This window comes from Aotus nancymaae, unplaced genomic scaffold (genome assembly GCF_030222135.1).
Source record: "Aotus nancymaae isolate 86718 unplaced genomic scaffold, 86718_ANA_hifiasm-v0.15.2.pri h1tg000011l, whole genome shotgun sequence".
Taxonomy (NCBI): domain Eukaryota; kingdom Metazoa; phylum Chordata; class Mammalia; order Primates; family Aotidae; genus Aotus; species Aotus nancymaae.
Window position 1 is genome coordinate 46,966,413 of NW_026988422.1, and position 144,179 is coordinate 47,110,591.

General features: G+C 40.7%; 2 protein-coding genes across 2 annotated transcripts; one reads left to right on the forward strand and one right to left on the reverse strand.

Annotated features, from left to right (window-relative positions):
• The first annotated feature begins 1,584 nt into the window (after positions 1-1,584).
• RHOJ (ras homolog family member J) lies at positions 1,585-101,440 on the forward strand. The gene is made up of 5 exons (XM_012464180.3): positions 1,585-2,210; positions 70,780-70,838; positions 83,010-83,174; positions 85,427-85,522; positions 93,347-101,440. Exons 1-5 carry the CDS (start codon positions 2,033-2,035, stop codon positions 93,491-93,493), a joined length of 645 nt encoding a protein of 214 aa, XP_012319603.1. The 5' UTR covers positions 1,585-2,032; the 3' UTR covers positions 93,494-101,440.
• A 12,508-nt stretch (positions 101,441-113,948) lies between these two features.
• GPHB5 (glycoprotein hormone subunit beta 5) lies at positions 113,949-120,082 on the reverse strand. Its single transcript, XM_012464179.2, has 2 exons — positions 118,810-120,082; positions 113,949-114,679 (listed from the first exon to the last, which is right to left on the reverse strand). The coding sequence occupies exons 1-2, from the start codon at positions 119,011-119,013 to the stop codon at positions 114,491-114,493; spliced, it is 393 nt and encodes a 130-aa protein (XP_012319602.1). The 5' UTR covers positions 119,014-120,082; the 3' UTR covers positions 113,949-114,490.
• Positions 120,083-144,179: the final 24,097 nt, after the last annotated feature.

A 144,179-nucleotide genomic window follows, 5' to 3' on the forward strand; every position in this document is an offset into this window, starting at 1 on the left:
CAGGCTGTTCACCAGTATTTTGTTTCCTCCTTTCTGGTACATGGTAGGATTATACTTCTGACCGTCCTGTTGAACCCAGCATGGGCATGTAATTTGTTTTAACCAACAAATATGGGCACCAAATATATGAGCAAATATTCAATTTGGTGTAGGGGTAATACCTCTTCACACCACATTCATTTCTTCCTCTGCCATGATGATCATCAATATTCTCAATATGACTGCTCTATCAGCCTAGATCCCTGAATAAAGAGGATAACAATATACAATAAAGATACAATGTGAGCAAGAAATATATATGTTATTTTAACTCATTTAACTTTGGAGATTGTTTGTTACTGCAATATAACCTGACTGATACATCATAACCTGTCTGAAACACCATCCCTTTATAAGAAAGAAAGGCTTGGACACTAAGCACTATGATAAATGTTACTATAATCCAAAACAGAAGAAACTTGAGACTATACCTATTATATGGCAGCATATAAATGATATGTGGGTATATCTATGATTAATAGCCACTTAGTAAAACAGACTTTTCTCCTATCTCACCCCTCACCCAAGAAAAGGAAAAAAACTTCTCAAACAATTGGATAATCTGAATTCTTCAAAATCAATGTTCAAAAAAAGAAAGAAAAAAAAACAGAGTTCCCTCATTTTGACCCATTTGTCAAAAATCACTTGCAGAGTTCCACTCTTTTCTAAGACTAAGCACATTAATCAAATACAGAGCTTCAAAGAGGCTTCATTTTGAGTGACCGAACAGTCAAATAAATTAGCTGCCCATGGCTCCTTTGTAATTGCAGAGGACCAGTCTGACCCAAGGGGACACTAAATCAAAAAGCAAAATGTCCAAGCAAAAACAGCATCGAGGGCCTTAAACCAATCAAAAAGCCGTCCTATATCTGCTTGTGTCCAAGGAGGTTACATATGAGCCAAGCACACGTGTGTTTATCCACTAATAAGAATATGCAAACGTCCCACATCTGATTGATTTCTTATGTGCTACGATCATAAAAAAAAGTTTGTGTCTGGAATACATATTCCAGACATGTGGCAGTTTATAAACCTGATCATATTATACCTACAACCTACAAAAATTTTTCCCTTTGAAATGAGATGACTCTAGAAGGTTTTCTTCTTTATTTCTGGGAAAGTCGCTTAAAGTTTCTCATTTAAGTCAGTAAAGAACTGCTCGTTTTTAGTTTGCAGAGCTTTCAACTGGTGACTCAGTGAGGAGTGATGTCATATGTTATCCTAGGACTGCTGGTGTGGTTCTCTCTGCTCACTCTAACCATTCCCCGTTTCTGTGGCAGGCAGTCATCCCCGTTTTCCATCCTCTGGTCAGTTTCTTCCCAGTCAGCCAGGAACACACAGCCTCACAAGCAGCGGATGAAACAGGAAGTCTGACAGCTTGAGTCTGCAGTGGGACCCCTAGTGTTTTCCCACTCCATGTCCTGGCATCGTTCCCCAGAAGTACAAACACACACACACAGAGCTCCCATTGTTGCAGCCTTCCTCAGCCCACTGATCCTAATATGGAATGCAGCAGGAAACCCATGATTTCCTGACACTCGGCAAGCCGGAGGAAGCAAGGGGAAAAAACTCCATTAAAAAGCCCAGCTTTCCTCCATGTTAGATGTGACTTGGAAAATGAGGACGATCTAGCAAAATTTCACCGTGTCTTTTGCCAGGCTGGAGACAGGGAGAACAGAGCAAAACTCTCAGGCTGCTGAAATTTCTAGACTGTTAGGAAGCCCCCCGAATTCTGTGAAATCGAGGGTTTCTTAACTCACACTGACAGCGGAAAGGGGCAGATGTTTTCACAACTCCCCCAAGTGTGAGTTACCTTTCTTTACCAGCATGGTAAGCAACAGGGCATATCCCAGCCTCGGACATGTCTGTATGAGCCAAGGTTCCCAAAGTCAGTCAGAGTAAACTCAAGCCTGGCACTGGCTTTCCGCCGCTTCATGTGCTTTGGGAGAAGCAGGAGCAGCAGCAGGAGTCCCCAGCAGCTGGAGCCGCAAGAATGAACTGCAAAGAGGGAACTGACAGCAGCTGCGGCTGCAGGGGCAACGACGAGAAGAAGATGTTGAAGTGTGTGGTGGTGGGGGACGGTGCCGTGGGGAAAACCTGCTTGCTGATGAGCTACGCCAACGACGCCTTCCCGGAGGAATACGTGCCCACTGTGTTTGACCACTATGCAGGTAAGAAAAACCGGGAAACTCTCTGCATCCAGACCAACGATGCGGGGGGCGATACCTTAACTTCAGAGGGTCCTGGCTCATTTCTAATGTCAGTATTGGGTGCGGGCCTGGCAGTAACCAGGGAGCTTAGCGTAGCATACAACCAAGGACTTGGCTGAAATTGTTGGTAGAACAATTTGTGCATCAATTTGTATGGTAACACTTTTTTCCCCTGAAAGCAAAAGGGTAATGCCAGAAAATACTCTGATGTGCCCTCTAGATTTGGGGGCCAGAGATTTTACTCCACATTTGCCTCAAGATTCATTAACTTTTTATCGTGAACATTTTTAAATGCAGTGTAATTCCATCACAATTCTTTTCTACCAAAAAAAGAATCACCACTAGACACACAAACAGTGAAAGGAATGTTCTTGCCACTCTGCATATTCACTCCATGCCATTATAAATGAAATGTTAAGATTAATAAAACACTCATTTTTTCTATAACAATTGGTGCTGTAATACTATAGTTTTATTTTCCTGGGGTTGTCGATTGGGGGAAAGTTTTTAAAAGGTTTTAAATATCTATTAGGCAATCTGTATCTTAAAAGAAAAATGTTTCATGAACATGTTTTTAAAATTAGAAACACAAATAAAATCTGAATCATTTTAAAGTATGTTCTGAAAGGATAAAATGCACATACAATATTTTAAAGCATGACAGTTAAGATATTGTAGTCACAACTTAATTCTTTCAGAGGACCTTTAATGCTTTAAATGTTCTAAAGTTTGTAGGTATACTTGTCTGGGTGATAGCATTACCTAAATTTTTCCATTTTGATTCTTACTTTTTCCCTTAATTTCCAAACCAAATTATATTAAGTTTATCAAATGCAAGTTAATGAAATTCCTCAAGCTTATAGTAGCCTGTATTTTATAACTTATTTATATCATAGTGATCTTTATCAGACATCTGAGACTTCGGGGAAGGAAAATTTCTCCTCCTTCACTTTGGCTTTGGGTCAGGTTCAGCAAAAGGAAAATGGCCCACAGGAAACCAGCATGAGTGTCTGCTTGGCAATGTGGCCTTTTGAAATCCTCATTCTATAGAAAGTAGCTTCTTCTCCAGAACTAAGCCATCGCCTAAATCACTGCTTTCTCCTACACTTACATGGTATCTGAAAATATTACCCAGCAGACAGGGAGAGACCCACAGTGAATACAGTACCCAATTCCCAGCAGGTTTTTCTATATTTGTAAAAATTAAGAGCAAATTTTAATGCTGGCTCACTTAAGCCTTTCTGAAAATATAATGACTATGCCCAGAGAAGAACATTTTAATGAGAACAGAATAAAGAGAAGAACAGGTTGACTTTCATCTTGAGAAAAAGACTAATTATAAAATTTGAGGGTCTGCGCCTTAAGAGAGTTACTCAGATTCTTGTCCTGAAAGCATCTTAGCAAAAGTTATTTATTCTACACCTTCTTTCTGCCAAGAAAGGGAAGTGGCTACCTTATTTCAAAAACTTTTAAATCAAGGGTGGAATTCAAAATCAACTAAAGGAAGAGGCTTCAAATGCTTATGAAAATTATGTATCCAAATCCCCATATATGTAGGGAGCCAATTACCGTGTTGTATCAGGAAGAAAGAGAATCAAGTCAGCCTATTAAAAAAAACACACACACACACATACACTAGAAATCAAACAAAGGCTGAACCATAGCTAGATTCCACTAGGCTCAAATTATTTTATATTTTAATCATATACATACTATTGTTGAGCATTAAAGCATCTTAAAGATTTTGGCTAGTCTATTATTTTAGCTCCCAAGAAATCACAAGCGCTACACCCAGAGCAATACGTTGCACATAGTAAGCATTCCTGAACATGATTGCTTTGATGTACACTTTGTACCTCTTTAAGTGTATAATCATCTCATGTGCTTTCAGTAAGGTTCAAAAAGGGATAGAGACATGAGCCACATACGTCTAGGACTGTAGAAGTGATCCTTTCTATAAGCAGAGGGATCTTCTCCATCACAAGGACTTGATTTCCTTTTCCACCACTCTCCTGATCTATGATCTGGTTGAACATAAATCCTTATGCAATCACGTGAGAACCTACAATCAACTGTAAAAGAACTAAATGCCCTCTTCTCCATTTGGATCCAGTATCCGGTTCCTGGGTCCTACTGGCCTACTCTAAAATGACAACCTGCAATTGAGTACTGAATCTTTAGAAGTTATAGTTTAAGTCATAGAGAGCCTATCCACTGAAGAAGATGTTTCACTAATAACTACCCAACCTAGAAAAGTAGAGATAAAGTAGTAAAGACTGAAATACAACCTGCTGTGCAAGATGGTGAGCTCTGAAGCCAGACAGCCCAGTTCTAATACTGGCTCTGTCATTTATTCTGTGGCCTTGAGGAAGTTACTTAACCGCTCTGTGTCTCAGTTATCACAAATAAGAAACAGGGACAATGAAGATATTAGAATTGTATGGGAGAAAAAAATAATTAATACACACAAAGTTCTTAAAATAGTGCTGCATATGTGATAAGAGTTAGGTACATGGTAGCTATTAAGAATATAGTCTCGATACTTGCATACAGCCAGAAAAAGGAATGAAAATGTGATTAAAAAATAAAGACTACAAGAAGGAAAAATGTAATTACAAGAGCTTCCTTCAGAAGAGTAAGGTAGGATGGAGTGTATGTATTTTCTTCATAAAATAGTTACCATGTTTACTGATAATTAACAAATGTGTCTACATGGAGTAATAGCAGTGGGATATTAAATTGGGAGGAGAAACATCAGTTTTCCATGAGTGAAAACTATGAAAAATTGTTTTGAATTATTTTTGCAGGAAAAATCAACAACCAGCTACAAAAAAACAATTTTTAAAGTTCTATGAATCCTGATGTATCCCTACCTCCTACCTACCAAAATCCAAAAAAGCACATCTGCTCCATGTAGCTTTCCTTGACTGCCCAAAAATAATTCCCTATTCCATCTTCAATCTAGTTTCAGAAATTTGTTTACATCTCTAGGATCTCCCACCATTGTATAGCAATTTATATGCATCCTTATTTTCCTGTCTCTGGAGCTGTGTCTTTCATGTCCTATGAAATCCAACAGTCAGTTCTAGGTCCCCATCTTGATCTCTTGGAAGCTTTTTTTATGGTTCATTACCCTCCTTCTTAAAACCTTTCCTTAGCTTGGTTTTTGGGATACCACATTCTCCTGGTTTTGTTTCCACTCACCAGCAAATCTTTCTCAATCTCCTATGCCACCTCCCCTCCCTCTTTCCAACCACCAAATGTTGGCAAACCTCAGTGTTCAGCCCCTGGATCCTCTTCTTTATTTGCACTTATGGTCTGGTTGATTGTATCTAGTTTTGTAACTTTAAACATCATATCCTGATAACTCCAAAACTTGTAGCTCTACCATCAAAACCCCCTGAGACTCAGACTCATATATCCAACTATTTGAATATCTAATAGGCATGTCAATCTTAACTTGTCCAAACAGAATTTTTTAACTCATCCAATCTACTCTTCCCCTAGGCTTTTCCATGTAAGTACATGACTACTATTTTTTACCCAGTTTCTGAAAACAAAATCTTTTGTATTGACTCCTTTCTTCCTTTGACAACACTCCCCTCCCTTTCCATTCAAACCATTGGTTATCATCACTTCCTCCTACCAATCAGCTCAACATTCAAAATACATCCCAAACCTGATCACTTACCACCATCTCCATTGCCTTCACTCTTGTTTGAGCCACCATCATCTCTCATCCAAACTACTACAATCAATTCCCAATTCCCTGCCTCCAATCTTGCCCCCTATCGTCAGTTCTCCACATAGCTGGCAGAGGGACTGTCTAAAAGCCCAACTTCTCCAATCACTTCCCTAAACACTCAGACTCAACCCTATTTCATGTTGTTAGGATGCACTCCATGACTCAGTCCCTGTTATCACTCCAATCTCATCTCTTATTAACACTCTCTTCATCAGTGCTTTTTCTGTAGCCACACTCGCCATCTTACTATTCCTCAAGCACACGAAACTCCTTCTTCCCTTAAAGAGTTTCTACTTGCTCTTTCCCCAGCCTCATACTATTCCACTAGATCCTCCATATCTTCAAATGATCACATTATTTAATGCATGTGTGCATGCACACACACACACACACACACTTTCTTTAACCTATCTTACCAAATCTTTCTTTATAATATTTAATACTACCTGACATTATATATGTATTTGGTATCTCTGGCTTCAAAAAACGGAGTCCCACATATAATAGACTCTCAACAGATAATCACTGAATAAATGAATTACTATGTCTTCACAATCTTAGTCCTTCCAACACTTAGATAGTTTCTGGTCCATTAAAACTTTGATGAATAAATGAACAAATTGCTCATCCAATAGATATCTCTTTAGAAATGAACATACAAAAATGTTTATTACTTTTATTATATTTCTGAACTATTTTGTTCATATTTTAATTAATCATTTTATCCCCACTATAATTGTGATATAGCATTAAATTTTCTTTTCTTTTTTTTTTTTTTTTTTTGAGATGGAGTCTTCCTTGCCCTGTCACTAGGTTGGAGTGCAGTGGCAAGATCTCGCCAGATTTAAGCGATTCTCCTGCCTCAGTCTCCTGAGTAGCTGGAACTATAGGTACACGCCACCATGCCCAGCTAATTTTTTTGTATTTTTAGTAGAGACAGGGTTTCACCATGTTGGCCAGGATAATATCAATCTCTTAATCACATAATCTGCCCGCCTCGGCCTCCCAAAGTGCTGGGATTACAGGCGTGAGCCACCACGTCCGGCCAGCATTGAATTTTCTTGAACCTAAGTGCCAGAGTCACAACTACTGAATAGCCTAACTATATAATATGTAAATGTCACTTGGGATTCCTTCACTTACATTATATCCAAAAGTTGATATACATTTTGGGTGGCTCACTCAAACTCGTCTAGTTCTAATATACAGAGCATATTTCAGAGTAACCCTAAGATTGACTGACGGCTAGGTCTAAAGAGTAGGGGCCGTGGGATGAAGGTGGGAAAAGTCACTCATGTTTATTACAAGTGTGCCTAAGAAACATCCCTGGGCTCTGCTCCTTAATCCCTTCGAGGGATGATGTGTCCTAACAAGCTCTAGAGCTTTCACAGCTTACCATGGAAGAACTGCATTTCTTCCCCCATCCTATCTTTAGTTTTGAATTTTGTAGCAGACCCCTCACTGGTAAAATATTCCTACCAATTAATGTTTCATATGACAAATAGTATAAGGATAAGACTTCCATTTTGAGTTTAGATTGTGCGTTGAGTCAGATTGTTTACATGGTTCCTATGTCTGAGTACACAGGTGTGTAAAATAAGCTCGTTCCAGCTGAAACCTCTTTATGAGGTTCACCATTTCCATCATCCTCTGTATTATTTAGTCTGTGAATTTTTCTTCTATCACCCCCCTCCTAGAGTTTCTTTGTCGAAAGCCATCAAATTTGGAAAATCACACGAAGCCACTATTGGCAAACCCAGGCTGCCTATGCAGGAAATTAACACAATTCGTGGAAAGGAGAAAAATACAGTTGTTCTATCATCTGATTGAGATGTAAAAGGAAGTTGTTTTACAGAAAGCTGAAAGTCAGTTCTAACTTTTTCCACTTAGTTAAATTGTGATCAGCCCAAGGTAGACAGTCACAACCTTAATGGCCAGAGCAGGGGGTGGGAACCATGTCCAATCCATGGCAAGAAGAAATAACATAATCATAATAAATAGTGAATAGAAATAAAGTCCCAGGTTTATAAAGGGTTGTGAAATAGTTCTGCTCATTTGGGAAAATGTAGTCAGGAGTTTCTCTTTTGCTCTTCCTGAAGACACCTGAGAGTCTCTGAAGAATGGATGAGATTCTTTTTTTGTAAGCCATAAGGAAAGCTAAAGCAATTTTCATGGGACTATAAAATAAATCACCACGTTCTTAAACACAAACACAAAAGAAGTTTGTGAAAGAGGAGACAAGAATGGGTCAGTTGGATCACTTACTCTGTTCTTTCTAAATGCGAGGATACTCAAAAACCCAGAGTCTCATAAGTATCCAGTCCCCCAATGTTCCTTTTTTTTTTTTTTTTTTTTGAGACGGAGTTTCGCTCTTGTTACCCAGGCTGGAGTGCAATGGTGCAATCTCCGCTCACCACAACCTCCGCCTCCTGGGTTCAGGCAATTCTCCTGCCTCAGCCTCTTGAGTAGCTGGGATTACAGGCACGCGCCACCGTACCCAGCTAATTTTTTGGTATTTTTAGTAGAGACGGGGTTTCACCATGTTGACCAGGATGGTCCCGATCTCTTGACCTCGTGATCCACCCGCCTCGGCCTCCCAAAGTGCTGGGATTACAGGCATGAGCCACCACGCCCGGCCCCCCCAATGTTTCTTTTTGAGACAGTGTGATGTGTAGCTGATGCTCTTTCTAGATTCTGGGAGGCTACACTAAAGATACAATGACAGGAATCAGGGGCACAGATTCCTCCACAATGTACATTGTTATACTTAACAAGAGCAAGCTAGAGCCTTCAGGGATGGAAATTGTACTCTGAAAGCTAAAATGTACTGCAGAGATGGTAAACTGCGAGTTGCTTCTCTTAGGAGTAAGAAAGAAGGAAAAATAGAAGAGGGACAAAGAAAAGTATCTGTGACCAGAGTAACATGAGAAAAGCCATGCTCTCAGGGCTAGAAGCTGCATCTGCCTCTGTGACCTTCTTGCACTCCAGCTTCAGCTGGCAACAAACCAAGGACTGTGACCGATTCAGGCCTCGTTGGACAGGCTCCCTCTAAAGAAGACTTTTAGTTCCACACAGCTCTGCACCCTGCACCATGCGGGTCAGGAAATGCTTCATAAATTTTACTACCTATTTGCCCATTAAAGTTGAGCTTCAGGTAAACAGAATTTTATTTCTAGGCTTTTTCAAAAATTTCCATCCCTCTTCCTTCTTGTGGGGTAAATAACAAATTTGGCTCAAATGGCTCCATACATGGGATAGCTGTGTTTTTGAATAGGGTTGCCCTGTTCTACAATGTCAGCATGGAGGTGGGCACGAACATAAGGCAGCTCAGGAAAGGACAGCTAAAAAAATGCAGCAGAAACTATCTCCCTCATTAATCCTGAGCACAAAAACCACAAGGATCTATGGAGGCCCTACCCTCTGTATAACACAGGTTCTGATTCAGCTGAAAGTTTACTTCCCCACAAACAAAAATCCATGACACATCTTGGGCTAGTAAGCAGAATCCAAAGAGTTAATGTTCTGGAGACAACACAGTCAGCATCAATCCCATCATAAATTCAGTACAGGCCAGCTCTGAGTCACGGGGTGGCCTGGCATTGTTGCTGAATACTCCAAAGTCTGCAAACATTCTGGAGGTGACCAGTTTTCACACAACAAAGGACTTGATTCATGTGTATTCACTTAGCACTGTGTCTTAGTTTACTGTACAGCTATCATCTGTGGTGCTCTTCATTCTCAGTCTCAGCATGAATTTCACTGTGGCCACATGTGTGTGATGCTACAAGCAGAATCATGATGTTGATTGTGAAACTAGGATGTCACTAGAATATATGTTAATAACAATAACTATAGCTATTTGCTTATATAGTTCTTGCTAATGATTCAGGCATATTTGAAGTATTTTATACATCAACTCATTGCCTCCTCGCAATGATACTATAAGATGCTCTTTTTCTCACTTTTCATTTTTAAAATATTTATGGATACAGGCCAGGTGTGGTGGCTCATATCTGTAATCACAGTACTTTAGGAAGCCAACATACAAGGATCCCTTGAGCCTAGGAGTTCAAAGTTACAGTGAGCCATGATCATACCACTGCACTCCAGCCTGGGCAACAGAGCAAGACTTTGTCTCCAAAAAAAAAAATAAATATGCTTATATAGTAGTTGTTCATATTTATGTATGCCTTTGATACAGGCATATAATGGGTAATGATCAAATCTGGGTAACTGGTATATCCGTAACCTCAAACATCTATCATTACTTTATGTTGGGAACATTCTACATCTACTCTTCTACTTATTTTGAAATATCCAATAAATTATTGTTAACTACAGTCACTCTGTTGTGCTACTGAATACTAGATTTTATTCCATCTAACTGTATTTTTATACCTTATACCAAATAGCCAACCCCTCTTTATCATAAGATGCTATTATTTTCTCAACTTTCCTGATGAACAACTTCCGGCACAAAGGTATTACTCTATTTCCCTCAAGGTTAAATTGCTTATGATGGGGTAAGCAGAGGCTATGGAATAGCAAACAATATAAGCAGTGTATAGCTAATAACAATTAAAAAGCCACTGTTAGTTAGGATGTGCTAACCTGCTATTAACAAATAAACCCAAACATGTAAGGGATTAATTCAATGGCAAGGTATTCCTTGCTCATGTCATGCTCCTTAAGCAGGTGTTCAAGTCAGTAGGGTTGCTTTCTTCATGTAGTCATTTAAAGACTCAGGCTTCTCACATCTGGTAATTCTGACATCCCCTAGGATTTAAGTTACCTGCATCTACCCAGTCTAATAAGAAAGAACATGGAAAAACTTGAATGGAAAATTTTATGGACTAGGCTTGGAAGTGACCGACATCATTTTCAATCATATTCCACAGGAGTTTATTTAGTCACAAGGCCACACTTCACTGTAAAGGAGGCTGGGGGGAAAGCTCACCTATGTGCCCAAAAGAGGAAAAAACAGCAGCCTCTGCCTGCATCTGGCTACCAAATATCCTTGCACATTTTTTCCCACATGTAAAACAAACTCACCCTTTTCCCCATAGGGACCACCTAGAGTTGCATTTTGGCACTGTTACTGTCAAAGGCCAGCATCTGTTAAGTAATGTATGATTCTGCTCATTTGATCTAAACGTGACTCCTTGTGATCCAATAAAAGACAAATTGTCTGCCCATATTCACCATTTGCCCCCATGCAGTGGTCAACAGGAACGAGATAATCAAAACATTCAAACTCCCTTTCAGAAAGGGAAGAACAGGAGACACATTGCAATAATAGAATTCTGATGACAATCCTGATAGTGTCATCTGTTAATGGAATCCAGAAACAATCAATCTTCTAACTCTGTAAAATCATGAAAATCTATGTTCTATCAATCTCAGCTTTACTTAGCTGAGATTCTTCCCTTTCCTATAATGCCTTACTAAATGCATAAAGTAACAATTCATATATACTAACATTCTGCCATTTTCCAGTCTCTTCACAGAGTACTATGGACACAGTAGGAAGTAGCTTTACCTTCCAGGTTTCACAGACAATAGTTTTACAAAACGTTTAGTCACAGTATAACATAGATCACCTTTCCAACCTGCTCTGTTTTGTCACCATCTGCCACCTAAAAGCTAAGCCAATAGCACGTGTATTTTCAGGTTTTTGTAATGATGGTACCACACTACTAGGTAAGCTAAGATGATGTAACATATAGACCAAAATATGTAACGGTTCAAACCATTACAATCAAATCCTATTTTCTTACATAATTGCAGCATGTATTTTAGATTTAGAGGGTATATGCACAGGCTTGTTAGCTGAATATATTGCATGATGCTAAGGTTTTGGATATGAAGGATCTTGTCATCCAGCTGGTGACCACAATACCCAGTAGTTTTTGACCCTTGGCCTTTTCCTTCCCTGCCCTACCAGTGGTCCTCTGTGCCTATTGTTACCATCTTCCTGTCCATGTGTACACAGTGTTTAGCTCCCACTTACAAGTGAGAACATATAGTCTTTGATTTTCTGTTTCTATGTTACTTTGCTTAGGATAATGGTCTCCAGCTGCATCCATGTTGCTGCAAAAGACATGATTTCATTCTTTTTTATGGCTACATAGGATTCTGTGTTGTATATGTACCACGTTTTCTTTACCCAATCCACCATTGATGGGCACCTATGTTGATTCCACGTCTTTGCCATTGTGAGTAATGCTGAATGAATATGTAAGTTCATGTGTCTTTTTGGCATAATGATTTATTTTCTTTTGGATATATACCCAGTAATAGGATTGCTGGGTAGAATCCTGCTTTTGGTCATGTAAGAGACCTGGGCAGGTCTTCAGGTTGCTGAGATAGTTCTGTTCCATGTGGTCATTCAGGGATCTACTGTTTTCATCTTGTTCTTCTGCCATCATCTAGGGCTTTGTGGTGCTCTGTATCTAGACATTGGAAGACAAAAGACTATGGAGGAGTAAGGGTAGGGAGTGGTGGTATGGGCCAGGCTCACAGGTGGCATGCATCACTTCTGTTCACATTTCACTGGAGAGATCTTACACTGTAGGCCTCACATAATCACAAGGAAGGTGAGCTATGTGCCCAAAGAAGGAACAAACAGACTTTAATAGACACTTAGTCATCTTCACCACAGCCATTAAGTTGAAATTGCTGATACCAAATACAATAGGCACAGATAAACAATATAAACTGCATTAGCACCATATTCAACTTGCTATTTATTCAACTATATATGGCATACCTATATTTTCCAAACTTGCCTAGTCAGAAGAAAAGCTTACTTGCTAAAAATGCAGATTCTTGGGTCCATATAAAGGCTTCTAAACCAGACCCATTTAGAGACAGAGCTGTGAATATGAATTTCAATAAGCTTCATAGGCATTTCTAATTAGGTAGAACTTGTGACACTGCCATTTTATAGTTCAAACCCATTTAGATATCACAAATGTATATAGTTAAAGCTAATGTGACTTAGTGGGTTCAGAAACCCTTCTTTATGCTGTAAAGATGCCTATTAATCAAGCCAAAAGGAGCAATTCTATAGTCAACCATCAATTAGTAAAAAGCAATTTAAAAACAGATATGTGTGTAAAATTTTTTGACTTGGGAGTTTCCAGCAGATTATGCCCAACAGAAAAGGCCTTTAGAGTCTCTTGGAAACAGCAAATTCCTAAGTGAGGAACCAGGGTGCTCTCAAAAAAAGATCTGTACACGTGGTGGGCACACAGAGAGCCTTGGAAGAAGGAGACTACAGAAGGCTGAGAACAGAAAGTATTGGGAGAGGGCTGATGCAGAGTGGGAGGAGAAGCCTCAGGGAGTCAGACCAGAGGCAAGTAGGATCTGTGACCAACCTTGCTTGCTAACCAAGGGCAGCCATGGGTAACCAAGTACCAGCTGCTGGGAGAAAAGCCTTGAGCTTGGGCATAATCTGCAAAGCTACATACATGTGAATTGCTCTGCCTGTGAAATAAATAATCAACCTGACTGTAAGACCTTCAGAGGGGTCACAGAGGGAAATTAGAGAGCACCTATCCTCATGGGAAGAAACAAAGGAATCTTTAAAAAACAGGTAAGAGCCTGGGATCCTTGGGGCAATTTTGATGCAGTTGTGTTTGGAAGCTATTATTTGTTCTTCCATATTCATCCAGCCTTGTGATTATGAAATGAACAGTAAACATCTGTTTCCCCTCTGCAAATCCTTCTGTGCTTCATGCTTTGACCTAACATTTGGGGAAAAGGAGAAAAAAAACAAAAACAGAAAACCTCCTACGATACAATTATCTAAGTCCAAAAAGATCTCTACTTGGGTCTTCCTCAAAGAGAGATGCATAAATCTGGAGAGAAGCAGATATTTTATAACTGGAACTCAGCCACCTTTATTTGGAAAACCAGTTTACAAGCACTCCTGCTAACGGGGATCAGGCCTTCCTTTAGTCTCTCCAGTTGTTTTAATACAAACTGGTAAATCAACTGAATACAGATTGCCAACAAGAGAGAAACAGCACTCTGCCTGGGCTGAGCAGAATGCACCATAATGAACAAAATGATTCCTGATCTTTTTGCAACAGGTTACTTAATTAGCCAACATTAAGTAGCTGAGTATTTACTGCGCATCCAGCCCTGTGCTGCCCTTGTTATCTCACTGGAGCCTCACATTATTTTTTAGTAAGTAACCTCACTTCCCAGACAAGAAAACCGAAGCTCAGAGAAGTGACATGTCCAATATCACTCAGCAAAGAAATAGCAGAATCGGGATTCAAATCTATCAGCTCAAGTGTTATCTCCAGTAGCCCAGACCACCCTGATTAAATTGGGCCGCCTTTCAAAACCTGTTTATCTCCTCTATCATTATTAGTTTCTTCATTTCTTTAATTTTCCATGCCTTGTCTCCCCCTAGAACATACAATTCCTGAAGACAAGGCTCTTTCTGTCTTGTTTACTGTTATGCCCTCAATGCCTGGGAATGAGCCTATAACACAATAGCCACCCAGAACTGTTTGTTGAATGACTGAATGAATGAATGAATGAATGACATCCAAGAGTCTCAGTCTTAACCAGTGCACTACACTGAAATTAGCACCCTATGTGGACGCTCAGGATAATTTTTCTATGTTGAAATTATTTTATCCTCCCACATGCTGAAAGGATATATTGTAAGCACCATGCACATACATTAAAATAGATTATATTGACCTTATTTAAAACTTGTAAAAAAAAATTCATTTACTCTGGAAAAATGAAAACCCCAAAAGGTTTTGCTTCCAGTCAAATTTTAAGCTTAGGAGTTCTGAGTGATTTAGCTAGGCATAAAGTAGTTTTCCTAATTATATTAAGGATTTCTGTTCTGTATCTATTATTTCTCTTGATGCTATATCCAAGAGGCAAAGGGAAAAACTTAATTACTTAAAGTATGTGCTGCATACATTTTTTCAAATAATGAGATTAATTAAGAGGAAAAATAATAAGCAAGTAGTCTCCTTAATATATGCCAGGTGCAAACCTCCTAAGACTCAAAAAGAATGTTCATAAAATGTAACTGTTCATCTTTTAGAAAGTGCATCAATTTTCACCTGGTATGCTTGCAAGAGATGCAATGACTATGTTCGCATTCATTAATAATGGGGCACTTTATACTTGTCAAAGTAAGAATTATTAGGAGGAAAAAAAGGCTATGCTCTTTCTCCTCAGGAGTCCTCCTCTCTGCTCATATTGAATTAGCTTGCACTGGAAGCGCTAAATGCTTTTTTTTTCTTCAACTAAAATGAATTTCATATGACATTTGCAGTAGTTCAAGCTGGTAAATAAGAGCCTTAAGAGTTTTCCATAGTAAACACACTTTTAACCAAACTTTTCAAAAGAGACAGAGAGTTGATGCTAAATCTTAAGTGTCAATATTAGGCATGAACTTTGCTGTAGAGATTCTACTCCATTCATTTCATTCATTTATCCTCTTAATAACTCTCCATACCAGGTTCTCTCTTTTGGAAAAAAACTAAATCAGGTTGGTCAGAGCCATTTTTTTCCCTCAGGTTGAGCGAAGATGAAGAACACCTCATTATCACCCTCAGAATAATTGCTCTTCGCGTATTTGAAGACCAAGAAAATTCTCATCCTTGTCATCCTCAGATGATACACCCAGATCCTTCTAACTCCCCATAGCTACACCTATTCTCTCCCCTAGTTTTTAACGGACAGTTTTCATATATTCACTGCAAGTCAATCACAAACAATTTGCATTTCAAATCTACAGCAACCACACAGTCCCTCTTGCACTTTTTGGTAGGAATACAGGTATCTTGTCAACGTGGTTAGGTGCAGTCCTAACAGGATGTAAACTCTAAATAGTCTCTTATATTACCTCTTTTTTTTCCCCTGGGTTTGCAAGTTAATTTAGGTCAACCAAATTAAATGCAGACAACTCGAGTTGCCAACATGAGAGTACTACATTTCTCTTCTGCCATTTTAATAAATCTCCATTCAATTATCCCCAGGTTTACCTATACTATAATATCATGTTAAGGCTTTCTAAAGCCATGTTAAGGCTTTAGATTTAAGAATTAATATCATTATGGGATCTTCATATAAGTTCAAGAGGCCACCTGGCACTTGAAGAGCATACTTAATCTTGGCTTAGCTCAACAGTTTTTGGTATTATAGGAGACATTTTGGTATTACAGGAGACATTTGGTATTATAGGAGACATTTGGTATTATAGGAGACTAATCTTGGCTTAGCTCGACAGTTTTTGGTATTATAGGAGATATTTTGGTCCCTGTGATTACTATAGATCACTGCAATTTATAGTAATGAATATGGTATGATTTTAATAGAGAGTCAGTTTTACTAAGATTTAGTATGCAGTACATTACACCTCATCTTGAATGCTCTTATGCTTCATTCATTTCCTGCCAGTTAACACATTAAAAGCTTCTTAAGGGTAGTGCACATCAGTCAAGCATCCTATTTAGCAACCTGACCAACTACTACAGATCCAATTCCAGTTTCACAAAAGATACTCTATACCAGGGTAATCTAGAACTCAGTAGATTTTCTAGACACAGGAAGAAAGCTTAGGCTCTAAGCTATAAACAATCCCTGAGGCAACTACAATTGACCACAAGTTATCTTGGAGCCTACTCCTTCATCAGCTAACCTTAAGTATAGTTATATACACAGCAAAAGAAATAGCTTTGTGTCATTTAAGTATAGTAATATACAGAGCAAAAGAAATGGCTTTATGTCATCATAAAAGTTTGCATATGTGGTTCCTCAAGTGATCTCCAAAACTCTGATGTTCAAGTGTTGCCCTTCTGGCAGGGGAGGAAGCGTAGAAGAGGGTTGGGCTATAGATAAACAGATGCATAGCTTCAATGTCACAAGCAGCTAGTAAACTTACCGTGGTTTTCCTTTGTGACACCCTTACTGCCTCAGCTTTCCTTTCACCATCTCTTGAACAATTTAGAAGCCTGTTCCCTGTGAAATGACGAAGAGAATTATATTTTATTAGCTGACACTTAGCTCTACTGTTACAGCCAGTATCTAGTTATTCCCACAAACCCCGCAATTAACTCAGAGCCCAGAGAAGAAGAGCACCATGTAAAGCATTTTGAGGGTGAAAAGGGTCAGCCCACAGAAGGATCCATTTGTTCAGTAAAAGATGTTAACATTTTTCCACTTCTTTGAAAATGGGGACCAGCAACCTTTAAACAAAGTATCTGATAATGGTGACTTCGGAGAATTTAGTGCACTTTTTTTTTCATTTCATGGTCAAGAATCTATTAATCAAGAAAAATTCTTTTTTCTTATTTAGTCATTTTGTCTTCTTCCACTTTTTTTTTAAAGGTTTCTAAACTTTCTTTGGTATGTGCATTAAGAGTTCTCTTTTCTGACCCGGCACAGTGGCTCACGCCTGTAATCCCAACAGTTTGGGAGGCCGAGGCAGGCAGATCACGATGTCAGGAAAGCAAGACCATCCTGGCCAATATGGTGAAACCCCATCTCTACTAAAAATACAAAAATTAGCCGGGCATGGTAACTCATATCTGTAATCCCAGCTACTCGGGAGGCTGAGGCACTAGAATTACTTGAACCTGGGAAGTGGAGGTTTGCAGTGAGTCAAGATCACGCCACTGCAGCACTCCAGCCTGGTGACAGAGCAAGACTCCCTCTCAAAAAAAAAAGAGTTCTCTTTTCCTACCCCTCTGAAGTATCTCTATCTGGTGAATTCTATATGAAGGGGAATGCACATCTCTCTAAGAGAAAGGCAGTGGTCCATTAACTTGATGAGTAACTCCTGATAAGCAAAATTTCATTCAAGTACTATTTAAATTTCATCCTTTATTAAGGAATAAAAAGACTTAAAATATTTTAATGGTATATATGAGGATCATAGAAATTCAGTTATGGAAATTATGCTGCTATGCAAGGGGAATGAAGAAGGACTGCATATTTCTTCTTTGGTGAATTAATCACAGATTCTGAAGAAATAATGCAAGTCTATCCCCGAGCCATGTCTATCAAATCTATGGAAAGATAAAATTAAGTAATGTTTTTCCCTGTGATTCTTCAAAGACAAGGTTTTTTTTAACCCCTATTCTTTCTTCCACTAGGATCCGTTAGTATCCTTTCTTTAGTGCAGTGATCCTCCTCTATTACTCCCCAAACTTCTGCTCTTTTCTCATGTTAATATCAAGTCTCTTAATACCTGGGTGATAAAATAATCTGTACAATAAACCCCCATAACACAAATTTATCAATGTAACGAACCTGCACATGTACGCCTGAACTTAAAGTTTAAAAAAAATAAAATCTAGTTAATTACATTAACTAGAAAAACAAACAAACAAATAAAATTCAGGTCTCAGAAACAAGAAAATTCCATGTAATCTAGGGAGGAAGACAAGCAGAGGAACTACCCAGTGCCCAGAAATCCTGGCTGGGCAGCTCCTTCTCACTGGCCAGGAGATGCGCTTTTGAAAGAAAGATCTGCCTGGAATCCTGTTCCGTTACATCAGAGTAGGCACCTAACTTAAGGGAGCTGGATGTTCCTGGAAAAGATCCAAGTGTTCCCTGGAATACAAAAGACCTCAGTTTTAACTTGACGCCCCAAACTCCTTCCTCTCTCATACACACTATCCTTCAATGACTAATGATACAGAAATTCAAAAAGCAAAACTGGAATTTTTTTACTAAAGAATCTGACACTCTGTTCTATTTCTAAATATTTATACTGTGCTTGGCCTCTTGAGGCAATAAGACCCCACAAGCTTTCCTACTTCTCTTCCTCTATTGTCTCTCGGCTGCATGAAACTCCCTCTGAAACAGCTGCTCGGGCTGGGCACAGCACTCACACCTGTAATCCCAGCACTTTGGGAGGCCAAGGCAGGAAGATCGCTCGAGTCCGGGAGTTCGAGACCAGCCTGGGCAACATGAGGAGACCCCCTCTCTACAAAAAATTTTCAAAATGAGCCAGACATGGTGGTGCATGGTTGCGGTCCTAGCTACTCAGGACCATATATATGCTCCTAACCCCTCTGCCAGGCTCTTCCTTCTAATTAGGCAAGCCTCTTTCTTCCTGTACCCATGGGCTTCGAGTAGGTACTTGGCAATAAATGCTGATCATGTTTCTAGCACTGGAGAATGGTGATAGCATTCTCTGATGTTAGAAATAAAATCAGCATTATATATGAAAGGATACGGCACTTTTTCCAGTGTCAGAAACACAATGGACTCCCCAGCAATGAGAATTGTGTTACGCATCTCTCATGGATGTGCCCAAGGAGTTCATTTTAAACCGCAAAAGGAGAAAGTTAAACTAGACAGGTTTAAGTATGACATTGCCATGCAATTTCCAAAGTACTTGTGGCATCCCCCTTCAGAGGCTCTGAGAAGATTTCAGTGTGAGTGGATTCACTACATAACGGCCACAGCCTGGTGTTGTGGTAAATCTGAATGTCAAGAGAACAAAGGCAAAAGAATGCAACTTCTTAAAAAGCATTTCATTTATTGCACTCCTCAACTCTGTGTATCTGGAGAACACAAAGGAACTGGGGAAGGAAGGACACAGCTCCTCCTGCTCTCAACTCACCTATCATTGTTGAATGACAAGGGAGAAGAAGGGGTCAGAGCAGAGTTTGGGGCTCATGAGCAAATCAATGGACCTTTGTTTTTCACGGGATTCAGAGATCCAACTCGTGTGTGAAGATGTTCCATCTTGGAGGCACTTTCTCTAAGTTTTATCCACACTGCTGTGTATAGTTGAGATGCAGGAAATGATGGTGAGCCATCTGGAATATTGGTTCTGGTGGGTTCTATTGGTCTAGGAAAGAGGTCCTATTATCCTCTGTCTCCAAGACTCCACCCAGCTTCGCTGTGTTGAACCCCCACCCTTGACAGATGACTCTTCCTTAGTGTTACAGATCACTTTCCTCTCATCTTCATCCAAGTTTACATTTACCCAGGACATGCTTAACAGTTACCCTACTCTCTTATCATCTCAGGATCTACAAGTTGAGTACTGCCCAAAAACCCCATTCTATCATCCCTCTATATCAGTGCTTCTCTTACCAGCAGGTTATTATCTGCAGAGTTTCATGGAAAAGGTACTTTTGTACCTATCTCATTAGTTCAGTGCTGGGAAGGATGTTTTAAATATGAATATCCCAACCTTGAATTTCAAGAACATTCTGGAAGAAAAGACAGAGAAAGACAGAGACAGAGATAAAAAGACTTCATCTCTCTTAGTGTTACAAGAAGAAGGGAGATATATTAATATATTCCTCGAGTATTGTCTTCCAATACTCCTATACAACTGCTTTTTCAGATTAGGGCTCAACCTCATCCTTAAAAGATGACTTCAACATGTTTTAATTTTTTTAAAGAAACTATGGTATTATCCAGGAAAGCTCTTTAAAAGTTTTTACAGTCTCATTTCATAGTACAATTTCACTCAATCCTGAGAGTCTCTCAAAATAGCCTGTTGAGCAAATTTATTACCACAGCTCACAATCTCTCTCCAACACATAGTTTTACATTGAAACCAGGTATTTAGGAAATAACCTGTCTTCTTGATAACACAGTTCTCCAGGGGTCCCCAGGCAACTAATCTTTGCTAGCCAAACACTCCCAAGAAATCACAAATTACATAATGCACATGAAAGCATTTTGCGTGCTGGAAAGCACTATATAATGTTATTGTTTCTTATTAATAATAAATCATTTATTAAATGTGCCAGGAGTGTATAATGACATAAGGTGTAATTAGCCACAAGGCACAGCAAAATCATAAAACCAAAGACATCCTCTTTCCCCAACACTGCATCTCTAAGAATGTAGTTAATCTTTATTTGTTCCTTCACACATGCATAAGCAATATGAATACATGAGTGCCAGAAATAGGGCTCAGAACTGGAGGTCTCTGCTTCATGTACTGTAACTCATGAGCACAGTCTTGTTCCTTTTATGGGTAGAAATGCCTCCGAGCTGTTTGCATTATCTCAGTAGCAGCCTGGGGGAGGGGGATCTGCATAGCCCAGATCCCTCAGCCGCAGTACCAGAAGAATCGTTTCTAATCAAGCATGTAAATCCATTTGTATGACCTTGGAAAGACTCCCAATAAGAACATTTGGATATTAAAACACTCTATTCTAAAAGACATCATTGTAATTGTACTGTTTACTGTTGATATTATACCTAAAACAATGTATTGTCTAGTGAAAACTCCAGGCCTTCTTTATACAGAGAAGTTACTAAGCCCAATGAGCCCCTACTAGGATAGATGGAAGATTTTGTTTGTTTCTTTCCTGATTTCCCTAGCATTCTGACTTTGGAAGTTAATGTTCACTCTTATACCACACTCTCAGTTTGGGAGCCGTGAGCTAACCCCCAGCACCTCGACCCCATCACAATTTTGGAAATGATTGAGGTCAACCTTCAAGGAAAGCCAGTTCCCTCAGATGCATCCACCTGTCACTTAAATAATCCTTATCACTTATACAACTATCATTTGTACATTTTTAAACAATAAAGGTTAGAAGTTGATAGAGGAGAAAAATTTTCCCTTGGAGCAACATGAATTGCCTCCAGTCTTCCAGGAGAGGGTTATATTTGCTATCGAAGAAAAGAAAAGAAGAGAAAAGAAAACCATTTATAAAAAATCTCATCCCTATTCCCATAAACATTGAAAATCTTTCATTTCTCAAGCAATTTCAACTCTAAGATGTTTACTGAGAGTTTCTGAAAACCCATTTGATGTTTTCATCTTTACTCTGTAAAAATAATCTTATCTCATTGAAACTTCTGATATGACCATGATTGTGTAAATCCAGTTTTCTTCTCTTCTATTCCTGAAAACTACCCAAAAGAAAAATGGGAAACAAAAACACAAATTATATTTTCAGTAAAACTAGGACACAGACTCTAAAGTATTTTGAAAAGGATACCAGAAAACAACAGAATTCACAGAAGAGACAACAATGGGAAGAAGAAAGAAAGACCAGTGGTGTCAGGTCTCAGAAATGTCCCATAAAAATATACTTTTTTGAAGGTAAGGGACATTCCTGGAGGGGAAAAGACTACAACCTATGTATAGAAAAGAGGTTCAGGAAAGAGATTAATCTTGCAGGTATCAGAAGCCTCCAAAAGACCTGGTTTACATCATAGAAGCTAAAACCTTCAGGAGAATAGTGCAGATGGAGCCATATTTATCTCAAGACAGTCTCTGTAACAATTGAAGTGTCAGCCTTTTCATGTAAAAAACTGCCCACCTTGGAATGCCCCTTTGACCCCATCTCATGACCATTTACAATAGCTTATACAGAAAAATTCACCTCTTTATGGAACAAACAGTTTTAAAAAGAAACTAGTATTGCATTTAAAGGTTCCAGAAGAAATGAAGGAGGAAGAGATGAGCAAAATTTATTAGCAGATGAGACTTGCTCTCAGGAAAAATAATGCCATATGATAGGTAAATATTGCAAACAAATATTTTGCTATGATTAAGAAAAACATAATGAAACAATTACCTCTATTAAGAAAGAACACAAAGCAAAAATGCAAGAAATACAGGAGAGATGGCAAGACAGTGGAGAAAGTGGAATGTGGACTAGCAAAACTCAGGAAAGAATTAGAATGAAAAATAAAGCCATCAGAGAAATGAAGATAAAATTGGAAACATCACAGAAACAAACCCTGTAGAAAACACATCAAGGGACATGAGAATAGAGATATGAAAAGTAAGCCAGATGTAACATAAATAGCTTAAAATAATTAGAGAGAAAATTATATATAAAATAATATATAAATAAAATCATAAAATATGAATATAATATATAAATAAAATTGTAAGTAAAAGAATAAACAAAGGAAACTCAGACTTTGTATAACTGGAATTCCCAAAGGATAAAAGAATAAAAGCATAATAATGTCCCAGACCAGATTTGAATATTGCTCAAGAAAAAAAATATCCTGGAATGAAAAACGTGAATCTACGCTTTGGAAAAATTTAGCTAGGATAATTAACCTGGCACAGTCAATGCAAATACAACTCCTAGAAAAGTTAAAGAATGGTAGCTTTAAAGAGACAGCCAAAAAGATCAGGTCACTTAATGGGATGAAGGGAGTGGATTACATAGTACTGAGACCTATTCCTAATACTAGAAGATGATGAGGCAATGCCTAAAGATAATCCAAAAAAGGAAGTATGAGCTCAGTTTTTTTGGGGTTTTTTGGGGGGTTGGGGGGTTTGAGATAGAGTTTCATTCTTGTTACCCAGGTTGGAGCTCTGTGGTGCGATCTTGGCTCACTGCAACCTCTGCCTCCTGGGTTCAAGTAAATCTCCCACCTCAGCCTGCCAAGTAGCTGGGATTACAGGCGCCTGCCACCATGCCTGGCTAGTTTGTGTATTTTTAGTAGAGACAGGGTTTCACCATGTTGGCCAGGCTGGTCTTGAACTCCTGATCTCAGGTGACCCACCTGCCTCGGCCTTCCAAAGTGCTGAGATTACAGGTGTGAGCCACCTCGTCCAGCCGAGCTAAGTATACTTATATTCAACAAATAATACTTCAAGTAATGGCTATAAACAAACTGTTTTGAATATGCAAGGACTCTAGAAATGTTGGTCACATGAGGCTTTGTTGGGGAAATAAACTAATATAAGACAAATTTCAAGCAACAAAGACTGGGGAACCTATAGTAACAGCACTAGTTGTTAACAGTAAATGTATTTAGCAGTAGAACTAAGACACAACAAACGCAGGCATTAAACTGACAGAACAAAATTTAAGTATAATAAGCCTTTCCAGTATAAAAATAATACCAGCCAGGTGCGGTGACTCACGCCTGTAATCCCAGCACTTTGAGAGGCTGAAGCGGGTGGATCACTTGAAGTCAGGAGTTCAGGACCAGCCTAGTCAACACAGCAAAACCTCCTCTCTACTAAAAATACAAAAAAATTAGCCACAGTGGCAGGTGCCTAAAGTCTTAGCTACTAGGGAGGCTGAGGCAGGAGAATCACTTGAACCTGGGAGGCAGAGGTTGCAGTGAGCTGATATCGCATCATTGCACTCCAGCCTGGGCAACAGAGTGAGAATCTGTCTCAAAAAGTAATAATAATACCATTAATAACAATTGGGAACAGAAAAAAGAAAAGGGGTGGGGGAAATGGGTATGAAAAACATAATGAAACAATTACCTCTATTAAGAATGAACACAAAGCAAAAATGCAAGAAATCCAGTAGAGATGGCAGTAGAACTAAGACACAACAAATGTAGGCACTAAACTGACAGAACAAAATTCCTTTCTCTGTAGAAACCTGGAAATCAAAAGAATACTTAAAGCTAACAAGTTTAATAACAGAGGTATACATGTGATAAATCCTAACAAAGATAATACTATTCGCTGAAATTGGATAATGGCAAACGGGGGTGAAGAGGAGAGAAAGAAAATATGTATTTATTTTATCATTGTTCATAGTAAGGAAATAATACTCTCTAAAAAATTGAAAGAAAAAGGCCCTTATATGAAATTAACAATGATGAAGTGATACCTAGTATAAAAATGTGAGCATACCTAAATATCAGTACTATACATACTAGAATATTTATTATAAATATAGAATATATAATATGACAGAAATGACAGAATTAAGACCAATCATAACTGTCATATCAATAAATGTAAATGGCCAAAATTAACCTGTTTTTCAAAAAAGTATTTCTGAATGAATTGCAAAGAAAAACCCAGTTTTATGCTGTATACAGAAGACATACCAAAAACAAAATGATTTAGAAAAATATTTTTTAAAGATAGGCAAAAGTTCATGAGATAAATACATAAAAGGAAGCAAGATCTTGACTGTAATATCAAACAGAGTAAAATTCAGATCAGAATATACCAAAAGAGAAGAGGGCACTTTATAATGCTAAAGAGTTCCAAACACAGTGAGAATATAAGTTATAACTATCAATACATGATATAATATAGTATCAATAGTCAGAAAGTAAAACCTAGAAAATATAAAAGAGAACTAGGAACACATTGGTAAAAGTAATCTTTAGTTCATTTCTCTCCACCTATGGTAGATCAAGGGGAAAAGACAAAAAAATCTCAACAGAAATGTTTCCAGAGAAGAAATAGAGAGAGTTGTTAAAGGGCTAACCCTCAAAAAAAAAAAAAAGACCAATCTTCAAGGGTTCTGTAAAAAAAACCTACAAATGAAAGTACCAGAACCAGATGATTTTGTAGGAAAATCCCACCAAACCATTTTCATGACATTAGAACTATTCAAAAGCATCATAACAGAAGGAACAGTTACAAATTAATTTTGTGAAATAAGCATTACACTAATATCAAAGCCCAACAAAGATTTAACTAAAGAAACCTATAGAATAATCTCATTTTAGAAATATCAATATACAACTGAAAAAAAATTATTAAAAAGTAGAAATATCAATACAAAAGTCATATATAAAATACTGCCAAACAGAATTCAGCAGCCAGGTGCAGGGGTTATCCAAAGTACTTAAGGATGGTGCAACATCAGAAAATCTATTAATAAAATTTATAATTTTAGTAGGCCTGAGGAGAAAGATAATATGATCATCTTCGTGGAAGATTGTTAAGGCACTAGAGAAACGAATTATTAAAATTTAATTTAAACAACAAAATAGGGAACTGATGGCATGATAGCCTCAAAGTTGACCATTGTCAGTTCCTTCCCTCCCTCTATACATAGCATCTCCCTTCCTCTATACATCAAGGCATCTATACATCTCGTTCCTCTATAAAGCAATAGATGGAGTTTATTTCTCAACCCTTGAATCTGAGCTGGTCCTGTGAGCATCTTAACCAAGAGAATGCAGAGAAATTGATTTTCTGGTATTTCTGAGTACAGAAATACCAGATACTTCCTTCCACTTAGAATCCAGCTATCAACTCTGTGAAAACCAAGCCATGTGAAAAGACCCAAATGAGAATGAATGCACTGTGGTCAGCAGTTTCAGCTGAGCTACCGGACAATGGTAAATGCCAATTGCCACACAGATGAGTGAGCTATCTTGGATGCTCCAGCTCAGCCAAGCCCTTAGACAACCTCATTCCATGCTGATACATTGTGAAACAGAATAACTGCCCAGCTGAACCCAGTCAACACACAGAAATGTGAAAGATAATAAAATAATTATTGATTTAAGTCACAAAGTTTTGGTGTGGCATGTTATGCAGGAATAGACAACTTAAACACATAGACGTTTTCTCAATACATTTATCAAATCAGGTCAGCCATGGTAGCTCACACATGTAATACCAGTGCCTTGATGGGCCAAGGCAGGAAGATTACTTGAGCCAGGAATTTGAGACCAGTCTGGGCAACATGAGACCTCATCTCTACCAAAAGAAAAAAATATTTAATTAGCCAGGTGTAGTGGCATGCACCTGTAGTCCCAGTTACTCAGGAGGCTGAGGCGGGAGTATCACTTGAACCCAGGAAGTCAAGGCTGCAGTGAGCTACAACTGTACCACCGTACTACAGCCTGGACAACAGAATGAGATCCTGTCACTAAAAAAAAAAAAAAAAAAAATTTAATAAAAAAAGTATCAATTTAGGATTATGCTTAATAAATAAAAGTATTTCCACTAAAGTAAGGAATAAGGCACAGGTTCCCATATTATCATTATTATTTATCATTTCATGGGACGTACAAGATGATGAATTGGATAAGAGGAAGATATTATAGGTATAAAAAAAGTTTAAGAAAGAGTGAAATCTATCACACTTTGCAGATAGTATAGATGGAAAAATCAACTAAAATGCTACTATAAAAATATGTTTAAAATTAGAGACATAGGAAACTAATAAATAGAAGTCAATAGACTATATACATACATAAACCAGTTAGAAAATATAATAAAAAATTATTCCATTTATAATAGAAACAGAAATGGATTAACTATCTTAAAAGAATGTATAAGATCTTTAAATTTTTTTTAATATTTCTTAAGGACATCAAAACGATATGAACAAATGGCAATACATACGAACATAACAAAGATGTACTCTTCCCTAAGTAATCTATATATTTAGGACAATCTTATTAAAAAGTCTAGTTAAAGTTTATATAGAAAAACAAAACAATCTGGAATAGCCAAGAAAAAGCTAAAGAACGGAAAAAGGAACAATACCCTATGCGTCATTAAAACAGATTATAAAATCTCTAATTATAACAGTGTGGGACTGACAAATAAATGTACCAACAGTCCAAAACAGTACTTTCTAGAAAGTAGAAACATAGAAAATACAAAGGGGACTTTGGCAGAAGAAAAACAAATTATTCAACAAATACTTTTGAGACTGCTGGATCTGACAACGATTCTAGCTTAATAACACACTTGACTGGCAACGATGTAGAAAAATAAACACCAAAGACAGATTTACCATGAAGCTAATGAGGATTAAGTTTCAGGGCTCCTCATTTGCAGGGGCACCTTCCAAGGTTCTGGAATGGCTCTAGAAAGGTGTTCAAATGGTCATAGATTAATTAATTTGAATTTAGTCACATCGGTATAGGGTTTCGCTGCTTTTATGCCCAGTTAATGCTAGCCTTCCTAGGATAGGAATGTCTTCCAAGAATATTCCTGTGACCCACCTACCAACTCCCCTAATGCTGTAGGATGGAGGTGAAGGGTCATAGATTCTATTGTCCTATGAGCATGTCCAAGCACCTGGCACGGGAAGGATAAGTTGTGGAGGTGATACAAGGCTTGATATGTTTCTCATTCTAAATAAAATACATGTGTACTTTTATACTAACTTTGTATTTCCAACTGTTGGATTATCTTTCTTAAAGAAAACTCATCCATTGATTGATGGTGGGAATGTAAACTGGAGAGCAAATTTATCAGAATTTCAAGCACATACTCTTTTGACCCAACAATCCTTCCTTCTGAAATATTATCTTACAGCTGTTCTTGCACATGTGCAGAATGACTTACAGGCTTGTTCTTGGCAGCATTGCTTGTAATAGCAAACAACTGGAAATAATTCAACTATCTAAGAACAGGGATAAAGGACGATACACTCATAAAATGGAATATTTTGCCATTGTCAAAAATAATGAAGAAGCACTTAAAGAATTGATATATAAATATCTTATGATAGAGTTGTATGTGGGAAAAAAATCAAACTACAGGAAATTGTGTACGGTGTGTTCCATGTCTGTAAAAAAGACTAAAACAGGCCGGGTGTGGTGGCGTACACCTGTAATCCCAGCACTTTGGAGGCTAAGGCAGGTGGATCACAGGGTCAGGAGTTCAAGACCAGCCTGACTAACATGGTGAAACCCCATCTCTACTAAAACTACAAAAATTAGCCGGGCATGGTGGCATGCGCCTGTAGTCCCAGCTACTCGGGAGGCTGAGGCAGGAGAATCACTTGAATCGGTAAGCCAAGATCGTGCCACTGCACTCCAGCCTGGGCGACAGAGAGAGACTCCAACTAAAAAAAGAGAAAAAAGACTAAAACAGAATAGAAACACAATTGCAATGCACGCATACTTTAAAAATCTGAACAATAAACAAAATGCTAAGACACCAGTCATCTGTTAGAAGTTGCAAACTAGATGAATGAGAAACCTGAGTGGGAATTATACTATTCACTGTATGCATTTATACATTTTTTATGTTTTAACTCATAAATGTTATTATGCATCCACAATTAAGTAATTTTTGAAGAACCTCATGGCAGCATTACCTTCCAAGTTTCTTCCAGAAGCTTCCAGATCCCACAGTAAGGATTGCCTGCTTTTCCTATGTGCTCTCATAGCTCCTTCTTCTGACCTGTCACAGCACCTATCACACTCTATTATAATGGCCTATTTACTGAGGTGCCTTTTTCACTAAAATAGAAGTTTCATAAGAGGAACCAAATCTCTAAGCATCTGGCACAGTGCCTGCTTCATACAAGGTGTACAAAATGCTTGTCAAGAAAAAGTCAATAGGAAATATACTTTCTTTTAGAAGTATAATGCTCAACACCCTTTGCTTAGACAGTATATCTACAAAGTGAGTCTAAATTATTTGGGTCCAAATAACTACTTTAAAGCAAAAAAGAGAAGGAGGAATGTTAGTTTAAATTTAACTATGTTCGTATTATGTATTCATTTTCTACTGCTGTATGGCAAACTACCACAATCTTAGTGACTTGAAACTGTGCTCATTTATTAGCTCACAGTTCTGTAGGTTGAAGTCCAGTAGGCATGAATAGATTCTCTGCTTCGGATATCGTAAGGTCAAAATCAAATTGGTGGCCAGGGTGGACTTATCAAGAGTCTCTGGAGAAGAATCTGCTTCTAAGCTCATTTTTCTTTTTTGCAGAATTAATTTCCTTGGGATTGTAGAACTGAGGTTCCTGTTTCCTTGCTGGCCATCAGCCAAGCACTGTTCTTAATTTCTAGAGGTTACTCACAATCTTTGACACATGGCCCCCTCTTTCTGCAAAGCTATCAGTGAAGCACTGCCTTCACAACAGATTCTTCTCCTGTTTTAAATCGCTAATTTGCCCTTCTGCTACCAGCTAGAGAAAACTCTCTGCTTTTAAAGGGAAAGTGTGACTAGGTCAGGTTCATCCAGATAATCTCCTTATCTTAAGGGCAGCTGATTAGTAACTTCATGGCATCTTGGCAATTCCAAAATCTCCTTTGCCAGGTAACAGTAACATAAACATAGGAGTAATACCAGGGATCAAGGATCATAGGAGTTATTTTAGAATTATTTCCACCATACCATGTTGGCTCTTAACATGTCAAAACTGATCATCCCTAAGGAATAGTTACCCAAATTTAGGCGCCAAAGAATTTTCTCCCTTCTCCATATATTTTTCTCTCCTTTCAATTTCTGGGATGTAATGACCTGAGAACACCAGCTGGTGTTTCTAAAGATTGCCTCAACCACTCTTACAGAAAAACAGCGTGTGGGAGGGCAGAGTGGGGTGGCAGTAGTAATGGAAGCAAAGGTATGTGCATGGACAATTCTAAAAAAATAAATAAATAAACTGGTGAGTACAGTTTGTATAGGTATCTAAGACTGACCAAGATTTAGAAGGAAATTCCCCAGATCTCAGTGGAGTTCTGCTGAAAACAGAAATGTCATCAATCATATAAAGCCTTTGAAGTTTCCATCAACTCAACTGACTTTGGTGTTTTCCAGTTTTTCTCCCTAGAACTATGTTTAAATGCTTTCCTTCCTTTCTTATTATCTGGTATTATTTTGCGTGTCTATTCTCTATTTCCCTTTGATTTGATATTGCTCTTCTAAGTAACAGTACCATCAAAACTAGCAGTAGTTCCCACTGTCCAGCATTTATGCCCCCAGTACTCATGACTGTCCTTAACACCTTCTTCAGAACTCTGCTCAAATGTCACATTAGCAGCAAGGTCTTCCCTAATCATGCTGTGTAAAAAGGAGATACTCTCTACTCATCTTGCCTTATTTTTCTGTAGAACTTATCACTACCTAATACATTGCACACACATAGCTCCTTCTTTTAAAGGAGAGACACACACACACATACTTCTTTATCATCTATTAAGAAAAAGGGGTCATATCTCTGGCATTTAGAAGAATTCCTGAACTCAATAAATATTTTTTGAGCAAATAAATGGAAGTTTACATGGGTATAAGTTTTCACTTTTAATTATTTTTATGTATCCATCCCTACCTTTTTCCTCTGCTTTTATAAGCCCTTTATAGTGGATATAAGCGCATACTTATTAATAAGCACAGAAACATGGTACCAACTCCATAATTCACTAGTGAACACAACCACCTTGCTAGGTGATATTAACAACTACTCAAATAAAGCAAAATCAGTTTCTTTATAACATGCTCTGCTTCAACCATTGTTTTTCCTGGTTCTATGGGCAAAGAACTAGTCATGCTTTTGCAAAACTTCACATTACAAAAATGTTGTATAGCCGTGTTAGGAATGGATGCACACACACATAGTGTGGTCAAAAGATGTGATTTGAAATCAAATATGCCCAAATTAAACACTCAGCTTGGTATTGCAGTGACTCAATTTGAGACAAGTCACTTAAACTCTCTAAGCTATTGTTTCTTCATTTATGAAATGAAGATAATAGGACTTATTTCACCTAGGACTTATGAGGATTAAATAAGCCAATGCATCAATATGTGTAGCAGTGTTGAACAAATGTCAGTGGCTTCTGCTGTTCTTGTTTTTGTTCATGTTCAAGCTGATTCCACTTCTTTGTCCTTTCATAATATCTCATCTCATAAACTATATTTTCTTTGGTTATGCTCATTTTCCTATATCCAGGGAAGAGTAAATAATACAAAATACCCATAAACAAAACCAGTGTGGATTAATGTCAGCTGGTGTGGCTCATAAGATACTGAAATGAGGTTGGAAGTTACAATGCACACATGTACAACGATCTCGTCATAAGAACAGACAGTCATGACATTTGAGTTTTAGGACACTGGTATGCCTGAGGCAGGGAATGATGTGACATGACTTCTTGGGGTCTCTTCCAGGCCTACATTTTATTTTTCTTGGTAAAAGCTCCATACACTATGAGTTTCATCAAATCATTTTCAACTAGAGGATCACAGCTGCCACCCTCAAGTGAAGTCCTACATTCTTGGGAATTCAGGCGTAATTTCTTCCTTTCCAATACTTGAAAAGATTACTTTTTCACAAGTCCTTATTAAATTTAAATTTAGAATAAGAAAGCTGTCTTATTTCCCTAAAAACTACACTTTGCTGATCCAATATAATCCAAAGGAGGATTTAGATGGTAGCAGAAGGGAGAAAGGTATGTTAGGGTACCTGGGAAGTGGGCAACAAGGAAAACAAGCACAGTCTGTGTCTCAGAGCCACTTCCCTGAATAGCTGCTAGGAAGTTTCCCAGAATATAAAGCCAATGCACTGTGGTCCCTTGCAAGCAGCTCTTCACTGCACAGTCTACATCAAAACTCAATAAGCCATAGTTGGTTTAAAATTAAGTCAGATTATCATGTTTCTCAAATAAGATCGAGAGGCAAAAATAATTATGATTTATATAATCATAGTAATTATACCATACAATTCATCCATTTAAACTGTACAATAATAATCTGTTATTTTTCAAGTAATGAGTCTCACCCATTCAGTTGAGTGATAAAACAGGAATTATCCTAACCCAATTTATAGGTGAATCAATCTAAATTAAGGAGAATGGGGGGATTATGAGAAGTGGTATGTAAAAAGAAATGGAAAAGCTACTTGGGAATGAAATGAAAAAACAGAGAGAGGGCTTTGTATTCTCAAACAGTGCTCAAGAGCATGGCCTTTGAGCTCATGAAATAAGTAACTTCCTGCCAAATCCTGAGAGACAAAAAATATATTAGTGGTTTTCAGGGACTGTGAAGGAGATGAATGGGGAGTAGCTGCTCATGTGAACACGGTTTCCTTTTAGAGTAATTTAAATATTCTGAAATTTATTGTGGTAATGGTTGCACAACTCTGTGATTATACTAAAAAACTATTGAATAGTGCACTTTAAATGGATGAATTGTGTGGTATGCAAATTATATCCCAATTAAAATGCTGAAAAAAATAATTGAAAGGGGGCAAAGTAAAGATAGCAATACGATGCCTTTGCTTATGAAAGTTAAACTCAAACTAGATAGTAGCTAACAACTGAAATAACAGGAGAGAAAATTTTATTTCAAATTCTTAGATAAATTCATCAAAATCCTTAGTTCCTGAAAGCACAAACTGGATTTTATTTAATAGCTACAGTAACACCTGGCTACCAGGACAAATAACTCTTGAATCTGTCATCTCCATTCCTGCTGTCACTGATACAGTCATTGTCTCTTCCCTGGATCATTTTACAATAACAGCCCTTTAACCAGCCTGGCTTCTCCCTTTGGACTCATTCTCCATGTTACACCAGAGAGGTCTTCCAAACAACAACAACAAATCCAAGCACATCAATCCTCTGATCAATATCATTCAGCAGCTCCCAACCGTTCCCAGAATAGAGTCAGGAATCTCTAGACAGGCTTAACATGCCTTCATTTCCTGTGCTCTGACTCCTTTTTTCAACCATATCCCTACCCACCACCCAGGTAAACCCTAGGATTGGGCCACACTGCACTCCCTGTTAGCACCACACTCTCATTTCCACATTTGTGCAAGCCACCTGACATGGTGACGGTACAAAAACCCGTCTTTGTCCTTGAAAAGCTCTTGTACATCTTTTAATACACAGCTCAAACTTCACCTCCTTCTTGCAAGCTTCTCTATTTCCCCAGATGTTCTACTGGGTGATTCTTACTCTATGATTCCTTAATTCATCCATGTATTCTACAAATATTTATTGAGTGGCTTTTGTGGGTCAAGCATATAGCAACTTGTCTGTGCAGGGCTCATACTGATAGAACTTTGTACATCTCGGCTCCTCCCACTACACTATGATCCCTCAAAGAGAGATGTCATGTTCTATTGTTCATCTTTGCATCCCTGCCTCTAATATGCTGCCTGACATATTATAGGGACATAACAATGCCTTGGATAAGTGGGAAAAGGCACTAAAGAGATTATTTGAATATGGTCAACATTACCTACAAATCATCCTTTCACTTCAATATATAAGACCTGATATAAAAGAGATATGTTTTATTGGTATTAGTAATAGTAATGCCATTTTGTGGTTGTTCAGATCTAAAACCTTTGGATATGTAACCCACTCACATACACACACATATGTGCATATAGACAAATGTAATTATATAGTTTTTCATATTTGAACATGAAAGATAAAATAAACCATTAACATAATTTTTCTCACTTTTGACTTTTCACATATATTTTTTCCAAAAAAATACGTATGAATTTGTACTTAAGAAAGGTGAAATTCTCTGTCCCCATAGATCTCCATCCACACAATTATGCACATAACTGTTTTCTTTAACTACAATTTCTTTGGTAAGCCCCAAACAAACATTCCAATCATTTGCTAAACATATCCACTGAGGCGTGGTGCCCTGTTAAAGAAATTAGTTCCCTTCCTTTTAATTTGAAAATATCTAGGAACCAGTAAACTCAGAAACATTGTGATCCCAAAATACTATTATGTTTCCTGCCAAGTTTCTTTTAAATCTGAATCTTCTAATCTAAATCTCCTGGGGTTTCTATGCTAAGAAGCAAGCACTTTGGTGACTATCTCTTTACTAATATGCCAAACTAAGTTCCCAGGGTTCTTCTTTTGGGACTCTAAATTATCAAAGGGCATATCAAAACTACTGCGGGTTCCAGGATGCAATATATTCCACAAGAAAACTTTCCTGGACTCCAGAAAAAAAAAAAAAAAAAAAAAAAAAAAGGGCACTTTCACAGGAAGGAAAAAAAAAGTGAAGAGACAGTTATACATTAAAAGCATGTTTTAAGCTGATTGGATCCTGATTTAAAAAAGAAAAAAGCTATTAAAGTCATTTTGTAGGCAATTAAGGACATTTTAATATGCAGTGATTTGGATTACATTAAGAAATTAATGTTAATCTTCTTGGTTATGATAATACTACTGCGGTTATATAAGAGAGTGCTCTTATTCTTAGGAGATGCTGCTAAAGTATTTATGGGTAAAATGTTACCATGTCTACAATTTACTTTCAGAGGGTTCAGGGGGCAAAATATGTGCATGTATATAAAAAGAGAAAGCATTTGTGGTAAATTGTTAACATTGCTGAATGTAGATGGGGATCATAAGGTGTTCCTATAATTCTTTCAACTTTTCAGTATGTTTCAAAATTTTCAAAACAAAAAATTGGAATCAAATTCTCTTTGAAGATTTTTTTTAAATAATAACTGCCCCTTGTGCTGCAACACACTTTCAAATTGATAAGATCATTTAGTATTAGAGATGAGTCTGTTGGTTATTCATTACTAACTCCAGAACTGTGTTTAAATCAGAAAATTGAATTTGCTAATCCTACCACAGAACTTATCAAAAGACTTGAGGTTATAATTATTTTCTCCTAGAGAAGAAATCTCAACATATAAGTTTATGACTTTCAAATGCTTTTTTGCTTGAACAAGTATTCCCCTGGAGAAAAATGTGTGCATGGAAACACATGGGAAGAAATTCTCCTTCCTTAAATACATTTATTCATTATTTCAATGTTTTTAAAGTATTCATGAACAGGTTTTATTGTTTTCAATTTTTCCACATATAACAAACCTTCCTTTCTACATCCTCTCTTCTAACTCTGACCCTACAGAACTCTGTTATATGGCCAACAAGTTCCAAGAAGGGCTACAGACTCCGTTTCATGCATCACCTGACATGGGTAGTACCTTTTCTTGGAACAAGGGCTCTTCAGTAATGCCTGCTGTGAAGGCCAGCTGTGGTGGTAGATCACCCAGCTGAATGCCTTCTGGAATATTTTTTTCAATGTCTGTGTATTAGTCTGTTTTCACGCTGCTGATAAAGACATACTTGAGACCAGGCAATTTACAAAAGAAAGAGGTTTAATGGACTCACAATTCCACATGGCTGGGGAGGCCTCAGAATCATGGCCAAAGGCGAGGAGGAGCAAATCACATCCTACGTGGATGGCGTTAGGCAAAGAGAGAGCTTGTGCGGGAAAACTTCCCTTTATAAAACTATCAGATCTCGTGAGACTCATTCAACACCACAAAAACAGCACTGGAAAGATCTGCCCCCAGGATTCAACCACCTTCCACTGGCTCCCTCCACACAACACATGGGAATTAAAGATGAGATTTAGGTGGGGACATAGCTAAACCATATCAGTCTTTTACGTGGCATGAAATGTTTTCTAATTACTGACAAGTAGTGAAGTGTCCAGAATTCTCTCTTCTTTGGAAGAGCCTTGAAAAACACACGCGCGCACACACACACACACACACACACACACATATAGTTGCCCCTCAATCTTTGTAGGAGGATTGGTTCCAGGACCCCCCACAGATACCAAAATCCATGGATGCTCAAGTCTTTGATATACAATGGTGTAGTATTTGCATATAACCTACACACATCCTCTTGTATACTTTAAATCACATCTAGATTACTTATAATACTTATTACAGTGTAAATTCTATGCAAATAGTTGTTATACTGTATTGTTTAGGGAATAATGACAAGGAAAAAATGTGTTCAGTGCAGAAGCAATTGTCCCCTTTTTCCCCTGAATATTTTTGATCCTTAGTTGGTTGAATCCAAGGATGCAGAACCCAAAGATATGGAGAGCTGACCTTATACTGTGCAGAACTTCATTTCAAAGGAACTTGAATAGACAAAAGAAGATGTTTCATGATAGTTTGCCTATAGAAATAAGAGAAAATATGAGCAAGAGAAAAAAACAGTTTTCTCATTTTTTGAGAAGGAGGTTGGACCTGCATGAGAAAGGATGACATAACCTAGAAAGTATGATCTGACAAAACACCAACCAGCTCAGTTTATTTCATGAGGAAAAAACTTTAATACTTAAAAAGAATAATTTTCTTTAGCTTCCAAAGTACTCTGCACAACACTTGAAACATTATAAATGTCAGACCAATTGCAGTCCCAGGAAAATTTTTAATTTTAAACGTTAAAAAGTGTCTGCTCTTGAAAATCTTTTTCATCACTAAAATCCTCCTAGCTTCCTTCTTAGGCCAAAGCAGGAGACTAGTATGTGGCATGCATCCTGTTAGCCATCACTCAAAAACTCCAATACACCCTTGTTAAGTTTCAGTTCAACTTAAAATTTCATGGTTTCAAAGGGCAATTAATTACTTCTTCTGGTTTTCCAAATAGTATCCAACTATGGCAGAAACAAAAGATATAGCTGAGAAATGCTGATGAAAATTTAGCTTCATATTTGTATGAAGTTTGACTTATGAATTTCTACTGGATTCAAAAGTTAGACTGAATTAATTGGTGTGGATCGTCAGACTATCTCCCTCACACCTGGTCTTGTTATCACAGCACAGCGAGACAAAGGGATTTTTCACATGCTTCTCATTCTTTAGCAAGTACAACTTAGGTGTGAAAGAAATTTTTCTTGCCACTTAAGCCTGGCTGTTCTCCCACCCTGCTCTGTCCTGCTGGTCCTTCAGCTGCCAAGCATTGGCAAGCTTCAGACCATATTCACCACACTCTAGATTCACTCTAATGAGTTCATCTCTTGGCCATGATTTCCACCAGCAGTAGATCATGGCTTAACATGGCAAATCTTTCATGTAAAGAAAAAATCTTTCTTGATAACTCATGAGAGATGAGAACAAAAAGTTGTACAGTTCAGGTATATTTAGAAAGCTGAAATCAAATTCATTTTAGAAGTACTCTTAGAGGTAGATCCTGTATTTTGTTTGCTTGTTTATTTGTTTGCTTGCTTGCTTTCCTGGGCCATAAGTGAAAAATGTAGCTTAGACCAGACAACTTTTAGGAAGCTGTGCAAACTGTTTTGAAGCAACAGTCATCATCAGCATGGTATAAAACTAGTTTTTCAAAAACCAGGGTCAGAAGAAAGTCTTGAGCTAAGTACTTTTTTTTTAGACAGGGTCTGGTTCCATCACCCAAGCTAGAGTACAGTGGTGCCATCTCAGCTCACTGCAATCTCTGCCTCCCAGGCTCAAGTCATCCTCTCTCACCTCAGCTCAACCTCCCGAGTAGACGGGATTATAGGCACACACCATCATGCCCAGATAATTTTTTTATTCTTTTTAGAGACAGGGTCTCACTTTGTTGCCCAGGCTGGTCTTGAACTTCTGAGCTCAAGCAATCTGCCCACCCCGGCCTCCCAAAGTGCTCGGATTATAGGCATGAGCCACTGCACCTGTCCTATGTACTTTCAGTAGTACATAGGATGGTAAACGCAGTCAGCATGGAGTTTATGGAGGCCTGTTGGGGATCCTGGGAGGTAACTATGATTTGCCCAACGCTGGAAATGAGGACAATGCAGCTTAACTAAGAAACATGACCATGGTCGCATCATGCATGAGTGGTCAGCAGAGTTGGAATTGCACCCTATGCTCATAACCTTAAACCACTCTGCTATAGCACACCCTAGGCTGGAAAGTGGGTGCCCAACTTAGCACATGGTCTTTTCAGGTCACTAGACATTGCTGGGCATAAACTATTTGAGTGAATAATAACTCATTCTATTTTTTTATTTATTTACTTATTTGAAATGGAGTCTCACTCTGTTGCCCAGGCTGAAGTCCAGTGGTGCAATCTCAACTCACTGCAACCTCCACCTCCCAGGTTCAAGCAATTCTCCTGCCTCAGCCTCCTGAGTAGCTGGAACTACAGATGCCTGCCACCATGCCTGGTCAATTTTTCTCTTTTTAATAGAGACGGGGTTTTACCATGTTGGCCAGGCTCTTCTTGAACTCCTGACCTAGGAGATCCACCCACCTCAGCCTCCCAAAGTGCTAGAGTTACAGGCGTGAGCCACGACGCCTGGCCAAATCTCACTATTTCTTACCCTCGGAAGTAACCGCCCTGACTTACACTTCCTTTATAAAGTGCCATAGAATTTTTATATTTTATTTCACATGGTAAACACTCTGTAAATATGGTAGAATGAGAAAATGAATAATTTTAAACATTGAAAATCCTTAAAAGGCTAGATTTGGTTAATAGGAAGAAGCGAAGGCTGAGAGGTCATTCGTGGTGAAACAAAAACATTAAAAGTTTTAATAAGAGTATGTAAATATACTTTCTTTCTGGAATAGCCTAAGTGTAGATGTGTCTACTAGAAAGAAAGTAAAAATCTCATCCTTTTCAAAGATACACATTTATTATTGTCATCAAAACCATTAAGTGTTTCTTGGCATGAGATACTACTATATTAGTTGCTATGCAGAGCAATTGAGACCGAAATCTCACATTTCTTTAGGAATTATAGTCTCATTCCTGCAGAAGCTGCTGTAGCACAGTATAACAAATGCTTGCTGGTTGACTGATCTCAGAGAAGGGGAAAAAAATAGTGATACAGCTGAAGATGCGTAGGGCTCCAGGAACGAGAAGAGAAATGTAAATAAATAGAGAGATAATGGAATATTTACATTGAATATGTGGTAAAAGTAATGAGGGAAGGAGTGGGTGATTGATACCCAGCAGACGCTGTCAAGATACAAAATAAGCGGCCGGACGAGGTGGCTCACGCCTGAAATCCCAGCACTCTGGGAGGCCGAGGCTAGTGGATCACGAGATCAAGAGATCGAGACCATGCTGGCCAACATGGTGAAACCCCGTCTCTACTAAAAATACAAAAAATTAGCTGGGCGTGGTGGGGTGCGCCTGCAGTCCCAGCTACTCGGGAGGCTGAGGCAGGAGAATTGCTTGAACCCGGGAGGCAGAGGTTGCAGTGAGCCAAGATCTCGCCACTGCACTCCAGCCTGGCGCCTGGCGACACAGCGAGACTCTGTCTCAAAAAAAAAAAAAAAATACAAAAAAAGCAACCCCACACACTATAGGGGCACTTGTTTTATAAACTTGTTATTAAGTCACAATGAATATTTCATAATACCTATTATCCTTACAGTTTTTGTAACAATGAAATCAAGTTATGTCAGGATTTTCCCCATGAAATTAGGTTTTGCAAGGAAGATTATTCAATTCATTTAATGTATCTATGACATTTATAATAGGATTACACCGTATTGCTTTTCCCATTTTTGAAAATGGTTCCATGAAATGGCAACTATAATTCACTAAGAATGTGTTTAATGGTGGCCTAAGTATCTAAAGGTTTTGGTTTCAAATTCAACCCATGGCAAGTCCTCTCTGATATTTTACTTGCTTTCTTCCCAGAGAGCTCAGGAGAAACAGTGACTAACTTAATATATAAATGCCAGATAACAAATACATCTGGAAAGTCCCTTTGAGGTTATCATCAGTTCTAGAGTGGCTCACAAAATGCTGCTTAGGGAAAAGTTCAGTGCAGTGGGAGGGCCGCGCCGTATGTCCGTTCATTCCATGGTGATTGACATCTACATTTTTTTAATGTGGATTTTAAGTAGCAAGTCAAAAATTCAGTCTCATCCTAAATGTGCTGATCATCTGTCCTCTAAGTTTTCTGGGAAAGCAGGACTAAAAATCATTTGCATCCTCCCAAGTCTTCGAGAGAGCCATAAATACTCAAGAGTCACAGAGACAGGGAGAGAGGAAGAGATTACTAATCCCATCAACAACTTGCCAGTTTTATTTTTATATTTTAAATGAATGCCTGCTACCCCTGTCCCTGGGCACACATTCAGAAGAAGGACTTGCCAATAGTTTTTGGTGGCTTCAACGGAAGGTTTGAGATTTATTAAGACAAAGGAAAGAAAGTACAAGCAAAAGACACTCACATTAACCACATTTATGTGTTTTCTGCAGCTTTGCGGATGACAGAAGCATCAATATCCTGTTAACTTTGCAGAGCAGTTAGTTATGTCGTTAAGAGGTTAAGAGGAGAAAAAGTGCAGGAGGGCACCAGAGCCAACTGGGAAGTCAGCCTGAGGCCCGCAGGGTATCTGAAGGCACAAAGCCCCATCGGCACTGTTGATCCAGTAGCAAAATGTCAAGCTAATTTATATTCAGGCCAGGAGATTCCATGGACTAAAGATAAATGAATAATTAGTATAAGGACACTATTTTTTATATTTTTTTATTATTATACTTTAAGTTCTGGGATCCATGTGCAGATCATGCAGGATTGTTACATAGGTATACAAGTGCCATGGTGGCTTGCTGCATCCATCCCCGCATCTTCTACATTAGGTATTTCTCCTAATGTTATACCTCCCCAACACCCCAATCCCCTGCTATCCTTCCCCTAGACCCCCACCCCCCAACAGGCCCTGGTATGTGATGTTCCTCCCCGCAAGAACACTATTTTTCAAGGCTACATTGCCCTCAAGTGAATTAAAGGTTCATTGGTGAAATCACCAATGCCTCTCTAAAGTTTTCACCAAATGTAGTTTTTGGCAGAAAATGACTACAAAGTAAAATCCTTTGGTGGTAAGTCCAAAGGAAGTTGAGTGACTTGGAGATGGTATAGGAGTGTACCCAGAAACAGAGAGTGCAAAATGTCTTTGAATTCCATCTTTTAATCTCCTTATGAATTTGGCATTCTACCTCATGATATCCCCTTGTTTAAAGTGAAAGTGAAGTGTATATATTTTCTTTCTGGAATAGCCTAAGTGTCGTTGTGTCTAAAAGAAAGAAAAGGATGATAGCTCAAAGATGTAAAATAAAACGGCCACAGTTTTTGCTACATGCAGTATTTTTATATAAATGAAAAACTCTGGCAAATGATTAAAAATTAAATGTTCCATTTCCTATTGAGTTTAACATTTCAAATGTAATCCCATACTTGAGGAGGCTGAGAAGGCTTGAGGCCAGGAGTTTGAGGCCATCCTGGGCACCAGGCAACATAGCAAGACTCTATCTCTATTGAAAAATTTAAAAATTAGCCAGGCGTGGTATGTGACTGTAGTTCTAGCTACCTGGGGGCCTGAGGAGGGAGGATCACTTAAGCCCAGGAGTTTGAGATTGCAGTGAGCTATGATTGTGCCACTGCACTCCAGGATGACAGAGCAAGGCCCTGTCTCGAAAAAGAAAAAAGAGGGGTGGGAAGGTTTTGTTAGGATTTGATAGGTAGGAAGACACACTCCTCTGTGCCTCACTCCTCAAACCCACTTTAAGAAGCCTGGCTCTGAAAGGAAAGCACACAATGACATCCCCATAAATTTCTTTGCCGTGATTCTCTTTAAGCCATTCCCCACTCCCATTCTGTGAGAAAAAAAAACTCACAAGCTCTCATCCAAACCAAACGCCACTGTCAACAGACCTATACAAGCAGCCATGTTAAGGATGGCAGCTCAAAGATGTAAAATGAAATGGCCACAATTTTTTGCTACATGCAGTATTTTTATATAAATGAAAAACTCTGGCAAATGATTAAAAATTAAAGGTTCCATTTCCTATTGAGTTTTACAGTTCAAATCAATACGTTGTGTCATCACATCTTCAAATACAAGGAACCCACTGGATTCCAAGGGGCATGACAATGCATATTGTAGGCGTAGAAAAGTGGCCAAGTGGCACTTGCACCTTCTTATAACTTTTTAATTGAAATCAAAAACAAATTGAAGAAAATTCCCAAGGGAAAGAAGTGATAAAATACACCTTCAGGCTCTCTCTATGCCCAATCTGAACAAGCCCTGCTAAAAGCCAAAGGGAAAACAAATATTTTTCCTCATCTGTCTTGAGGTAACCCAGCTGGTGTCATTATTAACTGGTGTCTCAACTGCAGTGAAGAACCAAGGCTAGCTGCTCCTATTCCCACACTCTTTGGAGTGGCATAAGGGTATAAAACTTGACTTTTTTTTTTTTTGAGATGGACTCTCTGTGGCCCAGACTGGAGTACAATGGCGCGAGCTCAGCTCACTGCAACCTCCACTTCCTGGGTTCAAGCGATTCTCCTGCCTCAGCCTCCCAAGTAGCTGGGATTACAGGCATGTGTCGCCATGCCTGGCTAATTTTTGTATTTTTAGTAGAGATAGGGTTTCCCCATGTTGGACAGGCTGGTCTCAAACTCCTGACCTCAGGTGATCCACCCACCTCAACTTTTGAAAGTGCTGGGATTACAGGTGTGAGTCACCACACCCAGTCAAAACTTGACATTTCTAATGCACCAAAGAGGAGTTAACCCCATGGCCAACACCATATTTTAAATCTAAATAGCAAGGATATCCTAAACAGCACTGCCAGGAAACAACAACTCAGAGTGAGGAAAGCTTAACTCATGACTCCTTTAAAACACATTACGAGTAATATAACAATAGCAGTAACTACTCTGGAATGGTGATCTTTTTTTTTAATTGGGCTATGAAAGATCATACACTTTCCAAGGCAAGCAGCAGTCATTTACATAATTGTGCAAAAGGCAGTCTCTCTGATGTGATGCCAAAAGGGTGACATCATGAAAAACATACTTTATAGATGACCTTCTATAACTGACTAACGTCAATTGGTTAACAGTACATATTCCTACTCAGGACATGTACAACATTCATTTCTGAAACAGAAGATTCTATTTACTTCTCATCAGTCTCATTAGTTACAGCATGGGGATGATAGAGCTCTGACTTCATAGATTTGTTGGGAGAAATATGTAAGATACAACACGATCAGAAAAAGTTGTTGGCAGTTGGCATATTGCAAGAAGGCAATAAATTTTAGCTACTATTGTTGCTATTGTTGTTGTTTGTGAAGATATTGAGAACATTATCAAAAAAACGTAATTTTCTGGTTCGGTGCAGTGGCTCACACTTGTAATCCCAGCACTTTGGGAGGCCGAGGCAGGTGAATCGCCTGAGGCTGGGAGTTCAAGACCAGCCTAACCAACATGAAGAAATCTCATCTCTACTAAAAATAAAATAAAAATTAAAAAAATTACCCGGGTGTGGTGGCACATGCCTGTAATCCCAACTACTTGGGAAGGCTGAGGCCAGAGAATCACTTGAACCTGGGAGGCGGAGGTTGCAATGAGCCGACATCATGCCATTGCACTGCACTCCAGCCTAGGCAACAAGAGCAAAACTCTGTCTGAAAAAAAAAAAAAAGGTAATGATCATCTTTGGAAATTAATAATGGCTACGACTTTTGAACACCCATCAAATCTCAAGCATTACGTTAGTGATATTAAGACACATTATCTCTAATCCTTACAACAATAACACAAAAGTATTAAGATACCAATTTTAAAAACAAGAAAACTGAGACTGAAATACATTAAATAATGTGTCCAAGGTCATAGAAGTACTTAAAAATTAATTTTCAATGAATAAATAAAGGAGTTTTCAGGTAAGCAAAGGCTTAGCTTTGATGTCATTATTCTTGTCTCTGATTGTGTCCACCCACACATGGTATTTGTGTACACGTGTATTCAGACACTCCAAAAGCAACACAGCATATTGAAAACTGCATGAGCTTTGGAGTTCGACAAACAGGAATTTACATACAGTGTCCAGGGTTTACTGGCTATGTGACCCTCTCTGCATATCACTGTCTTTAACTGTAGAAGTTGCTGAATAACTAAAATCCGAACATTCCCTCATCACCTCAATCATGTATTTGGAAATATTAAACCCAAAGTGTTTCCATCTTGTTCTAAAAAACTGTAAGCATCAAGGTACTGAAGCAACTTCAGCTCTTTCAGTGCTGTTGTGTCCAAGCATTACTACATGTTAGTTATCACATACAAACTCTTAATAGAAAAGAGGTTCAAGATTGTCTTGCTTCATTTAAAAAAAAAAAAAGACAGACAACACAACTGGCTACATCAATACACAGGGTATACTGTTTAAACAATTTTCTTGGCTGGGTGCAATAGCTCACGCCTGTAATCCCATACTTTAGGACGCTGAGGAGGCAGGAGAATGACTCGAGGCCAGGAGTTTGCGGCCACCTTGGGCACCATGCAACATGGCAAGACCCCCTCTCTATTAAACATTTAAAAATTAGCCAGGCATAGTGATACATTACTGCAGTCCTAGCTACTTGGTAGGGGGCTGAGGAGGGAGGATCACTTAAGCCCAGGCATTTGAGACTGCAGTGAGCTGTGATTGTGCCACTGGACTCCAGGATGACAGAGAAAGACCCTGTCTCAGAAAAGAAAAAAACGGGGTAAAGGGGTTATAACTGTACAAATCTGATCTCAGACCAATGTATAAATTTGGAACTATGATCTCTTTGTGGGTAAATGCTTACAAACTGAAGGGTCTGGGACACTCCTAAAATCCTTAACTACCCATGGACAGTACTCCACAGAAGACATCCACAGACACAGTGGCTCAGACCATCAGAGTCATCAGAAGCAGGGGGTGATTAGAGCCCAAGCTTTGAATTCCCACAGACCTGAATTCTAATCGTGGCTTTGTCACCTATTAACCAGACAACGAATGTTATTATTAGATGATTTATGACCTTTCCATAAACCCAACGGAGATTCCATAGTACAAGGATTCCTGGTGTTTCAAAGACCCGGCTTAAGAGTCTCCTGATTCCCCTCCTCTACCCCAGCTCTCTCCTGGCAACAACCCAGGTTGCTGGGCCAGGCTCCAGAGAAGGGCACAACCCCATGTCTGGTTCCCATCACCTTCTTAACTACTTACTTTCTCCCTCCCTTCCCTCACATCCTCACTACTCACCACTCATCTCTAACCCCCTATCTCTCACTGTAGTCTTGGAAATATCTCTCTTTTAATCTCAGGCAATTTCTTTCCCCTCTCATTTCATGTATAAGTAAACAGCACAACCTACAACAACAACAAAAATAAAAATTAAAAGTCTAGAGTGTTCAGGAAAACTCAGCTTAATAATAAGCCAGTGATACCAAGAGCCTTGTAAGAATCCAGAGGTTTTCTTCAGAATCTCTATAAAAACCACATCATAGGTAAAGCCTGGACTTTGAAACAGACAAACCAGTGTTCTATTCCCAGCTCTGACTCTTACTACTACTGTGTTCTTGGAAAAATCACAAAACCTGAGACTCTTTCTCCCCTGTACTACTAAAGTAAGAAATTAATGAGATAATTCACATAAAGCACTTGGTACAGTGCCTACATGGTAAGCATGCCGCAAATGTTAGCTATTATTCATATGATTCTCTCTCTCCTCCTATTTCCTACACCTTGTTTCTCTTTGACCACTAGGATTGAAAATAAAATTTTCACAATTTTTTAATGTAACAGTATGTGGAGTAAGAAAACATTCTGTTTTGTTAAACGTTAATAAGAAGTCAGCTTTACTATGCACTATTGTGAGCTAGCCTAGGAATCTAAATGTAGAAGTGGTAAGGAATGGAGAGTCAGCAGAAAAATATATTCCAGGTTCCATATTCAGCTTGACAAACTAGACCATAACCTGTTTACAGGTTTATGAGAGAGGGCCTTAGAGTCAGCCCTTAGTGGAAATAGGGCTTTAATTCATTAATTCATTAATCCATTTTAACTATTCCCTCCATTCCTACCCAGCTCCGTTTTACAGATTTTTGAGACAGAATTGGAAGGGGATTCAGAACAAGTAATGGAATCAGAAAGACATGGAGGTAGGCTGGGAGGCTTACAGGAGAAAAAGGAATCTTGGCCTTGATCTCAGGTGAAGAATGAAGAATGAAGTAGCCACACCAAAGATTAAGCAAAAGTTGGTAGAATTGTGTTGAAATACTACACAAGTTTTCTCAGTGTAAACCATCAATAGTATGTGGGCTCTTTTGACCCTCAACAAGCCCCCTAAGCAATGAACTTAGAAGAACAGCCTTCGAGAACAGCATGTCCAGTGGTGCTTCCCTGCTCACCAAATGTATTTGAGCTTTCAAAGCATGGAATCTGAAATTAAAACCTTTCTGTTTTGTAGACTAACCTCTTTTCATCATTCTTCTGTCTCGACTTTTCTCTTTCCTGTATCCCTACAATCTAGTGTGTTCTAGTGAGTAGGTGAAAAAATACATCAGAAAAAAAATAAAGAAACTACAATCTTGGAAGAAATGATTGATATTTTCATTGTAAATTGTCTGAGAAGAGACTAATAAGTATCTATTAGCAAATGCGAACTATCTTATTCCCACTTGTGAAAGTAAATTGTCTCCTTCTCATATTTGAATGTGGCCTTGAATGATAGAGGCGTCATCATGACTTTTGGTAGGACCTCTCTATTTTGCCTTCTTCTCACCTATTGGTTACGTGTGAAATAAGATAAATCCTTATGTAATGTACAGCCCCTAATAAAGTATTGTATTCGTCTGTTCTCATGCTGCTAATAAAGACATAAACAAGACTGGGTAATTTAAAAAGAGAGGTTTAATGGACTTACAGTTCCACATAACTGGGGAGGCTTCACAATCATGGCAGAAGGCAAAAGGCACATTTTACATGGCAGCAGGCAAGAGAGAGACTAAGAGCCAAGTGAAAAGGGAAATGCCTTATAAAATCATCAGATCTCATGAGACTTATTCACTACCATGAAAACAGTATGGGGGAAACAAGCCCCATGATTCAGTTATCTCCCACTGGGTCCTTCTCACAATACGTGGGAATTATAGGAGCTATAATTCAAGATGAGATTTGGGTGGGGACATAGCCAAACCATATCAAATATCATATTAATAAATTATGATACAGATCTTTGACTAGGTGTGTTAGTCTTGAGTAGTATATCAAAATACATATTTTCCCTTATAATACAGTAATTCTATGAATTCAAATCTGGGCAAAATTCTGATGATTTATGTCAAGGCAAATGTAATTAAAAGAAGTGGAACATTTGTAGAGCTAAGGAAATAATAAAATACTCAAGTTTAGGAGCTCCTTGACTTACATGCCTTAAATCTGAGTCAGACTTCCTAGATACTAGTGTTATGGAGAAAGAATTTGCTCCCTCCCATCTGTTCCTGTGCCAGATTTATTATTTATTACAGCTTTTTTCCATTTTAGCTCCCTTTGTCATTCTAAGGTATCCAGAAGGGAATTCCATATTTTACTATTTCAAGTAGATTTCAGAGACAGAAAAAATGATGGGAACTTGGCCCTCAATAGAAATGGTCTTTTCTTCTGCAGTTACATAAACTCAATACTGATTTATATTTCCAAACACTGCTCTCTTTCCTCTGTTTACCATTCATTTATTTAGCAAACATTTATTGGCATGATGGAGCCACAGAATGAACAAGGCAGACACAGTCCCTTTATCACTACAAGTTAAGGGGGTAGTCCTAGCTTCAGAGGAAGCTTTAAACATTACTCACATGACATCTTTCAGCCGTACCTTCTCAGGGTTGCTTCCATTCTCAGACAGATTTCTTTTCACAGTTCCGAGATGGCTCTAAGCAGCTCCTGGAGCTACCTCCTTGCATATGCACTACTAGTCAGAAAGAAAGTCAACTTAACCACCCAGGCTCACTTCCCCTCCATCTCTGTCTCCCTGCTTACTCAAAGAAAGGACGTAAAGTTGGGTTATGTTGGTCCCAATTGGTCAGATTCAGGTCATGTGCCAGTACCTAAGCAATCAATGTGATCAAGGACATGCAATACACAACAGGTTTAAGCTCATCAGAGCCCATTCTTGCAACCAGTCAGAGCCCACTGCATATGGCCGAGAAGCTCAGGGCACTTTTAGGAAAGAAAAGAAGGCATGGAATTGATGCTGGAAGGAACAAGACATGTTCACAAAAGTCCCTGTCCTTCAGAGCTAAAAGCTTCTAAAGAGTTGACAGAATAATGGGAACTCACCCACCCAGCATACACATGAATCATTTCTGATAGATGAGGGCTAACAAGTGTATAGTTTTGGGAATCTTCCCATAGCAACAGGATGCAGGCCGAGTGTTCTGTTAAAAACTACCACTGAGCAGCCAGCATATGCTCAACACTGCTGGTCTCTGGCAGCGATTCAGAGGTGAAACCTTTCGTTTCCAATTAGTCTACACTTTGACTCATGTGGTACCTAAGAATTCACCTTTATTTATAAAGTTCAGGATCTTGGATAAATTTGACAAGAGCTACTAAAAGATAAAGTGTTTGCAAGGATATGAGTTTCCTCATTTAATCATAATTTAATTTTGATTAACAAGTAGACCTACTTAGATAAAACTGAAAATAGCTCTATTAGAACCTCACGTTAGTAGAAATTTTCCTTCTCAATCTTATTTTCCACCTCGAATGCTAGATTTATTTCTAACCTCACATGTTATACTTCATCAATCTAACGCTCTAAGCCAGTGGTTCTCATCCTTGCCCACTTGGGGAGCTTTAAGAAATATCAATACCTAGGTCTCAACCCCAAAATATCAATGCCTGGATCTCAACAGATTCTGTTGTAATTGATCCAGGGTGCAACCAAGGTTAAGAACCACTGCTCTCAGTAGGACCATGTTAGAGACAAAGATAACGTCTCCTAGGAAGCGTGCCAGATTTGTAGAAGCAATCAGTTTAAACACTGTAACCAATCCATTAGGAAACACAGTTAAAGTTGACACAGGGTTAAATCGAATTCAGAAATAGGGGGAAATGTCCTCCACATAAACAGCAAGCCACGCATCTGTGCATGCTTCTGCCCCACCATATCCACACATCTCCCATGTCTCTACTGCTACCACCTGGTCTAAGCCACCATCATCTTTTCCCTGGGCCACTGTAATATCCTCCCAAGCTATAAAATATACAAACTCTCCAGCCACTGTCTGCTTGCTCCCCCTCATTCATTACACTTCAGCCACATTGACCTTTCTTTTTTTTTTTTTTTTTTTTTTATTGAGAGACAGGGTCTCACTCTGTCACCCAGGCTGGAGTACCATGGCCTGATCATGGCTCACTGCAGCCTTAACCACACAGGCTCAAGTTATCCTCCCATCTCCTGAGCAATTGGGACTACAGGCACATGCCAGCATGCTCTGCTAATTTTTGTAATTTTTGTAGAGAGAGGGTTTTGCCATGTTGCCCAAGCTAGTATCAAACTCTTGGGCTCAAGTGATCTGCCCACCTTGGCCTTCCAAAGTGCTAGGATTACAGGTGTGAGTCACGACACCCAGTCTCACATCTTTCTCATCTCAGGACCTCTGTATGTGTTGTTTTCTCTGCCTAGAATGTCATATACACACACACACACAAATACACAAAGACCTTTTTCCACTATGCACACAAACACTCTGCCTTGCACACTTAACTTATTGCTGAGGGCTCAGTTTCAATGTCACTTCCTCAAAGGAGTTGTCCCTGACCCCTAATCTAAAGTGAGCCTCCAGAAGCCGGGTGTGATGGCTCACGTCTGTAATCCCAGCACTTTGGGAGGCTGAGGTGAGCAGACAGCTTGAGGTCAGGAGTTTAAGACCAGCCTGGCCAACATGGTGAAACCCCATCTCTACTAAAAATATAAAAAATTAGCTGGGCGTGGTAGTGCATACCTGTAATCCCAGCTTCTCGGGAGGCTAAGGCAGAAGAATCACTTGAACCTTAGTGGGGGAGGTTGCAGTGAGCCAAGATTGTGCCATTGCACTCCAGCCTGGGCAACAAGTGAGACTCCATCTCAAAAATAAATAAACAAAAAATTTTAAAAATTAAGTGAGCCTGTTTTACATTCCCTTAGAGTCCTGTTTTATATTTTCCTAGTAAAGGGTTATTTGTATAGCATCTGGCTCCCCTTCCAAGCTCCCTGAAGGCAAGGATAATTCTATTTTCCTCACCCATGTATGCCCTAGCACCCAGCCTTGCCCCTGGTCCATAGTAAATTCCCAATAAATAATTATTAAGTGTAAAGAAAAGAAGTATGTTTTACAGTATCATTTCCTTAAACTGAGGGGCATTGTGAGAAATAGCTTCTGAAGTATATAGCCATATTTACTCAAGATCGTGTTTAGAACCTTGTTCACTACATTATTGTAAGTCTTCTCTTTATAAAACCCCATCAAAAAGAATTTTTTACAGTCTCAGTTCTAGGAATAGTGTGGTTTTCCTAAGAAAGGAACACAAACCTTTTCCTTCTAAGCTTCAGCAGGCTCTCTGCAGACAAACCCAAGGAGAAAGGGGAAGGTGCTGAGGAATGCACGCCCAGTTACTGCTCCCAGATTTACCAATCAGATGATTCTCTCACTCCACTGGGGGCATTCAAGCCAAGTGTGTTGACCCCAAGTGATTCCCTTCACATGGGAACATTATGTCAAGAGAAAGAAGGTCCTCTCTCCCAAACATCATTGACTTAATAACATTTATTTAGTAAGTATTTAATCACATAAAGTCTCTATTCATTTTCTATTGCTTCTGTAACAAATTACCACAACTTTAATTTTGAAGGTCAAAAGTCCAAAATGTCACCGTGGGTCATGCCTATAATACTAGCATTTTGGGAGGCCGAGGCAGGCTGATCATTTGAGACCAAGAGTTCAAAACCAGCCTGGCCATCATAGTGAAACCCCATCTCTACTAAAAATACAAAAATTAGCCAGGGGTGGTCATGTACACCTGTAATCCCAGCTACGCAGGAGGCTGAGGCAGGAGAATCACTTGAACCCAGGAGGTGGAGGTCACAGTGAGCTGAGATCATGCCACTGCACTTCAGCCTGGGCAAGAGAAAGACACTCTGCCTAAAAAAAAAAAATTCCAAAATGTGTTTCACTAGACTCAAATCAAGGAGCCAGCAGAGCTGCATTCCTGTAGGCTCCAGGGAAGAATTCATTCCCTGTCTTTTCCAGTGTCTACAGGCTGCTAATGTCCCGTGGCTCATGAACCCTTCCCAGCACCTCAACCTCTGCTTCTATTCTGACATCCTCTTCTCTGACAGGTTCTGGGAATTAGGATGTGGACATCTTTGGGGGACCATTATTCCACCTACAACAGTTAAATAATTAGAGGTCTGTTGATAGGCCAAGGTATATATTTAGGATGTGATTCAAACCATATCCAAGAACTATCTACTATCTTCAGTATCCAGTATCATCCATTCAGATCAGTTCATGAATTCAAACAGTTCAGTCCAAACACATGATGTAAAATACTTTTCATCCTGAAAAAGTAGCCCAGGGATATTTTCAAAACTTTGTTTTAACCCCGAGAAAAACGTCCTTGCTAATCAATAGTCCTCTAGCGTGCAGCTATGATGAAAGAGCTCTCTTGTTATTCTTCCTGCCTGGAATTTACACTATCTTTGCTGTCCCCCAAGCCCCCATAGCCCCAAATCTCACTCCTAGCCATCTCCTGATCTTCTCCCTTCCCTCCCCCATGCCTACCCAAAAAGGAAAGCATCAGGAAAGGGACATGAAGATGGAATAAGAAATATCTTTTTTTTAAGAGATGGTGCATCATTATGTTGCCCAGGCTGTTCTCAAACTCCTGGCCTCAAGCAATCCTCCCACCTCAGCCTTCCCAGAAACTGGGACTACAGGCATGAGCCACCATACCTGATAGAAGCATCTCTTAAGAATGGGAACATGAGATAATTTCTAACAGACAAATTACAAAATTCTCTGTAACTATTTAGGGTGGGATTTGGCTGAATTTTTCGACAATTTTTCTAGCTCTCCTTCTAGCTCTGGATCTGTATAGAAATTGTTTATATCACTTGACTATTCTTTCTTTTCTTATAAACTCTTGAAGGTGAAGGCCTCTATCATTCTCCAGGTCATGCAAAGAGTCATTCAATAGATACATGCCTGTTACCAGTTCTGAGCCTCAGGCTGTCATTTGCACATGCCAACTCCTAATTCCCCCATCTGCTAAAAGTACACTTCCCTGAATACTTTAAAAGCATGTAGGTTTTAAATATTTTTTTTAAAAGGCAGGGTCTTACTCTGTCGCCCAGGCTGCAGTGCAATGGTACAATCATAGCTCACTATAACTTCAAACTCCTTGGTTCAAGTGATTCTCCTGCCTCAGCTTCCCAAGTAGCTAATTTTTTTTTTTTAGACATGGGGTCTCACTATGTTGCCCAGGCTGGTCTCAAACTCCTGGCCTCAAGCAATCCTCCTACCTTGGCCTCCCAAAGTGCTGGGATTGCAGGCATGAGCTACTGCACCTGGCCCCTAGATAAAATTCAAAATCATTTGCTTAGTTATTTCCTTGTATCCATCTAGGCCACTTCCCCCTCTTTGCCTATCTCTGCTCTCCAACCAGCCATTTCTATTTTTAGACAGGTCAGCACTTATTAATTTGTCAGGCAACTCCCTTCTTACTGTTACTGAGATCATATGACAAACACAACTAGTTAGAAATGCCATACCCCACAGTCAATGAGCTAGAAGATCTGATCCTTGGAGCACAGTTTGAAAGAAACATTTTTTGCTGTCTATTAGAGGGTCAACCAATGTGATAGTAAAAAAAAAACACACTCTGCTTGAGTTTGTCTCAGGAGGTATGGTTAATATCCATTTATTTTCACTAATTCTTAAGTCTCGAACGTAAGTAGCAGGTATGTTCTATTTTTCTGTCTGTCTCTTGGCTGGGAGTCAGATTTGGAAGCAGAGTCACTGCAATACTGTCCCCCATAGTGCTCCCAGGCAGCACAGTGGTTGGAGTGATGGTAGAGCCAGCCCCTTGCAGAGGTGGGGGTCAGAGTCTTGAGCTGATCCCTCAGGACCTGAAACTGACAACTGCAATGCCTGCCTTAATGTCACACAGGACGGGATCAGAGTTGTCTTGGCTGTCAATTGTGGGAACTGGCCAAGCTCCATCACCATCTATCTTGGAGTGAGCCCAAGCCATGGGCTCAACAGCCTTTCTTATTTTCTAGACTTAATCAGTTTCAATTCAACAACTGCATCTCCTGGCATGCACACCAGAAAGTATCACTATGGCTTTCTGCTGTGATTTCCTGGGTGCTGGGAAAGCTACAAGACTCCACAACTCCCCTGCAGCTCACCAGATGCTCCTGAGATCCCTAGCAGAGCTTTATCGGTTTAATGTGATCCCCTGTGAAATGTATGTTCTCCTGGGGGAGGGGGCATTTAAACCATCCATTCATTCAGCAAACCTTATTAATGGAATACTCATTACTTGCAAAGCACTGTGCTGGGCCCTAGAGGCTTCTCTTTGCCTGTAAGGAGTTCACAGACCAGTCAGTTATTAAGCATTTATAGTAGCTCAGTGTGTGGGGAAAAAAAGAAAATTGGACAGATTTTAGTCAAGGAGAAGAGAAAAGCAGTATATCAATTTCCAAGGCCAGGGAGAAGAAAGTGGGGAGAGCAGAGCTCGCCCAGAGAAGATAAACTTGGGTGACTTCCCCAGCCGCTCCTAAAGCCAAGCCCACACAGCCCGCCATGCGGACAGACGGACAGATGGACAGATAGCAACAGTGGGTACTTCCACAGGTCCAGAAGCACATCTTTCAAATTAGGTCAGAGAACTTCAAAAGGACTCTTAAAGTCCCCATATAGAAGAAGGAACGTTGGATTTTTAGAGCAATCCAAGCTGCCAGGTACAATCTACTGAAATATTGGAATAAACAGCAGAAAAGCAGCCCTTTCGCAGCCCTCTTGGTCTCCGTGGCTCACTTCCCTCCCTTTATTCATGCTCTCAAATGTTGAGGACATCGTCCCCGTCATGATGACCCAAGGGAGTGAGAGAAAATTTTCCAAGACCCAAGGTTACTTTATTATAATTTCATTTCTTTCATCTCTTTTTGGCCACAGTCCCTTCCATGCTTCAAATCCCCCCTGAGGTAACTATCAGCCCTCTCGGGAGGCTCTCCCCACAGCAGGCCCCTGCAGCTCTCTGCAGGAATTCATCTGGGACCATAATCCCACCCTCCCACCCTCTTAAAATCTGGTGAGCAGGGAGAGGGCAAGGATGAGCACTCCAGCGGCTGTCCTGACCCAGTTTCCTTTCTGTATTTCCTTTGTGGAATCTGCTGCTTCCTTTATACATATTTGTCAACCACCTGAGGGGCTCAGAAAAGCTACATTTAAGGGAAGGCTGAGAGCCTTGTCACTTGAAGCAGGGTCTGCAGACCAGGAGCAAGGGCACTACCTAGAAGCTTATTAGAAAAATAGATCCTCAGGACCCACCAGACCAACTGAATTAGAATCTTCACATTAGCACCTGTGATGGCAGCAGGGGGAGGAAACAGCTCCAGCCCTGCTTGTGCTCTGTCTCACGCTCAGCAAAGGGCCACCACGCCAAGAGTGAGTTTTTCTATCTCTGTTTCGGAGCCACATACTTCTTGTAGCCTTAAGACGCTCTTGCCTTGACTTCACCAAGAATGCCAACTCTACCATGAACAGAAGGATATTCTGTGTCACTGGGGCATTTGCAAATCATTGTAGCACCTTTGTCCTTTTTTAACTTTTTTAAGAGACAGGTTCTCGCTCTTTTGCCCAGGCTGGAATGCATGGAGTGCAGTGGCCCAATCATAGCTCACTGCAGCTTCCAACTCCTGGGCTCAAGCAACACTCCTGCCTCAGCCTCCCAAGTGGTTAAGAGTATAGGTGTGTGACACCCAGCTAACTTTGTGTGTGTGTGTGTGTGTGTGTGGGTGTGGTAGAGACAAGGTCTTACTACGTTGCCCAGGCTCTTCTTGAATTCCTGGGCTCCAGAAGTGATCCTCCTGCTTTGGCCTCCCGAAGCACTAGGATTACAGGTGTGAGCTACCATGCCTGGCCACATCTTTATCCTTTATTCCTCAACCACACACTTCCACAGCTCATCCCTATGTCACCTACTCCCTCCATTATATGCCAGCTTGGGGCTGGCATCAGTTCTCTGTGACTAAAAATATTCTTTTATGTGTTATCCATCTGCTGAATCCCTATAGTGGGCCAAATACTCTGCCAGACATTCGTCCTCTAAGTAAGAGCCTGTGGATCAGACTGCACAGTCCTACTGTGTAGCCCTCATTAGAAATGTGTGATTGGAGGAGAGGGAGAGGCACAAGCTTCACAAGATAGGGATGCCAGAGCGACAGCAGAGGTAATCAGTTTGCTACTGCAGCCTGCCCCAACCACACCCACGCGTGGCTCTTCTATAACATCCTTTGTCTAACCATGTCTCTTGACCAGTCCCTTCTTGGAGGGCAGGGCTCAGTGATGTGGGAGTCCACCCAGGAAAGAACAGGTTGGACAGAAGTGACAAGAGTCTCTTGGCTGAGCACAGTGGCTCATGCCTGTAATGCCAGCACTTTGGGAGGCCAAGGCAGGTGAATCACTTGAGGTCAGGAGTTCAAGACCAACCAGCCTGGCCAACAGGGTAAAACGCTGTCTCTACTAAAAATACCAAAAAATTAGCCAGACATGATAGCACGTGCCTGTAGTCCCAGCTACTCAGGAGGCTGAGGCAGGAGAATCGTTTAAACTCAAGAGCTGGAGGTTGCAGTGAGCCGAGATCATGCCACTGTACTCCAGCCTGGGCAACAGAGTGAGACTCTGACTCAAAAAAAAAAAAAAAAAAAAAAAAAACTCTTTATCAGCTCACTCCCACCCAGTGCCCAGCATCCCTGACCACTATCCACTCAAGAGCCAAGCCCAGCTCAGGCTGAGTTGCCCTTCCAGGCAGAGTCAGCTCAGATAAGGAGCTTAACAATCCTCCAGAATTCATTTGGATTTTCCCAGATGAAGGGTCATAGGTCAAGTCTGAGGGAAGCAGAGAGAGGCCACAGGTCAGAGAGCTATCTGAGCGGCCAGGTCAATTGAGGACAACAATGAAGACACCATGGAAGCTGTGAGCCAGGCCCTAACAGCCCAGGAAACCAGACTGAACCAGCCCCTTCTCAGGTTTCATAGATGGATTCAGGTTACAGTAGCCCACGACTCCCTACATCCTCCTTCCTTCCTCTCCAGATTCCTTCCCCACCCACCCCATCCTTCTCTCCAGCAATGACTTTTTTTCCTTCCTCTGATTTTTTTTACAAGGCTGTCATTTCTCTGTAGTTACCGGCAAAGCCACTGAATACCACCCTCTCCAGCCTTACTGCCATGCCAGGTCCTGAATGCCTTACTCCATGAGGACAGGATAGGGGAGGTGATTTCACATCCCTCCACACAGGGGAAGTCCTGACCCTTCATTCACAGGGCTCCCTGGCACAGCCCCATTTTGCCCCTAACCCGTAAGTGACTGACTCCAAGAGGGCCATCTTCTGATTTCTAATTCCCTTTCCTACCCTGGAGCCTTTAACCTTCTGGTCTAACAGAGATTGCAGTTTCAGCCACCCATGCTGGCCTTGACAGTATCATACTTTACGCGGCTAAGTATCTGCAGGTTCCAAGAGAAAGATATGAGGTTAGTTTAATAAGAAAGTTCAGCAAATAACCCCTTGACCTGTTTTTATAAATGTGCTGTGTTGGGGCTACAAGAAAAAGTATTAAATTATAAAAGTTTATCATCATTCCCCTCCTTCTATTTTCCCCTCCTTTGACTGAGAAGAGAAAGCACTCGTGGCCACCCAGCTTCCCTTGCCCCACAGCTCAAAGGAGAGTATGAGGGTACCAGCCATGTTCTGGCCTTTCCTGAATTGCCAGAAAGGAGCCTGAAACCTTTACAAAGGAATTCTGCTGAAGAGGGTAGAAGCAAAGCTTTGAGGCTGTAGCAGGCCATGAAAAGTACCGAGAAGAAGGTGGTTTTAAGAAGCAGTGCTAGCTGGGAGCAGTGGCTCACACCTGTAATCTCAGCACTTTGGAGGGCTGAGGCAGGCAGATCATGAGGTCAGAAATTCAAGACCAGTCTGGCCAATATGGTGAAACCCCATCTCTACTAAAAATACAAAAATTAGCCAGGTGTGGTGGCACGCACCTGTAGTCCCAGCTATTTTGGGAGGATGAGGCAAGAGAATCGCTTGAACCCGGTAGACAGAGGTTGCAGTAAGCCGAGATCGCGTCACCTCACTCCAGCCTTGGCAACAGAGCAAGACTCCGTCTCAAAAAAAAAAAGAAGCACTGCTATGGTTCAGGATTTGAATCCCCTCTGGTGTCTTTATCTTTCGGGTGAGATCCAAACAGTTTATAAGTATTTTTGGCTGCAGGTGCTGTGTGTTTCCTTGTATGTGAAGCCACCATGGGAATGTATGCATGGTCCTCACTTATATTTGAGTTGCATTTTTTTAATGCCTTTAAATGCACAGAAACTCTAGTGAATTAATTGTACCTTACCTAAAACCGGACAGAAAAGCATCAGCAAAGCCAATTCAAATCCTCAGATTGCTAATCTAGTGACCCAACTGACCCCAGGAGCCAAAAATCACACAGGGTATCTTTCTATGTTCGAGTGACAACACATGCCACAGGTTCTGACAGGACTCAACAGTAAGTGCAGCCCTTCACCAATTTTGAACCTCTCTTTAAGACGACTAGCTAGCCACGCACTTTATGCTGCTGATAAGCATCCCCAAAATTATATTTTTATTTTTAGGTGCTTTGAGGGAAAACAATTAGGAAAAATATGTGAACAAGGACAGAGAAGTGGTAGACTTTACCTCATACAAACTCTGTGAACCTACTTAATAATAAAGACAACAGTGAAAGATGGTCTTATACATATATTTACTGCAGAAAGGATCCAAACACTGTTTTATCTCAAATGATCATAAATATAATCCTCTTCCGATCATAATTAACCATCAAATGTCAATCAGCAGATATAAATATTTCTTGACAGATGCTAAGAAATAAAAAACAAGTTTACCTTATTTTTATTTGAAAAGAACCTATGTTTGTTACCTAAAAAGAATCCATATTCTGGCTGGAGATATTAGACAAAGATAAATGAAATAAATAAAGGGAAAAACCACAAATACATAAAATTCTAGGACTGAATAACAGAGACAGACAAGTAAATATAATCTTAGCACGACAAGCATGCACCAAAGCAGGAAACCGAGAAATGGCTTAATGTTCTCCAAATTATATCGTAATCATCTGGAAAAGAAGTTATTGGGAGCAGAAACACACACTAAATATTCACTTGAGCTGGGCGCAGTGGCTCACATCTGTAATCCCAGCACTTTGGGAGGCCAAGGCAGGTGGATCACCTGAGGTCAGGAGTTCAAAACCAGCCTGACCAACAAGGTAAAACCCCATCTCTACCAAAAGCACAAAAATTAGCTGGGCATGGTGGCAGGCGCCTGTAATCCAAGCTCTTCAGGAGGCTGAGACAGGGAGGTGGAGGTTGCAGTGAGCCAAGATCGTGCCACTGCACTCCAGCCTGGCAACAGAGCAAGACTCAGTCTCAAAAAAAAAAATTCACTTGGCTAGTTTATCTCACCATGCCTAGACATTGTCAATAAAGGGCTATATTTAGAATCAATTCACTATTGTTGTCTTTACTGCTCATATATTTCTTTCAGTTTACAACTAATACATTTTGGCAGATTCCCGCATTCTCAAATACACACTATTTTCTTGGCACCTTTGGAAAGCAAGTATAGGTAGAGCATTAGTGGCTCATCAGAGTCTTCTGAAAAAGATGAGTTGCTCTGCAGTACACAGTTTATAAACCTCCACTGCAGCAGACCTATTTATCACACATTCTACTCGTAAAATTATAAGCTTGGTCCTACAGCCTAAAATAAATCTGGATAAGCCTAAGACGAAAGCTTCTGAGAGTCAATCTAGGAAAAATGATAGAATTTAAGTGATGAGAGGTAACTTAAATGACATTTAATCCAATCTGTATATACATAAACAACAGCACAATAACCACGATTCCTGAGCACCCAAATACTAGTTTCTCTAACTGCTTTACACATTCATGGTAGCAAAGAACGGAAACATTAAGGTGTTTTCTGTGGTTATTTCACATATATATGTAGAACTTTCTCTCCTGCTGTCTACACATTATATCCTGAATATTTTACCACACTCCCCATTATTTTTCTAAAAGGTTCCATCTTAAGGGTGCTCGGTAACTGTTGACCAATCTCTGATTGTTGAGTGTGTAAATTGTTTCCAACTGTTAGCTACTATAAACACTTTGATGATGAATGGACTTACATACATACGTTGTTTACACATGTACAGTTATTTCTTTTTGCCATAATTACCAAATGCCCTCTAATTATATCAACACTACATTAGCTTTTGCTCTGTCATGGGGGATACACTGCAGAAATAAGATTGCCTAGTCAAATGTGAAAAAGATGTTTCATTTTTAGGCTTTCGATCTATGTAGGCAAACAGCTTTCCAAAAACAATTCGGCCATAATTTGCATTTTCTCCAGCAGTGTGAAGTGTCGCCATCTTTACGTACTCGCCAGCACTGGGTATTTCTTCTCTTCATCATTGCCAATTTGAATGACCCAAGGTTGTATCTCTGTTTAATTTAAATTGTTTTTACTCCAATGTTAATTTGCCCTTTATATTTATTTATTGGTAAATTGTCTATAAACTTTCTTATTTTCTTTTGGGTTGATCCTTATTGATTAGAAACCTGTTTATGTATCAAAGACATAATCTTCTTTGACCCTCATATATTGTAATCATTTTTCCCAGCATATTTACCTTCCTTTTTTTTCACTCCATCTATACCTACTATACCTTTCTTTTGTAAAATTCAAATATAGCCATCTTTTTCTTTATAGATTTCATCATTTGCTTTTGTATTTTCAAAATCTTTTTTATTTCCAAATAGTGACCAATTGGATAAATACAATGCATCATTGACTACTTCTTTTCCCAGCGATTTGTAATGTCATTTATCATATACCAGAACCTTACATATGTCACATAGGTACTGTGACAGAGAGGAATCCTGTTTAATTTCAATGATTCTTGTGCTGGAGCCAAACTGCTTTAATTAGTAAAACTCTATCATACACATTAACATATATAGTATGCCATATACTACATGTTAACACATACATTATGCCATTCTTTTTCATCATTAGCTATTCTCACCAGTTTAATTTTTCATACGGCCACTATAATCACTCTGCCATGTTTCCAACTGAAAAGGCCTGTTGAAATGACTTGAAACTTATTAAATTGGGAACGTCTGACATGTTCACACCACAAAGTTTTCCACCCGAGAACATAAGCTGTTTTTCTGTTTTCTTTTACGTATCTCAGCAAAGTGATGTGGTTTTTTTTCATGAAGGTCTTGCACATCCCTGGACACTTTGTAGTTTTTATTGTGATTGTGAAAAAGATCTTTTCCATCACATTTTCCAAATAGGTATAGCTGGCATCTAACAGAATTCTTAGAAGCCTAATAATTTTTGAAAGCTATTGACAAGAATGTACTATACCACTTTTATCATCACTTATAACTCGGTCACTTCCCAAAGTCTTACTTAAAAACAACTCCCCTGTCCTCTGTAGCTAATGTCAGGCTAGCCTGACTTCAGTTAGACTCTCAGACATCTTGCCAGTGGTCCTGTCCTGCTGGCCTTGAATCGAGTAGCCTGGGAAAGTGGAAGAGAGTCCCAAGCACAGATTCTACCTAGCAGAGTTACATGTCCATGGCATCCCCTCACAGCAGGTGAGTCAGTTCTAATGTCATTACTGGTGACCCATCCTGCCATTAAGTGTCCAGAAAAGCTCATAGATGACCCTTTGGGAAATGCCAAAGACTCATCAAGAGAAAAGAGATGCCTCCATGAAAACCTTCAGTTTTGTTGGAGTATAATGCATAATGCATTTTTCATTCACTCAGCTGATATTTATGGAGCTACACTCCCAGCCTGTATTAGACCCTGAGACATGAGAATAAATAATACACTGATTCTTATGACATGGATAAGTAAACAGAAAATAGCCTTAAGATATTTCAGGGGCATCAGAGACACATTATGGAAGTAAGTTTTCCAGCTTGTGGGAGTTTTCCAGGCTAGTGAGTATGAAGAAAGCATTCCAAAATTTCTTTTCCAGAATTCCAGAGGGAAGAGTTTAAGCAAAGGCATCACGAGTACAACAGATTGCAAGAAGTTTGGGTTGTAGGAGGATAAAACATAAAAGAGAGCTGGGAAGGTAAGCCGGGACCAGATTGCAAAGACTTTGAAAGCTCTTAGATGGTATTTGAATGTTACCTTGGAGATAACTGGGAGCTACAGCTGCATCACCTCTGGTTGCAGTGAGGAAAAGGACAGACAGAAGATGGAGCCTGGAAAATGGGACACCGACTAGAAAACTTTTGCAATTGACAAGGTGGGGCTCGGATGTTAATGGGGACAGCTAAGAGGATGGTAAGGAAGAGTCAGATTCTAAAGGTAGTTAGAAGGTAGAATTGGCAGGATGTGGAGATCAAATAAATGCTGAAGAAGAAAGAGTGAGGTCAAGCAAGACTGAAACTCCAGGATGTGAATGTCTTGGAATTGTGGCTCTGTCTTTGGTGTGGCTTCATCTCAGAGTCCTGGAACTAAGCAAATTACTCTCCCTTCTCTTTCTCCTTCTCCATCATCAAAGAGATACTGAAAAGGGCAGACCTTTCCCTAAATATCCAGCTTGCCCCAGAAATAGGGCAACTTTATTCCAGGAAGCTCTGTTCCCAGAAGTATTGTTAATTCCGAAGCCATTTGCCCAGTGATACCACCTTACATTTGTGTAAGTTTTGGTGTACAAAACCTTTATATAAACCTCATCATGCCAATAAGACAAGCAAGGCTTAGGGAAGTTGCAGCTTGTTCTTGTTTCAAGAGTTTGTTCACAGTGGGTCTAAGGGCTCCAACCAGTTCTTCTGCTTTAAAATCCAGGGAGGTTACAAACTGGTACAACTGACCAGATGTGGTGGCTCACACCTGTAATCCCAGCACTTTGGGAGGCCAAGGAGGGCAGATCACTTGAGGCCAGGAGTTTGAGACCAGGCTGGCCAACGTGGTGAAACCCCATCTCTACTGAAAAAAAAATACAAAAAAATTAGTCAGGCATGGTGGTGCATGTCTGTAGTCCCAGCTACTCAGGAGGCTGAGGCAGGAGAATCACTTAAACCTGGGAGGTGGAGGTTGCAGTGAGTCGAGATCATGCCACTGCACTCCAACCTGGGCAACAGAGCAAGACTCTGCCTCAAAAACAACAACAAACTGGCACAACTGTAAACCAAATCAGTAGTCACAATAGGCATACCTAAAGGAGAAAAGAAACAAGACCAAGGCTGGAAGTGCATGGCACTTGTATGTTACCCTGTTCAGATGGGACTCTCGTTATTGGAGGATGAATATACAGACCTAAGGGAAGAAAGTCCTCAGCTCAAAACCCTAACATATTCTCAGGAAACTTCTTTGATTTTCTGTTCAATCTTTGTTCTACGAAAACAGGACCTCATGCCAGCACATCAAATAAGGGACTTGCCTGACCAACTTCCATTTCACATGCACACACAGCCTGCAGCTCAGGTGACAAGAGGCACTCTTTGCAAAGAAGGGAAACAAGGGAGCTGGCTGAGGCAAGCTAGTGTCGATGTGGGAGAAGAATGAAACTCCACCAGGGAAGAACTCACCACCATTCATATTTATGTAAATTTGTTGTTTCTAGTTTCATATAAACTGTTAACTTATTTTGATTTGAAGAGAATTTCAACCCTGATGCTTGTGAGTTTGCTCCTTATAAAAGGTACATGAATGTCTGTAAGGCTTCAAACAGGTCAAAAAAGCACAAAAGCAGCCTGCAGGAGCAGACGCTGGAGCTAAGTGAGTCACTGTCCGGAAAGGTTCATCAAGGCCACAGAAAAAGAAGAGCAGAAGACAAGGCTCAGTTCAGATGAGAAAGGGCAGTGGAAGCTGCTGAAGATATTCAGTCAGCATCTACATTCTCCACGCCTTGCAGCCCTCTCTTCATATATGTGATGATCACCCTTGACTTTGGATCGTTTCTTACGCCCCATTAGAGCACACACAATTAGCTCACTTTCCAGGTAAGACAAAGGCCCAGTGACTACTTCGCACCGTTTCACCAAATGAGTAGCAACATGGACTCAAATTCAGGCATTGAGAGGCGGGCTAGGGTTGAAAAATTACCTAATGAATACAATGTTCATTATCTGGGCAATGGGTACACTCTAGAAGCCCAGGCCCCATCAGTACACAATATAACTATGTAACAAACATGCACATGAACCCCGAACCTAAAATTAATTTTTGAAATTCGGGCATTACAAAAAGCATTAGAAACTTGGACATGAGGCCAAAAGCACGCAGTATGTCCTTCCACTGTCATGCTATGCAGTGTTTAACACCCCCACCCTCAAGGATTAATTAATTATCCAAAGGAAGTACTTTCATTTTGCTCTGCTATTAATTACAAGATTCGACTTTATGAAATTACATGTTAACTTGTAAATCTTAGTGAGTAGAGACACAAATAATTCCCATTTGGTGGAAAAGACATCAAAGTTATCTTTTCTATAGGACAATAACCAGTTTTCTATTGAACCTAACCACCTATGCTAACATCGTATTTTTTTCTTTTTTATTTTATTTTATTTTGAGACAGAGTCTCACTCTGTTACCCAGGCTCTGAACTGAAGTGCCACAAACAGGGCTCACTGTAGCCTTGATCTCCTGGGATCAAGCCATCCTCCCACCTCAGCCTCCCAAGTAGCTAGGGCTGATGCACATCACCATGCCCGGCTAATTTTTTTTAATGTTTTGCAGAGTCAGGGTATCACTTTGTTTCCCAGGCTGGTCTCAAACTCCTCAGCTTAAGCAATCCTCCTGCCTCAGCCTCCTAAAGTGCTGAGATTACTGGCATGAGCCACTGCGCCTGGCCTAACATTGCTTTTTAAATATATAAACACCTAGTTATTCAAAAATGCTCTTTGAACCAGATTTACCATCTTACTGATTCACTCACAAATAAGTTCATAAATCTTTGACATGTGCTCATCCTGTACTCACATGAAAGCTGTGTTTTTAACTTTCTGAAAATTATATTTCTTGCTATATCCAGAATCTCGTGTTTCTTCCTCCAAAACAGCACCTTTATGATACTACATACACCACATAGTCAGGTGTGCTTCATTCTACCTTGCAAATACAGTACACTAGACATAGTAATGCAGATAGCTGGTTATGTACTAGCAACTGAACGGTACTTGGGGGCGTCCCTGTAACTGACCTGACATTTCCAACATTTTTCTCAAGAGCCATCATATATTCAACGCACTGACTTCTGAAGACCACTCTTGGCAGCTGAGAGAGCCAGCCCACCACCCAGTGAGGAAGGGGCTTTGATAGTTTACAGGGCATGACCAACACTTCCTCATCCAGATTGACAAAACACACAGTTTTGTGAGATAACTGAAATGCTGAGGGAAGTAGACTATAAATTCTACATGAGATATTTTCTCTCTGGGTGAAACTCAAGACAGCAAGACCATGACTTAGATTTCATTAGCATCTCACACCAAGTCACAAAATTAACCACTCCAATTCACTCAAAGAAGAAACACAAGAAAGCAAAGAATGTAATGAATTTGGGGAAGAGGACCTTCATTTTATATACTTAACAGGTCACTGACAACTTTTCACACTTTATTGAGAGAACCATCTGAGCCATTAGCAGGTCATTTGACCTACTCTCTTTAAAACCTCTCTAAGCTCAGAAAACAACACTAATAGCTCCAGGAATTGAAGGTGATCTGAGATTTTAGTCTGACCACTGTCTGCCAGGCAGATTTGCTGGCTATAGGCAATTCCCAGCAGTTCCAATCTTGCCAGGAGCTTCAGGCTGCCCCTCTGCACATTTTGAAGAACTTTCTTCTACCCCTGGTGCTCTATTTCCGTACTATGTATTCAGCATCTATTATGTATGCCAAGAACCGGCTGTGAACTCTGGGGTATACTGGGCATGGAGATTCTACCCTCAAGAATCTTCCTATCTAGTGGGGAATATCAGACAGATCTAAATAGCTACATATAGAGTAGAAAATGACTAGTAATTCACAAATATTAATATCCTACCATGTGCCAGTTACTGTACACTGAGTATTCAGTGGCAAGCAAGGCAGGCTAGTCCTTGGCCTTAGAATGGGTTCAATAAGCATTTGCTGCAAGAGGAAAAATAACAGTTGTTCGCATCCTCCATAGGCCAGGTTATGTACCAGGCATTTTCTTACTTAATTTCCTCCTCACAAGAACTTTCTTTGGTAGGTGATGTTATCCCCATTTTTAGTAGATAAGGAAAAAGGGGCTCAGAGATGGTAGGTGACTTTCTCAAGGTCGTTACAGTCATGAATAGCAAAGATAGGGTTCAAATACAGAACCATCTGACTTGAAAGATCCTGCTCCTTGAACCTCACTACATTTACTAACAGCATTTTATGGCAATACCTTCCTTCAACGCAGGTGTGACTGACTCATTTCCAAATTGAGAAGCTTCATGGGACACAGGCTGGCAAGCAATAAGGCATCCACTGCTAGCCCAAGACAAGGACTCGCAAAGTCATGACCCGTATAACCCACAACGTTTGATTGACGCTTGATCTATCTCTGGCTGTCCCTTGACGTCCTCTGGCATAAACTGTGAGATCTACTTATCTTCCTTCTGATAGAACGAGAGAATAAAAAGCAGAGAAGAGAAAATGAAAAGTTAAGGGCGGCCAGGTGCGGTGGCTCACACGTGTAATCCCAGCACTTTGGGAGGCCGAGGCAGGTGGATCACGAGGTCAGGAAATCGAGACCAGCCTGGCTAACACAGTGAAACCTCATCTCTACTAAAAAATTCAAAAATTAGCCGGGAGTGGTGACACACGCCTGTAATCCCAGCTACTTGGGAGGCTCAGGCAGGCAAATCACTTGAACCCAGGAGGCAGAGGTTGCAATGAGCTGAGATCACACCACTGCACTCCAGCCTGGCAACAGAGCGAAGCTCCATCTCAAAAAAAAAAAAAAAAAAAAAAAGTTCCTGGGCACAATGGCTCACACCTGTAATCCCAGCACTTTGGGAGGCCAAGGTGGGCAGATCACCTAAGGTCAAGAGTTCAAGACCAGCCTAACCAACATGGAGAAACCCTGTCTCTACTAAAAATACAAAATTAGCCAGCATGGTGGCACATGCCTGTAATCCCAGCTACTCAGGAGGCTGAGGCAGGAGAATTGCTTGAACCCGGGAGGTGGACGGTGCAGTGAGTCAAGATCATGCCATTGCACTCCAGCCTGGGCATCAAGAGTGAAACTCCATCTCAAAAAAAAAAAAAAGTTAAGAGCACAAGCTTTGCCCCGTTTTTAGGATTCCTCCAGCAGGAGTGGCCCTACACATAGACAGACTAGACAGCCACTACACACAAAGCTGAACATCCAACATGGCTCCCACACCCAAAATGGCATCCCCCCTTCCCCTACCATTCTGCCTTAACTCAAGGAAATTATGTTAAGTCCTTCTCTTTTATTCGTTTTGAGGAAAAGAATAATTCAGGACTTCAAAGCTTAGCAAAGCCATCATAATGAAGCCTAAGTTAGTGAGCCAGGGCAGCCCCGCCCTGTGTGCCCACCTTCTTAGCATCATCTTCCCCAGTGCACCATGGGCAGCTCCAGACCACAGCTGTTCCTCCCCCAGTGCACCCTGGGTAGCTCCTGGCCACAGCTGTTCCTCCCCCAGTGCACCCTGGGCAGCTCCAGACCACAGCTGTTCCTCCCCCAGTGCACCCTGGGTAGCTCCTGGCCATTCTCAGGAACTGAGCTCAGACACTTCCTTCTCCAGAAACCCTTTCTTAATTCCAACTTTTATTTTAGATTCAGGGAGTACATCTGTAGGTTTGTTCCATGGGTATCTTGCATGATGCTGAGGTTTGGAGTATGATTGACCCCATCACTCAGGTAGTAAACATAGTACTCAATGGTTTTTCCACCCATCCTTCCCTTTCTCCCTCCCTTTCCACCCTCTAGTAGCCCCCACTGTCTACTGTTACCATCTTTGTGTCCATGAGTACCCAATCTTCAGCTCCCACTTATGAGAACATGCAGTATTTGGTTTTCTATATCTGACTTAATTAGCTTACGATAATGCCTTCAGGGGCATCCATGTTGCTACAAAGAACGTGATTTTATTCTTTGTATGGCTCCATAGTATTCCATGAGGTATATGCACCAGGCTTTCTTTATCCAATCCACCCTGGATGGACACCTAGATTGATTTCATGTCTTTGCTATTGTGAATAGTGTTACAAGGAACATACAAGTGCATATTTTTTTGGGCAGGGGAGAACAGGAGTTTTTTTGGTTTTGGGTTTTTTTTAAATATATAGACCCAGCAATGGGATTGCTAGGTCAAATGGTAGTTCCAACTTTTTTTGAGAAATATCCAAACTGCTTTCCACAATGGCTGAACTAATTTACACTTCTACCAGCAGTGTATAAGCTCTCCCTTTTCTCCACAGTCTGACCAGCATCTGTTGTTTTTTGACTTTTTAATAATAGTCATTCTGGCTGGTGTGAAATGGTATCTTACTGTAGTTTTGATTTGCATTCCTCTGATGATTAGTGATATGGAACATTTTTTTATAAACCTGTTTTTTGGCCACTTGTATGTCTTCTTTTAAGAAGTATCTGTTCATGTCTTTTGCCCATGTTTAAGGGGTTTTTTGGGTTTTGCTTGTTGAATTAAATTCCTTACAGATTCTGAACTAGTTTTTCAGGTTTACTTTGGAATGCCCTTAACCAAGAGGAGGGGTCCATTCAGTCAGTTGTCGGGGCTTAGAATTTTATTTTTGGTTTACAGTAGTTTGATAAGAATGCCGTTGAATCTGTAGATTGCTTTGGGCAGTATGGCCATTCTAACAATATTGATTCTTCCAATCCATGAGCATGGAATGTTTTCCATTTGTTCGTGTCATCTATAATTTCTTCCAGCAGTGTTTTATAGTTCCCCTTGTAGATGTAGGTATTTTATTTTTGTGTGGCTATCATAAATGGGATTGTGTTCTTGATTTGGCTCTCAGCTTGAATGTTATTGGTATATAGAAATACTACAGATTTTTGTACATTGATTTTTGTATCCTGAACCTTTACTGAAGTCATTCATCAGTTCTATGAGCCTTTTGGCAGAGTCTTTGTGGTTTTCTAGATATAGAATCATGTTGTCAGCAAATAAGGATAGTTTGACTTTCTCTTTTCATATTTGGCTCAGAAAGCCTTTTCTGATCCAGCTCCAGCAGTGTGTGTGTGCAGACACGTGCACAGCCAGCAGCATCCCTGCTGCATGACCCTGTAACCCTTACACCGCCCCTGCCACAGCTCATGCTACACTGCACAATGCCCATGCTTTGCCAGGAAACCACTTGTCTCCATGCTCTGTGGCAGGAGGAATTGTATCTGGTCTTCCTACTCCCACCATTGAGTTCAGTCCAGGAACCCAGTAGACTCTGGAAAAAAAGAACAGAGAAAAGAGAAAGCTTTGCCCAGACCCTCCGCCCACCACCTCACCTTCCTTTGCTCACTTCAGGCCTGGTGTAATTCCCAGGGATCAAAGCTGCCAAAGGAGAAAAGGGTGAGGCCTGAGGAAAAACAGATGGGAGAGAATGACTGAGAAAACAAGGAATATCTGAGCGGGCGCTCCAGCGCTCCAGGGCTCCAGTAACAAAGGTCAGAGCCATTGCTTAGCAATATTTGCAGTGCCCAGTGGGGCAGTGAGGATGACTCAGCTTCTAGGGCTCACTCCACAGATGGCCCTGGGCTTATATGTCATGGGACAGTCTAAGGGTCTCTGGAACAGCTGCCCATGACCTGCATGTACTGGGCTCGCTCGAAGCGCCATGCTGTAATCGCTGGATGTCTCCCTTCATGCCTAATCCATGACAAGTCAATGAACTGGTAATTAAAGAAACCATTTGGGCAGATTTCAGGAACATCTGACTGGTCTCCCTTTTGCCATTGTGCATGAAGAGGAAAAATTAAACAGGACAAGAGCTCTGGGTCACACAGCCTCACCTCCATTTCTATTGCTAACCCAACTTATGAAAGGAAGTGAAACCGTTTAAATGCCCTTCTTCTGTCAGCATGGTAACCAGGGGTGGATAGAGCTGGGTTCACCATTTAACAATACACTTTTAACAGCTCATCTGAGTGGCTGCAGCCATGCTATCAAGCTGAACACATGTTGATCTGAGTAGATTAGAAAAATAGTTCCCAGTGTCTGGGGATGTAGTGCTTTTAAACAAGTGCTTTGCATTTCAAAGAATGAACCATTAAGAAGTTCATTGTATACATGTAGCCCATGAACCTGAAAAGAAATAAAAGTAAAATCCATACCGAATCAGCAGCCCTAAGCAGCAGGCTAGAGGATTTGGCCGTTAGAGATACGATCATAAAAGATTGCTATTCAGTTTATCTTTCATTTCGTGCACAGCTAATGATAGGAGGAATCAAAAATCATCTTCACATTGAATTCGCATATTTTTTAATCAACAAGAGAAAAAACTCACACTTTTCTTCATATTTTATTTCCTTTTTCCAAAAAGAGATTCAATTTTTTTTTTTTTTTTGGAAATTTAAATGTGCTCTTTCCATTCACGAAAAGAATTATATTACTCCTGCATTCAATCTGTTCAATCTCAGTTTAGTTTTAAGTTGAGAGTTTCATTTCCAGGCATGGACAGAGTGGTTGCTGTCCCTGTTTAGCTCCTCATTTTCAGGGCGCAATTCCTTGGCAAAGCCATAGGCTACTGAGTCAAACTCACTACTTTTCACCCTCTGAACGCCCTTTACGTATGTGAGACTGAACACACACAACATGTTCCACAACTCAAGTTCAAAATCATAATGAAATGAATCAATTGTGTTCAAGCATAGGAATATCTCATTTTAAAAAAACTTGTCAAAATGAATGCTAAACCCTTCTCATTTAATTATTTGCCTTGCTTTATAGACTATAAAAATATGTATTAACAGGTATGATCAGATTCTTTGTTTTCAGGGTTTTGTAAATATTTCAGAGACAGATAAAAGCAGAGAGATTTCTAATAGACAAGCTGTTTACACAATTCTGTGCCCTGAAAGGTGTCTCCAACCAAAGAAAAGAAGGCAATCATCTAAGGAAAAAGGGGTCCAGCATTCTTTTTCATCAGAATGCTTGGTATTCCAGAGGCAAATAAGGATCAGTGGGCAGACCACAGAGTATCCTGGTGGCACCAGTAATATTCATCTCTGTTGTGAAATTTGGACTTGGCTCAGACCATCTGCCATCACTGCAGCCCAAGGTTACCTTTCATTTGGAAATTATGCTGTCAACTTTGTTTAGAATATGCACGAGCATGGCATATGCTTCTCCTTGCTGCCCAAGGAGATGCTGGCATGGAAAAAATGTGAAGGCTCCTGATTGAAACCTGTGTTTACGGACTCTCCTCTTCTCTTCTCCCCTAGTTACTGTGACAGTGGGAGGCAAGCAACACCTGCTCGGACTGTATGACACCGCAGGACAGGTACATTTTTATTATCTTGATTCATTGGAGCGGGGTGGTGTAGGAGAGAAAAAAATCAGTTTGGTTAGGCAGACGGGACTCATAGCACAGATATTACCCATTCTGGTCATTTGGGGCCAATTTTTTGTCTGCCTAAATGACTACCAAAAGCACACTCTGGATATTTTAAAAATACTTACAACTATGAAAATCTAAATTGGTACATTATTCAAGGTATTGACAGGTAAATAATGATTCATTCATTGACTGATGACCATCAAAAACCAAAATAACACATTTGTGACCAAGAGTTTCCATTTCTTTCTGTGAAAACCCATTCCAGATCCAGGATTCATAGGTCAATTTCATAATGTTTAGTTCCACGCATTTTTTTTTCAGGTTGTTTTCTTTGCCTGCCCTTTATTTGAATTGCCTAATGAACTGCGAAAAGGCCCAGAAAGAGATTGGTGGGAGGGGAGGAGATAGGGAGACGACGGATGGAATGTTGGAAGGAAGAAAAGCCAGGATCCTAGAGATTTTCCAAAAGTGAGAGTCAACCCTGAATAACTGGGGGTTGACTCTAAATTCCCTAAGATTCTTGAAATAGTCTCACTTTGCCAGAAATGTTTCTTCAAGTTGGAGAAACTGGCCCACCAATAATGCAAGATAATGGGCTAAAATCCTCAACATTTAATCCATCGGCACATGCTCTCTTTGGGTGAAAATGCTGCCTTTCTTTCTTTCCCAGCATCCCACACATCACTACGAAGTTCCTAATGTTCTAATATTCTAATCCGGTTGGTGGATTAGCAGAGGGGAAGTAGTTAAGCAACTGATGGCCGTGGCCCAGTTTCTTGGATAGAGCTTTTGTTACCATATGTCTTGGGTCATTTATTTAGGTCAAAATCAGCAGGTTGTTCAGTCTGTCCAAATTCATACATCCTTTGGAATGAATATTTTACCATGCTATTTCTCAGTGTGAGTATCCTGGTAATTGTTATAGTGATGCATTCATCTAGGCCTTTTTTTTTTTTTTTTACAAGTATCTGAATATATATCATTTTGCTCAACTTGAAAGCTCTTCACAAGAATATAAATAAATGGAATTCTCTTTGGGGATTTCTGTGAAAATGTGTGGGGACCCCTGCATAAACCTATGTGCAACATCAAAGGCTGCTGTTGGCCAGGCTAGGGTGCAGAACATAGCCTGGCCAACACCAGCCTGGTGCTGGAAAATCTGGCACCAGACTCAAAGCTTCTAAGAGCATGCAGGGTCCCCTCATTGACAGATGCCTGTTCTGGTAAGCTACCACGAGGAACTGGGAGTGGAAGAGACCTCTCACGTCAATAGCAAGACACACGACTAAGAAAGGAGGACCCCCACATGCTCAAATGAAAAAATCTGTTTGCTCCTCTAATCTAAGATACAAGGGCCTCAGGATAGATCATACCCCCAATAGAAAGCTTTCCAGCAACAAGGGTACACCACTTTGGAGGCTGAAGTTGCCTACTCTAACTCAATCACACAATCATTGGGTGTCCCCATTCATCAGGAACTCACAGCCTGAAATAAACAGTTTGTACCCTCCTCCCGCAAAGTCAAATTTTACGAACATAATCCAGTTTGAAAAGTTCAACATGGCAGTGATTATTTCATGACTCTGAAACCTTTCTCTGGTCCCTCTGGCTTCAGAAAATGTCTCTCTATCGCTGTTGCCCAGTCAGTTCTCCCGTCTTCTGCAGCAATCCCACAAATATTGCCTCCTGTGCCTTAACTGCCCCAAGAACAACATCCACAGGCTTCTGATTAATCTTAAATCCAATAAAACGCTTTAAAAGCTGTTATGCAGTCTAATTATATTTTTCCCACTATTCTGTCCTTTAAAAATGTTTAAATAATACTAGTATAAAACTTGAAGCTGTAAGACATTGTAAAAATATCTTTAAACTCCACATCAAAGCAAACAGAATGGCTTAAACCTCTGACACAGAAGTCATGAAGACTGATAAAATATAACAACAAGTAGGTTACAAGATTTCTTTTCAACTAACTCTCACTTGAATGCTTTATATTCAGAGGTAGACAAGGCTCAAAAAGGAACCATAAAGCATGGGGAAAAGGAATCAGAACATACCTTAAGGTTCCTTCTAGGCCTAAAATTCTATAATGGTGGATACCTTTCGCAGGTAATCTCAAGAAAGCCTGATAGAACTGGAGTAATTAGGCAAAAGGATTTGAGGCTAGACCCACATATCCTTTCAACAGTAAAAGATTGTTAAATAATGGGAATGTGTCACACTATAGGATCACCTGTAATTCATTTTCTAGAACAGTGATTCTGGAACTGGAGTATGTGTCAGAATCACCTGTAGGGCTTGTCAAAACTCAGCTACTGGGCCCCACTCCAAGAATTTTTGCTTCTACAGGTCTAGGGTGAGACCCAAGAGTTTGCATTTCCTTTTTTTTCTTTTTTTGAGACAGGGTTTCGCTCCCGTCACCCAGGCTGGAGTGCAATGGCACAATCTTGGCTCACTACAACCTCTGCCTCCTGAGTTTAAACCTCCCAAGTAACTGGGATTACAGGCACCCACCACCACATCCAGCTAATTTTTATGTTTTTTTGTAGAGACGGTGTTTCACCATGTTGCCCAGGCTGGTTTTGAAACCCTGACGTCAGGTGATCCGCCCACCTCAGCCTCCAAAAGTGTTGGGATTACAGGCATGAGCCACTGCCTCCAGCTCAAGAGTTTGTATTTCTAACAGGTTTTCTGGTGATGCTGCTGCTGGTCACCTAGCACCACTGTGCTAGAACACTGCCACTCAAAGTGTGGTCCACCAACCAGTGGTGTCAACATCACCAGGGAGCATATTAGAACCGCAGAATCTCAAGGCCTATCCCCAGCCTACTGAATTTGAAAATTCATTTTAAGAAGATCTCCAAATCACTAGAATGCACATTAAATTTTGAGAAGCACTACCCTAAACATTTCTGGTGGTTGAGGATCATTCTGAAAGTTAGAAAGATGCAATGGAAAGTAACCATTACTGAAATTTATTCCCATAGTTCTGCAATTCAGCTATTAAGACTTTGTAACAAATTTAATTTGGAAGCAGTGTCCCAAAATGTCCATTCCCAGTCCTAGGCAGAATAATCTGTCTCTTCTGTTATATTCTACTAACTGAGAAGAGGCGGCACATACTTAATGTGCTGTATAGCTAGAGAACTTCTATAATTCAAAAATACTCATTTGGTGAATTACTAACAATGAAAGAGAGATGATTTCAAAACCAATCGATTAATCCCTGAACCACAAAAAGGAAATGTCTCTGAATCCAGCTATAGAGTCTATCTTGCTTGAATAATTAGATTTTTGTGCATGAATAAACCAAGGAGCAGTGCCTCACATCTTTGTCTTGAACTAACTGAAGCAAATGTGTTCTGAGAGGTAAAGTGATAGGAACTCATTATCTCAACTCTCAATGTCACTGCTAAACAAAATCATTTGACCTGCTTTCCCTCTACTTTGAGGCACCTAGTCTGCCTCAGACCTGGCTGCAGCCCCACGAGCCCTGGCCTGAGACGCTCCTGCCGCTCCACAATTCAGCCAAGCATGTGCTAAAGAGAGTTTATAATGAAGTCACTTGCATACGCTGTCAACATTCGGCAGCTGCTATTAAACATTAGCTCCCTCCCCAAAACCCTGAAACAAACTAACATTTGGACTTGGAGTGGAGTCCTTTGAAGATAGAGTCTTCAGAACTCTGTTAGGTAGAATTCCAAACATTAGATTAGGCAATGAAGTGAGGGATTTTTCTCAGGGTGAATGCATGTTACTCCTCAGATCACACTAGGGAGGAAGTAAGGCCAAGCAGTCCTGTGAGCCAAATCTGTTTAGGTTGTGCCAACTCGTCCTATGCGAGACATGTCCCTAGTAGTGTGTTACTGAATGTTAAAGGGATTTGTAGCGCTCAGATCCTTGGCTCAGCTATGAAAGAGTCCCAGAGCTGACTTTCCCATGATTACCTTACAGGCCAGTTTGTTGACAATGAATCAGGAGAGATCAAGTGGACAGCAGGGTGTTGGTTGGGTTGGGGATGCCACAGCCAACCCTGGGCATTCACCGGCTGAGCAACTTCAGAGTGGGAGAGGGCTCTTTCCCAGGTTACCGCTTACAGCCAGAGGTCCTCCTACCTCACTGCAGGCCATTAGAGTGGAACCAGCCATTGTACTAGGACAAGGTTTTGCCTCCTTCTCTTGATGTGGCCTCACCTAGAAGGATGATGTGGGCAAAACCCTGCTCAGATTGCGGCCTCTCAGGCAAGACTCCAGGAAGGGCATATCTCAGAGACAACATCTGTGAAAACGGCAGTTAGCAGCAGTTAGCAGCACTGCCGGGGAGAAATGAGCATCTCCTGGTAACAGGGCCAGGTGCATCCTGGCCAGGCACCTGGTTCTGTGGAAGGGTGAACCACCAGGTTCTCCGCAGAATCAGGAACCATTTGCATGTGGCCAAGCACAGAATGGTATATGTCACCGAGAAACCAGAGCCCACAGCAGCTGAGCTGTCACCAGTGACCATGGGAGTAGAGAAGCAGGGAAGGCCATCAGCCCAGCCCCTTACTCGCCCATCTTCCTGCATGTCACACATCTTCCCCAGGCCCAGATTTCTGAAGTCCCAGTTTCCCCCAAGGGCTGAAGAAGCATAGAGTCAGGCAAGGGAGCGAGTGCAGCTAGGGTTTATGAATGGCAACCCAGGCTCCACTTGGAAGGACACACATAAGCCTTCCCCTTGGCTATTGGCTGATCCAATGGGGCCATCTGGAACACAGGATCTGGCAGCCACCCTCTATGGAAAGTTTGCCTAAAACCTCAGAACAAATGTTTTCCCTCAATGAGCAACTCCAACTTTCTTGCTCACGTGTATTTTCATGTGGGATTTTTAGGAGTAGGCAATTTGGGGGATTAGGGAGAAGTTTGTCCACGTGACAGCTGCTTAGTAAAAGTAACCTTAGGACACAATCTTACTTCTCCCCTACTTAAGAAAAACAGAGCTGTAAGAACATTAAGAGTTGCAGTTGGCGTTTGCAAACATTTGGGTCTTATTACTACTCAGTTCAGGAAAAGTTAATTTCTGAATCAGCCCCAGTATCCAAAAAGAGCAGGGAAATGCTTCCAGGACCAGCAGCTGTTGTTGAAATGGGATGGAGGATGGACCTTTTACTGGATCATTAAAGTATTTACTATGTTCAAGACAATGTTCTAAGTGGCCTACAAATATTAACATATGTTATTCTCATAACAACTCATACAGCCAGCACTATCAGCTTCATTTTACAGATAAGCAAAGTGAGGCATGGAGAACTTACCCAAGATCACACCATAGTCACAAACCCAGAGAATTTGTGCCCACCACCCATGCTCTTCAGCACCATGCTATGCACCTGCCCTATACATGGTGCCCATGTTTTTCAAATTAAGCCTGATTTATGGGAGATTATTAAAATGAGACTTGTGCAAAAAAATCTGGGATAAATGTCACTAAACCCAAGACTTGGAAGCAGAATTCTATTTCCAATCTAATGTGGTATGGCAGGGTGGGAGGAGCTCAGTGCAACTCTGCTGCTCTAAGTGTGGTCCTTGGACACAGTAGCACTAGCATCACCTGGAAACTTATTAGAAATGCACATTCTTAGGCTCCATTCCAGTCCTGCTACTGAAGAAGAATTTGCACTAAAGCCTGGGCAGCATAGGGAGACCGTATCTCTACAAATTTTTTTTTAATTATCCAGGTGTGGTGTGCACACCTGTAGTCTCAGCTATTTGAGAGGCTGAGGAGAGTGAATCACTTGAGCCCAGGAGTTCAAGACTCCAGTGAGCTATGATCGCTGCACTGCAGTGGGGGCTTTCTGAAGTGCAGTGATCATAGCTCACTGGCGTCTTGAATCCAGTCTCAAAAAAAAAAAAGAAAACCACACAAAACTACACTTTAACAAGGTCCACAGGTCATGCAAATGTATGTAAAGTCTAAGAAGTGTAGTCTAGAAAATGATTTCACTTACCTGCCTCAGGATGCAGCCTATAATATTTAGGACCCAGGTGTGTGGCACATCCGATGCTAACACTTTCTCTGAACTTCTCGTTTTTAATAATCACCCATAGTCGCACCAGAGCACTAGATCTACCTTCAAACTGAACACATTCTTGCCTTCAGGGTGAAGTTGGGCGAAAAGCACTCGAAGGCCTGCGTTCCCCCAAAGCCTTCCCGGCACTCCTCAATCCTGGCCTCTTTGTCTGCTTTACCTCCAAAGCCCCATTTGAGCCTCTCTTTTAGATTAAAATGCCGTCTCTTCAAGAAGCAAACAAGCACCTGTCTTCTATTCTGAATTTCAACATTAGAAAGGGCCTCAAGTACCAACTAAGCCACTCATCCGCTTCTCATAGCCCTTGACATCATCTCCACATGTTAACCATCCAACCCAGGGCCAAAGCATGCTTCCTTGCAAAAAAAAAAAAAAAAAGTTACCAGCTGGCACAAATTCAACTCTCCCAACCCTACACCACCCCGAGTCCCAAGGGGATACTTTCTTTTATTAATCCTGACCACCCCCCACCCCCGCCATATTTTGTAGCTGCACCCCAGGGTTAGCCCCCTATTGTGAGCCTTCTGTAAAAGTATTTTTGCTCCGTTGTCCTGGTTAAATTAATCTGTCTAGAACTTTGTTTCTGAAGCCGTAAAAGTGGCTGGTGGAGAGGGAAGAACAATAACCTGTGGTTCTGAAACTTGAGCTGCATCCAGATCACCTGGAGGGCTTGTTACAGCACTGATGGTGCAGCCTCCCCCGACCCCTACTCCCACCCCACCCCCACCCCCACCCCCACCCCCACCCCCACCCCCAGCGCCTCCGCTTCGGGAGGGCTGCGTGGCACCTGGGAATGTGTATTTCTAACAAGTTCCCAGGTGATGCCAATGCTGCTGGTCTGAGGAGCATAGTTTGGAAACCCCTGCATTAACTAATCTTTAAGGCCTCTTCTAATCTTGGAATTGTATTTTCCCAATTCAGATAGATACATATTCCACATCATTCCATTTTGAGATTAGCCAGCAAAGAGTAAGAGAAACTTAACCTGACTTACTTCCACATAAATTGAATTATTTCATGTATTTTCACTTTCTTTTCCCAGTTGAATTGCCAATTCTTATTCACCTTTATGTAATTCATACCACCTCCTTAACAGTGCTGCACATTCACTAGGCACAAAATCTTTTTAGATGGAATGATACAGCAAGACTAAGGTTTTCAGAGTAGAGATCCAGAACACAGAGCGCGGTGAGCCCAGCGACCGACACTGTCAGAAACCACCCAGCTGGAGGGCCAGGAGGGTAAATGATCAGAAACAGACCTCTCTCACTCGCCCCACCTGCAGCCAGCCCAGCAACCCGAGGTCTTCCCAACTTTCCCATAATGTAAATAGAAATCCTTTCAGCCACTGGGTTAAGAAAATCAGACAAGCATACTCCTTTCAGACTATTCACAACGGTTATTTGTTCCTACTCAATCTAATTTCTCCTGACGGTGTTTTGCTTTGGTTTTTGGCTTTGAGGCTTTAAATATACAGCGTCTGCTGCCATCCAGTGGTAATTTGAAGCAGATGCAGGCCATCAAATAGAAAATACATCCTGTGGTCAAACATTTTGTGGATTGCTGGGTAACGTATGAGTCAAGATTCCTAGATAAGTGAGTTAAGAAAATGCTTAATCTGTCATTTAAAATTCTGAGCTGCAGAAAACAGTGTGGTCACAGTTGAGAGCCAGAGCTGGATTTGGGCTAAATACCCCATGCTGGTATTTACGAACTCTGTAACATTGGCCCATCTTGGAACTTCTCTAAACCTTAACTTCCTTTTCTATGAAATGTGAATGTTAATGGTACCATCCTTCCAGTTCCATCAGGAGGATGCAATGAGAACATACATAAGAGTTTGAAACAATGACTGACCTTTAATAAAAAGCCCTAAGGCACATCCTCCATTCTTGTTGGAGATGAGGGTGATGGACAGCCGTGGTTCTCAACTCCAGGCCCACCCCAATCGAATTAAGTCAGAACTCCCAGATACGCAGGCCCACTCTCCAGAGAGTCTAATTTAGCTGGTTCCACGGTGGAAAAGGGCGTGGGGCAGGGAGTTGATTAGCAGAGCATCAGGATGATTTAAAAGCTCCCCAGGTGATTCTAATAAAAGTCACTGCAATAAATAGCCCACAGAAATGCCATGTGTTCATTTGCAGGTCACTGTAGAGGTCATTTCTTCCAGTCTGTCAACAGCATTTATTGAATATTTGCTGTGGAAAGAGTACATGTAGGGATGAAAAAAAATCAACATGGTCCCTACCCCCATTTATGCAATCCAGATGGGAGCATGCAGTGGCAGAGGGCAAGTGGCATGGGGAACAGCTGTAGATTATAGCCTGGGAAGGAGACTTCTTGGCTCGTGGGCCTTACAGCTGCTTTTTAAGGGAACAGTCCAGAGAGAAAGAAGAGAAGTAGAGAGACCATGGGAAAAGAGGTTTGTTTTTTAGGGCTAGTTGTGTAAAGAGGAGAGGGGGGTGGTAATAAATTAGCTATCCCTTTCCCCACTGCCTTCCTAGCTACACACACACACAAACACACACACACACACACACAGAAAGAGAGAGAGACACAGAGACAGAGGCACAACTTGGCTGAGGCACAATTCAGTAGACCTGACCCAACTTCCCAGTATGACCAGCGTTTATTCAGCTGTGCACCCAATTCCCAATTATTTGCTTTACTAGAAATGTGGTAAATTAGCCACAATAGTGGGTTTTTTTTGGTTTGGGGTTTATTTTTTAGGATTTTACTTCTCAGCACCTTTGCCATCTTGCTTTGCATTTTGCATTAGGTACCTAAAACCTTTGCTTAAGATTTTTTGGGTTGTTTGTTTGTTTTTGAGACAGATTCTCACTCTGTCGCCCAGGCTGGAATGCAGTGGCGCAATCTTGGCTTACTGTAACCTCTGCCTCCTGGGTTCAAGCGATTCTCCTGCCTCAGCCTCCCAAGTAGCTGGGACTACAGGCACACGCCACCAGGCCAGGCTAATTTTTGTATTTTTAGTAGAGACAGGATTTCACCATATTGGCCAGGCTGGTCTCAAACTTCTCACTTCGCGATCCACCCACCCTGACCTCCCAAAGTGTTGGAATCACAGGTGTGAGCCATCGCGCCCAGCCTGCTTAAATTTTAATAATAGTAGCAGTAGTGGCCACATATACTGAGTCCTGTGTTCTGCGCACTCTGAGTAGCTAAACTATAGATCGGTGCATGCCCACCAACCAAAGTTGATCACACTTAATATTCTAAGGTACTTCCTTTCAGTCTCACATGTATATGCATGTGCACATGTGTGTAATTCCTTTTTATAAATACATTATTAGAGTTGATAGAAAGGCTGATATTAAAAATATATGCATGATATACTGTTTTAAAAAACAAGTGGCACAATATGAACTATTTAATCAATTTGTTTTTAAACTAAACATGTGTATGCTGTATACATACATAAATATAAAATGGGTCAGGTGTGGTGACTCACGCCTGTCATCCTAGCACTTTGGGAGGCCAAGGTGGGAGGATCGCTTGAGCCCAGGAGTTCGAGAGCAACCTGGGCAACATAGTGAGACCCCTTCTCTACAAAAAAAAAAAAAAAAAAAAAAATCAAAAATTGGCTGGGTATGGCGGCATGTGCCTACAGTCCCAGCTATTTGGGAGGCTGAAGTGGGAGAATCACTTGAGCCTGGGAGTTTGAAGCTGCAGTGAGCCATGATCACACCATTGCACTCCAGCCTGGGCAATAGATTGAGACCCTTCTCAAAAAATAAAGTAAAATGTTTGGAAAGACAATATTTAAGCACTAGCTCCCTCTGGGGAGAGGAAAATCTATTAGAGACCATATTGGGAATGAAAATAAGCTTTCACTTCGACTCTGTGCTCTTCTATAATGTGTGCATTTTTGCAATGAGCACATACATGTTTTGTAAGTTTCTGAAATGATAGGAAGACTAGTCATGGCCCTAATAAATGAGTTAATATTTATTAACTCATCTCTATGAATACATGTATATGACAGGTGTGAACATATAAGTTTGGTTGCACATGTAGTATACACACATATATAGTATACACACATATATAGTGTGTATATGCATACAAGTTACTTATGGTGTGTAGGACACATGTCATGTTGTGGTATGTGACGTGTATATAAATATGGCATGTGTATGCACACGCACACACGAAGTTACTGTTGGCTTATGTGTTACTAAATTCTATAAAAATATATCAAACTTTCTATTGAAATATCAGGTTTTACCTTGGAACCTCCTAAAACATTTTACATACGGTAAAAGGTTCTTGCTAACATTTTCCCAGAGTTGAAATGATGCAAAGTTTTACTTCGTATTTATCAACTCCCACTAAAATAGCAAATACATAAATATCTTACATAACCAGAAACTCTTCCACAGAGCATATTCTGATCTGAAAAATCTTTAGGAAGGGAATAATTAAGCTGGCATTTTATTTATTTGGCCTTTAAGTAATCTTTGAAACAAATCCCAAATTCTTAGCTCTGAACCCTCACCCAACGTATTTCTTCAGATATTGTGGTGACAAATTTGGCAATAACTCTCGTGTTGCATTTTAGTTCATTTATACTAAATTAAATTTGGATACCATTTTTAATCGTGTGAGGAGAGGATTCCTGTGCCTTGGTAAATAGCTCACTAATTTAAATATAGTATATTCAATACAACACCATTCCAATATGACAGAAAATTGCAGTTATCCTTACTGAATGTTACACTTTAAGTGGTACACTTTAAATGAGTGAACTTTCGGTTTTTTGTTTTGTTTTATTGTTTGTTTGTTGAGACAGGGTCTTGCTGTGTTGCCCAGGCTGGAGTACAGTGGCATGATCACAGCTCACTGCCCCTTCAAACTCCCAGGCTCAAGCGATCCTCCCAGTTCTGCCTCCCAAGCAGCCAGGACTACAGGCATGTGCCACCATGCCCAGCTAATTTTAGTATTTTTTTGTAGACATAGGGTCTTATTATGTTGCCCAGGCTGGTCTCAAACTCAAGGACTCAAGTGATCCTCCCATTCTGGCTTGCCAAAGTTCTGGAATTACAGGCATGAGCCACCGTGCCCTGTCAGCTGAACTTTTGAATACATAGAAACAGAGAGTAGAACTGTTGTTACCAGAGGCAAGTAAGACAGGATCAAGGTTTCAAAGCTGCAGTTAGCTAGGGTGAGTAAGTCTACAGCTGTAGTGTACAGCATGATAACTATAGTTAATAATACTATATTGTGTACTGGGAATATGCTAAGAGAGCAGATTTCTGGTCCTCTGACCATAAAATATATGTTTAAAGGTAAACTGTAAGGAGATTAATATGTAATTTGTTTCACTGCAGCATGTATATGTGTATCAAACACCTTATTGTACACCTTAAATGTATACCATTTAAAAATCAAAAATAAATGGGTGAACTTTATGGTATGTAAGTTACATCTCAATAAAATTGTTAAAAATATTTTTAAGTTTGTCTTAAGAAGGGGCAATACTAAAAGGCCGGACACAGTGGCACATGCCTATAATCCCAGCACTTTGTAATCCCAGTAATCCACCCATCTCGGCAGGTGGATCACCTGAGGTCGGGAGTTCGAGACCAGCCTGACCAACATGGAGAAACCCCTTCTCTACTAAAAATACAAAATTAGCCTATCATGGTGGTATATGCCTGTAATCCCAGCTACTCAGGAGGCTGAGGCAGGAGAATCACTTGACCCTGGGAGGCAGAGGTTGCAGTGAGCCGAGATTGCACCCTTGCACTCCAGCCTGGGCAACAAGAAGAAAACTCCATCTCGAAAAAAATAAAAATAAAAAATAAGAAGGGGCAATACAGCAATACATAATCTCTGTATGCAAAAAGAAGGTATTTTGCTGACTGGTGGCTCTTTTAGTTCTAGTAGAGGGAGAACTACCAGATTCTAGGGTAGGGGAAGAAACAGGATCCCAGTGTGCTGTAGTGGGATCTTACATGCAATCTGACCGTGGAACCATATGAGACACCCCTGCCACAGGCTGTGCAAACCCTTGTCTGCTCTTCCCACAGGAGGACTACAACCAGCTGAGGCCACTCTCCTACCCCAACACGGATGTGTTTTTGATCTGCTTCTCTGTCGTAAATCCTGCCTCTTACCACAATGTCCAGGAGGAATGGGTACCCGAGCTCAAGGACTGCATGCCTCACGTGCCTTACGTCCTCATAGGGACCCAGGTTAAAATGCGGGTGATGGCAGGGTGGGGCGGGCTGCAAAAACGGGAAGATGCTTTAGGTACCTCATGAATATCCTATTCTGCCAAACACTACCTAAGAGTGTCTCAGACCTTTCAGTCCTACACACAGAAGTTCTTAAAGTGTGCCTGATGATTTAGCCGACAGTGGAAAAGATAATAGAGCTATTTAATATGGAGTTTTGATACGGCCTTCAAAAATTAATCTCTCAGGTTTCTTGAATAACAAAGTAATTTTTAAAATAGACACCCTTCACCAGGCTTGAATCAGAGCAATAAGGTGAGGGTGTCAATTGAACATACTACTAATATTTTTTATATCTGAAATCCACAGTTGTTTTAAAATCACAAAACAGGGCCAGGTGTGGTGTGGTGGCTCACGCCTGTAATCCCAGTACTTTGGGAGGCTGAGACAGGCAGATCACGATGTCAGGAGATGGAGACCATCCTGGTTAACACAGTGAAACCCCATCTCTAATAAAAATACAAAAAGTAGCCGGGCATGGTGGCACGCACCTGTAGTCCCAGCTACTCTAGAGGCTGAGGCAAGAGAATTGCTTGAACCTGGGCGGTGGAGGTTGCAGTAAGCCGAGATCAGGCCACTGCACTCCAGCCTGGGTGACAGAGCAAGACTTTGTCTCAAAAAAATTTTAAAAATCACAAAATAGGTAGGAGTGTCAAGGTGACCCCAGCCATCAGAATGGGCATACTCTGACAGGAACTCTTAAATTACACTTCTGGAGAAGGAAGATAAAAAGTCATGATTGTCTATTCCCTTTAAACCTCTTGGTCTTAGAGAAGAAGTTAAAACACATATTCCAGATAAACAAACCTACGATTGTGAAAGCTTTTACCATGTTCTGAAAGATAATAAATTTCCGTAGTTTGAATTTCTAGTAGTAAGCCAATCACATTAAATGTATTAAAGATTGTTAGTGTTTATCGTTTTAAATGGATTTTGTTCTTTGACATTTTAAAATCCAAATTACTATCCCAAAGACATAGGAAAGCACTAATACTGGAGGGCTTCATTGTTATCTGTTTCATATGCTATTTCTATTATTCATTTATGTTCTATTTGAACAAGAAAATTGTTTAACATAAAGGAAAGAAAGGAAAAATATTTCCTAAAGAAGATGTGGACAGGTATTTACTTAGAGACATATATTTACTTAGAGACAAAATAGAGGAATGCACTTATCCATAAATCAGAGTAATCATAGTTAATGCTTCTGCTCTGAAAGGTAATTGTTTGTTTAAACAAAGTCTTTTGCCTTGAATTCCAGATAATAATTTTTGCCCATATTGATGGAGCCTGAATCCCTGCTGCCAGAATATGTGACAGGACATTCAATCACCTTTCTGTGAATTGAGCTGATTTTTATTACAGATAGGCACAAAAATGAACAATTATAACACACACACACACACAAAATCAGTAGAGCTGAGTAATGTGCTTATAAATGGGACCCTAACATACTGGCCTTTCTTTAAGACACAAGCCCTTGTGTTCCCACATTCACACACATTCATGTGGACATGGGTTCACATACACAGGGAGGTTTTAAAGCAACCAAAATATTTAATTAAATTATCAAATCTAATCCAGATATATAAATGCTATCTTCAAAGTTCTACCTTTGAAAAGATTAATGCTTATCTTGAGCAAACCCTTTGAAAATTTCTGTTAGGGACTTGTCTTCCAGAACTTGCAGCATTTGTTAGAATATCCCCACAGGTAGCAAATCTTCATACCTCTTTTGAGGATGAAGATTTTTATATGGAAAAGCAAAAAAAAAAAAAAAAAAAAAAAAAGATGTATTCAAAGCCAGGGAATAAACTAGTAAATAACGAGTCATATATTTTGGGGTCAAACAAGGCATCACTGTAAGGTAATGAGACTGATTGGTTATCTTGCATGCCCTGTAAATAGAATCTGGAAATAAATAGAAAATTTTGAAAAAACATCTGAGATAGCAACAGAATCATCTGCGTAAGTCTTCTGCTCACAGGGTAACTGAAGGGGAAAACATAAGGAAAGTCTGTTGTGTACATTTACAAAGAAATTGCTTTACTTTTTTAGACATAACATAGGCATGCGTATGTGCTTCCTTCAAGAAAATTTAGCAGCTTCAAAGATGTTAACAGGGAAAAAGACTCTATGATATCACAGTTTAAAATATCTGGCAAGGCCTGAGAAAATAAATAAGTTTATCATGTGTGTTTTCTTGCCAGATTGATCTCCGTGATGACCCAAAAACCTTGGCCCGTTTGCTGTATATGAAAGAGAAACCTCTCACTTACGAGCATGGTGTGAAGCTTGCAAAAGCGGTACAGTCAGATTTGAACTGAATTTTAAATGTATGCTGAGAGAAGAGCGTGTTGTATGCTTTGGAATGGGTGTGCAACACTGGGTTTTGCTTTAAAGTGCAATGTGTTTAGAATCTTCTCTAAGCATTCTATTCCCCTCTCTGTTCTAGTCGGGCTGGAAGGGGCCATTTGGTTAGCCTTCTCGTCAGCCAGCGTTGTCTGTTTTTCATTAAGAAAGCAATTTGGTGAATTTAAACAGCTGAAGCACTTATCATTTGATTTAGCAACCTCTAGAACATCTACTTGCCATATTTAGTATGAATAAAGGGAGTCGTTAGATATATATTTGTAAATCTTACTGCTTATTATGGATGTAACTCATTTAAATAACCCCATAAGAGGCATTTTGTGATTTTCTTGGGAGAGACTTGGGTTAGCATCTGGCAGGGTTATATTTGTCCCATATTTCTCACCATATAATGAATAGCCACTTAGAGAGCCTGGATTGTGTCACAAACAGCATCTGGAAGGATAACATATACCGAAAAGTGACTAGTTGGGGATCTAAGTGGCTCTTTGGCAGATAATAGCAATTTGCTCAGAGCTGGAACTGTTTTCATGGACCTTTCTTCCTTCTTGAGAGCTTAACATGAAGAGTTAGGAAAACGCTTTAGAAAGTATTTGCCAGACACCAAGTCTTTGCCTCCCCCATTACCCTGAGATGTGAGCAAAGCAGCCATACAAGAGGATGGAAGTGCTTTATGCGAGAGGAGGCCTGTAGAGCGCATCTCCAGAACTTAAATCTGATTCCTCATCAAGTCATAAATCTATTGACCCAGGTCAGAGGTTTGAAAATTTTCCATCTTACTTTCTAAGTGACTAACTTAGTAAAAATGCATACCCCAGGCAGAGTTAGAAGTCACCTCTTCAAGCCAGTCAAGAATATTAACTACAAAGTCTTCACTTACAAAACTGTATGCATTTATCTTACTAAAACTTGCTTGTAGGCACTAAAACTAAGCATGACACACTCGACTAGAAATGAATTAAGTACAATTAGAATTAAATACAATTATGTTTTTACAGGTAAATGCATGAGAACACCTCACAAACTCCTGATTGAGATACTGAACTCTTCCTACTTCTAAGCACAGTAATATCAATACTGTGACATACCCAGCCCTTCACGGAGCTCTTAGGATCCTAAGTACTTCATAATCTCTCATTTCAGCCTCACGATAACCCTCTGAAGCAGATAGTGTTGGTCTCAGCTTACAGATGAGGAAACGGTCCGAGAAGACAAGCGCGTTTGATCCACATGGCTAATAACACAGTCAAAAACTTGCAATCCAGGGACTCCATGTTTGGGTCCCCTTCCACGAACACTCCCTTAGTGGAAGCTATCTTTCTCTCTCCTGGATTTCCCCTCCGGAGTTCCCTTCCACACTCTCTCGTGGAAGCCTGTCTTCCCGTCCTAAACTCCATCTCTCTCTATTCCCTTCCACTCAGTGTGGAAGCTGCTTTCCTCTCCTGGATTCCATCTTTCTGGATTCTCTTACTCAGTGTGAGAATTAGCTGTTTCTTTCTCTCTCCTTCTCCTTTTTCTCTCTCTAAAAAAATCACTTTCTACAAACAAAAAAAAAAACTTCCAATCCAGCTCTGTGGACATCACCAACTGTTTACCTGACCATTGTGGAAATGTAAATGACCTCCAACTGTGTACTTTTCCTCGGGTGAAATGGGTGTATGGCCCGTAGGTTCTTCTGCCTTCTCCTCACACATTCAGCCTCAAATGTTCTCATTAAGATACCTAAATATGTAGCCCCATAAAGAATTGTATGTGGTTCCTTTCTACACATTTTTCACAGCCAAGAGGTCCGCATTGGCCAGCACCAGCTTCTTGCGGGAACTCTTTCTGTGTTCCTTCATGCTGTCAGCTTCCTAGCCTCACTTCTCATTAGAGACGTTGTTTTTTTCCCTCTGAAAAGAAGTTGTTCCAAAGCCTCCCATCTCATTTCATACTTATTTTCGGAACAATGGCTGAGTTCACCATTTATATTGCCTTTTGCTAGTTTCTCCTAGCAACTGCTCTCAGAGACAGAGGGAATCATGTTTAGCTTACAAAATCCAATTTAGAAGAAAACCTAGCAAGACTTTAACTTGTTTTATCACAATTCATGTAATTATAGAGATGCTTTAAGTTTCTCTACTCTCTGACTTTTCTGTCAAGTAGTTTATAATCACAGCTAGCATTTATGGAGTGTTTATAATGTGCTAGGCTGGGTGCCAGGCGCCTTACAGGCTTTGTCTTAATTAATCCTCACAGCAACTCCCTGAGGTGTGTATATTATTATCTTCACTTTTCTACAGGAAACTGAGGCTCAGAGAGGTTAAGATCGCCCAGCTAGAAAGTGGCAGAGTGAGGATATAAAACTGCTTTAACCACTTACTCTTCTGCCTCCCTCCTATAATCTGAAAAGAAACCTTAAGGGTGGGGCTTCTTTTTTAAATACTGGAGTCCCTTATTTTTATGTGCAAAGCTCCCCACAACTTAAAGGCTTTGCAAGTTCAGATTTTTCATATCTGATTATTTCTGTTGAATACATTTCAATTTCCAAAGCATTTTTCCTCAATCATCTCTTTTTGGTCTCAAAAGGTGTTTTATTTTTAAAGGACATTATTCCATCAGACACATTTACAATTCTTTGTACTCCAAAGTCAACCATATTTACATAGCGTGCGTTAATTTATCATAAATATTCGTTATTCTTTTACTTGTTTTATCCTCCCTCTTCTTTTTGTAGTTTTTCATCCTCAGCCTACTTTTCCCATTCTTCTACACATTTGTAACTGTCCATATTGATGCTAGATTTATTAAACAACAATTGATTGAACACCTAATATGTGCCAGGTGCTACACTTTTTAGCTCTAAGATTATAATTCTCTGTGCATTCTCTTTCCCAATTCCATCTAATACAGTCTAAACATGATCTTCCAAGTTCAGACTTCCTAAGGTATTTTTTGATACAGGAATTTGCCGTTTTTCCTTTTTTAATCTCTGGGTTCTCTTTGTTCTCTCCTGCCATCTTCTTCACCCTGTGCCTTTTGTTGTCACTCTTTAACTTAGCATCTGCTAAGTTTCCTGCTGGGGTTGTAACATGCACAGGTGAGATTTAAAGCAGCAAAATTGCTGCAAACATCCTGTCATCAATCAATCAACTGGAGTGTTCAATGCCTTCCTCCTGACTGGAAGAGTCACTGCCACCTGCCTTGTGCTGGCCATTTTCCCTTTGTCTCCTGGTCATTGAAAGTCACTTCACTGCTGGTATCTGGGTTACAAAGGCCAGAAGAGGAGGGACACAGGCAAACAAAAGCATGCCACCTGGATGAACACAGTAACAGCTGGGCCATGTACCAGGTAGCACAGAAAAGGGAGAGACTAATACATTCAGAGAAGGAGCTTTCAGAGATTTCTTGAACCAGTTAACATCTCAGCCAGGTTTGAAGGATGAGGAAAAGTTTTTCAGGTGAATAAAGGGGTCTAGGGAGGCACAAAATTCCAGGCAGGGAGACCAGGACATGCAAAGGCATCCTTTAAAATATAGGGAGCAAATTGGCAACTGACTGGCCAAATTTCACCCCCACAAATATTTTGATGAGTCCAAACAGATTTTTTTTTTTTTGAGATGGAGTTTCCCTCTTGTTGCTCGGGCTGGAGTGCAACAGCGTGATCTCGGCTCACTGCAACCTCCACCTCCCGGGTTCAAGGGATTCTCCTGCCTCAGCCTCCCGAGTAACTGGGATCATAGGCATGCGCCACCACGCCCGGCTAATTTTGTAATTTTACTAGAGATAGGGTTTCTCCATGTTGGTCAGGCTGGTCTCGAACTCCCAACCTCAGGTGATCCACCTGCCTCAGCCTCCCAAAGTGCTGGAATTACAGGTGTGAGCCACCACACCCGGCCCAAACAGATATTTTAATGCAATTTAGTGGCCTACATTTAACAGTTTGGAAACACATTTCTAGCTTCTAAAAAAATTCAGAAGGTCAAGCAACTCTAGGCCAGCATTTCCTCATCAACAGAAACTTTTAATAGCTTACTATATCCATAACAACTTCGCCCTTGTGTTCATTGATTTTGCTCTTTCAGCCACAATTTCTTTACATTTGCTAGAGACAGCCCAAAAGAGAGTTAAGACTTTGGCTCTGGAGGCAGACAAATTTGAATCTCTGCCGTTTTCTTAGTTGTGTGGCCATAACGGGGGTTACTTAGCCTCTCTGGGCATCAGTTTCCTGAGCTGTGAAATGAAGATGGTGATAGACTTTTCCTTGCACAGTTCTTGTGACAATGAAATTAGATTATGTACCACCAGGTCCAGCTCTGCAAACTACAGTTGGTGTTAATCCATGAGCCCTCTCAGACATGGCTACAGCTGGGAAGATCTCTTTGCCTTGATCCCTTCCAGTTACTTTCTGTCTTAGTCTATAACTTGTTCTGGCCCCCAGTGGAACAACATGGAAGAAGTACTAGGTTTTCTTTTACTTGATTAGTCATTACGTTTGTTTTTTTAAATTTCTTGTCAGACTCTTGTATCTTCTGTACATCACTGATAAATTTCCCTGCTTTTGAGATAATAAGTGTTAGCTATTATAAAACAATCAAAAAAGTGTTTTTTCAGTTTATATCCTCAATCTCTACTTTTTTCTTGAAAATAAGTCATTTGGGTAGAACACTTTCCAGATTGCTTGCATGTGTATCTGAACAAGGAGCCTCGAATCCTGAACCCTCCCAGATGGCTTCTAAATACTTGACTGTGTAGGTCATTTTGCTCCAAGGAGCAGATGAAGTTGCTGCTGTAAGAACAGCCACATTTCCTTGAGACCATTCTTCCTTTCACATCTTTGAGGGCACAGAAAATTTTCTTAGCAATCTGGCTGTGCTTTTTCCCTGAACCAGGATGAATTCTTCTCTGACCCTTAGAGAACTCGACACATGGTAACAATACCTACCTCATAACTGGGTTCTGTTTCTTCACACGTGTTTCCCAAATCACAACCATAATCCGATGACTACTTTTTCTATCGGCACAACATAATGTTATATTAACCCAGTTACACAATAATGCCTTTATCTGCTTTTTATTATCTTCAGAAATGTCTGAATTGGAAGAGACAAGTTTGGGCTCCTCCTGCTCCGTCGAAAGGCAAAGCCTGACATGCTGTCGGCAGCACTCTGTGGGGAGGAGGAGGGGGGAGTGCCCTGCTTCTCCTGCGGGACTCCAGGTGTGAACGAGCTCAGTCCGGCTGTCCCGGAATTCCAGGCAGAATCAATCCTAGGCTTGGGATCCTTAGTGGAGAGGTATTCCAGACAGAAAGGTGCCACAGCACTTTCTAGGTATTTTTTCAGCATGACTGACGAGCGCCACCACATTACAGTCAAGTCAGAGTCACTCAGTTGGCAACACCGTGTGCCGTTAGATGAGCGTGTTTTTCACGTGTTTGAATCAAGCATTGAACACAATCCCAAAATGCAACAGAAGGCATTTCATCATGTTATTAGGAAATTTTTCTCTGCCTTTTATTCCTCTCTTGTATCTAACTGTTTTTAATTATTTTAAAAAGTTATTTCCTCATCTGAAAACCAAACCATGGTCTAAATGAAAGCCATAAAACAGATTTTCAACATCCAGCATCTTTTCTTTTGGTATTTTCCTTTGGCTAATACAGTAACCACTCTTGTCAGGAAAAAAATGTAAAGTGCATAGTGTCTGTTGGAGAGGTTAGGAAATAGTCTCTGGGCCCAACCAAAACAACTCTATCTGATGCTTAGTTTTCATGTCTGTGGCCTTTGAAATAAGTAGACAACCTCATTTCATCAGCTGTCAACTTGACCAGCTTCTTGCAGAGCTGAGTGATAGGGGTCACAGTTACTGTCACAGAGCAAGGAAAAGAACATGTATCAAGAGACCCAGATTCTAGGTCTGTTTCTTTCACTTTCTGGTTGTGCCCATAAGCAATTCATTTTACCTCTCTGGGGTTATTCCCACTCCGTTCTAAGCTAAAGGACAAGTGTATTTAGTCCCCACGTTGCAAACTGGCTGGCTGCTGCCAAACATATCCCACATCGTGTCTTGCTTGGCCCATGGTAAATATTTAATAAATTGGTAAATATTAAATTTAAAAATCCCCATTTCCAACTCCTCTTGAAAAATACAAAAATGGGCAACAATGAACCAACATTACCACTTGGAAGCTGAGTAAGACTGCACACTCTAGAGGGGGTGTGCGCACTACAACCCACCACGGTCCCCACCTCTATATATTCTCTTGCACCAGCCCCACTTTATCATTTACATAAGCCAGTGGACAGGATAGGCCTATGATTTTGCTACCTTGTTTTAGCCATTTGTCTGCCGTGCTTTCCGGGAACTCGCCATTTAGCCAAACTCTTCTGAATCTGCTTTCATTTTTCAAAGTTTTTCTTAAAACGTAAATCAAAAAATAAAGTCATTTTTCCAGGTGTCCTTAATAGTAAAAGGCCAACATCACATTGTTGACTCTTCCTGAGCTTATGAACAATTAAAACCTCAGGTCTGCTTCACAAGAAGCTGACTGCCAAATATGGTCTGTGCTGGTCTGTGATTTTTAGATGAGAATCTATAGTTCTGGCCTGAATTTTGGTATTTCTCAGGAGGGGTTTGTGATTATCAAACACACCATAATATAAAATCCTCCAAATATTTAAAATGAAGTTCTATGCAAGTATGAAATACTTGCATCATTTAAACATATAGACTGTACACTGACAAGAAGAATGCCTTTGGCAGTAAATGTATTTTATGATTATTGTTATGTTTTATTGTTATTGTTACATGTTTTAGTGGGGTTTTTATAACCTTTTAAAAAATATGCCTTTTAAAGTATGTTAAGGCTGGACGTGGTGGCTCATGCCTGTAATCCCAGCACTTTGAAAGGCTGAGGCAGGTGGATCAGCTGAGGTCAGGAGTTCGAGATCAGCCTGGCCAACATCGGAAAACAGTATCTCTACTAAAAATACAAACACTAACCCAGCGTGGTGGTGCATGCCTGTAATCCCAGCTACTCGGAAAGCTGAGGCAGGAGAATCACTTGAACCCAGGAGGTGGAGGTTGCAGTGAGCCGAGATGGTGCCACTGCACTCCAGCCTGGGCAACAAGAGTGGAACTCCATCTCAAAAATAAATAAATAAGTAAAGTATGTTAAAACGAAATAATAATGCCAATCAGATATTATTTTATTGAGGGATACCTTAAAAGAGGTACAGTTTAATCAAGAATGACCTATAAAACCATTATCACTCACTCTCTTTCTAGCTGCTTTATCAACCAAGCTGACACTTTGCCTTTTATCATACCAAAGGAGATACATTTCCCTTATACATGATTTACACATTCTGCCTACAAATGAGAGAATATGAAAAACAGGATCATGCAGCCCTGTTCTTCACAAAACATATTTAAATTATATCATAGGTTTTGAATTCTCTCCTAATTTTTTAGATCTTCATATTTTTTATATTATTAGGAATAAATGGCTAGGGATCAATTTCATGGTTCACTGCTCTCCAGAAGTGATCCACAACCATTTATTGCTAATAAAGGAATGTAAAAAATACAAAAATACAATAAAATAGGATGACAGGTACAAATTGAAATGCAAAAGAAAAAAAAAGACAAACGTAATCCGAACCACCCCGCAGGCTGTTTGTAGGACAGGCAGAAGTAAGCGCTTGTCTGGGTGGTGGGTTGATACCACCGTGCTTTTCTCTTTTTCCTCTCATGCTTCTCTCTCTCTTGTGTTTAAGATCGGAGCACAGTGCTACTTGGAATGCTCGGCTCTGACTCAGAAAGGTCTCAAAGCGGTTTTTGATGAAGCCATTCTCACCATTTTCCACCCCAAGAAAAAGAAGAAACGCTGTTCTGAGGGTCACAGCTGCTGTTCAATTATCTGAGGTTGTCTAAGACCTGCCCCCACCCCATCCAGGGGTGAGAATGGCAGCCAATCTCTGCGGCCAAGCTCCAGCCAAAAAGGAGGGCACGACCAGAAAGGAATTCCCCATGCACGGAGGCCTGCCCCGCCACCCTGTGAGCCCTCCCCACAACACACACTCGTCAGCCCACTGCCACGACCTCCCCGCCAGCCGGAAGCAGCCGTACTGCACACTCTCTGAGAATGTTGGGCCTGGATTGCAGACAGCACCACTGCTGATCATATCAAAAAGAAAGTCAAAGGCCTTCTTACGTTTTACATCTCCCCAGCTCATGAATGTGAAGCTGATAGGAAACCACCCCAGGGAACCCGAAAAAGAAACTTGGTTCCTCTATTGGTGGCCTTACTTGATGTCTTTTACAAAACTTGGGACTACAATGCTAACCTTTTTTTTTTTTTCTGAATCTGCTGTTCTACCCACGTGTCTCACATTCATTTGTATTATTTCAAGAAATGTACTAACTTCCAGTTTACTCAGGCCTTACAAATCCATACCAAATTAGCCTAAAGACAAGGCGTTTTATATTCATTTCTATTTTCAGCATGTTTCTACCAAAGCTATGAGAACCAACACATACCTCTGAATGCCTGATTATAAGAAGACATGAGAAGACGTTCAAACTTTTGGAAATTTACAGAGCCATGATTTTTGAACCGGATTGAAAGAAAGCCATCTGAATTGTTGCAGGTCCACATTTGTGCCAAAGATGCACTCTAAAAATGCTTATTAGTGGCCTGACTTTTTTCCATATTATATTGCCATGACAAACTAAAAATGAACTGTGTTTAAAAATGTAGTATTTCTGGTTTTCATCCAGGTTGATTGGGGGAAGAATGTGGCAGGATCCATCTTTTACAGTACTGTTTAGTCAGTAAAGTGGACTTTCCTGCTCCTCCCTTTCCCCATTGCATGCCTTCTTCCTCCTTGATTCACTTTCTCTCATGCCCAGATCCCTTTGTTCTCTCCAGTTATAATCCAGTTATAAAAGAAAGATCTGAGCATAAAAACGCATGCTTAACAGTACCTAAAGGTTAAGGAAAGTGCCTTAATTTTTCTATTTGCTTCAACCAAAAGTGCTTCTCAGCTTGCCTCATATAAGTTCTCATTTCATTCCATGTAAATGACATTTTCCAGTTACAACTGGTACTGAGATATTGCCTCTCTCTTTCCTTACTCATCCTCCCAAATGTCTATTTGGGAGCCATATCCGTGGATACCAAGCTCTGTATCCATTTGTCACCTGCCCTCCACAATGTGTGACATGGAACAGGGACTTGGCTCTGGGAAAGCAAAAGCTCCCAGTAAGGAATCCTGTGCCCAATTATGTGAAACAATTTGAAACATCTAGGAATTTTTGTATCATAGAGCAAATTACTTCCTACCTTGTCATAATAGAGGCTATGAGGGCTGCTAATTAGTCTTAGTTGCTTATAAGTGCCCTGAAATCGCCCAAGTAGGCACTTAATTTTTTTTCAATTACATGAGCAAAGTGCTTCTTAGTGGTATGAAATTACAACAATTTTAAAGACTTTCCAGATTCAAGCTCCCACTGTTGGAAAAAGCCAGTCTTTCTAATCTCTTCTGCTACTGGAGTAAGCACATGAGAATTACACGCTAGCCAGGCACAGTAGCTCACGCCTCTAATCCCAAGGTAGGCTGAGATGAGTGGATCACTTGAGCTCAGGAGTTCAAGACCAGCCTGGGTAATATAGTGAGACTCTGTGTCTCTATAAAAAATTAAAAATTATCCAGGTGTGGTGGCACATACCTGTAGTCCCAGCTACACAGGAGGCTGAGGTGAAAGGATCATTTGAGCCCAGAAGGTAAGGCTGCAGTAAGCCGTGACTGTGCCACTGCACTCCAGTCTGGGTGACAGAGCAAGAACCTGTCTCCAAAAAAAAAAAAAAAACCTACATTTTAAGTACTATTTCCCTTCTTTCCCATCTAATTGCTAAACATTTTCTTTCATACGCACACACTCCACTGACTAGAAAACGGGAGTTTTAAGTCAAAGCTTGACATTTAGAGAAAATAAGGACTTTCTGCCTTTATAAATGGAAATCAACTATGTATAAACTATAACTCTGCGGAGGTTATGAATTCATCCTTTACAAACAATAATGAGATTTTAGTCCTGTAATAAATGAAATGTTATTAGGCAGCTTTGTTGCATGATTGCATAGTTACAGCTTGCTAACAGGCCACTCATTGCTCATTGATGTGGGTGAAAAATTGAGAGCAGTATGCTTCCAGGTATGTGCACTCAACAGGCAAATAGCTCCCCAGGTCACCGCTTCCCTAATGGGCCACAGAAAGTAACTTGATCATGATGGCGAGATCACTCTCTCACCTAGAACCAGCAACTGGATAGAGACTGTTGTTAGTGTCTGCATGGAGCACAGGCTTCTAGGGGTCTTAGGAGCTAATTACTGAATAAAGCAATCTAGAACAAAGCAACCTAAATGAGTTAATGTCATTCTGCCAAATTAATCAGTTATTCCTTGTTCCACGGCAAGATCCAGTTTGTTTCACTACAAAGTGTTTTCTGCTACAAGATTAAACTGTCTTCTGACACCAAAGATAAGGAGAGACACAGAAATTTGAAGAAGGATCCTTTAATGGCCCACACCATCTTCCGAAGTCAAGAAGTGACAGCTGATATCCATTTGAAAGTAGAGTCCTAACTTTTCAGAGCTAGACAAGGCCTCAGAAACTATAGTTCAATTCCTCATTGCACCATTGAGAAAGTCAGGCCTAGACGGGTAAAAAGAGGTGCGTTGTAGCAGTGCTGGGACAGGTTCCAGTTTTTCTGCTTCCCATACAATGCTCTTCAGGTCAATACAACAGCTTATTCGTTATCACACATATTAAGCTGGACTTCTGTAGCCATGTTACTGGAGTTGCAGCTGTTTATCCTGTAGATTCCAGCCACATTTTAAACTCAAAACTTCATGTAGTTAGGCCACTAAAAATAAAGTAATCCATCAAACTAGTAATACACTGGAGAATTTGACCTACACACTAAGATACTGGAAATCCACAGTGTACGGCAATTTAACCCCCATCTAATAATGGCTCCATCAAGTAGCTAGTTACACATATTTATTTCACTCAAATGGTTGGTTGTTTGGTAGAATGAATGGACTCCTTGGGCTATTTGGGGAACACAAAAGGACTAGGACACAAGTTAAAGCCACATCCACAGTAAGAAATCCGGGCTGATTTCTGCCAAGGAAAGTTACAAAGAATAATTACATGGTCACGTGGGGAAATTTCGACATAAAACAAGTAATGGATAAAAGAAAGAAAAAAGAGCAATTGCTGAAGACAGTAACTACAGCAACCCTACACTGGAAAGCACTAAGCCAGGAAGTCAAAAACTGAGTCATACACATATGACAAGGCGTGGGGGTTGGTCCTGAGACTTCAGTGACAATATGCCCAATCAGGATATGCAAAGAGCCATTTGGACGATTTCTAGTTCATAAGAGAAGTACCAAATGAAGTGGATGTGACCATACACAATTTACACAGGACCCCCAAGAAGGAAATAGTATTACACGGTAGCAAAAAAGCAATCACAACTACACTCACCATTTTAGGAGAAAATAAAACTAAATCCAGAATTTGAAGCCAACAAAAAAAAATGTCATTACTTAGGGTCAAGTTCCTGTGAACACTACCTTCCAAAGTAGAACATCTTCAAGAAGAAATACTTGACTTGAGGTAAGGCTTTCAAGATTGCCGTTTTACATTCATATAGGCAAACTCATCCTTGAGGCCAGAGTGATGGAAGATTAGAAATTGAGGCTCTGCTTTAAAGAAATGTTGACATCATGCTGGAAATTATTATCCAGCTACTTACACATTCGTTTTTAAATCCATCTCTATGTTTAGCTGCCAAAATGCAAACTGCACCTTCTCTCTCATCAGAGAGTGCCACAGGTCACCAGCTATTATTCTCCCAGGAGTCACTGAGTAGCCTGTCCAAGTACAAATAAGGAAACTCAACAAAATATTTTCATTTCAAGGACCATTAGAAACAGAAAGGAAAAGAGAAGGTCAGGGAAACTTAGTTTCTAACGAAGGAAGTGAGGCACTTTGAAAAAGAAAATATTTAGAGAATAGAGAAGAAGCTAAAACCAAACACAGCCGAAACCCACAGCTGACAGGTCTTCCGGGAAGTTGGTAACTTCCGCCTGGCCTCTAGAAGCACAGGGAGGAAAGGACTGTTAGCGTGAAGAGCACTCCGTGGTTCTGGGTATCCAAGCAGAGTCAGTCAACGGGGCTAACCATGTGATAATCCTGAGTACTTCCACCTCACAGTTCACTAAAAAACGAGTGGAATCTTGGGCAAAGCCCTTTGGGTCTTTAATAGCAGTGAAGGACATCACCCTCTCCCTTTCTCTGCTTATACATACACAGCAGGCAGTCAAGGAAAACTTGCCAAGAAATATGAGTGAATAAATGATTTTGAAAGTTTCATTGAGCAGGAGCATGAAGAGGATGATTTGGGGATAGCTGGAAGGATAGTTACTGGTATGAATAATATTAATTCATCTTCAGTGAGATGTTTCCAAATAGAAAAATTTGTGTTTAAAATGTACAACCATAATAACAGAAAAAAGAAAATACAAGATAAAGCAACAGTTCACGGCGCCGCAATGGTCGACAAAGACCAGAAAGGAAATTAAAGCACACGTTCTACTCAGCAGCACTCCAGCCCTCCAAACTCAGCTGGGCTATTTTGGAGATCTCCTCGGGTTAGGGGAGGAATGAGTCAAAGAGGGCTTGGCTGCTCTGCGAAATGGTGAGCTCCAAGTTCAACAATAGTTCTTGGCTTTGAAATTCCACTACAGGAAATCAGAGTAAAATCTGCACACCATTCATCTTGGTCACAATCTATTTTTTTCTCCTTAGAGGATATTATGTCAAAAAACTAGGGTTGCTTCAGTGTGTGCGTGTGTTTTAAATATGTTCTACTTTGATAATTTCATTTTGTTCTAAGTTCTGTAGTGACTCAGAAGCTCCGTGATACTATAACTAGAGTAATGTTGTTGTATTTTTAGCCATGTCCTCGAAGCCTCCCAGTATATGCAGGGGTATCTGCCGAACAGAATCTGATCAGTGTTATAGGAAAAATGATGTTTAAGGCTCTACAAGGAGAGGGTCCCCAGGGCCCACACCTGAGTCGTGCCTTGGAGCAACCTTAGCACACTTAGCCTCTCACTGCCTCTGTGCAAGTCAATCTTTTGAGCTTATGTTAGTTCTTTGAGGGAAAAAAAATAGAAACAGCTTCTGAATAGGGCAGTATGTTTGGGGCTGCTTTGTGAACACATATCTAAAATTACCTCCATTTGCCATTTTTTAAATCAATTTTTTTCAAGCAATCAGATTCTTTTCTCCTAGAGGAGCTGTGGGCAAGAAAGCTAATGAATTCTACATCCTTCTCATCACCTGGTTTAAATTGTTTTCTGCTCTGAGTAAACAGTAATTACTGCTGAAGTACATTTCAGCAGAATTTCATCCCAATTGCAACAGTCATGTTCCTCCCAATGTAATCTCTGCAGAGGAAATGATCGTCAAGGGAAGTAAGCTGACCTGCTCACGGGATGGCGTTCTTACAATCTGCATCTTATGTAATGGCCATTCTGTGTGCCTGTGTCATTAATGGAATATTATTTTATGCATTCTTTAACACTACAATTTATTTTGTGCCATGTTCTACTGTTAAGTCATTAAATCATGTTTTTTCTATTCATATTTCTGGGTAATCTGAGGATATCTCCATCTGCCATTCCAGAAAATTGCCTTCCCCAGCCCTCTGTTAGAACAAGAAATTGTCCAGCCCCTTGTGACTCAAAATGTGTCCCAGGAACCAGCAGCCTCAGCATTACCTGGGAGCTAGCAAGGACTGTGGAATTTCAGGCCCAGTCAGAATCTGCATTTTAACAGGACCCCAAGTGATCTGTATACACAGTGAAATAGGGGAAGTACTGGTCTCTAAGATAACCAAATTCATCATCAGTCTTTACATCCAAACATATAGCTGCCTAATGAAGAACCATCAACTTAGCCTGTCTCTCAGATGCTACCTTTTGAGTATTCCTTAGGCTAATATTTGAGTTGCTCACATTTACTGGATGAATAAAAGGGCTGTCAGACGTCTTTTCTTTTTCTTGTCATGCGCTGCCCGGCTGCAGGAAAGGAATATGCATATTTTAGAATCAAAAGCAGAAAAGCAGCATCTGGTTTGAAAGATCTGCTAGATCTCAAGTCCTTCTGTTCTGAAAGTCTTTTTCGTGTTTATTAGGGTGAGGGAAAAAAGCTCCCCCCAAAATTATTTTTCATAAAGTCATAAGAAAGATTCATAGCCCATGAAGTTTTAAAAACTCATGAAATAAAGATAAAACACATTTCTGAGGCATGAAATTTTGGTGAAGTTTCTGTCTTCATTGCTTAAAACACGGAGCTCTAGATGACAGAATAAGGGTTGATTACAAACAACTTGTCCTCTAAACAGGACACAGACTCATGCCAAAGACTTGTATTGTTACTGCCTTAAGCACAGCCCAGAGTTTTATTCACTTCCTCAACATATTTTTATTAACACCACTGGGGACGATGCTTTGTTCTCCCTGCCCACACCCCACCCTGTGGACAAGAGCCCTTTAAAAATTGTACACAACCACGTACTGCAGCCTGTCCTTTTATTCATAACCTATTGTTGCTGATGAAGTTCTAAAGGCAAATCACACCTACCTTCAAACAAGTCAAAAAAGAGCACAAGGCCCACCAGTGCTCCTGCACCTGCAAATGGCCTAACTTTCTCACTAGGTTGTCAGTGATTCGATCCCAGAATAAGGGCCTGATAGCATTGTGCAGGTGCAGTCATTAAAGGCCCACCTCCTCTAGGAAGCGCCAATCGCCTGCTGGAAAGGCTTCGCTTTCCATTACAGACACAGGGCTGACGTTAGGACTTTCAATCAGGTGTTCCTCGTGCTCCAAGCAACCCCACCTGTGTCCCAAGATTACCTTTCAACTGAAAAGCTTTTAAACTGGGATAGCTGTCATCTTTGGGAGCCACTCAGCTAGACAAAGCAGCTAACATTCTTGGGTTTGAGCAAATCTCAAAACAGAATCCTACCAAAGTTTACTTCTTTTTATTGCAAATGTATCACTGATTTCCTCCCTGTAACCACTGATGCAAGCAGCCAAAAGGGCTTCCACCTCAAGGCCCTGCCTATCTTCCTAGAGTCTGCCACAGCATGGCACCCCCACCCAGCCACCTCCTTCCCCAGGCCACAAAGGAAAGTCTCTTTTATCCTCTTCAAAGAAAAACTAATGGGAGACAACTTGTATCAACAATCCATTTGCCTTCAAGAATCCATTTACTTGTAATCTTAAAATGTTTAATTCCCAGTACCTTTACTGCAACAGTAAAATAAATTCCCAATCGAGGATAACTAAAGGCCTCTCTTCATTTGAATAAAAACATTTCTACTGAATTAGGCACATTGAAATGATCAAGTGCTGAAGGAGAGAACCTTCCCCCTGCCCCCCGCTCAGAGCCCACTCACTTCTTCCGTTCTCTGCAGCGTAGAGGTTGGCATGGGCAAATTTATGGTACATTAGTTCCTTTTGGCTTTGTCCTGAAGTTGGCTCAGATTCTGTTAATGCTGAAATTTGCAGCTGACTTGAATTAGACTTTGTTTCTCATTAATGAGTTGATATTGCAGTGGGGAGATGTTTCAGCATTCGCTCCTTAAGCTTGCTCAAGCAGGAGCCAAAAGCTGAACAAGATCTTCCTCTTAAAAACATATCCAGCCAAGCACAGTGGCTCATGCTTGTAATCCCAGCACTTTGGGAGGCCGAGGCAGGCAGATCACAAGGTCAGGAGATCGAGACCATCCTGGCTAACACAGTGAAACCCCATCTCTACTAAAAAAAAAAAGAAAAGTACAAAAACTTAGCCAGGTGTAGTGGCATGCACATGTAGTCCCAGCTACTTGGGAGATGAGGCAGGAGAATCGCTTGAACCCAGGAGGCAGAGGTTGCAGTGAGCTGAGACTGCACCACTGCACTCCAGCCTTGGCAATGGAGCAAGACTTCATTTAAAAAAAAAAAAAATCCCACATATTTTAAAATGCTGGGTAGTTTAATTCCACTCAGTAAAACTGGTCCCCTAAAGTATTTTAATTTTGATATGCAGATTCCAAGAAGAAATGGAAGATGGGAGGTTCAAAACAGTCTGGAAGCTTAGATCATCTGACTTTGATGGCTCACTCCTCCATATTGGGTCACCTGAAGAATTTTTTTTTTTTTTTTTTTGAGACAAAGTCTCACTCTGTTGCCCAGGCTGGAGTGCAATGGCGTGATCTCGGTTCACTGCAACCTCTGCCTCCTGGGTTCAAGTGATTCTTCTGCCTCAACCTCCCAAGTAGCTGAAACTACAGGTGCCTGCCATCACACCTGGCTAATTTTTGAATTTTTAATAGAGATGCAGTTTCACCAGGTTGGCCAGGCTGATCTCGAACTCCTGACCTCAAGTGATCCACCCACCTCGGCCTCCCAGAGTGCTGGGATTACAGGCATGAGCCACTGTGCCTGGCCATTACCTGAAGAATCTTTATATGAGCAACATAATAAAGCCAAGAAAGCATTATCTGTTCATGCATTTCACGTAGAAAGAACTTGCAAACTAACAGGATAAAATTTCTATTTTAAGTGCATAATTCTGTATGTATACTTTCTTGAGATAATGACTATTAATAGTCCATTAATATCCCTTATTGTGTATGTGTACAGTTTATTTTCAGTGAGTAAATGCTCTTTCAAATGATTTTAACTCATTTTTGTAATTTGGGGCTAGACACATTTATTCCTTGCTTATAATTCTTTGAAATCACCAAAAGAAAATTACTATTCTTATCTTGGCATTATTGATATTCTTTATCAAAATAAAATGTTTTGTCTTTTAGGGAATGTCTGTTTGGTGTGGCCAGGGGTGAGGGGGACGGAGGTGTTTGCATGTTTGGCTTTGCATGACTTTCCAAAAGCCTCAATAGCTCACAGTCAAGGTCAAAATATATAACTGTTCTTGTGTATCAGGAAGGCTTTTATTTAAAAAACTCAATTATTTAGTATGCTAAAGCAATTGTACAGCCAGAGGAACTTAGGGTCAAATGTAAAGCCAAAGAGCTTGGAAAGGTTTACTTTATTTCTGATAATGAGGACCTGGAAAAGAGAATAGAAGAATCCATCTAAATTTCTTAACGTTGGAGACGAATCCCTGCCTTACGTTACCAATTATACAGCTTTGCACCTGCTCCCCTTGTTTGCTCATCCTTCCATATTTCTTGTCCCAGATATCACCTGCTCAGAAGACTTCACCCGCTTCAGACACTCCAGGATCACAACTACAAGCCACTAAGCCTTCTAGACTTCCCTGTACACAATTCCAAACAATCCCATTCATTAAACCAAAGGATCGCTTGAGCCTTGAGCCTGAGAAGTCAAGGCTACAGTGAGCCAAGATCACACTACTGCACCCCAGCCTTGGTGACAGAGAGAAACACTGTTTCAAAGAATAAAAAAAAATAAAGCTCCCATGGAAAAATAAAATTCCAGGAAATTCCCCCTCTGTTTACCTTTTATTAACTACAAAATAATGCATTTCTGATTTTAACGTATCCTCTGAATGAAGCAGACTGCTCCTGCAGGACCCAGGAGATCCCCCAAAACTCTGAGTGCCCCAACTGCAGAAGTGGGAAAGGGAAACTCTCCTCTCCTGAACACACACATGCACTGGAGAAGATGAAGTTCTAACTTGCAGGAGAAGTTTCTCACTTTATCGGGAGCTGAGTCAATTTGGACAGCCAAGTGAAATACAGGGGTAGAGAAAGCAGCAGAAAGGTCCTGGGAGCTCGCTGGGTCCCCAAGCAGCCCATTCCTGCCTGACACCACAGGGATCCATCAGGAGGGTGGCCAGAGAAGCAGGGGATAAAACTCCACAGGAATGAACTTTGTAACAGTTTGAGCCGGGTGAGCAGCCTCCTAGCCAGAACTCGTGGGACGGTGCAAATCCAGTGTGCAGACGCCACAGGTCGGGGAAGAACCAAGCCCTTTTCTTTCAAAGCTGGAAGGAGGATAGCCTGGGGCAGGTTTTCAAGCCCATATTGAGCTCTACCTGGAAACGGTCTTGGGGGTGTTGGGTAGGGTGGGCATGGTGGGAATGAGACGGGTCCTTCGATTTGCATGGGAGCTGCATGAGGCCTGTGACTGCCAGCTTTCCCCCACTTCCCTGACAACCAGGATGACTCAGCAGAGACAGCCATAATCCTCCTAAATGCACAACTCCAGTGACCTGGGAACCTAGACCCCATCCTCCACAGCAGCAGCAGCAAGACCTGACCAAAGAGAGTCTGAGCTCAGACACGCCTAGTTCTGCCCCGACCTGATGATCCTTCCCTACCCACCCTGGTATCAGAAGACAAAGGGCATATCATCTTGGGAGTTCTAGGGCCCCCCCCATCACCATTCATCCCCATAATACCACAGCTGATGCTCTCTGGAAAGCACCACTTCCTGGCAGGAGGCCAACCAGCACAAAAATAGAACATTAAACCATCAAAGCTAAGAACCCTCAAGGAGGTGAGACTTCCTTGAGAGGTGATTCCAGTTGGTTATCAGGAGTGGGTGGGCGGGGGGAGAGAAAGAGAAAGAAAATTTATTCCAGGCAGAAGACACCACATATAGATAGGTAGAAGAAAGAAATTCAGAGTTTGAAGACAAGGTGTTCGAATTAACTCAATCCAACAAAAACTAAGAAAAAAGTATAAGAAAATATGAACAATGCCTCCAAGATGGCTGGCATTATGTTAAATGACCACATCTAACTGGTATTTCTGAAGACGAAGATAATTCTAAAAGCTTGGAAAACATATTTGGGGGAATAATGAAGGCAAATTTCCCTGGCTTTGCTAGAGACATAGACATCCAAATACAAGAAGTACAAGGAACATCCAGGAAATTCATCACAAAAAGATCTTCACCTAGGCACACCGTCATCAGGTTATCCAAAGTTAAGACAAAGGAAAGAATCTTAAGAGCTGTGAGGCAGAAGCACCAGGTAACCTATAAAGGAAAACCTGTCAGATTAACAGCAGATTTCTCAGCAGAAACCTTACAAGCTAGAAGGGATTGGGGCCCTATCTTCAGTCTCCTCAAACAAAACAATTATCAGCCAAGAATTTTGTATCCAGCGAAACAAAGCATCATATATGAAGGAAAGATACAGTGGTTTTAAGACAAATAAATGTGGAGAGAATTCGCCATTACCAAGCCACCACTACAAGAACTGCTAAAAGGAGCTCTAAATCTTGAAACAAATCCTGGGACCACATCAAAACAAAACCTGTTTAAAGCATAAGTCACACAGGACCTATACAACAAAAATACAAGTTAAAAAGCAAAAACAAAAAAAACAAAGTAGACAGGCAACAAAGAGCACGATGACTCCAACAGTACCTCACATTTCAATATACTAACGCTGAATGTAAATGGCCTAAATGCTCCACGAAAAGAACCAAAGAATGGATAAGAACTCACCAACCATCTGCTGCCTTTAGGAGACTCACCTAGCACATAAGGACTCACATAAACCTAAAAGAGTGGAAAAAGGCATTTCATGCAAATGGACCAAAAGGGGGCAGGGGTAGCTATTCTTAGAAAAACAAAATTTGAAGCAACAGCAGTTAAAAGAGACAAAGGTAGACATTATATAATGGCAAAAGGCCTTGTCCAACAGAAAAATATCACAATTCTAAACATATATGCACCTAACACTGGAGCTCCCAAATTTATAAAACAATTACTAATAGACTTAAGAAATGAGATAGGCAGCAACGCAGTAATAGTGGGGACTTCGATACTCCACTGACAGCACTAGACAGGTCGAGACAGAAAGTCAACAAAGAAACAATGGATTTAAAGAACACCTTGGAACAAATGGACTTAACAGATGCATACAGAACATATCATCCAATAGCCCCAGAATATACATTCTTTTCAACAGTGCATGGAACTTTCTCCAAGATCGACCATATGATAGGCCATAAAACAAGCCTCAATAAATTTAAGAAAATTGAAATTATATCAAGCACTCTTTCAGACCACAGTGGAATAAAACTGGAAATCAACTCCAAAAGGTACCTTCAAAACCATGAAAATACGTGGAAATTAAATAACCTGCTCCTGAATGAGCACTGGGTCAAAAACGAAATCAAGAAGGTAACTTTAAAATTCTTCAAACTGAACGACAATAATGACACAACCTATCAAAACCTCTGAGATACAGCAGAGGTGGTGCTAAGGGAAAGCTCATAGCCCCAAATGCCTACATCAAAAAAAACTGAAAGCACAAACAATCTAAGGTCACACCTAAAGGGACCAGAGAAGCAAGAACAACCAAACCCAAATCCAGCAGAAGAAAGGAAATAACCAAGATCAGAGCAGAACTACATGAAATCAAAACCAAAAAAACACAAAAGATAAAGGAAACAAAAAGCTGGTTCTTTGAAAAGATAAGTAAAATTGATAGACCATTAGCAAGATTAACCAAGAAAGAAGAGAAGAAATCCAAATAACCTCACTAAGAAACGAAACAGGAGATATTACAACTGACACCACTGAAATACAAAAAATTATTCAAGGCTACTATGAACACCTTTACTCACATAAACTTGAAAACCTAGAAGAGATTGATAAATTCCTGGAAAAATACAACCCTCCTAGGTCAGATCACCAAAGAATTAGATACCCTGCATAGACCAATAACAAGCAGCAAGATTGAAATAGTAATTTAAAAATTACCATCAGAAAGAAGTACAGGACCAGATGGATTTACAGCAGAATTCTACCAGACATTCAGAGAATTAGTACCAATCCTTTTGACAGTATTCCACAAGATAGGCAAAGAAGGAACCCTCCCGAATTCGTTCTATGAAGCCAGCATCACACTACTACCAAAACCAGGAAAGGACATAACCAAAAAACAAAAGTACAGACCGATATCCTTGATGAACATAGATGCTAAGATCCTTAAGAAAATACTTGCTAACTGAATCCAACAATAAAAAGATTATCAAAAAGGTAATCCACTGTGATCAAGTGGGTTTCATACCAGGGATACGGGGATGCTTTAACATACACAAGTCAATAAATGGTGATATACCACATAAACAGAATTAAAAAGAAACATCACATGATCATCTCAATAGATGCAGAAGGGCATTTTAAAAAATCCAGCATCCCTTTATGATTAAAACTCTCAGCAAAATCAGCGTAGAAAGGATATACTTTAATGTAATAAAAACCATCTATGACAAACTCACAGCCAACATACTACTGAATAGGGAAAAGGTGAAACCATTCCCTCTAGGAACTGGAACAAGACAAGGATGCCCATTCTCACCACTCCTCTTTAAAATAGTCCTGGAAGTTCTAGCCAGAACAATCAGACAAGAGAAAGAAATAAAGGGCATCCAAATCAGTTAAAAAGGAAGTCAAACTGTCACTGATTGCTGACGATATGATTGTTTACCTTGAAAATCCTAAGGTCTCCTCCAGAAAGCTCTAGAACTGATAAAAGACATTGGCAAAGTTTCCAGATACAAGATTAATGTACACAAATCAGTAGCTCTTCTATACACCAACAGAGACAAAGCTGTTGAAAATCAAATCAAGAACTCAACCCCTTTTATAATAGCTGCAAAAAAAATAAAATACTTAGGAATATACCTAACAAAGAATTCAAAAGGCCTTTACCAGGAAAGCTACACAACACTGCTGAAAGAAATCATAGATGACACAAACAAATGGAAACACATCCCATGCTCATGGATGGGTAGAGTCAATATTATGAAAATGACCATACTGCCAAAGCAACCTACAAATTCAATGCAATCCCCACCAAAATACTACCATCACTCTTCACAGAAATAGAAAAAACAATTCTAAAATTCATATGGAACCAAAAAGAGCCTGCATAGCCAAAGCAAACTAAGCAAAAAGAACAAATCTGGAGGCATCACACTACCTGATTTTAAACTATATTGTAAGGCCATAGTCACCAAAACAGTGTGGTACTGGTACAAAAATTGGCACAAAGATGAATAGAATAGAATAAAATAGAATAGAATAGAGAACCCAGAAATAAACCCAAATACTTACAGCCAGCTGATCTTCAACAAAGCAAACAAAAACATCAAGTAGAAAAAGGACATCCTTTTCAACAAATGGTGCTGGGATAATTGGCTAGCCACATGTAGGAAAATGAAACTGGATCCTCATTTCTCACCTTATACAAAAATCAACTCAAGACAAACTAAGGACTTAAACCTGAGACCTGAAACTATAAAAATTCTACAAGATAACATTGGAAAAGCCCTTCTAGACATTGGCTTAGGCAAGGATTTTATGACCTTGAATCCAAAAGCAAATGCAATAAAAATAAATAGCTGGGACCTGATTAACTAAAGAGCTTTTGCACAGCAAAAGGAACAGTCAGCAGAGTCAACAGACAACCCACAGAGTAGGAGAAAATCTTCACAATCTATACATATGACAAAGGACTAATATCCAGAATCTACAACAAACTCAAATCGGTAAGAAAAAAAACAAGCCCATCAAAATGTGGGCTAAGGACATGAAGAGACACCCAAAAGAAGATACACAAATGGCCAACAAACATATGAAAAAACGCTCAACATCACTAACCATCAGAGAAATACAAATCAAAACCGCAGTGTGATACCACGTTATTCCTGCAAGAATGGCCATAATCAAAAAATCGAAAACGGTAGATGCTGGCATGGTTGCAGTGAACAGGGAACACTTCTACACTGCTGGTGGGAATGTAAACTAGTACAGTCTCTATGGAAAACGGTGTGGAGATTCTTTAAAGATCTAAAAGTAGAACTACCATTGGAACCAGCAATCCCACTACTGGGCATTTACCCAGAGGAAAAGAAGTCTTATTCAAAAAAGATACTTGCACATGCTTTTTTTTTTTTTTTTTTGAGACAGAGTGTCACTCTGTTGCCCAGGCTAGAGTGCAGTGGCACAATCTCAATTCACTGAAACCTCCACCTCCCAAGTTCAAGCAATTCTCTGCCTCAGCCTCCTGAGTAGCTGGGATTACAGGCACCACCACACCCAGCTAATTTTTGTATTTTTAGTAGAGATGGGGTTTCACCATCTTGGCCAGGCTGGTCTTGAAGTCCTGACCTCATGATACACCTGCCTCGGTCTTCCAAAGTGTTGGGATTACAGGCATGAGTCACTGTGCCCAGCCACACACACATTTTTATAGCAGCAGAATTCACAATTGCAAAGTCTCGGAACCAACCCAATAACCAACAAGTGGATAAATAAACTGTGGTAAGGCCGGGCGCAGTGGCTCACGTCTGTAATCCCAGCACTTTGGAAGGCCAAGGTGGGTGGATCACGAGGTCAAGAGATCGAGAACATCCTGGTCAACATGGTGAAACCCCGTCTCTACTAAAAATACAAAAAATTAGCTGGGCATGGTGGTGCGTGCCTGTAATCCCAGCTACTTAGGAGGCTGAGGCAGGAGAATTGCCTGAACCCGGGAGGCGGAGGTTGCAGTGAGCCGAGATCGCGCCATTGCACTCCAGCCTGGGTAACAAGAGCGAAACTCCGTCTCAAAAAAAAAAAAACTGTGGTATATATATATACAATGGAATATTAATTATACAGCCATTAAAAGAAATGAATTAACAGCATTTGCAGTGACCTGGATGAGATTGGAGACTATTATTCTAAGGGAAGTAACTTAGGAATGGAAAACCAAACATTGTATGTTCTCACTGATATGTGGGAGCTAAGCCTTGAGGACGCAAAGGCCTAAGAATGATGCAATAGACTTTAGGGGCATGGGGAGAGAGTGGGAGGGGAGCAAGGGATAGAAGACTACAAATATGGTACAGTGTATTCTGCTTGGGTGATGGCGCACCAAAACCTCACAAATGACCGCTAAAGAACTTACTCATGTAATGAAATACCACCTGTACCCCAATAACTTATGGAAAAATTAAAAAATAAAACACATTTCCAAGAGTAAGGAGTTGCTGAGAGTTAGTTTATGCACCAGAGTCAACTTCTCTGCACCACTCCTCACACGCCTAGGAAATAAACTTAGAACATACATTCCTCAGCTCCACAACAGTCTCTTGGAATTTCCCTTCCAGGTTCTGCTTTTTCTCCCCCAGTCTCTTCTGTGGTAAGCTTTCATTTAAGCTACAGCAAAACATTATCTTTCTAGAGATTATACGGGAAACCAGAGAAAAGTTCCAGTCTCCATGAAACAACCCAACCTTGCATAGAGCCACCTCCAGGAAAGATGGAAGAAATGCTCACCAAGGTGATAGTCTGACGATAAATCCGAAGACTTCTCCAAGCAGGAATGACTTGTAAGAAGCATTCCAAAAAGGCACTGTGCTCTAGTGGAAAACGTCTGGTTCTGTTTCAAAGAAACCCAGCACGTGCTACTTATTAGCTCCGTGACCTTGGGCAAGTTATTTGACCTCTCTGAGCTTCTATTTCATCATCTATAAAATGCTAATGGTAAAATGCCAATGGCAATGCTTACTAGCATAGTTAATACAATAACTAAGAAGTACTAATCTAAAGGATTCTGCTTATAGTAAGAGATCCATAAATGGCAACTATATGTATTTATTTATTTATTTATTTTCCAAACACAGTACCTTGCACAAAATTTAAGTTAATAAATATTTGTGGAAAGGAGGAAAGGAGAAAGGAAGAGGGAAGGGTAGAAAGACTTGAAAAAGATTCAAGTTTAGCACAATATAAACCCTGATAGAGTTTTCCCTCTTTTTCACTAATAAATTGTCTGATTATAACACAGATCTATTGAGGAAACTATTTGAATACCATGGACTATTAGCACACAGATCCTGCAGATCAGAGCCCTCTGGTGGCCATTGGAGCTTTGCTACCTGTTAGGACAATTATGCCCACCTTGTCTCTGACAGCTGCATGTCACCACCTGGTCCCTGCTGTCCTAGATCCCTATCACCTACGCTGACACCAGGAAGCCCAGTTCCACAGCAGCTTCCCCTGGCATCAACCTCAGCCTAGAAAGGAGAGTGACCACGAGCTTTTCTGAGAGGCGCCCCTCACTAGTCATTCTTTGTTGCTTTAGTAGAAGTGGCCACTAAACTCTCCAAACACAGCCAACTGGCAAGTTCTCTGGTCTTATGTAATAAATCCATTCTGCCAGGCCTACTTCTCTATGCCTTTTGTTCCTCAGTACTCTGCCATGACAGTTCCGGCATCTTCTTTTCATTAACGCAAGCCACCATTTTCCCCACTCTTGAAGGACACATCCCAACAGCACACACAGACCAGATCCAGGTGTCCTTAGGATTACATTAAATTCTGAGAATGCCCAGGTATGAATGAAATCTTCTTATCCAGCCTTATATTCCGCCACCCCACCCCCCGTATCCCTGTCTGAAACCCTCAAGATCCATTGCTAAGCACATTCCACCAATTCCTCCTGGTTAACATTGTCAAATCCTGAAGCTCCTTCAGGGGAGATGCTTGTTCCTCCCACCACAGAGCAAGTTCATCATGTAAAGCATCCTCCTCGGCATGGTCTCCAGCCAAGGGGAGTCTGCTCTCCACTAGCAAGGAGCAGCCAGGAGGTTCCTCTGCAGAGAAACCTCAAGTCCATCATCCACCTAACTGTTCCCATTCTAGGTCTCCATGTCCCACTTTTTCCCCATTACGACCTTCACTTAAGTATAGGAGACTTGCCAGAGTGGTAAATTCAGCCCTTTTATTAATTCAGCTGCTCTCCCAATTAGATATGAGGCCTAATGTTCAGCACAGTCTGCCCTTCAGCTGCATTCAAAAACAGTCTCTTCAAATCAGCTTTCATACCATGCCCTGAGGGCTTTGACTCCACTTCATGACCAACCAACTCCCACAGTCCTTATAATTACCATTGTCTTCATATCTCCCAAATGTTATTGTATTAGCCAGTGCGTTGTATGTGTATTCCATATTAATTCACTACAAGGCAGTCCGTACCGTCATGAACTGCACAACGTTTTGGTCAATGGCAGACCGCACATATGATGGAGGTCCCGTAAGATTTTATTTTTTCTGTACTTGTTCTATCTTTAGATACACAAACATTTACCAGTATTTTGCAGTTGCCTACAGCATTCAGTATAGTAATCTGCTGTACAGATTTGCAGCCTAGGAGCAATAGGCTAGGCTATACCGTCTAGGTTTGTGTAATTGCACTGTGTTCTTATAATGACAAAATGGCCTAATGATGTGTTTCTCAGAATGTATCCTCCTCGTGAAGTGACCCATGACTGTAACTGTGGTGCTACAGCATGTCTTATTGCTCTCACAGCAAACATTACTGCCTCCTGCATTAAAGCTGAGCCTCCCAAAAGGCAGCTAAGCTGGAATTTATCCTTTGGCCCCTTAAATCCACTCTTACCTTGATGCCTAGGAGGCCAACATTTATGGACTGAATCAATGGGTTTTCTCACTTTCTATTTTCCCATTTGATTCCCATGTGGTTTTTTTCTTTTTTCTTTTTTTTAGAGATGGGGTCTTGCTCTGTCATTCAGGCTGGAGTGCAGAGGCACGGTCACAGCTCACTTGCAGTCTTGACCTCCCAGTCTCAAGCGATCCTCCCATCTCAGCCCTCCAAGCAGTTGGGACTACAGGTGCACACCACCACACCTGGTTAATCATTTTATTTTTTGAAGAGACAGGGTCTTACCATGTTGCCCAAGCTAGTCTCAAACTCCTGGCCTCAAATAGTTCTTCCACCTCAGCCTCCCAAAGTGCTGGGATTATGGGCATGAGTCACCACACCCGGCTTGATCCCCATTTCATCCAACAGAAGACCAGTGGATGGGAGGAGAGTGAGGAAGGGTATCTGCTCCTCTACCTCCCTCCCTACCAGGTCTCAGTTCGGGAGGGGCTGCATCCTCCCACCAAAGGCCGCAGCTCCTGTCAAGGATCTCACTCCTACAGCTCTCTCTGGGGTCTGACAATCACTCCCTCCCCTTGTTCCTTCAGTCTGGGGTTGTCCATTGCTGCTGAACCAGATCTGTTTCACCCCTCTTGTTGGTTTCCTTAATTCTATTCACACATTTATAAATCATCTCTTCCGTATCCCACGACAACAGATCACTGGTTTCCTTATTCATGCTATGGTCATCTTTTCTCAAATTCTGCCAAGCCCTTTGTGCCTCAGAAAATTCTGAGGATTGTCTTCAGGGGTAGGTTGAAAACACTTGAGTGGCAGCACCCAGGATTCATCCCTAATTATCACCCACTGTTCCAGCAGAGACCCCAAGTACTTGCCTTCCTTTTATGTTAGAGTGACTTCCTTTCCTACCAACACATCTGCTAAAGATTGGGTGGATTTTGCTCCTGCCCTTTGTGCCCAGATGTTCACTCCACATCCCAGTACTTGACTGTCAATCTCAACATTTGCTTTACTGTGTTTTAGGGGGACTCATTGAATCCTTATTCAAGGCGGACTCCTGGCTCCCAGCCATGGTATCCATGGGTATGTCTAGGCAGTTTGTGCCATCTTTGGGACTCATGCTACCCAAGGTCATCTGTCTGTGTCCCTTACTAAACATGACATGCCAAATTCATGATTAAGTAAAAATAATAGTGTGGTTTAGTTGAGGTGTGCTTCTCACTGTTATTCCAAGTGTACTAAAAATTAAAAAGACTTTCTTGAAAGTTTTCATGAATTCAAAAGACAGAGGACACGCTTTATTGGCACCAGTATAGGTTTTCTTGGCACATTATGAAAAAGGAACAAGGTTAAATTCAACCCCAAAAATGCCGGAATTAAAGACATTTGCTTAACAGTAGAGTTTGGGTTTTTTTTTTTCAATCACAGAATTAGCTAATTAGAGAGGGCAGGAGCTAGAAAATCACAGATTTTTTCCTCTGAGCCAGCGACGCAGTTTTACCCCTAAACACATGTAAAATTTCTGAGCTTAATAAGTCACAATTTAAATTTAAAATATGATAAATGGGGAAGAATACTTGTACGTGGCCATTTTGCCATCGCTTTGGGAGAACATCACACTCTAAAACATGAGCTTACTTTCACAAGTTTTTAAGGCTAAATGATAGCTACCAGCTACATATTTTATTTCTGAGTTTGTTTTTTAATCACAACATAGCCTCTTTATTAAGGATCTTAAGGGAGTTTAGGGAATTTTGCTAGGGCAAAGAGTTATCCAAATCCAAACATCTTTCATTGAAGCTACTCTCTTTTTTTTATCTGAGCACTCTCTATTTCTTGTGTAGATAATTGCTCAGTTAAAAGGGGTAAGGGAGCATTTTCCCTAAAGAAGCTTGCCGTTGGAATTCCTCTGGGGTAAGGAAGACTAGTACATGGGTTTTGTTCGTTTCTAGCCCTTTAATCATAAATCTGGTTGGAGTCAGTGGTTAAACAGAACATGAGAATTTAAAGATTTTCACTTTCCAGCCCCATTTCCTAATTACACCTAGTATGTTTAAATCATTAGCATATTATGAGTCCAAATTGGGCAAGGATTGTGATACACAAATTATGTTCCAAGACTCAAGGCAAAGAAAAATTAATTTGCAGGTATATGAACTGGAGAAATTATTTTGGTGAAGACACGAATATTGTTTTGCACTTTTAGCATAAGTAGGCTGCATTTGGGCCTTTTGCCTGAGCTGGACCTAAGGGGTGACAGGTAACCTCCTCCATGGGTATGGTCGAAATTAAACAGCCTTGCATCCAGGAAGTATAACTGCTGGTGCTGCTCACACAGGTGGGTCTGTGAGGCTCAGGCCACTGGCTGGGCTCCGCAGACCATGCCGGCCTCAGATGGTCTCACACTCCGTGGTGGCAGTGGAGCAGGCTCCGCAGTCACAGCGGACGGCCACGGGATAGGTGTAGAAGGGGTCGACTCCCGGGGCACAGTTGGGCAGCTTGACGGTCACCTGTTTGGTCTCGTTGTAGGTACAGACTCGATGATGGGCTTCAATGTAGGGGGGTTCCAGAATGGGTTTCTGTCCCCACAGGTAGAAAACAGGGAATTCATTAGAACATATGATCCTGTTTCAATGTTTTAGTATCATTTATCACTCTCAGAAATTAACTTGTTATTCGTTGGTTTACTTGTTGCTCTGTCATCTGCCAGTAGAAAACAAACTTCTGAAAGCAAGAAGCTGATTTCATTCAAGACCATATCCTAAGCTCCCAGGAGAGACCATGGCACACAGCAAGTGCTCCATACATAGTCAGCAAACGAACCATCTTGGTCATTGCAAATGCCTTCTAACTGGCCTCCCCTCTTCCTTTGTTACTCCCTACAATCTATTTGCAACACAGTGGCCCTGGGTGTTCCTTTTTAAATGTAAGTCACATCAAGTTACTCTTCTGCCCAAAGCCCCAGTGATTTCCCATCTCACACAGAGCAAAAATCAAAGATCTTATGATGACCTTCAAGACCTCCATCACCTTCTCTGCACCTCTACCTTCTGAAATGCCTGCAACCATCCCCACCTCACAGACTTCCTCACTACGCTCAAGGGGGTCTCCTCAGACCCACCAGGAACAGTCCCAGCTCAGGGCCTTTGCACTTACTGTTCCTTCTGCCTAGAACATTCTTCTCCCATATGATTCACTCCTTCACCAATCTTTGGTTTTTTTTTAGAATGTCACCTTCTCAGGGAGGCATTTTCTGACCATCCTATTTAAAATTGCAACATTCCATCTCTATGCCCAGAAACTTCCCATCCCCAGCCTGCTTTACTTTTCACCATAACACTGGTCAATAGCACATGGCATAATCTACCTTTCATTCGTTCATGTGATATTCCTCCCACTCCAGAAAGTAAACCCTTTTAGGACAGAGATTTTTGCCTGCTGTGCTTCCAGTACCTAAAACAGACCCTGGGAGAGTTTCAATAACTCTTTGTCATTGAACCAATAAAAGAAAACATTGCAAGAAAGGTTCCTGAATACTCTATGCACTGCTCTGATCATTGAAAGATTCATTTCCTTCCTTCATCTTTTATAAATCTTAAGTTCAAAGATAATTTTGATAAACAGAACACAAAGATCAGAAACAAAATCAGCACAAAGCAGGAGTTAAAATCTCAAGCCCTGCAGTCAGAACTATGCAGCTTGAGTCCCTGTTCTGCCACTTGCTGGAGACCTTGGAAAATCCACTTAACTTCCTGAAGACTCAGTTTCCTCCTCTGTAAAACAAAATATCTACCTCCCACCATTGTTTGGGAGATAAGGTAAGACAATATACTCAATGCACAAAGCCTAGCACAAAGTAAGTGTTCAATAAATATAATCCATTGTTCTTATTAAAGCAATCACTATATGGAAGTAATAATGAAAATAATAACAAGCTTTCAAATGACAGTACCTTTGCTTTTTTGTTCTTCTTTGTTCTAGGCAAAAAAGAACATATATACATATGTAGCTCAGGTGAAGTTTTCATGAATGTCATGAAAATAGGAGCCTTGCCTTTTTTTTTTTTTTTTTTTTTTTTTTGAGATGGAGTCTCACTCTGTTGCCGAGGCTGGAGTGCAGTGGTGTGATCTTGGCTCACTGCAACCACTGCCTCCTGGATTCAAGCGATTCTTCTGCCTTAGCCTCCAAGTAGCTGGGTCTACAGGCACACGCCACCATGCCCAGCTAATTTTTGTATTTTTAGTACAGATGGGGTTTCACCATGTTGGCCAGGCTGGTCTCGAACTCCTGACCTCATGATCCACCTGCCTTGGCCTCCCAAAGTGCTAGGATTACAGACGTGAGCCACTGTGCCCAGCCAGCCTTGCCTTTGACAAGGACCAGAAGAGCTGAATTTGTCCTCAACTGTTTTCTCCTACCTTGCCATGTTTGCTTTATGTCCTCTTACCATTATACTCTGGGGACTTAGGCAGACCAGACACCCCATAAAATTTAAATTTCAGATACATAATTTTTTAGTATGAGTCTGTCCCAAATACTATATGAGACAGGCTTATGCTAAAAATTTATTTATTGTTTTTCTGAAATTCAAATTTACCTGGTCTTCCTGGTTTTCTGGTTTTGTTTCAGTTTGGATTTTTGTGGGGAGGGGATTGGTTGTTTTGTTTTATTTTGTTTGTCTGTTCGCTAAATCTGGCAACTCTATACCCAGATTATGAGGAATAGCTATTTTCAACAAACGTTCCACCTTCAAAGTAAATCCAGCCAGTCTGTCGTCATGAACATACTTACTTTCAAACATGCTTTTAAGTTCCCCTACCCCACAAGAAAATCAAGGGCTGGGAAAATGAACCTCATTGTTTTATTTGCTTTCTATAGGTAACCTCCCTTTTCATAACACAGTCAAGACATGAATGAAAGTGGCTAAGATTAGGGAGAATCTTGTTCTTTAATGGTTTTGTTCCTGACCTCCTATGGGTGACCATGCTCTGATTAAAGACATTCATCAGTTTTTAAAAAGAAGAGAAGATGGGCTGGATTGAGGGGAAGCAGGAGTTTGAGGATTTGGCACAGAGAGGGCTTCAAATAGTTCAGATACTAGATGCAAACAGGGAGAGGCCCTGCCAGGCCAATCCCTGAACAGGAGGAGGCGCCAAGTGCCCCAAGTGCGTTTGCTGCCAACTGATAGGCAAAGTCTACTTAGCAAAACCCGATTTTCCTGTGGCTAGAAGGGCTCAAGCCCCTGAATGAGGCAAAAAGAAAACACTTTGATGGAGCAGTTTCATTCGATTTGGAGATTTCATCTCTTTAACCCAATTCCATTCACAGGGCCGTAACTGTACCTAAGCAAGAGCAAGTTGCCCTCTGGGTCCCTGAAGGGAAAGCTGTTTTTCCCAATGGCAGTGTCCTCACAGAGCACCGGTGCTTCCAAGTGGCCTTCCATTCAGCTAGAGGATCTACAGCTCCAGGGAGAGGTCTATCCCATTCAACCAACACATATGTATTGAATGCCTTATTCATACGCGACACTTTGACAAAAACTGTGAAGTTTATAAGAATGAACCTCTGTCCTCAAAAACTTTAAAACACGTGTGTGGTAGGGGAGGATGTAAGACCAAAAAATAGAGCATAGTCAAGGGCTTACCTGCGAGTCAAAAAAGGCCCAGAAAGGGAGCTGGCACTGCAGATGGGCATCAGGAATAAATACGGTAATGGCAGATGGGACGTAGAAGGGATATGAGGAAAGGACCAAAATGAGATCCATGAGGGCTATTGAATAAAACCTTTGAAAGTCACTTACCAAGGCCAGAGCTAAGAAAATGTGTCGTCTCTGGGAAAGCAGGCAGACGCCGTATCGCTGAGGACTTTGAAAGGTGGTTATTAAATCTGCAGTAGTGTGTGGACATTCAAGGTTTTTAGGCCAGTGAGTGACAAGATCAGAGCTAGCATTTCATCAGTTACCAAGTGGGTGGGCCTCAGGGGGAAGAGCCAACAGTCACTACGAGATGTGACTTGCTGGGGTGCTGAACAGCTCTCTTCCTCTTCACCACTCACGTAGTTTCTCTTAACCCAATAGGATTTTAACTTTGTTGAGACTGTTAGCCCCACTTTAAATTAAATGTCTCCAAAAAGACTGGGTATAATTGAATATAAAGGAACTTAATGGATCATTCAGCAATAACCCCAGAGGGCCCCCAGGGACTTGAGGAGGAACAGGCTGCAGAAGAGGCGGTGAAGGGGTCTAGGACCAACTCTTACCCTTCAGCTCAGGGCCTCTTTCTTGGAAACTGGCTGATTTATCCAAAATGAGAGAATATAGGGAGGAGTTTAGGTCACAAGCTTGAACCACAGTTTGATTCCCAGCTTTACACTGACGCTCTATGTGACTTTGCAGCGACTCTCCCTCGAATCCCTCCATCTCATCTTAAAATGGACAGAATAGTACATCTTGACCTCCCAGAGATGATTCCCAAATACACAGACACAATGGAAACCAGATTCTATCAATGCTTTGTTAGAGGGGCAACGTCGTGTTTTTCAAATCACTTTTGGAAGATGCCAATCATAGTTTTGTTTTGGTTTTGTATATCCACAGGAAAGGGCAGATGTCCCAGCTCTACCTCGTATCATTTAAAAAGTGAACTCTTAAGAATCAGGCCCAAGCTGTTGGCCCAGAAGACACTGTCATCTGCACATCTCAGCAACTCACCTCCCAGGTCTCACAGCGACCCCAGCAGGCATCCGTGGTGATCCGAAGGCCCTTGCAGCCTGGCTTCTTGGCCAGGAAAGTGAACTCCCTCACGGCACAGCCCACAAAGGTGCGCAGGTTCCCACTGGAGGTGCCGAGGACACAGCCACAGCCAGCCAGAAGGAGGAGGGCCATGGGGCCAAGGAAGAGGATTGCCAGCTTCATGCCGCTCTTCCAAAGAGGGAAAGGAGAGAGTTTAACAGATCCAGCGGCCCTCAGTAGGGCAGCCAACCATGCATTGGTCACTATCAAAGGGACCTTGCTCCTAGCACTTCAGGGAAAATGAGCCCCGAAATTGTAAACGCCCACAAACTGCAACACAGGCATCCAGAGATTCCTGTAACTAGTGCCAGCGTGGATTCCATAGCCCTCTCTGGGTGCCCACCCTCTGAATGCATTCTCAGGCTTTTCCTTATTGTAATTTATCTGCTGCAGTTGACTTGCGTGTTAAAGAAGTTTGCCCCAACGGTCTTTCCAAAATAAACATAGAACAGGAGTAAAACCAAAAGTAATCCACAACCCAATAGAATACGTGAATACGTATAAATTATTTGTATTCAGGTCCAGGGTATTTGGGTGCCGTGTTACATACTTTGCGCAAAACTGTATTTTCAGCATCAGGATGGGGAATGATTTGGGGGAGTGGTTGGTAACTATTAATAATAGTACTCCCTATATGCATTGCTACTAAACCAACTCACCACTAAACATGGATATGCAGAAGATATCATGAAACCTATCACCTAAGGTGGTGGCCATTCATAAATGTATCCTACTCACTATAAATTGCTTCTTCTCTAGGCTTCTATTTGTATTATCTACTTATAATTCAATTTAAATCCAAATGATGGAAAGCATAGGAGTTATTTAATACATAACCTCAACCCACTGTCAAGTTTAACCTCTCTGGGTCTTGGTCATTCTCTGTGCTCTTTCAGAAGCCAAAATCGCACCCCTTCATGCTTAACCCAGTGGACAGAACTCACCTGGATTTTCAAGTTTGAAGGATATGGCATTCATGGACCCTGACCCCCTACTGAACTCATTATTCTCACAGTTCCTACTTCTGACCTTACTGTAGCAAGTTCTCTGGGCTTCCCCTCCTCTGGAATGAGGTTACAGATACAGAGAAGCACTTACCTAATCTTGCAGGAGCCAACTCTTCTTTTAGAGCTGAAACTTGCACTAAGATTTCAGGAAGTCACAATGAATGGTAGAGGTTTGCTCTGGGTAAATGTCTCTACCTTCTGTTACTGGGCTGCTTGATTGCTCAAATATATAGGAACGGTCTTGTCAATCAAAACAAAAGAGAGGCAGATCCTTACAGGAACTACTAAACACATCAAAGCCATGGAATATAAAGCCAGTCTCTATTTTCCAAAACTGATTAACTTAAAGGGTGTTGTTTTGTTTCTCAACATCACCTACTGAAACAGAAAGTTACCTTGGTGGGTGGCATAATCCTAGGGAAACAGAGGTAGTTCCACCTGGTTCTCAGGAGAACAAATGCATTGCGGCAGATGGATTAAATTTTCCTTCATGGTAACCACGACTTTCCTTTGAAACAGGGGTAAGTGACTAGCAGCTCGTGGCAAACTCTTTCCTTTAACCCACAACATGTTTCAATACACCGAAAAATAACAGAACCATAATTCTTGCTGGAAAGAATGCAGAATCACTAACTGAAAAATGGAAATCACAGTGAGAAGAAACATGTTGAAAGTCTTAAAATTAGCTAAGAATTAGATGATATTAATAACACCTTAAAATGAATCATTTAGGAAACAATACCAAGATGTTCCAAGTGATTATCTTCCAGCATGGAAATTAAAGGAAACTTTTCATTTCTTTTATATGGTTTTCAGCATTTTTCACATTTTCTACATTGGGCAGGCTTTTGTAATAGAGAGTCAGTCAATATCAATATTTTTAAAGTAAACCGATAGGTATGCATTTGTATTGAGTATAAGGACATTCAGTGCTGCTCTGATAGAGATGTTTCATCAGATTTTTGGTCTTAAATTATTAAAATAAGAACAAAGGCTAGGTGTGATGTAATCATACCTGTAATCCCAGCACTCTGGGAGGCCAAGGTGGGTGGATTACCTGAGGTCAGGAGTTCGAGATCAGCCTGACAAACATGGAGAAACCCCATCTCTACTAAAAACACAAAATTAGCTGAGCATGGGGGCGCATGCCTGTAATCTCAGCTACTCAGGAGGCTGAGGCAGGAGAATTGCTTGAACCTAGGAGGTGGAGGTTGTGGTGAGCCAAGACTGCACCATTGCACTCCAGCCTGGGCAAGAAGAGCAAAACTCCCTCTCAAATAATAATAATAATAATTAATAAATAAATAAAATAACAAAATATTTTTATGAGTATGGGATGTAGTTTATATTTCAATCTACAATAACAGTATATGAGTGGATTAAAAATGTACTTGTTCATGGCATTTTTCTGGGTGCTCTAAAAAATAAATGAAGCAGACATCATCTTTGCCCTTAGGACTTTTGATATCATAGTAAATAATGACATAGGCAGAGACATTTAAGATGCACACTAACTAGTGAAACTATATAAAGAAGTTAAACCATTTCCATTTCCTGCAAAGAAAGGTATTCTTTAAATAAATGTACTTCTCATTATAGATTTCATTTTCAAAACAGATAACAATGCCCAGTGAGTCCATCAATTTATCATGCCTCTCTTTAGAGCAGAATTATTATATGTGTTTTATAGAAAATTGAACTAGGCTTGGAATAAAGGACTTTCTTCAGCCCTTCAGCCTGTGAGTAGCATAACCAGAAGCAGAGTGTTCTGGGGATGGACGCTCAACGGGCCTGATCTTCCTAACTTGCTGGCCAAGAGCTAGCCAGTCGCGATGAGCTGCCGTCCTGAGCTGTTTCTGAAGATGGCTGCTCAACCCTTTTAGACCTGAAACACATACTTGTGTCTGCAGTGTCACAAAATAAAGACAGACTACGAAGGCCAAGAGCATCTCTCTTTCACAATTTCCAACTTCTTTATAATGCAGAGCTGTGGCATCATGCATTTTACCCCGTCAGCATTAACTTTATAAGAATGGCCATTCATGATCACGTAGCATCTACTGTGTACCAGGCACCATGAAATCTGCTGTGCTCTTAACATATGTTCTCTCTAGACCTCACAACAATCTTTAAGTCAGTTATTCTTTTCTCCGTTTTACATTGGAAGAAATAGAAACTCAATTGTTTTGTAGCCCGTCTAATTCCAAAGCTTTCAACAACCCCGGGAATGGCAAATGGGTCTATTTCATCCCTGTAACCAATTACCATTAACGGGAAGCAGCTACCGGGAATGTTGTTTTAGAGAAGGCAGCTGAAATCCTTCTAAGGACAGAGGGCAGTGGCCCATCAGCTTCATCCTGGGTGTAGGAAAGGAGAATGGTGTATGGATGCCACCTTTTGCAATCTAGGCCATGTCGCACCTCTTTATGGGCAGAGTGAGAGACTGTAGCGTGACTTCAAAAGCTGATTAATGCCCTGCTACCTACGGAATATCTCTGCACCACAGACCATGCGTGTGCCTGCTACCTTCCCTTCAATCTACATTGAAGTTCCCACCATGAAAGTCACTCTCTTTAGGTAGCAAACGAACATATGAGTGATGTCTCCAAGGATAGGCTCTGGAGAATCTTCTCTTTTATTCCATGATCATCTTCACGTGGATTTATTGTCACCTTGGTGGATGAGGCACAAGCTATAGGTTCACTAGGGGTAAAAAGAAAGGAGAAGTGATGAACGTGAGCAATCATCTTGAGTTCTAGGAGGAGCATGAGTCCAGAGGAATGAGCCCAGTGTTAGTGCCTCAAATGCGTGATTGAGAAACTGAGGCTGCCCCAGGGAAGGCAGCACCAGGTGAGGAAATCCTGGGGTGCACACAGTGTGCAGGAGATGGAGACGCTGACAGAGCCTGGAAACACGCCCTTCCCTCCCACAGCCATGTTGATTCTCAGTGGCACAATCTCTTTGGGGGCTACCTTGAGCAATTCACTTCTCTGAGCCTCAGTTTCTTCACCTGTAACACAGTGGGGCTGGACCCTGTGACTCCTAAGGCCCTTCCCAGCTCCAGAATTTAAGATTTATAAACTATTTTCTGAGTACAAGAAGCTGAGGACAAGTCAGAGAGAGAGTGCAGAAGGTTACACAAACATAAAGTTGGCCACGTTGGTGCTGAAATCTTGATGCTGACACTCATCTGCTTATGATCTTGGACAAGTCTAGTAACCCACCTGGATCTCAGCTTCCTACAAAATTGAAAATGTCTCCATCGTAGGGGTCATGTGAGGATACTACAAAATAATGTCTATAAATTACTTATTACAGGGCTTGATACATGATAAGCAGGCAATAATTGTTTTCTCTTTCCTTCCCTGGAAATGCATCATTATCATGTGTACCACTAGGAACTAAAAAGCTGCCAATAAAAAATTATATCACACCAGCAATTATTAGACATATCCTGATTTCAAAAATATTAGATATGAAAAAGCAAAATTTGAGTCTGAGAAGAGAAGAAGCAAAGTCTTTGGGGACTATGAGACCTCACCAGCCTTATGAAACTAGGACATGGGTAAGCCTCAACCTTGCTTTCCCAGCCAACACAGGGTGCTTTAATCTGACACTAAAATTGACAACATGTTTTCAGATCTTAATTTTTAGGCTTCATTTTTAAAGTCCAAATCTCACATTTTGAGGGTAGAAGCTTTATCACCATTGTAAATTTCAATATACTAATAAATCTTCATAAACACTCAATTTCAGTGCTGACCAAATATGGAGTCAAACCAACTAAGCCAAACAGTGCTCACTGAGCCCCCACCGTCTTGCCCAGGTATGAAATCAGGGCCCACAGGAGCTAAGCTGTTGACTGCATCACTTTACACGACTCCTAAGAGTTTAGAAAAGATGTACATGCTCTAATATGTTTTTCACCACTGGATCCTCAAAATACACAAAGCTCTGCCCTAGGGTCAAATTAATTAGCATTATGCTTCCCATGGGTGAAAAAAAAGCCTCAAATGAGGCTATGAGTTTCAAGGAACTAATAGAATTAATGATAAAAGAAAGGTCAGCCTTGAATCTTATAAAGTGGTATGTTGCTTTTAATAGTGCTTATTTTCCACAGGGGAGAGGGGAGGAAATCTGGGCATACAAATGAAGATGAATAGTGAAGACTTGGAAAAAATACATTTTGTTGAAAAGCCATCTCTTCCTTTCAAAGCACTGAGTATTTGTGGGTCAGCTCCTCATGTTATTGACTTAAAGAGATAACATTTGCCCGAGATGATGGTGCAGTTGCTATGGCAACATTTTTTTAACGAGACCAAAAATAATGACTCCTGTGTCTGATTTACTAGGACAAGTCAAGCCTTTCTCCATAACCGTCTGAAAGAAGTATCTGTCAGTTGCCACAGATTTATTTCAAATTAAGGGGCGCATGGTTTAGGCGCTGAAGTGAAATGTTTTTACTTCCACCTGACTCTTCCACTTTTGAATGTCATAGCTTTACAGGGCATGGCAGACACATGCCTAATAGAGAGGAACAGAGCAGAGTTGAATGAGTCACAAAGAAACATTCTTTATTTCAAGTGCATCCTGTTTTCTCATTGGAATGAGTCCACAAAGCTGCTGGGTCCCCAAACCCTTCATTTATAATTCCCAGGCAGTCACACAGGCAAGGCCAAGGTGGTTGTTAGCTAAGCTTTGAAGCAACAGCACCTCATTTGTTAGCATTTCACTTTGCTCCAGAAAAGAGTCCTAGGTTCCTGGCCACTGAGTATGCACACGTGTCTGTGTGTGTCCATCCCTAAGCACCAGTGACGGGAGGATGGAGAAGGGGAGAGGAGAGCTGTTCTACTCGCCACAGGGTTTGTTTTATCATTTAACAAACTTAACAGGTATTAAGCAACTACTGTCTCACACCGGGGTCACTGGGTTCATGATGTTGAGGGGTGGTGGGTGGAAGGTGAGCTAACAACTGACAGTACTGAAAGATTTCTTCCCTTTTTCCTTCCCTTTTCCTACTCCCTCCCTCCTTCCTTCTTTCTGGGATTTTGTATTGTATCAAGAGTATCATCGAGTGTTACCATATGTCAGATGCATACAAAGAACATGTGATGCACATATGAACAAAGCTAACAAGCTGTCCTCAAAGTGTCAATTGTCTAATGATGATGAAAAATTAACTAACATATAGAGGACCTAAAAACTGCATTCTTGGTCATTTACCCCAGATAAATGAAAATTTATGTTCATATAAAAACCTATATATGTTCAAAGCAGCTTTATTCATAATAGCCCCAAACTGGAAATAATTCCAGGGCCCTTCAACAGGTGCATGGTTAAACAGACTGTGGTGCATCTGTAACATGGAGTATTAGTCACCAATAAAAGGGAACAATCACACAAGTTAGATGAATCTCCAGAGAATTATGCTGAGTGGAAAAAAGTCAATCCTGAAAGGGTACATACTGTATGATTCCATTTATGTAGCATTATTGAAATAACAAAGCTATAGAAATGGAAAATAGATTACAGGTTGCTGGGGTTCAGAAGGGTCGGGGTGGGGAGGAAGTGTTATGGTAAAGGAAGACATGAAGGATTTTTATGCTGATGGAAATGTACTGTCTTTTTTTTTTTTTTTTTTTCTTTGAGACAGAGTCTCACTCTGTCACCCAGGCTGGAGTGCAGTGGCAGGATCTCGGCTCACTGCAACCTCCGCCTCTGGGATTCAAGCAATTCTCCTGTCTCAGCCTCCTGAGTAGCTGGGATTACAGGCGCATCCCACCATGCCTGGCTAATTTTTTCTATTTTTAGTAGAGACAGGGTTTTACCATGTCAGCCAGGCTGGTCTCAAACTCCTGACCTCAGGTGATCCACCCACCTCGGCCTCCTAAAGTGCTGGGATTACAGGTGTGAGCCACTGTGCACAGTGGGAAATGTTCTGTCTCTTGACAGTAGTGGTGGATACACAAAAGAAAGATAAAATTGCATGGAACTAAACACACAGGTGCACACAAATACAAGTAAAATGAGAAATCTGAACGAGATCAATCATTGTATCAATCCCAATACCCTCATTGTGATATTAGATAATAGTTTTTCAAGATGTTGTTGAGGGATACTGGGAAAGAGGTATAAGGGGTCTCTCTATATTCTTATAACCACATATGAATCTATGATTTTCTCAAAATAAAAAATTTAACTTTTGAAAGTTGATATAACAGTAAATGTGATAAGTGCTATGATAAAAATAAAAGGCTATGGGAACTTAGACTAAGGTGTGGGGGCTGAGCATGGTGGCTCACGCCCTTAATCCCAGTACTTTGGGAGTCCCAGGTGGGCAAATCACCTGAGGTCAGGAGTTCAAGACCAGCCTGGCCAACGTGGTAAACTCTGTCTCTACTAAAAATACAAAAATTAGCCAGGCATGGTGGTGGGTACCTATAATCCCAGCTACTAGGGAGGCTGAGGCAGGAGAATTGCTTGAACCCAGGAAGCAGAGGTTGCAGTGAGCCAAGATCACACTACTGCACTCCAGCCTGGGCGACAGAGCAAGAATTTGTCTCCAAAAAAAAAAAAAGAAGAAGAAAAGAAAAAGAGGTGTGGGGATCAGTGTTGTCAGGAGAGACTTCCTTGAGAAGTGATTCCAGTTAGTTATTGTGGGGCTAGCAGGAGAGAGAGAGAGTGTGAAAGAAAATGTATTCCAGGCAGAAGAGACCACATAGACAGCAAGAGCTTTGTCAGTCTTGTTCACTGCTATTTCTCCAATGCCTGCTATTTCTCAACTGCCTGGCTCACAGTTAATTATCAAAAACTGTTGAGTGAACAACTGAAGACATGAATGAGGGTGTGATGACTTTTTCTTTCATCATGATTGAGCACAGAGTATGTTCAGGAAGGGACAGGGCTGAGAATGGTAGCAGCAGGTCAGATGCAGATTGGGTACTCTGAAAGGTCCCGTGGGCACAGTGGGCAGACACTATGGGGCAAACGGACTGATTGAGGAAGTTGCTATGGTGACCTAAGAGAGTACTTTGCCTACAACTTCAGATATTGAAAGCCCTTCATGGTAAGTTTTATATCTAAAGGAGAGGTATCCAATAAAGATAGAATTCAAGTCACATATGCAATGTTAAATTTTCTAGTAGTCACAATTAAAAAGTTTAAAAAACAGATAAATTAATTTAAATAATCCTAGTATGATAAGTGCTAGAAATAAAATAGATTTTATTTAACCCAACACTACCTAAAATGTCCATTTTTCAACATGTAATCAACATAAAAAGTTATCGATCAAATATTTTATACTTTTTTGACTTTTTTTTTTATATTAAATCTTTAGAATCTGGTTGGCATTCGCTGGGTGCAGTGGCTTACATCTGTAATCCTAGCACTTTGGGAGGCCAACGTGGGAGGATCGCTTGAGCTCAGGAGTTTGAGACCAGCCTGGGCAACATGACAAAACCCTATCTCTACAAAAAAAAATACAAAAATTAGCTGGGCGTGGTGGCCCACACTTGTAGTCCCAGCTATTTGGGAGGCTGAGGTGGGAGGATCCCTTGAACCCAGGAGATCGTGGCTGTAGTAAGCTGTGATCACACTACTGTACTCCTCTAGCCTGGGTAAAAGAATCCAGTCGGCATTGATAGCACACATAATTTGCCACATATCTCTTTCAAAATAGCCACATTTCAAGAGCTACATGTGGTGGCTACCATATTGCACAGTGCTGATGCTCCCCAGTGGCAAGAAGTAATTATTTGAGCTCCTTCTAGACCCTGTTCAAGTAGCACATCTATTAATTCTTAAAACAATAACCACCACAAATTTATGAAGTGTTTATTATCTACCCCTCCTGACAAGTTAAACACATTAACTATGGCCTTCCAGCTAATCAGCGATGGAGCTGGGATTCAAATATCGCTCTGGCTGACTGATTTGTACTGTATCAGGCTGCTTTAGTCACTATGTTATACTGCTTCAGTGAGAAACCTTGGCCTAAAGTGAGGGGATCATTTGATCAACCTTATAGAAATATGAGTCCTCGCCGGCTGAGACCATGCAGCTGATGCCTGTGAAATTTCAAAGCTTAAAGCAGCAAGTCCATAAAGGAGAATTTTTTTTCTAAACTTATCAAAATGCTCATTTACCCAGAACCATGATTTCTGATCTGCTGAACCAAATTACTTGATTTGAGAGTCTCAATCTTTAGAAATATGCCTGTTTGCCTCACTCAATCACTGCTTCTTACCTTAACAACACTGAAGAGCCTGCATCGGAGTGATTTACAGATAGAAATTTCTCCGACGCAGAGATGACCCTGACATTTCATGAACAATGAAACCAGAATGGTAATCAGGTCCAGAAAAAAAAAAACACTAATATAATCAAGAAGATAGAGGACTTTTATAATGAAGAGTAGGATTGAAAAAAATTGCAACCCAGGCTAGACATGCAAAGGCTGAGGGGAAGGAAAATACAACATAAGATCTTGACGCCATCACAGCTGTGAGGGTACCAAACAGAAGCATTTTAACAACTGATATAAAACCCATTTCTGTCTGTGGCTCGTGGGTCCTGAGTGTCTCTTGGAGTCAGTGGCCCACCTTTGCAAAATGCTGGTGAAAGATTAGAGATATAGTTTGAGACTTAAGAGCTTGGTAATGTATAAGCCTTAAACCCAAGATTCTGGGTTAACAAGCCATGGATAGGAAACAAACTAGACCCAGGACAGAAAGCTGAAACAGCCTGAATATTTTTTTTTTTTAAAGAAAAAAGGAAAAAAAAGAATGAAGAAGAGGAAGAAAAAGAAAGAGAAAGAGAGAGAGAGAATGGGAGTATTGCTTTCTTGCCCAGGCTAGAATGCAGTTTAGTAATGGGTATTGAAAACCTCTTTTATACCAATAATTATACTTAATGATGTAGACAGGAAGGAATAAGGGAAGAAAATAACAAACAAGCAGCCAACCAATATTTCATTTAAACCTATGAAATGCTATGTGATTACTGAGGAGTGATTTACTTCCAATTATGTAGTCACTTTTGGAATAGGTGTGAGGTGGTAATGTGTGTTTTGTGTATTTGAAGTGGAGAGTTCTATAAATGTTTATTAAGTTTACTTGTTCTGGGTCTGAGTTCAAGTCCTGGATGTCCTTGTTAATTTTCTGTCTCATTGATATATAGAATCGTTAGTTCTTCTTGTTACATTGATCCTTTTGCCATTATGTAATGTCCTTCTTTGCCTCTTTTGATCTTTGTTGCTTTAAAGTCTACTTTATCAGAGGCGAGAACTGCATCTCCTGCTTTTTATTTATTTGTTTATTTTTACTCTCTGTTTGGTTGGTAAATCTTCCTGCTTCTCTTTGTTTTGAGTCTTTGTGTATCGTTGCATGTGAGATGGGTTTGGATGCAGCATACCGATGGGTTTTGACTTTTTATCCAATTAGAATATATATAAGTTTGATACTGCCATTTGATGCTAGCTGGCTGTTTTGCCCATTAGTTGGTGTAAATTTTTCATTGTGTTAATGTTCTTTGCTTTTTGATATATTTTTGGAAAGGCTGATATTGGTTGTTCCTTTATATGTATAGTGCTTCTTTCAGAAGCTCTTGTAAAGCAGGCCTGGTGGTGGTGAAGTCTCTAAGTACTTGTTTGTTTGCAAAAGATTTAATTTTTCCTTTGCTTGTGAAGCTTAGCGTGGCTGGATAGGAAATTCTGGGTTGAAAGTTCTTTTCTTTAAGGATGTTAAATATTGGTCCCCACTCTTTTCTGGCTTGTAGGGTTTCTACTGAGAGATCTGCTGTAAGTCTGATAGGTTTCCCTTTATGGGTAACCTGACCTTTCTCTCTGGCTGCCCTTAGTATTTTCTCCTTCATTTCAACCCTAATAAATCTGGCGATTATGTGCCTTGGGGTTGGTCTTCTTGAAGAATATCTTTGTGGTGTTCTCTGTATTATCTGGAGTTGAATATTACCCTGCCTTGCTAGGTTGGGAAAGTTTTCCTGAATGATATCCTGAAGAGTATTTTCCAACTTGGATTCATTCTCTTCGTCACATTCAGGTACACCTATCAAACGTAAATTAGGTCTTTTCACATAGTCCCATATTTCCTGGAGACTTTGCTCATTCCTTTTTATCCTTTTTTCTCCAATCTTGTCTTCTCGTTTCATTTCACTGAGCTGGTTCTCGACTTCTGATATCCTTTCTTCTGCATGATCAATTCGACTGTTTAAACTTGTGCATGCTTCGCGAAGTTCTCGTGTTGTGTTTTTCAGCTCCATCACTTCACTTATATTCCTCTCCAAATTGTCCATTCTCGTTAACATTTCGTCAAACCTTTTCTCAAGGTTCTTAGTTTCTTTGCATTGGGTTAGAACAAGTTCTTTTAATTCACAGAAGTTTCTTACCACCCACCTTTTGAAACCTGCTTCTGTTATTGGAACACACTCGTTCTCCATTAAGCCTTGTTCCGTTACTGATGAGGAATTGCGATCCCCTGTAGAGGGAGAGGCATTCTGATTTTGAGTATTCTCTGCCTTTTTAGGCTGGTTTCTTCCCTTCATTATATATTTATCCCTCTGTCGTCTTTGTAATTACCGACTTTCTAACTAGGTCTCTGAGCAGACGTCCAACTTGTTGATTCCCAGGGCCGAAATCTGAGCAATCCACTGCGCTGGCCAAAACAGCGATGTTAAGATTGATGGTGCTTTTCTGCCCGGGAATCTCCGGACTCTGCACCAAGAACTGCCGCGCTGAGGCACCAGCAAAACCACCTCGCCAGCCACAAGAGTCGCTCTGGTGACCCGTGGGGCTCCTCCGCTGGGAATCTCTTGGTCCATAAGCAACAAAAATTCGTCTGAAAGTGTGGTGTCCTCTCATTCTCTGCGCTTTCACTGGGAGATACGAGCCGGAGCTGCTAGTGATCAGCCATCTTGGATCTCTCTCCCAGCCTGAATATTAAGCACATTAACATCTAACACCATTCATTGATTTCCTCACTATTTACCTGATCTCCTTATTTGGATGTCACAGAAACAGTGCAGCCTCATTATATCCCAAACAACGTTCATTATCTTTCTCCCCAGGCTCTTTTCTACCCTATTCATCCTATGTTTTTCATCTCGGTAAACAATAGCACCTGATTCATTCTAGACACCTCCCTGTCCCATATTCCACCTCCACCACACACACACACACACACACACACACACACACACACACACACACAATCCTATGGTTCTATCTCCCACATGCCTTGTGACTGACCCAGCCTTTCTAATTCAGAGCCCTGGAAGACACTTTTACTGATGCCTCTCCTCTGCCTTCACACTTGCCCTTTCATCTCCCCAACTCCTGCTTCTGCTTTGCCCCTGCTCATCATCTAGGACTTGGTTTAGCTGCTGCTTCTTTCGAGAAGCCTGCCATGATCCTGATCCTCCAAGTCTGAGGTGGGCACCCATGCCATGTGCTCTCATCATGCCAAGTACCTCCCCTCCTGCAGTTCCTGTCACATTGCATTATCAGTGACAGTTCATTTGTCTCTAGCCCCTATTAGACCATTAGCTCCAAGTAGCCATGCCCGCCATGACTCTCCTGCCCACTCTTACATCCCCTATGCCTGCATGTAGTAGCCAATAAACACTTAAGGAAATGACTGACTAAATGATTGTGGAGAACACTAAATACCACATATACTCATTTTCTCCTGACTCATATATTTGTCAGTCTCCATTAAAGTTTGGCAGATATTTCCAGAACAGCACATGATCAATCCAAAAAGACTTGCCTTCCCATATCTAAATGAGAACTCAGTGGGCCACTGCAGGTGCCATCATGAAATGCCAAGAGCTTTGTGTTGGTGCAGTGTGGGACCCACACATGGGGGTATGAGGTTACCCAGGCAATAAGGGATCCTGGAAGCCTTAGGCTTAGGCAGCAGGGTCAGCACCCGCTTCCCTATTATCTTCTTTCCCATCACAGGACATTAAACCTGATCACTTTCACCCCACCACCAATTTGAACCAATTCCTCCTTGAGAATGGTCATCTGCTTCTTGGCATTTTGCTCTGTTTGGTTGGGTGTTATGACACTAACTTCAGGAGGAAAAAAAACAAACAGTTTCCCTCTTTGCAGTTTGAAATAGCTCATCAAAGAAATGTGGAGAGTATGGAAATTAGATTTGATTGACAGCCAGCTATTTGCTTCCATCACTTCTGCCATTCTGTAGCTTTCTTTGGATAAAGGAGTTTGGGCTCTTCTGACAGCCCAATGGGCAATGATCTAATTTTAATAATCCTCTCCCCTCAGGGGCAAAAGTAAAGAAGGAAACTTCATAATGAAATTACTGTGCCTCAAAGAGGTAGTAACTAGATTCTTCCTTTTTGCATTGTTCATGTCCGGGGCTCTGGAAACAAGATACACATTTCAGGCATGCCTAACACTTATTAATGCTCTATTTTCTGAACTGCCTTAAAGATAGATAAGGCCTTCAGCAGACTGGGTCAAGAGCATGAATAGAAATACTATTGGAACACATACACACACACACACACACACACACACTCAGTTCAACTCCGTTCATCACATAAAATCATAGATCTAATTTCTCAGTTCAAAAAATTACAAGACCCTTTTATTTTTAGACTCCCATCTAATTTTTTTCCCAATATTTTGATTAGGATTGGCTGGGATCGGGGTGTTTACCTCCCATTCTCACTTCTCCATGGCAGGCAAGAGGGCAAGGTCTGGGCAGGACACATGTGGCCTCTCTCTCTACTCTACACTTCCACCCTGAGTCTCTTATCTGAGTGGTGAGATTGGAAAATAAACATGGTGACTTAACATCTTGGAGATTTTAGAATTCAGGAAGATTTATCCGTGAGGACTGTTTTGGGTGCAAGTTACAGGTGCAAGCCACTGAGGGGGCATAAACTTACTTTAGTTTAAGTAACAAGAAGCCCAGAGTCAGCGGGATCTGGCATTGGTGTTGCTGCTCCACAATGTCATCAAGGACCCAAATGCTTTCCTTTTGTCTCTTCTGCCATCCTCAGCATGTTGACATGCCTCCCCACCTCCAACCTTAGTGTCCCGAAACAGCAATGGCTAAAGCAAAAAAGAAAGGGAATCAGAGAGGAAGGTATCTTGTTCCAAGCATTTCTCTTTCAACAGATGAAAAGTCTTACAGAAGTTTCCTGCAGATTTCCTCTTTAATCACATGATCTAGATATCAAGGAAGGCTGAGAATGACAGTACCAGGCATTTTCAGCCTCTATAGTTGGAGACCAGCGCTGCTGGCGAGGGATAAAAGCAGGGAATAGCCATAGGGTAGATAACCACCAGTGTCTGTCAAATATGTAGCTTCAATTCAGGGCAAAGGCCATTTGACTACATATCAAGTTACACTCTCTCACTTAACTTTATTCAATAAGAAAGCCAGTATGTTTATCTCCTCCTGTCAGATTCTTGCATCTTATTTTTCTATTAGTTCCAAGCTCAGTGCAAAGAAAGGAACATGATTACTTATTATCTCTGAACACTAACAATTACTGCCAGGTGGATTGTTGACTGTAGGAAAATCAACCACCACCCATCTTTGGGCCACGATGTCTTTATCTGAAAAGCAAGGGGGCTGGATGAAAGCATCTTCAATGCCCTTTCCAGCCCTGACAGTTTATGATCCCATGACTGTGCATTCAAATGCCTCCATGCAGTGAATCAAATCATAAGCAGCCTAAAAAAATATTATGAAAGGAAGAAATTTGACTCACATTGACTCACATTGGCCTTAGGGAATCAAAAATAGTAAATAAAAATGAACTTTGAAGCCAATGTCAGTTTAATAAGAATAAGAACTTATGAATGTGCCCCAGGCATGTTATTGAAGATAGCCATGTAATAGGCTTACAAGTCTTTAGGAAAATTGCTGCTACCTTGAAAATCAATGTTATAAGGCAAGCAGAATGACAAGGCACTAAAATGGATCTCTCCTTCATCAATTTCATTAAACAATCATTAAGAGACCAAAGACCTGGCCTAGCACGGTGGCTCACTCCTGTAATCCCAGCACTTTGGGAGGCCAAGGTGGGTAGATCACGAGGTCAAGAGATCAAGACCATCCTGGTCAACATGGTGAAACCCCGTCTCTACTAAAAATACAAAAATTAGCTAGGCATGATGGTAAGCGCCTGTAGTCCTAGCTACTCAGGAGGCTGAGACAGGAGAATTGCTTGAACCCAGGAAGCAGAGGTTGCAGTGAGGCGAGATCAGGCCACTGCACTCCTGACTGGTGAAAGAGTGAGTCTCCATCTCAAAAAAAAAAAAGAGAGAGACAGGGGACCTGTCTTATAGTGCTACCATCTTCAAGCTATGACCTAGAAAACCACCATGGAAGGGAAAGAGAGTGAAGAATTGCATAAACCTGAAAATGGGTACATCACTTTCACCCATATAACATTGGCCATAACTAAGTCTTATGGCCCTGACCTCACTGCAAATAAGGCTAGGGAATAAAGTTGCCCTGCTTATCCACGAAGATGAAATAAATTGGTGAACGCATAATTTTTGTGCCCATCATAGCTTCTTCATATTATTATGGAGCAATGCCTTCAGATTCTAATGACAGTGATTTTTATCTCCAAATTCTATACCCAACCAAACTTTCAATCAAGTATGAAAGTAGAATTTAAAAAAATACAGACATGCGAGATCTCAAAAACTGTGTACTCCATACACCCTTTCTCAGGAAGCTACCACATAATGTAAACAACGAAATATATAAAGGAAGAAGAAACTATCTAATAGAAGTACCAGGGCTCCAGTGCAGGAAAGTCCAGAAATAATAGCTGTATTGTAGGCCTAAAGAGCAGCAAATCTAAACTGGAGCATCAGGGTAACTGCATTTGAAGGATGGGGAAAGGGAAAATGGGCTGGTGACTTATTCTATCACCAGGCCTTAGGCTATACTGCTCCCTCGTCTTTCATAATAGGACATCAACAAATAAAGCCTAAAATTTACAAATTGATAAATAGTAGTATAGGCATATAACTTGGGAATGGAAAAGTAAATTCCAAAAGAAACAGCCAAAAAGAATTGAAAATGGTTACCTCAGGATAGCTGTACCTGGAGGAGAGGGGAGGGTTGAGCAAGAGAATGCCATTTTTTATTGTAACTCTTGATATAGTATTTGACTTTTTAACCATGTAATATATTTTGTGCTAAAAATATACATGTTTTTAAATAACGATGAGAGAGATAGACATTTTTATAATCTTGAGAATAGGGAGGATCATGAAGGACAGGAGGCAGGACTAGATTGCAGTTCCCACTCAGACAGACAGAGGAGCATGTGGGGTCTCGTGTCATAAACTTTTGCTCCAGAACTACTGCAGGAATATGTCAGGAAAGCCGAGGGAGCCCACAGGCCCTGTGGAGGAAGTGTATTGCTCCCACAGGACCCAAGAGACACACCAAATACTGTGAGTGCCCAAACTGTGGAAGTGGAAAAGGGGGATCATCTACCCCCAAACACACACCCTTACTGGGGAACCTGAAGGTCTAGATTATGGGAGAAGATACCGACCGTACCTGGAGCTAAGTCCATTTAGAAAGCAGAGCAAAATACAGGGGTAGAGGAAGCAACGGGAAAAGGACTGTAAGTTTTCTGGTTCCCCTAGGAAGCAATTTCTGCCTTGCCTCATAGGGGTACTTGGGGAGGGCTGCCAGAGGCACTAGGAAAAGGCCACAGGGAGAAGGAAACCCCAAGTTGAACTTTGTAACAATTCCAACCAAACGAGAAGTCTCCTGGCTAGAATTCGGGGTGGGCATGAATCCTATGTGTGGACTCCACAGGCAGGGAAGTATGAAAGTCCTACTTGCTTTTGCAGCTGGGAGGCTGGTAGCCTGGGGCAAGTTCTCAGCCCTGCTTACCCACTGCCTAGAAACAGACTCAGTGCTGTTGCAAGGAGCACGGTGGAAGTGAGATCAACCTTTTGGATTGTGTGAGAGCTGGGTGAGGGCTGTGGTTGCCAGCTTTCCCCTACCTCCCTGACGACCTGCATGACACAGCAGAGGGAGCCATAATCCTCCTGGGAACATAACTCCACTGAACTGGGAACCACACCAGTCTCAGGAAGACTTACCCAAGGAGAGACTGAGCTCAGACACGCCTGGCCCTGCCCCCACCTGATGGTCCTTCCCTACCCACCCTGGAAGCTGAAGACAAAAGGCATATACTCTTGGGAGTTTTAGGGCCCTGCCCACCATCTGATCCTCCCCATATTACCACACCTGATACTCTCTTGAAAGCACCACCTTCTGGTGGGAGGCTGACCAGCACAAAAACAGTATATAATCAACCAAAGCTAAGGACCCTCGCAGAGTCCATTTCATCCCTCTGCCACCTCCACAAGAGCAGGTGCTGGTATCCACAGCTGGGAGACCCACAGATAGGACGCCACAGCTGAGAGACCCACAAAACTCTGTGCAGACAACCCCCAGTACCAACCCAGAGCCTGGTAGACATGCTGGTGGCTAGATCCAGAAGCGAGACAGCAATCACTACAGCTTGGCCCTCAGGAAGACACACCCCTAGGAAAAGTGAGAGAATACTACATCAAGGGAACACCTCGTAGGACAGAAGAATCTGAACAACAACCTTCGGTGCTAGACCTTCCCTCTGACAGAGCCTACCCAAATGAGAAGGAACCAGAAAACCAACCCTGATGACATGACAAAACAAGGCTCTTTCACTCCCCTCGAAAATCACACTAACTCACCAGCAATGGATCCAAACCAAGAAGAAATCTCTGATTTATCTGAAAAAGAATTCAGAAGATCAGTTGTTAAGCTAATCAAGGAGGCACTAGAGAAAAGTGAAGCCCAATTCAAGGAAATCAAAAACATGATACAAGAAATGAGGAGAGAGATCTTCAGTGAAATAGATAGCATAAGTTTTTTTAAAAAATCAAAACTTCAAGAGACAATGGATGCACATATAGAAATGCAAAAAAAAAAAAATGCTTTGGAAAGTCTCAGCAATAGAATTGAACAAGCAGAAGAAAACCACAGAGCTTGAAGACAAGGTTTTTGAATTAACCCAATCCAACAAAGACAAAGAAAAAATAATACAAAAATAAGAACAAAGCCTCCAGGAAGTCTGAGATTATGTAAAATGACCAAACCTAAGAATAATTGGCATTCCTGAGGAAGAAGAGAAATCTAAAATTTTGGAAAACTTATTTGAGAAAATAATGGAGGAAAACTTCCCCAGTCTTGCTACAGACCCAGACATCCAAATACAAGAAGCTCAATGAACACCTGGGAAATTCATCACAAAAAGATCATCACCTATGCACATACTCATCAGTTTATCTAAAGTCAAAACAAAGAATGTTAAGAGCTGTGAGGCAAAAGCATCAGGTAACCTGTAAAGGAAAACCTGTCAGATGAACAGCAGATTTCTCAGCAGAAACCCTACAAGCTAGAAGGGATCGGGGCCCTATCTTCAGCCTCCTTAAACAAAGCAATTATCAGCCAAGAATTTTGTATCTAGCAAAACTAAGCTTCATAAATGAAGGAAAGATAGTCTTTTTTAGCTAAACAAATGCTGAGAGAATTCCCCACTACCAAGCCAGCACTACAAGAACTGCTAAAAGGAGCTCTAAATCTTTAAACGAATCTGGAAACACATCAGAACAGAACCTCTTTAAAGCATAAATCACATAGGACCTATAAAACAAAAATACAATTAAAGAATAAAAAGGCATACGGGCAACAAATAGCATGATGAATGGAATAGTACCTCACATCACGATACTAACGTTGAATGTAAATGGCCTAAATGCTCCACTTAAAAGATACAGGATGGCAGAATGGATAAGGATTCACCAACCAACTATCTACTGCTTTCAAGAGACTCACCTAACACATAAGAACTCACATAAACTTAAGATAAAGGAGTGGAAAAATACATTCCATGCAAATGGACACCAAAAGCGAGCAGGAGTAGCTATTTTTACAACAGACGAAACTTTAAAGCAACAGCAGTTAAAAGAGACAAAGAGGAACATTATCTAACGATAAAAGGCCTTGTCCAACAGGAAAATATCACAATCCTAAGTATATATGTACCTAACACTGGAGCTCCCAAATTTATAAAACAATTATTAATAGACCTAAGAAATGAGGTAACAGCAACACAATAATAGTGAGGGACTTCAATACTCCACTGACAGCACTAGACAGGCCATCAAGACAGAAAGCCAGCAAAGAAACAATGGATTTCAACTCCACCCTAAAACAAAATGATTTAACAGATATTCACAGAGTATTCTACCCAACAACTATAGAATATACATTCTATTCATCAGTTCATGGAACATTCTCCAAGATAGAGCGAATAATAGGCAACAAACAAGCCTCAAAAAATTTAAGAAAATTGAAATCATATAAAGCACTTTTTCAGACCACAGCGGAATAAAACTGGAAATCAATTCCAAAAGGAACCTTCAAAACCATGCAAATACATGGAAATTAAATAACCTGCTCCTGAATGATCATTGGGTGAACAATGAAATCAAGCTGGAAATTTAAAAATTCTTCAAACTGAACAGCAATAGTGACACAACCTATCAAAACCTCTGGGATACAGCAAAGGCAGTGCTAAGAGGAAAGTTCATAGCCCCAAATCAAAAAGTCCGAAAGGGTATAAACAGACAATCTAAGGTCACAATCGAAGGAACTAGAGAAGCAAGAACAAACCAGAGCCAAACCCAGCAGAAGAAAGGAAATAACCAAGAGCAGAGCAGAACTAAATGAAATTGAAATATATATATGTATATCTACATAAATTATATTAAATTATATATAAATTAAATATAAATTAAACAAAAAGTTGTTTCTTTGAAAAGAGAAGTAAAACTGATAGGCCATTAGCAAGATTAACCAAGGCAAGAAGAGAGAAAATCCAAATAAGTTCGGTAAGAAATGAAATGGGAGATATTGCAACTGATACCACAGAAATACGAAAGATCATTCAGCGCTACTATGAACACCTTTACTCACACAAAACTAGATAACCTAGAGAAGATGGATAAATTCTGAGAAAGACACAACCCTCCTAGCTTAAACCAGAAAGAATTAGATACCCTGAACAGACCAGTAACAAGCAGCAAGATTGAAATGGTAATTTAAAAATGACCAAAAAAAAAAAAGTCCAGGACCATACAGATTCACAGTAAAATCCTACCAGACATTCAAAGAAGAATTGGTACCAATCCTACTAACACTATTCCCTAAGACAGAGAAGGAAGGAATCCTCCCTAAATCATTCTATGAAGCCAGTATCACCCTAATGCCAAAACCAGGAAAGTACATAACCAAAAAAGAAAACTATAGACCAATATCTCTGATGAACACAGATGCAAAAATCCCTGACAAAATACTAGCTAACTGAATCCAACAACATATCAAAAACATAATCTACCATGAGCAAGCAGGTTTTATACCAGGGATGCAGGGATGGTTTAACATACATACGCAAGTCAATAAATGTGACACACCACACAAACATAATTAAAAACAAAAATCACATGATTATTTCAATAGATGCAGAAAAATCATTCGACAAAATCCAGCATTGCTTTGTGATTAAACCTCTCAGCAAAATCGGCATACAAGAGACATACCTCAATGTAATGAAAGCCATCTATGACAAAGCCACGGCCAACATAACACTGAATAAAGTTGAAAGCATTCCCTCAGAGAAATGGAACAAGACAAGCATACCCATTCTCACCACTTCTCTTTCAACATAGTACTAGAAGTCCTAGCCAAAGCAGTCAAAAGTAAATGCAGAAAAAAAAAAAAAAAAAATATATATATATATATATATATATATATATATATATATATATATCTGGCACTTAATTAAACTAAAGAGGTTTTGCACAGCAAAAGGAACAGTCAGCAGAGTAAACAGACGACCCACAGAGGAGGAGAAAATCTTTGCAATCTATATAGCTGACAAAGGACTAATCTTCAGAATCTGCAACAAACTCAAACAAATTAGCAAGAAAAAAAACAAACAATCCCATCAAAAAGTGGACTACGAACATGAACAGACAATTCTCAAAATAAGATATACAAACGGACGACAAACATATGAAAAAATGCTCAACATCACTAATGATCAGGGAAATGCAAATCAAAACCACAGTGCAATATCGACTTACTCCTGCAAGAATGGCCATCAACAAAAAGTTTACAAAAATAGATGTTGGCATGGATGCAGTGAACAGGGAACACTTTTCAATGCTGGTGGGAATGTAAACTAGTACAATCACTATGGAAAACAGTGTGGAGATTCCTTAAAGATCTAAAAGTAGAACTACCATTGGATCCAGCGATCCCATTACTGGGTATCTACCCAGAGGAAAAGAAGTCATTCTGCAATAAAGATGCTTGCACACACATGTTTATAGCAGCACAATTCGCAATTGAAAAAATGTGGAACCAACCCAAATGCCCATCAGTCAACAAGTGGATAAAGAAACTGTGATTATATGTGTGTGAGTATATACATATACATATATATGTGTGTGTATATATGATTATATGTATATATATATAAAATATCTGAGAAATGGAAAACCAAATATTGTATATTCTCACTCATAAGTGGGTGCAAAGCTATAAGGATGCGAGGGTATAAAAATGACACAATGGACTTTGGGGACTTATGGGGAAAGGACGGGAAGGGGGTGAGGGATAAAAGACTACAAATTGGGTGGTGTGTGAACCAAAATCTCACAAAACACCACTAAAGAACTTATGTAACCAAATGCCACCTGTTCCCCTATAACCTATGGAAATAAAAACATTAAAAAAAAATTTTTTTAAGTTTGTATAATCTTTTCCTTTGTTCTGCCCAGAAGTCTTACCCAGGCCCTTATCATGACCTCAAAAGGTCAAGGAGAAAAAAAGGAAACAAGGCAGATATGCAAATTCATAACACATAACACCTTTTTTTTTTCTTTTGAGATGAAGTTTTGCTCTTGTTGCCCAGGCTGGAGTGCAATGTGTGATCTTGGCTCACCACAACCTCTGCCTCCCAGATCAAGTGATTCTCCTGCCTCAGCTTCCTGAGTAGGTGGGATTACAGGCATGCGTCACCGGGCCCAGCTAATTTTTTGCATTTTTAGTAGAGTTGGGTTTCTCCCTGTTGGTCAGGCTGGTCTTGAACTCCCAACCTCAGGTGATCCACCTGTCTCTCCCAAGGTGCTGGGATTACAGGCATGAGCCACTGCGCCCAACCTATGTAACACCTTTTTTGAATCCCAAGCAGAGTATTTTCTCCTTTATCCAATAAAAAATAAAAATTAAAATAAAATTTAAAAACTTGCCAATGGCCCAACAGATCTGGCCTGTGTTCGTCTGTTCTCATACTGCTCTAAAGAAATATATATGTCTCAGTAATTCATAAAGAAAAGAGGTTTAATTGGCTCAGGGTTCCACAGGCTGTACAGGAAGTGTGGCTGGGGATGCCTTAGGAAACTTACCATCATGGTAGAAGGTGAAGGGGAAGTAGGCACATCTTACATGACTGGAGCAGGAGAAAGAGAGAGAGGAGGGACGCATCACACACTTTTAAACAACCAGATCTCATGAGAACTCTGTCACAAGAATAGCACCTGGGGAAAAATCCACCCTGATGATCCAATCACCTCCCACCGGGCCTCACTTCCAACATAGGGGATCACAATTTGATGTGAGATTTGGGTGGGAACACAAATCCATATTAGGGCCACAGACAGAGCCCCTGAAATATTAGTAGTGACCCCACATACGCTGGCCCTCTCCTCCATTGTGCCAAAAAACGTATAAGATGTTTTACACATTTTTCTGAAATCAAGAGGCGCTATATCCTTCTTTTCTAATGGCTTCGTAAGCCTCTCAAAGAAATTTTTTTGGTCCAGCACAGTGGCTAATACCTGTGATCCCAGCCCTTTGGGAAGCCAAGGCGTTAGGATCACTTCAGCCCATGAGTTCAAGACCAGCCTAGGTAACATAGTGAGATCTTATCTCTACAAAAGATTTAAAAATTAGGTAGTGCATGCCTGTGGTTCCAGCCTACTGGGAAGGCTGAGATGGGAGGATCACTTGAGCCTGGGAGGTGGGGGCCACAGTGAGCTGTGATCACAACATTGCACTCCAGCCTGCGTGACAGAGCAAAACTCTTAAAAAAAAAAGAATTTTTTTTTTAATTTGACATGACGCTTTGGTGAGCTCATGTTGATTAAATATTGCCTTCCTAAGTAATATGTACCTTTGAGGTTTACCTTTCTAATTTCAACAACTCATCTTTTGATTTTTTTTTAATATGGGCAACATTTGTTGATCTCTTGGCACTATCACTGCCCTCCATCCTTCTGAAAAGTCACAAAAAATAGTTTTGTTGTCATTTCTATAAGATCTATTAGAATGTAATTTGCTAGGTCCTAGATTCTTGACCATATTCATTGAGTGTGAGGGTTTCATTGCCTCTTTCAACAACATTCACCCTACAGTCATCTGTCAAGCACCAGTCCAGGTAGAGGGATAGGGGTGTAAAACATATTAAAAGTCCCTGCCATTCAGAAGCTCTTAGTCTAAAGAAACAGGCTGAAAAATAAGCCAACAATTACAACAGGTATAAATGCCATGACAGAGATTTGTTTAGGGAGCTACGGGTTAGAAGGGCACTTAAACCAGCCTGGAGGGAGCAGAGGCTTTCCAGGATGAAACATCCTCTGAGCATGTGAAAAGCTGGGAAGTAAATGTGCCAAGAGAAAGGAAAGGGCTTTCTGTGCACATTTAAAGCCTTAGAAGTAAAGAGTAACTCAAAAAGGTCAGGAACTGAAAGTCATTTGGGCACAGGGAGAAGTAATAGGAGAGGAAGGGCATATCAGAGGTGAGCAGGGACCGGGTTCTGCTGGGAAGACACTAGGATCTTATTCAGAGGAGTGAAATGATCAGATAGGAGTTTTAAATAGATCCTTCCATCCCTGAAAACTAAAGTGTGTGTGTGATAGGAATGGGAAGGCGAGATCAAGACTCTGTGACCAGACATGAGACCACTGAGTCAATGAGGGGAGGAATCCTAAGAAGACAATGGAAGTGCGGATGAAAGAGGAGAGAGACCAGACACCGCGACTCAGGCCTGTAATTCCTGAGTCCACTTTGGGAGGCTGAGGCAGGTGGACTGCATGAGCCCAGGAGTTCAAGACCTGACTGGGCAACATAGTGAGACCCCATCACTACAAAAACATACAAAAATTAGTCAGGCATGGTGGCACATGTCTGTAGTCCCAGCTACTTGGAAAGCTGAGACAGTGGTGAGAGGATTATTTGAACCCAGGAGTTTGAGGCTGTGGTGAGTCATGACCATGCCACTGCACTCCGGCCTGGGCAACATAGCAAGACCCTGGCTCAAAAAAAAAAAAAAAAAACAGAGGAGAAAGAGCAATCAAAATCTATCTGGGAGGCTGACACTCGACAGGATCTAGTTACAAAGGATGATGGAGGAGGACACATCTCTGGTGGCTTGCCTGTCTTTGCTGATGGGCTAGATGGTTGTACTACTGGCCAGCAGGGGAGTTTGGGGGAAGAAGTTTGGGAGCAGGTGAGTGCACTCTGTTGACTGAAAGATTTTCCAGACAGTACAGTAGAGATAGCTACTCACAGGCAGAAAAGTAGGTCTGCACTCCAGAAAGAGGCTGAGGCAAGAAAGAAAAGAACTGTTTTGTTTGCACACAGGGGTGGTAGAAACGGTTTGGGATGAACAAGATCTTCCAGGAATGATGTGGAGTAAAGAAACGGGGCAAAAAGTCGAATACGGTGCCCTGTAGCTTAGTAGCTACTAATTTAGACCCAAGTGTTTGTCTCCTCGGGGATCGCACAGCACCTTGACCTAACAATCACCATTTTTAAGTTCATGTAATTTTTTTCACATTAAACACAATTAACTTAAAGCCAGAGACAAAATCTTACTTGATTTAGTATCCGCAGCATTAAATACACAGCTAAGAATATCTACATGTTCAATAAATATTTATGAAACAATGGTGGTATATTCATATACAAGAGGGAGAAAAATAGCAACTCTGACATGCTTCCATTCCAGAAAATTACCAGTTTTTAGCGTGTCACTCGAAACCAATTTTTATCTAAGAACCTACTCCTTCCCCTTTCTGCCCCGTTTCACTTTACTCACTTCAGAGCACAAATATGATTTTTAGACTCTTCCATT

Coding starts and splice junctions, on each gene's coding strand:
- RHOJ (XM_012464180.3), top strand. CDS start 2,033: ATGAACTGCAAAGAGGGAACTGACAGCAGCTGCGGCTGCAGGGGCAAC. Junction 83,175..85,426: donor ACGTCCTCATAGGGACCCAG/GTTAAAATGCGG, acceptor TTTTCTTGCCAG/ATTGATCTCCGTGATGACCC. Junction 85,523..93,346: donor GTGTGAAGCTTGCAAAAGCG/GTACAGTCAGAT, acceptor CTTGTGTTTAAG/ATCGGAGCACAGTGCTACTT.
- GPHB5 (XM_012464179.2), bottom strand. CDS start 119,013: ATGAAGCTGGCAATCCTCTTCCTTGGCCCCATGGCCCTCCTCCTTCTG. Junction 114,680..118,809: donor GTCGCTGTGAGACCTGGGAG/GTGAGTTGCTGA, acceptor CTGTGGGGACAG/AAACCCATTCTGGAACCCCC.